The sequence below is a fragment of the Apium graveolens genome, chromosome 6 (assembly GCF_009905375.1).
Source record: "Apium graveolens cultivar Ventura chromosome 6, ASM990537v1, whole genome shotgun sequence".
NCBI classification, from domain to species: Eukaryota; Viridiplantae; Streptophyta; class Magnoliopsida; order Apiales; family Apiaceae; genus Apium; species Apium graveolens.
Window position 1 is genome coordinate 60,258,478 of NC_133652.1, and position 144,179 is coordinate 60,402,656.

Consider the following 144,179-nt stretch of genomic DNA (forward strand, 5'->3'; position numbering starts at 1 on the left):
CCTGCCTCTATCTACAAAAATATGTACAAAACACAACACTCCTCCATCTGCTAAGATCAGAATCCTGGTGGCACATGGCTCAGCTCCTCCTACAAAGCCTCTAACACTGCCTCTATAAGTCTCATCGCCCTGCGGTATGCTCCCTCTGCATTAATGTCCTGCTGCCTCAGATCAGTAAGCTCCTGAGAACCAACTCTGTGAATCTAGCGTAGCCTCTCTCTCAAAATTTGTAATCTGGGTGAAGTGCTCGAACTGGACCATCCGCCTGTGTCTCAAACAACCCAAGGATCTCTCTACACTGATTCTACCATCTAACCCTCTCATCTCTCTCTGTCTGAAAACGCTGATATGTAACTGTATGATGCTCACGAAGATCCGTGCGGGAACCTCGAGAAGGTAATGGCTCATCTACTACTACCTCATCCATGAACTCCGGCTGTGGAAACTGATATACCCCGGGAACAGGGGCATAGATAGCTAGCGGGGCAGGAAACAGAATAGGCTGCTCCATAGGTGCATATACTGGTGGCTCTGCCTCAGGCTCCATCGGTGGAATCTCTAGAATCTCGACTGGTGGCATAGGAATCTGGGGCTCCAAATCCTCCCACTGCGGAATATCAACCATGTCAGGAACATCGAATACCGGGAACTCTAACAGTGGAAAATCAGGTATCTCCGGCTCAAAATATGGAAAATAATCATCAAAATCTGGTACCTCTGGTGGAAGGGGTATCTCTGGTGCTGATCCAATTGGCAATGGTGAAGGTGGTGGCAATGAAGGAAAGATCTGCTCTGAAACTGGAGCCACTACTGGTGCAACCACTGGATCTATCTCGGTCCGCTCCGTAGACGATGATAAAGAAGCCATCCAAAATACATAACAATAATAACACAATAACAATCAAATAACAATCCTAAAACTCATAACTTCTAATCATATAAACAAATAATCCTAACACTCTTACTTCTCTCCTATATGATCTTCCTATCTTATCTTAATCCTAATGTTCTTGTTTTCAAGGGTCAAAACCTAAGCTCTGATGCCAACTATAACACCCTCCAAATCCGGGGTATAGATTTGGGGCATTATTAACATTAACTACACACTAAACCTGCACAAGTGGAATATAAATATGATAATTACCCCGAACTACTGCTACTCAGGATCTTTTAAGGTTAAGAATTGAAAACAAGAACCACACACTAACTTTATTACAAACCCAAATAAAGCAATCTGTCTCATGAACTCTCTTTATTACAAAACTTTATTCTATCTACATTCTCACCACACAACTTTTATTCAAACCACACAAAACTTTTATTCAACCCAATATTACTACTTATCCTGTTACACCTGGTCAGGTAACTCGAAGCTCTCTTCTGGAATAGGGAGGAACACCCATGGTATAAGAGGGTCTCGCTGCTTGACTTGCTTCTTGACTACGCGGGTCCTGATGGGTTTCATTTTCACCTTAATTGTAAAATAACAGGAACAATAATAAAAGGGGATGAGCCAAAATTGCTCAACAAGCCTGCAATAATATATATAGTATAAAGAGAGAAGAATAAATGAACCGATAATCTGGTGGTTTGAACAACCATTTGTTTCTGAGTAGGATAATAAATTGCCATTGCTTGCGAGTGCCAAATGAACAAGACCAGAAACAAGAACTAACTATGCACTATAACCTGCTGATCAGTCAGGATACAGTGCAGATCTATACCCAGCTGCATAGACTCGGCCAACATAAAGAGTACTCAGGCAACCATGGCCTATTAATTAATGGTCTGGGTAAAACCCAGCCCGTATAGTAACCATCCAGTCCAAAGCGTAGCATCCGGAACAATCAGAATGCTTTTAATGTATCCCAACACCAGGATATATCAGAGTATGTGTAACAAGGGTAAAAGTATTGGAATATGAATAGGGATTCAATAAATTGGGAGAAATCAAGAATCGAAATGAAATAGAAACAAGAATCAATAATTGGGTACAGTGTATATGAACAAGAATTATCAAAGTGTAACTGATATGGAAAATGGGGAATAATTCACTATTCTTTAATTTAGAATAGGGGAAAAACTTACCTTGCGCGTACTTAACCTGGTTCAACTCACCGCCTTCGGTCTCTAGCTTGATCGGCCTTGCTGACACTGAACCAATCATAGAAAAATAGCCGTTTAGATAACTTACTACATACGCGTATCTCGAATTGATACTACGCAACCCTATCAATCTACCAATGCGTTTTCACCTGACTCGCATATACACATATATAATTATATAGCACATAAGGTTCACATAACCACGTAAAGCACATAGCACATAAGCACATAATTGATTTTTGGACTTATAAATATTTTTAGAATCGATACTAGACTTATATCTATAATAACTAACCCTATCTGATTTTATTATAATTTTTCGGGATTTATTTGACTCGATTCTATCCCTATTAGGGCATATAAATAATTAACTAACACAAGACCACTCTCTTTTGGAAGAAATTATGACTTACAATTATTTTTATTGGGTTCGTTTTATTTTTCTGAGTCTAGGGGTCTTCGTTTCGCTCAAATCGAACTAACGGTTTAATTATTATGAATTAAACAAGATTTAATTAATTAATAATTAATTATAAATAAATAATTAATTATAATTAATAATCCTTAATTATATTTTTAAATAATTAATTAATAATTATTTTATTTTAAAATATTTAATCCCTAATTATTAGGATTAATTACAATTTATTACAATTATTTACAAATTATTATTACTTACTCGGTTAGATCGATTATTTATAAATAAATAACTGATACAACTAACTGATACGCTATTTATCGAATAAATACTTATTACTCGATTTATAATCTAACTCAACGAGCAACCACGCGTGTAAATACGAGCTACTCGCGATCCTTGCATAATTATCGAACCGTTATTATTATTACTATACATGTACGATTAATTAATCAATTAAATATCTGTATTTTATTATTCGATACGAATAGTTATTACGATATTCTTCGAATAAATTATCGCTCGAATAATAATTATAATTATCGAATCACTACTCGTATAGATATGATGTAATATCTGGGATATATCGTGTAATTATTTTTGCTATTAAATAATTATTATGTGTGTTCAATATCTATTCTGTGAGATAGTTGTTAAGTGTTATCTGTACTTGGATATTCAAAAATAATATTAATTGAGTATTTTAATTTTTATATGTCCAAAATAAAATATAGATAATTGTCATATCTTCCTAATTATTTTGATGTTGATTTATGGATTTATAAGAATCATATGAAATTTCTAAAATATTTTTCCGGGTAATTAAAATCTATTTTATAAAAATGGGAACCAACCGACGTCACCCGTTGTTACGTTTTTGGAACCCGAAACTCTTCCGAGAACTCCTTCCTAACCTAATTGTAATATTTCGAGCATATTCCATATTTTGACTTTTTCGATCCGGCGTACGGTTTGTTCTGCGCGGGTCCCGGCGCAATATTTTCGATACAATATTCGTTTCGGTAAATCAATAAAACCCGTATTTTCGATAAACGGTAGCTTTTTATTAAACTATCCCAATTATCACTTCGTAATACGTGTAACCAGGCGCTGAGACCAAGACCGCAGTACAAATTGTACTGGTTTGGATAATTATCCCGAAAACCGATACCGTTTGGATCAGTTTTTATAAATAAACGTACCGTTTTGATCCAACGGGATACTAATTTTCCATAAATATAAATAGCCTTCTACCGTATTTTATTTCGTATCAAAATCATTTGCAGACAGATAAATATATAATTTTACAGAGAAAAATCATATATTCATAAACTGTTTCAAGAATCAAATCAACTTTTGAAGGTGTTATTGATCTTTGTTTGAAAAGCTCGAGTACTGGATTTGAAGGTCTTGAAAAGCTCTATCAGAATCTGTAATCCATATACCTGCAGAATCAAAGGTTTATTTTCTGGAAATTTATTTATTTTCGAATTTATTTTATTAAAAATATGAATTTTTGTTCGGATGATTGTTTGTATGATTTGATGATTGCATGTTGTAGAGCTTGTTTTCCTGATAATTTTCATATGTCATACGTCTGATTTGGAGTTCAATAATATGCTCAAAAGTGGGTTTAATTTTCGAATTTCAAAATTAGGGTTTATAACCCGTATGAATGTTTTCAATTGAAATTTGGGGGTTTTTGATTCAGGGGTTATTAACTGTTGATTTATAGTGAGTTGTGTTCCTTATGAAATTTGCAATCGATTGATATATAGCTCGTTAACAGAGGATGCTTGAATCGTAGGGAGTTGTGTTTTTAAAATTCCCGATGTTCGCCGGAAACCGGCGATGTTCTTGGCCAATTTCCGGCCAGAACAGGAATGATTAGAATGATTTGTTTGCATGGATATGTTCCTGGTAATCTGTAGTTTAATTCTGGAGGTGATGGTGGTGGGAGGATGCCGGAGGTGAGTTCTCCGGCCACCCCCGACTTTTCCGGCGACTGGAACTGCAAAATTGCAGTTTGGTCCCTGTGCTTTTGAAAACGATGAAGTTTGGCCCCCCAGGTTTCTAGACTTTGCAAAAATTGGATTCATGTTTTAAAAATGTTTAAAAATCATATTTCCTATTTATTTTTATTATAAAAATTCATTTTTAATTTCTGAAAATTCTAAAAATTAGTATTTTAATTCTGAAAATTATTTTTAATTCCAAAATAAATCTAAATTAATTAGTTAATTAATTTCAGTTAATTTCTAATTGTTTAATTGGTCAATTAATTCGAAAATTAATTGATTAATTGATTTAATTAATTATTAATTGATTTTAATTAGTTATTTAATTAGATTTAATTATTTAAAAATGATTTAAAAATTCTGAAAAATAGTTTCGAGCTTTAAAATATTATTCTAAATTATTTCCAAGGCTCGATAATTATTATAAAATTGTTTCGGAGCCAGAACTGGCCAATTGAACACTGTTTATTATTCCGAAATTGATCCAACGACCCGTTTTAATTACAAAAAATATTTTAAAAATCATTTTAAATACCCGAAAGCCTATTTATGACCCGAGACTTCTTCATAAATGACATATCATTGATTACGTGATGTATTATGTGCTATACGTGATTTGTTATTGACTATCGGTCTATATATTCGGTGTTTACTTGATTATTGCATAACTTTCAATCCGTTAATCGGATTTGGGTAAAACGAAGGGTAGATAGAAGGATGTGTTGAATAGAACTCTATGAGTCGATTATTGATAGATGCTTATGATATGTGAGAAGAAGAGGCAAGGCGTAGGAAAGGGAAACAGGTAGTTGAGGAGTAAAACGGTTGTGATTGGAAGCGAGTGCAGTGTAGTAAGCTAATACCAGGCAAGTATTCTGAACTTTCTCGAGATTTTGTAGTACTTGATAGTCTTGTTGATATTGCAAGTGCTTTGAAGCACTGAAACCCAAACTCTGATTCCAGTTATTGTTCTTGAGCCATGAACCTTATTCTTTCTATACCATTGATTGTTGTATACCCAAACACGAACCTCAAATATACAATACTACTCCACAAATACATACACATTAAATATTAAACACGGAACCAGATTGCTTATACCTTCAAACCATTGTATTTTATGCTTTGAAAGCCCAAATCTTTGAAACCCTGAAACGTTGATTCCTTTGTTATCCAATTCTTTCATTACCCAGCATCCAAGCTTTGAAATTATCTTATTGATCCTTACAAGGATTGAAACCCTTTTATTGTTAAACACTTATTGTTGTTAATGATTCTGGTTATTGTTTATTATTGCTTATTCTGTTATTATATTAGAATTGGATTATTTTTATAAATTGTGGACCAGATTCGTGGTCAGACCATATAATGGTCAAGTTAGGCCAATGTGTGCCTTGGATCCAGTAGTTAGAGCAGTGCTGTGTGCTTTGCTCGAGGTTAGTGCGTGACTGATCAGCAGCCTAACCTTGGTTTTTAAAATAAAAGTATAATATCCAATTCTAAATCATAATCCATTGTTCACTTGATATCATAATCATGTTCACCTGATGATCATTATTCTCAGTTTTGTCATTGTGACTTGCTGAGCTAGTTAGCTCATTTGTGCGATGTTATTTATATTCTTTCCAGTTAAAAAGGAACCAGTTGGTAATGAGGATCCCCAGTCCAACGCGAGAGCTAGGGGTTCAGGTTGAGGAAGCTGCGCTAGTAGGCTTCTTTTGGGATAATTTAAGTTTGTAAAAGTTGTAATAAAGTTTAATACTCAGTTTGAGTTTGAATGATTGGGATTTGAACGGTTTGTAATATATTAGTGTGTTTGGCTTGTGCATACTTTAACCTGTTGCGGTCCGTGGTGGTTGGTAAGTAGGGTCACTGCATATATTATTATTATCTTTATTATTGTTATAAGCAGGTTATAAATAAGGTGTGTGTGTGGACCCCAAACTTCTGACCCGGGTTTGGAGGGCGCCACATATGAGTTACTCGTAATATTCAACTAATTATCGAGTTATTAATCATATTATTTAATCATTATTTATTAATTAATTACCTAATTATTAATGAATTATCTAATTATTAATTAATTAGATAACTAATAAATAATTAGATAAATAATTAAATAAGTAATTAATTAATTAAATTCGAATTTCTAAATTAATAAAATAATTTAGAAATTAATAATACTATTTTTCAGAATTTAAAACTAATTTTTATTTACTTTTTAGAATTACTAAAATAATTTTATGATTTTAGAAAAATAAAATAAATAATAAAAATCAGAAACACAAAAACAGAAAGATTTTTCAGGTTTGGGGGATCAAACCTGGGTCGATTTCCGGGTTGGAACCGGGTCGGACCCGGGTCGCGAAGAACACCGCCCTGGCTGCCCAGAATCCGGCGCCGGCGGGGTTTCTCCGACCAAAGTCCGGCGACCCAAATACGCCTCTATCCTTCTCCGTTTTTATCTTTCCTTGGCTGAAAACGATTCAAAACATCTCCAAGAACTCGTTCAACACTCCCGCAACAACAGTCCTTCATCCCTTCGATTTCTCCGGCCACACGAACTCAAAACCCGGCCAACACCGCCGAGTTCCGGCGACGAATCGCACCCCCCATACTTCAACCAAAAGCAACGTTTAATACACGAAAACAAAGCTTAAGTCTCCTACAATTAAATTCCTTTAATCATTCTAACAGCTAATCAACAACAAAAACAGAAAATTAAATCAAAAATCTTAAACACTCAAGAACTCGGTTAATCACTACAGGGGTCATAAAATCGAAATAAAAATACCCAATCACTCCTAAGACTACAACAAAACTAACTGAATCAACCAAACAATCAAACAATTCTTCAAAATCAAAAACCGAAATTCATGCCAAGAACATAAAAATCGATTTTAAGATTAAACGAACCTCAGTTGTTGATATTAGTATCAATAGATTCGTCTCTTCACAAGAATTGTATCGGTTACTCGAGCTTTCTCAGTGGATTAGTAAATCTCCCAAAATCATGGATTGATCTTCTCCCTCTTCCAAGAACACAAAAATCACCAACACTTTCTAATTTCTATTAATCTGATTTTTAATAATTAATTAACTAAAAATTAATAATAATCCAAATATTTATACTCTAGAAATTAATACCCCTAAATAAAATTAAGGGGCTAATTATACTCCTAATAAAAATATTTGGCCCCAATTTTTATAATTTTTGGGTATTAATAATGAATTTTTAAATATTCAATAAATACAAAATAAATGTCAAAAATTCCCAAAAATTATGAATATTACAAAAATGCAAAGAAAAAATGATATATGATAATTTCATGATCATATAAAAATAAAAAAGTGATTTTTGTGGGATTTTTGGTACCCGAAGGTGTCCGAAAAAGTCATTTTTCGCGAAAAAGGTAAATTTGTAAAACGTCTAGGGTTTTAGAATAGCGATATGGTATAAGTTGTTATTGGCAAAATAGGGCCAATGATTTTGTTTGAAATACGGGCTTTTAAAACATGGTTTGAGCTGTACGGGTTTTGATATAAGATATATAACTTACGATAAAACACTCAATAAATATCCAAAACACATTTGGATCAAAACAGACAACACGTAGCACATAGCAGTTATGGTTTAATGACTCAACACATTTAATCACATAATAATACACATAATGATATAATACAAGCATAATTTTTCGGTCGTTACAATATCGGCCGGAACTATCCAAACAATCTCATCTGCCATTAAGATTCCCATCACTCAACTTACTCCCAAGGGATAGAGAATCCTTCAATTCCCTAATCTGAATCTCAGCCACCCCCAGCTTTAGGGGCGAATCCATAAAACTCGAATCTGAATGCTCCCTTAGGGACACAATTCAAGGGTTTCGAGATGTCAACCATAGTACATCACTTGCCTATAAACCCCACCTATGGGATGCCAATATACTATGAGGCCGGATGAAGGATCGCCGCATTAAATAGGTTTATTTCAAAATCTTCAGAAAAGTGTAAGGAATTCTTTGAAGCTATAAAAGGTGCTGGGAAGGACTTTGTGTGGACGTAAGAATGTGTGGAAACGTTCAAGAAAATTAAAGAACACTTAAATTTTCCACCTCTGTTACCAAAATCAATGGATGTAGAAACTTTGATGCTTTACCTGACTATCTCGGAATACTCAATTAGTTATGCTGGTTCGAGAATATGAGGAAACATACTACACCAGCATGAAAAAGTTGGTATATGCCCTTGTACCATCCTTAAGAAAACTTCGGCCATACTTTCATGGTCACAAAGTTGAAGTAAGAATAGCTTACCCAATGCGGCAAGTTATGCACAAACCGGAAGCTTCAGGAAAAATGTTGAAGTGGGCTATCGAGTTAGGACAATTTGATTTGGAGTACAAGCCAAGATCAACCATTAAAGGACATACGTTGGCAGATTTCATATTGAAATTTCCTCCTGAAGATTTTGATGGATATAAGACATTAATCGCAATAGAAGCAAATAATAAATAATGTCCAGACAAGGAAGAGATTCCCGAATCTTGATGGACGTTAGATATTGAAGGAGCTGTTAATAGCGATGGTGTTGGTATTTATAATTTTTAATATTTTAAGAAATCGTTTTGCCCTAGGACAGGAATTTCATTCCTCGTACAATTTAATTTTCGCATAGGGATCCTATTCCGATACTAGTTTGTATCTCTTTTATATATTAAAAGAGTACTAGGGGCATGTTAAAAAATTATAAGAATATTATTCTTACATAATTTTAGTTAAAAATAAGTGCAATTAGTATATACATAATACAATAGTAATTGAACCCCTTACCTCCTACCTATTAATTTTATGTCACTACCATATATGCTACATAATATTTTGAGTTCATTTTAAAATTCTTATTGGATAATCCACATTCTCTCTCTTTAACGAATTCTCTTTTTATAAATTTAATTTTTGAATAAATAAAATATTATCTTATATTAGTTATTGATGTCACTTCATTTTTTTAATTTAGTTATTATAGTTTTATTATAAATTTCAAAAATGCCATCACTTTGTTATTTAAGAAAAAAATACACACACACACACACACTTATATATATATATATATCATTTACATATATGTATATTATTTAAACATAATTCTTTTTAATTTTTATGATTTATATTTTTATAATATTAAAGTTTTCTTTATAATTTATTTAAATCTGTTATCTAAAAATCATAATTCAGTTAATTAAGTTTGACTTAATGAGTTTATCGAGTCAAGAATATTCAATTTAATCTGGGATTACTGAAAATTACTACTCGGATCAAAAAACCAAAAATATCAACAAGTTACTTATAATACTAATTTTTTCGTATAGATATATGTAATATAAAAATTACATGTTACTTTAAAGATAAAATCAACCGGAACAATATATATTACTCTTATTTTTATAATATTGTATACATCCCCTAAATAACAGAAAAATATTTATCATAATTCACTACGAGGTGAAAATTATTAGTTTTGTACGAAATCGGGCATATAGATTACACAGTAACGTGAGTGAGTAAATTCTGTAAGACTATTAAATAATTAAATAATTATATTAGTTCAATATTTTTTTACCGTTTATTCACTTAGTCTTTCTAAAGTTTAATCCGAGTAGGACCGAGTTTAACCCGAGTTAGACTTAAAAGCGAGTTTTATTCGAACAAATGAAAAATCAGTTCGTGAATAAGTTCGAGTATCTGTACTTGGTTGATATCTTCATTAAAAAGTTCGAGTTTTAGAATAATGATTTGGATTAGTCAGGCAGTGATATAGAAAAATAAAATATATTAAAATTTGATCTAATATAAATAATGTATTAAATATAGTGCATTTCGTTATTTGATAACAAATATATTTATAAAACAAGAAAATTATTGCTAAAAGATTTATTATATTAGACAATAATTTACAACTTCATTTTGGCCAATTTAATTTTTATCATGATACTTTTATGAGTATACTTCATTTTTTATTATGTTCTAAGAGATCATGTCATTTTATATTAGTTTTAATATGTCTTACACTCTTATTAATTTATCCACGGTGTGTGTGCATATATAATAAGATTTAAAATATTATCATATTTTTAAAATAATATATAATTTTTTTGATCATTTCTTTTACAATATAATATAATAAATATTTTTAATTTTTAATTTGTCATTTTTTTATATTATAAATTGATTTTAATATGATTTGATATTAAAAATGAGATATTATTAATGTTTTTATAGAATATGAATTAGTAAATTGTTTAAACAAAAAAATTATTAAAAATATAAAATTATTAATTTTAATTATTTCCTGAATCCTCGCAGGAATTTCCGTTCAGACGGGGTCAAAGAGGAAAATAATCTCATTCGGGGGTCGGGTGAGTTCGTGGATCGGGGGCGGGGATAAAACTTCCCGATCCCGAAGTGTCCTGGTGTATATCCCTATAAAGAAACTTCAAATATTTTTATTTTAATAATATAGTTTTGATTTGTTTTAGTAATTAATCTTATATACTTTACAACAAGGGCTAGAGATGAGCTCAGAAAGAAATATCACCTTACCAAATTTTCAAGTAAATTTAGTGGAGTCCTTAAAAGATGAAATAAGCTCTCTTTATTTTTGCAATAATTCATAATGTAATTTATAAACTAGCGTAAAAACTCGTGTTAGTCACGAGCCTATATATATATCGAAATTTATCTCAAGCGAACTTGCATCTATATAGAAATTTTTTTTGAATAGTAAAAATATTTATTTTTATTTTATCTTATATTCGAATAACAATTTTGTAATAATGACGATAAATTTCATAAATTTGATTACATTTCCTAAAATTTAAATAAATGAAAATGAGATGACATAAAGTTAGTTATCAGATTGTCTTACTTCTTTTTTCGTTTCATACATACCGTCAAAGTCAGATTAGGCAATTTAAGTGGTGAGAGCTACTTTCCTTTTGTCATAGAGTTCGATCTCGCTCATCCCGAGAATTTTGAGAGATTTGTGTACCTTTACCCATAAAGATGGTATCAAGAGTGCAATTGACCCTAATTATTACAAAAATCTAATAGAGGTAGTAACCTTGTTAAATGGGACCTTTTGCCGTATGTTAATACTAACAACTACGGGAGTTGCTTTCACAGTTTGTTATGGATATTATCCATGTACGGATGGTATAGTACCTATAGATTTATTTAATCCTATTGTTTCATATGACCCATTCAACAATGTAGAGACCCTAGCACCCAATATCCGTTCTGCTATAATTAGCGTTAAGAATGATAGTTTATCAGCAGAGGCAATTAAAACTGCCTATTATCTACCCCCATTGGATGATGTAAATATCCCACAGGAAATAAGTGGTAATGTGCTACGTAACGTTGCCTGTGTTCACACTCACGCATCATATGCGGGTGTGGTATGCAGCATGGAGGGTACGCCCTGGGGTGAAGTTCTTTGATTATGCTCTACTGGGCGATTACATTGTCATCGCGGATCCAGTAGTCGCGAAGTCATATCTTGAGGTTATAAGTAGCGCCTTTTCCTTTTTGAATAACCCGTTCTCGTTATCTTTCCTAAGTAAAGCAGGCGAACCTATAGGTCCTTAGTAGCGTTGACAAAGAAGAGCAGCCAGTTAAAAGACAGCGAATCTTTGTATTTATATATTTATATTCTATTATTATTATTATATAGGCCAGCTTGACAAGCTACCCTTCCTCTTGATCTGAGGTGCGAAGAGAAAGATCTCTTTTTTATGACTTCCACTTATCGATCCCGGCCCAGAAAAGCGACCGACCAGAGCCCTATTGATGAATGAAAGAAAGGGTTTATGTGCCCTAGCCCTGTAAGCCCACACCTGTGTAGAGTAGATCGTTCAACACCTGCGGCACAAACCCATTTTTGACCTATTGGTCCATTTTCATTCTCAAGATTCAAGGCTATTCCTTTGACGCCGCTGGCAAATTCAACCATTTCACCAGCTTGAATCTCGTTCAATCCATAAACACGTGCAATCCCATCTCCAACTGAGACCACTCGGCCGATCTCATCCACTTGAAAATTCGTGTAAAAGTGGCTAATTCTACTTTCTAATAGAGTCGTTAGTTCCGCAGCTCTTGGAGAGTTTTTTATTTGAAATGTTTTTGTATGTTTCTAGAGTCAAGGGAGAATGCCGTTTTCAAAAGGTATCCCTCTCCCGAAGTTACGGGGTCATTTTGCCGAGTTCCTTCGACATGGTTCTCTCAAGCGCCCTAGTATACTCTACTTGTTCACCTGTGTCGGTTTGGGGTATGGTCAGTTCACCGGGAGGATCGCCCTCCGAAAAATAGTTTCGAGCTTTAAAATATTATTCTAAATTATTTCCAAGGCTCGATAATTATTATAAAATTGTTTCGGAGCCAGAACTGGCCAACCGAACACTATTTATTATTCCGAAATTGATCCAACGACCCGTTTTAATTACGAAAAATGTTTTAAAAATCATTTTTAAATAATTAAATCTAATTAAATAATTAATTAAAATCAATTAATAATTAATTAAATCAATTAATTCGACTCGCTTACCTTTTCCTTTTTTGTAGAGGCCTCGGCGCAGCAATCTACTCCTTCCGTTTACATATGTGATGATGTAATAAGGCTTGCTTGTCGAGCTGATCTCATCCCATCTGCTTCAGGCCTATCTGCATTTGTTGCTTAGTGGCAATCCCCATCTTTTTTTGTAACTGACTTACTTAAATAGTCTTTTTTTGAAACCAGTTCGGTTCTGTTAACTCACTTGTAAGCTGTCTTTCGATCATAAATAGGTTTCACATCTGACATATATGTGTTAAGCATATAATATAGCCTGATCTCTTTTCTTACGCTATTTAAAGTGGCCAGTTGTGGTGCTTAGAATCGATTCTTTCTTCTTCACTCGCTTCTTCTCTTTTATCTATTGAAGACTTCTCGTAGGATATTTCAAGTTAGGGATAGGAATCGGTAGCATGAACAGCTGATTCACCAAGAGATCAAAAAACCTAGTTTTCACCATAAAAATAAAAATGGGCTTTTTCTAAAATCCAATTGGTAAGACTATACTCTCAATCCCAGCTTTCATAAGCTCTCATATAAATATTTGGATTATTATTAATTTTTAGTTAATTAATTATTAAAAATCAGATTAATAGAAATTAGAAAGTGTTGGTGATTTTTGTGTTCTTGGAAGAGGGAGAAGATCAATCCATGATTAATACCCCTAAATAAAATTAAGGGGCTAATTATACTCCTAATAAAAATATTTGGCCCCAATTTTTATAATTTTTGGGTATTAATAATGAATTTTTAAATATTCAATAAATACAAAATAAATGTCAAAAATTCCCAAAAATTATGAATATTACAAAAATGCAAAGAAAAAATGATATATGATAATTTCATGATCATATAAAAATAAAAAAGTGATTTTTGTGGGATTTTTGGTACCCGAAGGTGTCCGAAAAAGTCATTTTTCGCGAAAAAGGTAAATTTGTAAAACGTCTAGGGTTTTAGAATAGCGATATGGTATAAGTTGTTATTGGCAAAATAGGGCCAATGATTTTGTTTGAAATACGGGCTTTTAAAACATGGTTTGAGCTGTACGGGTTTTGATATAAGATATATAACTTACGATAAAACACTCAATAAATATCCAAAACACATTTGGATCAAAACAGACAACACGTAGCACATAGCAGTTATGGTTTAATGACTCAACACATTTAATCACATAATAATACACATAATGATATAATACAAGCATAATTTTTCGGTCGTTACAATATCGGCCGGAACTATCCAAACAATCTCATCTGCCATTAAGATTCCCATCACTCAACTTACTCCCAAGGGATAGAGAATCCTTCAATTCCCTAATCTGAATCTCAGCCACCCCCAGCTTTAGGGGCGAATCCATAAAACTCGAATCTGAATGCTCCCTTAGGGACACAATTCAAGGGTTTCGAGATGTCAACCATAGTACATCACTTGCCTATAAACCCCACCTATGGGATGCCAATATACTATGAGGCCGGATGAAGGATCGCCGCATTAAATAGGTTTATTTCAAAATCTTCAGAAAAGTGTAAGGAATTCTTTGAAGCTATAAAAGGTGCTGGGAAGGACTTTGTGTGGACGTAAGAATGTGTGGAAACGTTCAAGAAAATTAAAGAACACTTAAAATTTTCCACCTCTGTTACCAAAATCAATGGATGTAGAAACTTTGATGCTTTACCTGACTATCTCGGAATACTCAATTAGTTATGCTGGTTCGAGAATATGAGGAAACATACTACACCAGCATGAAAAAGTTGGTATATGCCCTTGTACCATCCTTAAGAAAACTTCGGCCATACTTTCATGCTCACAAAGTTGAAGTAAGAATAGCTTACCCAATGCGGCAAGTTATGCACAAACCGGAAGCTTCAGGAAAAATGTTGAAGTGGGCTATCGAGTTAGGACAATTTGATTTGGAGTACAAGCCAAGATCAACCATTAAAGGACATACGTTGGCAGATTTCATATTGAAATTTCCTCCTGAAGATTTTGATGGATATAAGACATTAATCGCAATAGAAGCAAATAATAAATAATGTCCAGACAAGGAAGAGATTCCTGAATCTTGATGGACGTTAGATATTGAAGGAGCTGTTAATAGCGATGGTGTTGGTATTTATAATTTTTAATATTTTAAGAAATCGTTTTGCCCTAGGACAGGAATTTCATTCCTCGTACAATTTAATTTTCGCATAGGGATCCTATTCCGATACTAGTTTGTATCTCTTTTATATATTAAAAGAGTACTAGGGGCATGTTAAAAAATTATAAGAATATTATTCTTACATAATTTTAGTTAAAAATAAGTGCAATTAGTATATACATAATACAATAGTAATTGAACCCCTTACCTCCTACCTATTAATTTTATGTCACTACCATATATGCTACATAATATTTTGAGTTCATTTTAAAATTCTTATTGGATAATCCACATTCTCTCTCTTTAACGAATTCTCTTTTTATAAATTTAATTTTTGAATAAATAAAATATTATCTTATATTAGTTATTGATGTCACTTCATTTTTTTAATTTAGTTATTATAGTTTTATTATAAATTTCAAAAATGCCATCACTTTGTTATTTAAGAAAAAAATACACACACACACACTTATATATATATATCATTTACATATATGTATATTATTTAAACATAATTCTTTTTAATTTTTATGATTTATATTTTTATAATATTAAAGTTTTCTTTATAATTTATTTAAATCTGTTATCTAAAAATCATAATTCAGTTAATTAAGTTTGACTTAATGAGTTTATCGAGTCAAGAATATTCAATTTAATCTGGGATTACTGAAAATTACTACTCGGATCAAAAAACCAAAAATATCAACAAGTTACTTATAATACTAATTTTTTCGTATAGATATATGTAATATAAAAATTACATGTTACTTTAAAGATAAAATCAACCGGAACAATATATATTACTCTTATTTTTATAATATTGTATACATCCCCTAAATAACAGAAAAATATTTATCATAATTCACTACGAGGTGAAAATTATTAGTTTTGTACGAAATCGGGCATATAGATTACACAGTAACGTGAGTGAGTAAATTCTGTAAGACTATTAAATAATTAAATAATTATATTAGTTCAATATTTTTTTACCGTTTATTCACTTAGTCTTTCTAAAGTTTAATCCGAGTAGGACCGAGTTTAACCCGAGTTAGACTTAAAAGCGAGTTTTATTCGAACAAATGAAAAATCAGTTCGTGAATAAGTTCGAGTATCTGTACTTGGTTGATATCTTCATTAAAAAGTTCGAGTTTTAGAATAATGATTTGGATTAGTCAGGCAGTGATATAGAAAAATAAAATATATTAAAATTTGATCTAATATAAATAATGTATTAAATATAGTGCATTTCGTTATTTGATAACAAATATATTTATAAAACAAGAAAATTATTGCTAAAAGATTTATTATATTAGACAATAATTTACAACTTCATTTTGGCCAATTTAATTTTTATCATGATACTTTTATGAGTATACTTCATTTTTTATTATGTTCTAAGAGATCATGTCATTTTACATTAGTTTTAATATGTCTTACACTCTTATTAATTTATCCACGGTGTGTGTGCATATATAATAAGATTTAAAATATTATCATATTTTTAAAATAATATATAATTTTTTTGATCATTTCTTTTACAATATAATATAATAAATATTTTTAATTTTTAATTTGTCATTTTTTTATATTATAAATTGATTTTAATATGATTTGATATTAAAAATGAGATATTATTAATGTTTTTATAGAATATGAATTAGTAAATTGTTTAAACAAAAAAATTATTAAAAATATAAAATTATTAATTTTAATTATTTCCTGAATCCTCGCAGGAATTTCCGTTCAGACGGGGTCAAAGAGGAAAATAATCTCATTCGGGGTTCGGGTGAGTTCGTGGATCGGGGGCGGGGATAAAACTTCCCGATCCCGAAGTGTCCTGGTGTATATCCCTATAAAGAAACTTCAAATATTTTTATTTTAATAATATAGTTTTGATTTGTTTTAGTAATTAATCTTATATACTTTACAATAAGTATCTAATCTCAAAATTCTCGGGATGAGCGAGATCGAACTCTATGACAAAAGGAAAGTAGCTCTCACCACTTAAATTGCCTAATCTGACTTTGACGGTATGTATGAAACGAAAAAAGAAGTAAGACAATCTGATAACTAACTTTATGTCATCTCATTTTCATTTATTTAAATTTTAGGAAATGTAATCAAATTTATGAAATTTATCGTCATTATTACAAAATTGTTATTCGAATATAAGATAAAATAAAAATAAATATTTTTACTATTCAAAAAAAATTTCTATATAGATGCAAGTTCGCTTGAGATAAATTTCGATATATATATAGGCTCGTGACTAACACGAGTTTTTACGCTAGTTTATAAATTACATTATGAATTATTGCAAAAATAAAGAGAGCTTATTTCATCTTTTAAGGACTCCACTAAATTTACTTGAAAATTTGGTAAGGTGATATTTCTTTCTGAGCTCATCTCTAGCCCTTGTTGTAAAGCTATCATAACTACCTTGTCGTCGAGATTCGGGACCTTCAGGGCCTCTTTGTGAATCGGTTCACGTAGTCTCTAAGGGACTACTTTGCTCCTTGGACTATACCTATGAGAGAAGCCAAACTCTTCTCGTGTACTCCACCATTAATGAACTGCTTGATGAAATCTTGGCTCAAATCTTTGAAAGATCCAATAGTGTTGGGGGTAGACGGTTATACCACCTCTGGGCCATGACAGATAGAGTTTGGGGGAAGGCCCAAAATTTAATAGTGTCGTTCACGAGCTGCAGTAATAGGGCACTGGAGAATGTCCTAACATGGTTTGCAGGGTCACCAGTACCATCATATGCTTTGATAGTGGGTATCTTGAACTTTCTTGAGATGTGGGCATTCATTATCTCATTAGTGAATGGTGGGTTTGGATCATCGGGATTTCCTAGGGGTATCAGATCACTTGGATCAACCCTTGAGGTTGGAGCCCTCCTTCTTGGTGTTGGACCTTCCAGGTCTATGATAGGAAAAAAATCCCTGCTTCAGCTCTTGGTACATCTCCAGATCACACTTCAGCCTTTGGATCTCAGCTTCATGAGCCCTGATTCTCTCTTGTACATATTGGGGAATCGTCCCTTGAGTGCTTCTACATTCTTGATAATCACTAGGCATCGGATCCTTACAAGCACGTCTCCTCCTTGGAGCAAATTCATCATCCGACGAGTCGGAGTCTCTAGCATAATATGGTCCAAAGAACTCCCGATTCTCAGGGATGGAAGCCAAGCCACGGATGTATAAGGGCGTCCATCCTTGTTCTTCACCTCGATTAGAGGGTCCACTTCCACTAATCTTGGGGTATAGAGGTGTTAGTGTTTGTGCCCAAGAGACAACACTATAATGTTTTATTTCAAGACATTTGGATTATTAATATTTATGTTCTATCGAGTACTCTCTTTATAATTTATTATGTCTTAATTTACTGTGATATAAATGTTATATTAATAAATGTCCTGGAAATATGATATGACTTCGATATCTCTAAGTACGTGACTTAGAAATGAGATTATGAGAATAGTATCAAAATTTTTTAAAGGTCCCTAGTCAAGTATAATTATTAAGGAACAATAATAATGTCTTATGATCGGTGTATCTGTTGACTGATGGTCACATATTATTGATCATAGGTATAGTGATACTAAAGAAAAAAACACAGGCAGATGTAAATGTACATGGTACTAGATAGACCAATGCAAGATTCTACACGTCTGTTGTGTCATTAGTAATTTTCACTGTGATAATGATGTAATGGTCCCTGGACTTGAAGTCATTATATATTTATACGGGAATTAATGTACTTTGATTACATTAAAAGTTACCTTTGACCGAGTAATGGTAAGAGTGTATTTTGGGTATATTATGAATCATATGAGAAATATGAATGATCTAGATTAGATTTAACCCTCCTATTTTAGGAGTGATATTATTGCCTTCTTGTGTGAGCTAGACTATGAAATGCATGGCCACGCTCAAATGTTGATTTGATATGATAGTCTACTCACTGATCAAGGAAACTTGGATTAAATTATGATAAGGACGACACATTACATGCCTCTAGTTTAAGAATACATATTTTTACAAAACCCTAGCAATTCAAGGAGATTGAGAAAGAGAGGTAGAGATGGAGTTTTTGGGTGCTAGTACACATCAATTCTTCAAGAAAAGCGTTTGTGTGGATACCGTAGAGCGTAAATCGTGAGAGCGGGATACGTGGTGATTCAACAAGGTTTGGAACTCCATTAATCTTCCATTAATGAACTCTTAAAGCTTCTTTAAGGTAAAGAATCTTACTACAAATTAAATATCTATTTTCGCATGGATACTGCCTAGGGTTTCGATTATATTCTGGTTTTAATTTAATTTTACATCGTTTTCGTTGCGTTATGTGCTTGAAACCCTTCAATGGCATTAGAGCTACTTGCGAAAGTGTTTAATTCATTTATGTGTTTAATCATTTTTGATATACAAGCATGTATGTGATTTTCCATGTTTTGATGTTGATACAATATGTTTATATATATATGTCTTCAATGTGCGATATTCATTTGAGTTGTATAATCATATGATGATTAAATAATCTGTATGTATACTGATATATACATGATTTATGTTCTTATTATGAGAATCGTATTAGATACGGATTCTGAATCAGATGTTGCCGATTCTTTGAAATCTGGGTCTGGTGTCCGATTTTCGTGAACGAATACCCTATTCGATAGGGAATTGAGCGTCTGAAACAACGATTTAATGTTTTCAGAATTTGATTCTGATTTTTCTGATTTTTGCCATATTTTGTTTTTATGATTAAATTATGATGGTTATGAGATGTTAAGATCAGATTATGTATTTTAACATGTTCATAAGTATTAATTGAGCATGTTGGATGGTTATGGATTATGACCTTAAGGTTAATGGTTTTGGTTTTTAAATACGGCTTGAATGTCGTTTGATCTTGTAATTATTAAATCTCGAATGTAACTCGAGTTCTTCTTGTAAGTTAATTAGATTATTTTTTATATTTCACTATTGTAATGTACATGAAGATATGAAGACTTAAAGAGCAAGAAAGGACAACCGCATGGAGGCCATCCAAGGAAGCAATACAAGAAAGAAGGCATGTAATAGTTAGCTTGTATTTATTTTCCACCTTAGATTGACCTAGATCTTTATAATTAGCTTGATGAAAATCACATAGGATGAAGCCATAACCAACCGCGTTTATTTATTGCACTTTACATATATATATATATATATATGCTCATATGATGAATTTATGTGTACAGTAATTTATAAAGATGCATGCTTGATTAGATTAAGGATGTATGTATTAGATACGATACCCATGCCATGCTTGCTAAACAAGATAAAATCTGTAACGACTCAAGATTTTAAATGAATAAACGATTATGAGATTCTCGTGTATATGAAACACGGAATAAAATACTAATCTTCTTTATTTCTGATATGGGGCAATTTTGTCAAAAGCGGGTTCGTTGAACTTGTAAGGTTGTGGGTTTTAAGCGAGACCATTGTTATTCCCTCACTACCTCGAAAGTAAACCATTGACAAATATTGATTTGAAGTATTTTATTCAAGAAAAAATTGGGAATCTCTTTATGATGGGATCATGATCATTTTAAAATTAACAAAACCCTAAAGTTAATATTAAGTTGATCAGATGCCTTCCAATGAGTCCAATACGTTAAACCCTAGATCGATAAGGAGTGGGTTCACCAAAGCAAAGTTCCTATCTATCGTGGGAGATGTGTTCAAGTATATTGATACTTTTTGACTATTGGGTTTGACTTAACTAAGTTACCACAATAGGATTGTGAACTTAGAGGTATAGAGTTTGGCAAGATTTATTAGATAAACATGAATAAATGTTGTTCAACCAAGCTATCCAAGAGTTATATAGTTGATATAATTGAAAAATGTTATCTACCTAAATAATCATGTTTTAGGAAAAAAGCCAAAGCTAACCTAACACATGGTGAAATATGGATCTTGGATCACTAGAAAGGATATAGAAGATATTATTTCCGAATTAAAAGTCAGGGCTATTGATTTGTTAAAAATAATGGGAGATGTATATTATGAATATATATATATATGAATAATCACTTGAACATAATTTAATGATCATCTGTAGACTAATTTATTTTATGCACTTTAATATTGTAGATATCAAATGACAAATAACACAAATTACTTCTCTATGTAATAATCCTTGAGAAGGACAAGCTGACATGAAATAATTTTCTCGACTAACATGGGAACTTGATGATTGTCCTCATGTTCAAGGATGTCACTCAAAACCCTCCCTTATTTCTTCTAGCTGAGAATGAAACATGTACAGAAAAAAATGCGTACCTGAAGCAAATTGCTTCGGCAACTGATGTTTCATGTCTCATGCTTGCAATTATGAGTCTTGAGCTTTAGAAGCAACAAGAGCATATTGATGCTTATGATGTGATTGAGCACCTTCAAAGAATGTTTGAAGGATAGGGTCGTCAAGAAAGAGTTGAAAATAATAAGGCACTATAAATTTGCATAAATGGGAGAATGAGATCCGGTTGGACCAAATATTCTAAAGATGATAGGTATAATGAGTATCTTGATATTTTTGGGTTTCAAGATTCATGTAAAAACTCTGATTGATTTGATCAAGCAATCTTTGTACAACTTCTATTCTCGGTTTGTTATGAACAAAATGAATGAGATAGACAAAACACCTACTGAGTTGTTAAACATGTTTAGAACTGATGAAATTGATATGGTGAAGGTATCAACTACATCCATGTTGATGGTGTATTCATGGAATGTAAATGGAAAGGAAAATGGACAAGCAATACGAAGATTTGATCTTATTTTGTACCAAACCAAAGTCCAATTCCAAAAGGTCTTTTGAAGCCTATCAGTGGTGTTGCTAACAAAGATGATTGTCGCTTCCGTGAAAATAACCAGATGAGTGGAAGTTAAACTATCGAGCTTATTTGAAGTATCTGAAGAAGAAAACCATCACTGGTCAATCTTTATGTATCGGGTTAGAATTGGAGCAAAAGTTGTTGTTCTAGTTGGAGGAACCCGGTACCTAATTTCGCCCATAAAGCGAAGTTGAGAACTTGGTAAGTTGTTATTACGTGCCTTCTTTTAGCGGATACATATATCAACTTCTTGTCAGGACAAGAAAGGTATTTCATTTCAATTAAATAAAAAATAGTTTTTTATTCTATTTCAGTTATAAGACTTGTAATGTTGCATAATTAATTAAAAATTTATATGTTTTAAGATGACTCAAATCAAACATTACCTCTAGCATTGTTGTTTAAGCCATATTAATGAGAAACACATTTCTGAGTTACATACAGATGGATACTTAGATAAGTTTGATTTTGATCATATCAAAAGATGCAAACTTTGTCTTATTGGAAGAATGACCAAAGCTTCTTTTGACTGATCAAGGGAAAGGGCCACCAAAAAATTAGGACTTATACATAATATTGTATGTGGTCGAATGCGTACGATGGCAAGGGGTGGCTTATACTACTTCATAACATTTCACTACAAGAAACAGGTCAAAAGACGTCGATTATAAACCGATGTTAAAAGTTTTTAAAAGTGATGTCTTTGCATGTGTAGAGAAAGATCCAGAGTTTTAGACATCGATTTTAGACCGATGTCTAAAATACCAGTAGACAACAGTTCTAACTTAGAAACTGATGTCTTTTTCTAATATATTACATTTTAACACATGATCACGAGTTCAATAATAATTTATCTTTTAATTTTTATCAGTTTAAGCATGTGACACATAAAGAAAAAAAAAGACAAAGACAACATTTATGAAAATTAGGACGTTGTAAATAAGTACTTTTAACATCGGTTATTTTATGAACTGATGTAAATTATAATATTAGACATCAGTTATGTAAGCTTGTATTTAACATAACTTTTGAACTGTTGTTAAAGATGTAATTTAACATCGATCATCTTAAACTAAACTGATGTTTTATTCATAAGAGACATCAGTTGCTATGTAATAAGGTGATGTCAAACCCCCATAGGACATCGGTTACTTTTTAGGTTTGATTGGTATATGAATCATGTTCTTAAGACCAAACATGCATTCAATTGGCCAATCACATTGTCAAACATTGTCCAATTAACCAGTATACAAAAATCAGTATACCAAAACCAAACACGCATTCAATTGGCCAACTACATTGTCCAATTTATCCAATATCAAAACTAACTAAATATTCCAAATTAACCATCCAATATTGAAACTAATTACATAATTTAACCATTCAATACTGAAACTACAACAATATCAACACAAATCTATTATCCACTAATTCATCCAGTCGTATAAAATATGTCACTGAGCCAACCTACTTCTACCTTTGGTTCTTGTCTAAGGATCATGCCTCTTCTCTCTTCGAACCCTTCCACGAGATGCAACATGAGTACCTGTGGATAGAGCAGCATCACATTGATACACTCTCACAATAATCAGGACAACTACTCACTTTATGCTGCATGCTTTATCCCGCTGTTTAACTTCCATCACCAAGTCACTCTGTTAGACAGTTACTCACTAATTTATCAAGTCATCAATCATTTGTAGTTGGTAAAGTCAGAATAAACACAAAGAAAAAAAAGTCTGGCGGCAACCTTCAAAGCAACGATCAACAAGTCATTTCCTTTTTTTATTAAAATAGCCTAATGTTTACTTGTTCAAAAAAAATTAAGTCGTGCAGTTTACATTTTACAAGAACTAAGATATAATAATAAAAAACTGATACTAAACTTATAGAGCTTTATACTGTTGGATTAAAAACCTCTGCTGTAAGACGCTCTTTTACAACAACCTCTTGGTTCAGTTTTGCTAAAAGAACTTCCCTGTCCGTATTAGCAGTAACTAGTCTCCGGTGCCAGAGACAACACTATGATGTTTTAGTTTAATACATTTGGATTATTAATGTTTATGTTCTATCGATTATTCCCTTTATAATTTATTCTGTCTTAATTTATTCCGATATAAATTTTAGATTAATAAATGTCCTTGGAATATGATATGAATTCTATATCTCTAAATACGTGACTTGGAAATGAGATTATGAGAATAGTATCAATATTCCTAAAGGTCCTTAGTCGAGTATTATTATTAAGGGACAATAATAATGCATTATGACTGGTGTGTTTGTTGACTGATGGTCACATCTCATTGATTATATGTATAGTTATACTAAAGCCAAAAACATAGGCAGATGTAAATGTGCATGGTGTTGGATAGACTCAATGTGAGATTCTACATGTCTGTTGTGTCATAAGTAATTTTCACTGTGATAATGATGTAATGGTCCTTAGACTTGAAATCATTATATTTTTATAAGAGAATTAATGTAATTTGATTACATTAAAAGTTATCTTTGATCGAGTAATGATAAAAGTGTATTTCGGGTATGTGATGAATCGTATGAGAAATATGAATGATCTACATAGGATTTAACCCTCCTATTTTAGGAGTGATATTATTGGCCTCTTGTGTGAGCTAGACTATGAAATGCGTGTCCACGCTCAAATGTTGATTTGATATGATATTCTACTCACTGATCAAAGAAACTTGGATTAAACTATGATGAGGATGACACATTACATGCCCATAGTTTAATCTATAATATTTGGTTAAAGGGATTATATTACATTATACATTATCACGAAAGGGTTAATTGAATCCCCAATTTAATTATTATTACTTGGGTAGCAATGATGTATTACTAGATGTCGCTCATTGTTTATAATTTTAATATGAGATATTAAAATTATTGCCAAAGTAATAATAACCTACAGGGTCACACACAAAGAACACTTGAAGGAGAAATAATTTAAATTATGAATTTAAATTAAATAAGTAATTTATTTTATTTTTTATATTAATTAAGTATGATTTAAATAATTAAATAAATAAAATAGAGAAATTGCTTAAACTAATTCCAAAATAAGTTATTACATAATTAAGTGTGACTTAATTAAATAATAAATTGGGATTTCAGATTAGTATTAATTATAATTAGAAAAACTCATTCTTCTCTCTATATAAACTCTTTGAGGGCCTATTTATATATAAGGATACATGTTTTTATAAAACCCTAGTTGTTCAAGGAGATTGAGGAAGAGAGGTAGAGATGGAGTTTTCGGGTGCTAATACACATCAATCCTTTGAGAAAAGCATTTGGGTGGAAACTGTTGAGCAAGATTGAAGCTGTATGTATCACTCAACAATACTGGTTTGGATAACTCAATATAGAACAAGGACTTTGAAATAATCTATGTTCCACTAGAATCAGTACAGATTGTTTGTTGGGCATATACACAAAAGGTTTTGTTAGCTATAGTGAAGAAGACGTCAAAAGTGATCCGTATGAAGTGCATTATTATGTTCCGGCATCGGAGGAATAAGGTTGGAGTCATTCGAAGCAGTTATCAGAATCAGTGTGAAGACCTAAAGGATTCCTAGTGAAGTTGGTTATATTTGGTAGAAGACTCAACAGTGGTTTGTACGAGTATAATACGAAGGCCTGATAACGGAACTAGTCGTCTGTGAACCAGACCCGTGCACTAGACGTCAGTGATCCGTGAAAAGAAACAGAGTATTATTTTTAGAAATACTGTTAAGTGGTTTTTGTACTCGAGGAGACTGAAATATTTTGAGGTACAAAATCCCGGAAGGCTTGAAGATACAAAGAACTACAGCCCGAGGATTTACAGGATTTATTTTTAATCCATGCCTTATATTTATTAAATGAATAAATGGAAATTAATTCATTTATTTATATAATTTTATATCACAATTGATTTTGAAATAAATAAATTAAAAATTGATTTTTATTAAATGAATAAATGAAACTCTAATCATTTATTCAATTTAATATCAATATTTAACTTTTGGAAAAATAAATTAATATTAGTTTTTTAATCAAATAAATGAATAAAATCAAATTTTATTTATTTATTGTTTTTTAAATATCAAATGCTTAATTAATTTTAATCCTACCAGAGCCTTATTTGCATGCATGGAGTAATTCGGTTCGTTATTAAAAAAAGAGCAAGGAAACACAGGACATCAATTTGTTAACACAGAAATTGGGAGCTTCAATTTTCTGTGTTGTTTGATATAGTCGCGGGACCCGCCTGAGAATCTGTCAAACACAAAACAAGCAATACAATCAGAAAATTGGAAGGTATTTTTGCTGGAGGCCACTCCTTCACGCGTGCGTGGCGCTTCATTCCTTCCCTCCTTGCATTGCAGGTGGCACATGCAATTCATATCAACTTCCCAGCTGTCCTGGACGACTCAGTGTACGACTTCTGTTTGTAAAACAGAAGGAAAAAGAATCCACATGCAATTGATTAAAATCAAGTGAACAGGCTGTAGAAATCAATCAGAAATGGCAGTGTTTTATTTATCAAAAATATGGGTCGCAGGTTGGAAGGTTACTCCAAGTCGCAGCTTACAAATTCAAACAGAAAATTTAGTAAATCCCCCTTGCAAAATCAGGTCGCAGGTTGTTCAAAACTAAGGAAATTGAGGTCACAAGTTGAAGCATTTGTACTTCTATTTTTTCTACATCATAGGTTGGCAAGGTTCGCAGGTTACAATCAAAATCCAAGTCGCAGGTTATGTTATATCCTGGTCGCAGGTTAGAATTTATTCTGGTCGCAAATTACAATTTGTAAGCTATCCATTCAAATTGCTTGGACACAAATCAACCACGTAGTCTCCTTCTCTCTCCAGCCTACAATTCTATATAATCAATAGCAGCAAATCATATCTTATCTCTCCATTTTTACAAAGTGCAAAGCTCTTGCAAAATTATCTCAGCTCACTTTAAAAGCTTGATTTGACAAGGGGAGGTCATGTCCAATTTGTTCCATACCATTTAAAGCCTTACAAACTTGTAACACTCATTATTTAAATCTCTCTTGATTGTAATCAATACCTTTTGATAGGAGCTTTTAATTTTTAGAGTGATAAGAAGAACCCTAGATTTATAGCTTATTGCTTTGGTTCTTTTTATATTTGTTGCTTCAGATTTTTGTATTTGGAGTTTTAAGCAAACCTCCGGGTATTTATACTTTTGAATACAAATAATATTTACCCAGAATCTCTTTGTGTGTTTAATTCGTTTTAATTTTGATTTTCTGCTGCAAATAATTTTAGAAAACAAAGAACATACATTCACCCCCCTTTGTATATACATTTTGGACCTAACAATTGGTATCAGATCTTGTTGATCGATACACAGATCTGATCCGTTAGATTAGCAAGTTTCGTTGTTGATTTTGATTTTACGGAGTCTGGGAGTGCTTCTGGTGTGTAGATCTGATTTTGGATTTGTTGGTTTTGACTTGATGGTTTGGTATTGTTGACTGACTGGGTTATCATATTTTGAGACGGTATATTGCAAATTTTTCTCAGATCTGAAAAGATGAGTTCTTAAAAATTTAGTAGTATCAAGGTTCCTCAGTTTGATAAATCGAGATATAATCTATAGATAAAGAAAATGCTATTATATATCAGGATGTCAAATCCAGAGTATATGAGGGCATTGAGAGAAGGAAGATATGTGCCGATGAAGGATCATCCGGAGTTGCCTAATATGAGAGTGTCATGTCCTGAAGCAGAATGGAGTGCTCGTGACAAAGAATTGATAGCTCTGGATGAAGGCCTGCAGCTTATTTTTGTGGATTTGATGGATGATGATATGAGTCACCAAATTATGGTCTGTGAGAGTGCTAGGCACACGTGGGAGACCATAGAACTGCTTATGGTGGGAACTGAAAATATCAGGCAGTATTGATTGGATATCTTGACTTGACAATATGAGGCATTCAAGTCCTTGCCTAGAAAAAGTATTACTCAGGTCTTTGAAAGACTTAATAAGCTGTTAAATGAATTGAGTATTCATGGAAAGACTTATCCTTAGACAGAAGTCAACAGGAAGTTTATGCTAGTCCTACCTCACCACTTGGAGAATAAGGCGTCATCTGTTCGTGAGCGTGTTGACTTTGAAACCATGACACTTGAGAAGTTGTATGGTAAGATGAAGACTCATAAAATGGAGCAGGAACAAAGGAAGATCATCTATGATGGTGGTACAGTTTATAGCAAGAATGCTGAACTACTCAAGACAACTGCTCCTGTAGTCAGTGGATTCAAAGAGCTTGAAACGCTCTTTGAAGCTGAGATGGATCATGGAAACCTCTCTGGGAATCCAAGTAACTACTACACCACTGAGGAGCTGCAAAGCATGGAAGATCCTACTATGGCCAACTTAGATGGGATGTTCAATAACATCAGGTTTAGAAGGAAGCAAGGCTTTAGGGGTTCTAGAAGCAGCAACCGTGGTCAGAGGTCAAGTTCATCTTCTGGATTAAGTTACAAGACAGGGATGGTAGACAGAAGCAAGTTCAGATGCTATAATTGTGATGAGGTTTGGCACTTCACCACTGAATGTAGGAAATCCCAACAAGCTAGGGATAATGGAAAAACTTATTAGAAGAAGGACTTAGGTACCTCAAGGAAGTATCCAGTGAAATCTTACATAGCTAAGGGGAAGAGCTGGGATGACACTGATGATGAAGAAGAGCAATATGGATATCTAGCATCGATGGCAGAATGTTCTTCTCAGGTAACATTTCCAACTATTCGTGCTTTACCTCCAGATAACTTGTGTGAGAATGAATATTGTGTCGCCTTCAGGAAGACTGTCCTAGTGTATGGAAATGTTGTTTCTCATCACTATCTCAAGGCACGGTGCAATACAAAGTGTTAGATATATTCGAGATGTCATGTCTAATCTGATTTGTGTTTAGTTTTCAGAACTTAACAATAGGACATATCAGGACTTACTGAAATCAGAACTTACTGAAGTCAGAACTTAATATCAGAACTTAAGGCATCAGAAGATATATATCAGGACTTAAGTGCGGGAAGACTTCAGATAAGGAATGCGGCTGATTTACAGGATAATATCTGGACTAAAACAAAAGAAGATATGCATGAAGATTTAGAGAACTAGGCGACTTGTAGAAGATATCTGATTGATATATTTTAGGAGACATAATTATATTCCATATCAATTAGAAGATATCTTGTAATTGTGTACTATATAAACACAGACTTAGGGTTTACACTATATGTGTTATCATCATCGAGAAATATTATTCATTGTAACCTAGCAGCTCTTTGTGATATTGTTCATCACTGAGAGAGAACAAAAGTTCTATTGTAACAAAGTTTATTTGAATATACTTGATCTTTATTACATACTTGTGTTGAAATTGATTTGATTATATAAACACTATCTTCAACCCCCTTCTATAGTGTTGTATGACCTAACAAGTGGTATTAGAGCTTTTCTGTTAACACACATACAGTAAAGATCAAAATAAGAATCATGTCTGAAAAACACAAACCCCAACTAAGCCTACCAAAACTCAAGAAACTCAGAACACTCAAACCCACAGTCGATATGAGACAATTAGGGTTCCCATACTAAGACCATCTGAGTATCCCATATGGAAAGTGAAGATGGCTATGTTTCTGGAAGCTATAGATCCAGAATACCTTGATAGAATTAATGAAGGGCCATATAAGCCTACCAAGCTCTCTGTTGCAGTTGCTGATCAACCAGCAAAGATGATTCCAAAGAAGAAAAGTGAATATACAGCTGAAGACATCTCATCTATTGCTAAGGATACAAGGGTAAGGAATTTGCTGCATTGTGCAATTGATAATGTCATGTCAAACAGGGTAATTGGATGCAAGACTGCAAAGGAGATATAGGATACTTTGGAGACAAGATGCCAGGGAACTGATGCAATCAAAAAGAACATGAGGAATATACTCACTCAAGAGTATGAGCACTTTGACTCAAAAGCTGATGAGTCATTAACTGATTTATATGACAGGTTTGTCAAACTCTTGAATGATCTGTCACTGGTGGACAAGGAATATGATCTTGAAGATTCAAATCTAAAATTCCTTTTAGCTATTCCTGAAAATTGGGATTTGAAGTCTACTACCATAAGAGACAACTATGACCTTACTGAAACTACTCTTGATGAAATTTATGGTATGCTCAAGACTTATGAACTTGGGATGGATCAAAGGAGCAAGAGGCATGGAAGAAAGTCAAGGACAGTTGCTCTTAAAGCTGAGGAGGAATCTTCTAAAGTTGTTGTCTCAAAGAAGGGCAAATGAAAGGCTCTCATCATAAAGTCTGATTCAGAGTCATCATATTTTGATGATGATGAATCAGAAACTGAAAGTTTATCTGAAGTTGATGTTGATTCAGAGATGTTGCAACTGTGTGCTCTTATGGTGAAGGGTATCACAAAGATAGCCTACAAGAAATTCAAAAAGGGCAAGAAGTTTTCTAGGAAAGGTGGAAGTTCTGATAAGAAAGGGTTCAGAAAGTCTGAATGCAAAGGAGGAAAGTCTGATAAAGGAGACAACTCAAATGTCAAATGCTACAATTGTGGTGAAAGACGCCACATATCTCCTGACTGCAAGAAAGGAAAAAGTGATAAAGGCAAGGCACTTGTCACAAAAAAGAAAAGCTGGACAGGCACTTCAGATTCTGAAGATGAGGTGAACTATGCCTTGATGGCAAATACTGATAGCAGCCCTGAAACTGCTGAATTAAAGGTACCTCAAATAACCTTTGCTTTTCATACTGATGATATTACTGAGTTGAGATTATACCTTAAAACCATGTTCATTAGTTTTAGAGATCAGACTTTAACATGTGAAAGATTAACATCTGAAAATCTTGATCTTAAAAACATAAATGACTATTTAGAAAAGGAGTTAGTTTTTCTTCATAAAACTAAGAAAGAAAGAGATGAGGCTTTGTATGTTAGAATGAAGTGCTAAAATTGAATGAATCTCTAAAAACTGATTTAGAATAGGAAAGAGAGATCATCAGAACTTGGACTAACTCTGGCAGAACAACTTAGAATTTACTAAGTAGTGGAAACTGGAAAGAGGGCTTAGGTTATGGAAATGATAAAAGTGAGAAAGGAACTGTGCAAATTGAGCCAATTGTTGTTAAACAGACTGCTAAGCCAAAGGTAAATCCTGTTAAATTTGTAGCAAAAATTGTTATGTCTGATTCTGAAAAGATGAAAGATTCTAAGACAGGAGTAAAAGAAAAGTCAACTTTTGACAAATTAAAACAGGATAAACCAGCTGAAGTAAACATAGGCTTAAAGACGAAGAAGTAGCTTAAGCATAAGCTGAAAGAGATTAGAGATGTGAACAAGGTAAATGAAGCTAGGAAAAATAGGAATGGAAAGGAAGGTGTGAATAAAAGCAATAATTATATGCATGTTCCTAATGCTCCTAGAAAGAAATGTTACAACTGTGTAAACTCTAACCATCTTGCTTCTTTTTGCAAGAAAAATAAAGATATAAATTATTTTCCTCATAAAAACAGGAGTTAAGAGTCAGTCTATTAGGTTTAAACCACAAAATCCTTGTTTTTATTGTGGTAGTTTATGGCATTCCATTTATACTTGTAAGGAATATCATAGATTGTACTATGATTATTATCAAATAAAACCTTCTTTGAAGAAAGTTAGTGTAATTCCTTCTAGTGTAAGTGCTGATGCAAATTCTGATATAAAGTCTGATAAACAGCAAGTTAGCATAAACTCTGAAACTAAATCCGCTGCAAATGCTAACAAACTTAAAAAGGCCAAAGGATCCAAGCAAGTCTGGGTCCTTAAAATTAGCCAATAGTGGTCTTTGTGATTGCAGGGCAATGGGAAAAACATCATAGTTCTTGACAGTGGATGTTCAGGACATATGACTGGAAATTAAGCCCTGCTATCAGACTTTGTGGAGAAAGCTGCCCCAGGAGTTTCTTATGGAGATGGAAACATGGGAAAGACTCTGGGATATGGCAATATCAATCTTGGGAATGTCATCATTGAATCAGTAGCTCTTGTCTCAGGACTTAAACACAATCTGCTAAGTGTGAGTCAAATTTGTGACAGAGGTTATCATGTGGATTTCTTTGAAGAACACTGTGAAGTTGTAAGTAATTCTACAGGCAAAGTGGTTCTGAAAGGTTACAGGCATGGTAACATATATGAAGCCAGACTTTCAACAAATTCTGATGGTTCTGCAATCTGTCTGTTGAGTAGAGCATCAATTGAAGAAAGCTGGAATTGGCACAAAAGACTATCTCATTTAAATTTCAATAACATAAATGAGCTAGTAAAGAAAGATCTTGTGAGAGGACTGCCAAAATCAGTATTTGCTCCTGATGGCCTTTGTGATTCTTGTCAAAAGGCAAAACAAAGAAAATCTTCATTCAAGAGCAAAACTGAACCCTCAATTCTTGAGCCTTATCACCTACTACATGTTGATCTATTTGGCCCAGTCAATGTCATGTCAATTGCAAAGAAGAAATATGCTATGGTTATAGTGGATGAGTTCACAAGATACACTTGGGTGTATTTCTTGCACAAGAAGAATGAAACTGTATCTACTCTAACTGATCATGTTAGACAGCTGGATAAATTGGTCAAAGATTCTGTTAAAATCATAAGAAGTGATAATGGCACAGAGTTCAAGAATTCAATTATGGAAGAGTTCTGCAAAGAGCAAGGAATTAAGCAGGAATTTTCTGCACCTGGAACTCCACAGCAAAATAGAGTTATAGAAAGAAAGTACAGGACTCTCATTAAAGCTGCACGAACTATGCTTGATGAAGCAAAGCTGCCAACCAACTTTTGGGCTGAAGCTGTGCAGACTGCTTGTTTTACACAGAATGCTACACTCATAAACAAGCATGGAAAAATACCATATGAGATGGTGAAGAAAAAGAAGCCTAATCTGAAAAACTTACATGTATTTGGATGTAAGTGTTTTGTTCTTAAGACTCATCCTGAACAGCTGTCAAAATTTGATCTAAAAGCCGATGAAGGAATTTTTGTTGGATATCCATTTTCCACAAAAGCCTTCAGAGTCTACAATTTAAGAACAAGGGTTGTCATGTAATCTATCAATGTATCTTTTGATGATAAGAAGATTACTGGACTGGAAGATTTCAATGATCATGATCAGCTGAGATTTGAAAATGAAGATTTAAATTCTGATTCTGTAAATTCTGATGGCTTAAATCCTGATCCTGTAAGTTCTGACGGGTTAAATTCTGATGTCATTGAAACTGTGGTAACTACTCCAAAAGAAAATGCACCAGTTCAGGGGGAGCAAGCTGAAGATCCTACCACAACTCAAGACTCTCAAGAAGCATCAGAACCTGTCACTGGCTCTTCAAGTTTTGATTCATCAAGTTCTGATGAGCCAAATTCTGATGATTCTGGAAACTCTGATTCTTCAAATCCTGAAGGATGCAACTCAAATTCTAGAGTCTCAGAGAGGATAACTACAGGGGGAGCATCAGAAAATGTTGATGGAGACATCATGGATCATGGGGGAGGATTCAGTTCTAGAGAACAACTTCCGTCTGCAGGGAAGTGGACTAAAGCACATACACCTGACTTAATAATTGGAGATCCTGAAGCAGGTGTCAAAACTAGAACTGCAACATCAAATGAATGTCTCTATCATTCCGTTCTATCTCAGACTGAACCAAAGAAAGTGAAAGAAGCTCTTCAAGATGTTGATTGGGTGCAAGCAATACAGGAAGAGTTAAATGAATTTGAAAGAAATAAAGTCTAGACTCTAGTGCCAAGACCAAAGAACAGATCAATTGTTGGCATAAAACGGGTGTTCAGAAACAAAAATGACAGTGATGGCATAATTACAAGAAATAAGGCAAGGCTGGTTGCTAAAGGCTACTCTCAACAGGAGGGTATTGATTATGATGAACCATTTGCACCAGTCGCTAGATTGGAAGCCATAAGAATCTTTTTGGCTTATGCTGCTCACAAGAAGTTTAAAGTCTTTCAAATGGATGTGTAAAGTGCTTTTCTTAATGGAGAATTGGAAGAAGAGGTATATGTTGAACAACTTCCAGGATTTGTAGATCCAAAATTTCCTAATCATGTCTACAGACTTGATAAAGCACTTTATGGCCTTAAACAAGCTCCAAGAGCATGGTATGAGACCTTAGCTCAATTTCTTCTGGAAAGTGGATTTAACAGAGGCACAATTGATAAAACACTGTTCTACCTCAACTATGGAAAGGACTTACTTTTGGTACAGATATATGTTGATGATATCATATTTGGTTCTACAAATGCCAAACTCTGTGAAAGGTTTGCAAAACTAATGCAGTCAAGATATTAAATGAGTATGATGGGAGAACTTAGTTATTTTCTGGGACTTCAAGTCAAGTAAAATGAAGAAGGTACTTTTATAAATCAATCCAAGTACACCAGAAATTTACTCAAGAAATTTGGAATGCAGGACTGTTCAACTGCATCCACTCCCATGGCTACTGCAAGCAAGTTAGATAAAGATACTGGATCATCAGTAGATTTTACTAACTACAAATGTATGATTGGCTTTTTACTCTATTTAACTGCTAGTAAACCTGATATCATGTATGCTACCTGTCTTTGTGCAAGATTTTAGGCTGATCCAAGAGAACCTCATCTAATAGCCGTGAAAAGAATTTTCAAGTACATCAAGGGTACAGCTGATCTAGGATTGTGGTATCCTAGAGAATCAGATTTTAAGATAATAGGTTACTCAGATGCAGATTTTGCAGGATGCAATATAGACAGGAAAAGCACTAGTGGAAGCTGCCAATTTCTTGGAGGCAGATTGGTTTCTTGGTTTAGCAAGAAACAAAAATCAATTTCCACATCAACTGCAGAAGCAAAATATATTGCTATAGGAACCTGTTATGCACAGATTCTTTGGATGAAGAATCAGTTACTAGACTATGGGTTAGAATTTTCTAAAATACTCATTTACTGTGATAATCAAAGTGCTATTTCTATAACAGGTAATCCAGTTCAACACTCAATGATAAAGCACATCAGCATTAGGTATAATTTATAAGGGAACATGTGATGGAAGGTACAGTGGAATTGCCATTTGTTCCAACAGATCAACAACTAGCAGATATCTTCACAAAACCACTATGTGAAGCTACTTTTACAAGACTGGTAAATGAACTTGGAATGGTTTTAGGTTCTTTCTCAAAATCTGCTTAGTTTTTGTTCTCATGCATCAGACTTTATGATCAGTGTTTACAGATTGTCTTATCTCTATGTAATCTGTGCTTAAACTATAATATATTAAATGCTGATTGTTATCTGATGTGATTCTGTATACTCTGATAGTGTTTTGAGTGTTCTGTGACTATTCAATCCAATGAGGATTATTATGCTAGATGCTGACCTAGTAGCCTTTAACATACTAGAAATCCCATGTTTGAATTAGTTATTTATGTGGAAATTCATTAACACAAGCAAATTCTGATTTTGAGCTTAGTCAAATTTACTTTGTGTATCTTATTACTATGTCACAAACTAGATTTTTGCTTCTTATCTGTCAAATTCTGATGTCAGTAAATCTTAAGGATGAACTACATGCTTGATAAGCCTCACTTATATGAAGAAAAGAAAAGAAATCAAAATCAGGTACTCCTTTGAGATCTAGAGTAAATATGTGAAAGGAAAGACCCAAGTGCATTGCTGGTATTAAGTTATATGCATTAGAAAAGCAAATAAATTTTTCTTGGTGACTTTTCACATTCTCTGATTACCGGAAAAATACTCTGATAATAGCATAAATTCTGATAGCAGTTGTGACTCACTTACACTGGGAAGCCACTATAAAAAAGAATGTCAAAAGATGCATAAAATGAGCACAAACAGTTGAGGTGGACTCTTGCATAAATTTATTCTATAGTAGACTTCAAAATAAAAGACAGATTTTAAGCACTTTTCTCAGTTATGCCTTATTTCTAAGATATACTGAAGTTTATCAGACTTTAATCATTATCTGATCATTTGCAAATGCACACACTCTCACTCCATGTAAATGATGAAAATTACTGTGGTGATTAAGTTGTTTTTGACAAACAGTTTAGTATAATTTGCATAAATTCTGAGGACAAGTTCTGATGAAAGTTCTAATGATTAAACTCTGAAGAACCCAGTCAGTATTTGTATGAAGAATCACAGAAACAGACATTCACTTTTTGAGTACAGAAGCCATATTTAGATGACTGTTAAGTTCTGATAATAGTCAAGTTCTGATGTAAATCATGATGCTTACGTGGCATTATCTAATTACTTGACTTATTTATGGTTTTACTGTAACGGTCATATTTATCAGAAAATAATTAAGTGAGATAAAAAACAGTCATAATCATTTGCTTAGTGGGAAACGTGTTTACCTTGACAACTACATGTGCACAATAATTACTGCTTATTTCTCGTGCCCACTAACTACTGCTTTAACTATTTACTGGCTGACAAGTGTAAAGTGTCTATTTCACTTCCAAAAAGAACTGTTGAGTCAAGAGAGTATTTATATGGGAGTTAAAAGCTTTTACAATCTTTTACCTACTTTCTAATTCTTTTCTTATCTATATTATTCTCTCTCTCTTTCTAATATTCTCTGAAGCTCTATTTTTTACAAGCATTTTATCAAACACTTTGCAAATACACATTTTCTCACTTATTTTACACAGAAATGGCACCAAAGGAAATTATTTTCAATGGAGCCAAGTTTGTTCCCAACAACTACATGGCTATTCTTTCTAAGGATGAAGCTTTCACTTCATCCAAGATTTTCTATCTCGAAGTGAGATTGGGTATGTTTTGACCCAACCAGAAGCAATCTCAGGAACTCAAGTGCTGGAGTTTTGGAGGAGTGGTGTGTATGATGATGGTGGTGCAAATGGGTCCCCAAGTATTATCTTTACAACAGGGGAGGATGAACATGTGGTGACTGTGTCTACAGTTCGCAAAGCTCTACATCTGCCAGAAGATTATATTTTCAATTCAACAGTTGAGGAGCCAGCTCTTCAATAAATGATGGCCAATCTGGGCTATGAAAAGACTTTGGCAAAGCTTGGGCAATTGAAGAGACCCCACATCAGGAGGGAGTGGAGTTTTTTCTTCGACTACATCACCAAGGCCTTTGCCAACAAGTGCTCAAACTTTGATGCAATCCCAATCCTGAGTCAGCAAATCGGGTATGCTCTCATTAATCAAACTTATTTTGATTATGCTAGTGCCGTGCTAGGATTTATTGGGGATAAGATGCAAGAGGACAGAAATACTGTATATTTTGCTAGATTTTGCCAACTTATTTACAGTTTCTGTAGTTCTGATAAGGCCCAACTAGCTAGTGAGTTGATTGAACCTTTTAAACTTGCAAAAATGGCCTTCACTGACTTATTATCTACTGATAATAAGAAGAAAGTACTAAGACCCCTCCAAATTCCTCACTCAGTCAAACAGGTCTTAGTAAACTCTGATCCAAACACCTATGATGCCATATATCCTGATGTACAATCAACCCAACCTCCATCAGCACCTACAACCAATCAACCACCTACCACTTCTCAACCACAACCAACTCAACCTACCATCAGAACATATTTCCAGCCAGCTCAATCATCTCAACCTTAACCATCAGTACCTACCATCAGAACTTCATCCTCCAGGCCTAAAAGAGCAAAATATGTTCCTAAATCTCCACCAAGGAGAAGAAGGATGATTCTTAGGGATGAATCTGATGATGAAGAGGAGCAAGTCCAGGTTCATGCATCGGAACCTGTGACTGTGGAAGCTAAAAAGGCTACTTCTTAGAATGAAACTGAAGCTGAAAATTCTGATATTTTGAAGAGAAAAAGAACTTCAAGTTCTGATGCTCAAGCAACTCCTACACTAGCAAGGAGATCAAAGAAACAGAGAGCAGGAAAGCACTTGGCACAACCTCCATCTGAGGATACTGAAGAAGCCGAGGAAGGGGATCAGGAATCTCTGATCTCAAAGCCAATAGTAATTGAATCTTTACCACCTCCAACTCAGGCTGAAGACACTGCTCAGGATATAGTGATCACACCTCCTGTCTCTCCTATTCATGACAATGTTACAGTTGAAGATTCAGGATTAAGTCCTGAAATTGACCTTCAAAGGCTGATCATTCCAACTGTGTTATATCTGGAAGCTCCAACTGCAGCTCAGCCAACTATTGCTACTTCTCCTATCTTACAGGCTGAGATACCAACAACCCCAATTCTGGAGATAAATTCTGATGATCAGAATTTAGATGAAGTTGTACCAGAATCACCTTCAGTGACACACACTTTAGTACTGTCAGAAGATGATGAGTTTTCTGCAAGTTCTGGTGAGTCTGCTCCAGTTAATACTCCAGCTCCCATTCTTGGAAAGGAGGCACTGATTGAAAAGTTTGTTGAACAAGTTGCTCCTGTTCCTTGGGAAGAAACTCACAGAGGGGTTGAGTGGACCAAGAAGTGGAATGAATCTGATTTCATTCCAAGCTCCAAAGTTCTGACAGAGCACATTGCCAAAGCTGATGAGTTGATGACAAATTCTGATTTCAAGCATCAACTCAAAGTCACTGCTCTAAGTACCAAACATCTTCAAGGTCTGCACTCCTCAACTCATGCCAAGGTTGATAAACTTCTGGAGTCAGCTGAAAATCCAGATATGACTCTCAAGTTAGACAAGTCAAGACTTATCAGACCTATACATGAGAAAGTTGAAGCAATTGAGAAGGTTCAAGAAAAGCAACAGGCCCAAATTACTGAGGTCCTGCAGAATCAAGCCTCTCAACAAGCTCAACTTAATGAAATTCAATCTTCAATAAAACTTCTTCTCTCTCTCCTACTACCAGATGATGCTAAAAAGGGGGAGAAGGTAGTTAAGTCCAATTGCTCACCTACTCAGATACTGAAGAAGAAAGATGATAAAGGTGATGATCATGGAAACCCTAGCAAGGGCAAGGGTCAAGGTCAAGAGGAAAGCAACAAAGTTTCTTCAAGGAAACTAATTTATGATGCTAGAAAATCTTCTACACAGAAGAAGGCAAGTTCTGAAGCTGCTCAAAATCAAAATCTGATAGCAAGTTCTGATACTCAAAATCTGATATCAAGTTCTGATGTTCTGATTCAAGCTGAAAGTCAAGACTCTCAGAAGTTCTTGCAAACTCTGAAGCTAAAGGGAAAGCAGACTACTGTCTACTACAAAGATTCTAAAATTCAGACACCTGATGAGGAGATTGCTAGAAGATTATTTCTCAAATATAATCCTGGAATGGATTTAGAGAAACTCAAGGAGGAGGAAGCTAGATTTGCAGCTAAGAAGACAAATCTAAAGTCTAAAGCTTCTGATGCAAAGAAACCTCCAAGGCCTAAGGAAAAAGGCATTGTGATCAAGAAAAAGTTAAATTCTGAGGCTTCAAAGCCCAAGACAAGATAACAAGTTGAGATTGTTCCCAAAGATAAAGGGAAAGGAAAAATTGATGAACCTACAAAGCCACAGGAGATGAAAATTCCTTAAATCCTGATGAAACCTGTATGCAAACCGGTTCAAGTATTTGATGATGCTACTGCAGTAGATGAGACTGTTCAAACTCTGAAGAGAAGGAAGATAACTAAAGAATCTAAAACAACCTCTAACACAGCTCAAGTTGTTCAGAATGAAGAACAGCAAGCTACAGAAGATACAGCAAATCCTGATCAAGACATCAAGATATCAACCTCTGACAAAGCTCAAGTTGATTTGAGTAAATTGACATTTGCTGATAAGAGAAAACTCCTATGGAAGAATGTTAATCCATCAGATCCTAAGAAAAGCTAGCTGCTATCTGATTTCATGACTGTTAGATTGAAAGCCAGAGAAGCAAGAGACAGAGCTGGATTAGGTTTCGAAGAAGCTAAAATCAAGACAGGAGTTGAAGTACTTACAAGAGATCCATTTCTATTGACTGACAAACCTCTTGAAGAAGTTACACAAAAACACCTTGATAAGGTTATATCTGTTCAAGTGGTACCGGATGCTCATGATAAATATAATGTCAAAGAAAATTTGATTCTATTTCTTGAAGATGGAAGAACATATCAAATGTCAAAATCAGATATGCTGAACAAATCTCTGAAAGAACTTCAATTCTTTCATTATCTTTTAGAGATAAAGTCTGAGATTACCAGGAGATGGTCAAATTTCATAATGAAGACCATAAAAGATAAAGCAAGAATTTCTGGTTCAAGGGTTACAGAATTCATTCCAAACATTGTTGAAGATGATGGAAGTGAAATTCCAATGAAGAAGGATTCTGCTAAACTTGAAGTCATTCTGAAAGAGAAATGTTTGTGCTACAATGAAGATTCTTCTCATCCACGGGTGATCAGACTTGGTGATGGTTTGGAAGGAAACCATATCTCAGTATTAAGGACTGTAATCTACCAGATTGGAAGTCAGGGTGAAGAATTGAAGCAAGTCAAAGCTACAATAGCTCAAGTCCTGAGGAATAAAAAAGAAAAGCTAATATCAAACTTTGTCAAGAATCACTTTGGATTCAGATTGACTCAGTAAGATCGATTAAAGCTACAAGGACTGTAAGTTGTAGTTAGTTGTCTTATTAAACTCTCATTGCATTTGTACTTAAAATGTTTTAGACATCATCAAATCTATTAACTTGTATATTTTTCATAATTTACAAGTTGGGGGAGATTGTTAGATATATTAGAGATGTCATGTCTAATCTGATTTGTGTTTAGTTTTTAGAACTTAACAACAGGACATATCAGGACCTACTGAAATCAGAACTTACTGAAGTCAGAACTTAATATCAGGACTTAAGGTGTCAGAAGATATATATCAGGACTTAAGTGCAGGAAGACTTCAGATAAGGAATGCGGCTGATTTACAGGAGAATATCTGGACTAAAACATAAGAAGATATGCATGAAGAGTTAGAGGACTAGAAACCTTGTAGAAGATATCTGATTGATATATTTTAGGAGACAAAATTATATTCCATATCAATTAGAAGATATCTTGTAACTGTGACTATATAAACACAGACTTAGGGTTTACACTATATGTGTTATCATTATCGAGAAATATTATTCATTGTAACCTAGCAGCTCTTTGTGATATTGTTCATCACTGAGAGAGAACAACAGTTCTATTGTAACAGAGTTTATTTGAATATACTTGATCTTTGTTACATACTTGTGTTGAAATCGATTTGATTATATAAACACTATATTCAACCCCCTTCTATAGTGTTGTGTGACCTAACACAAAGGAATGCATTGAACAACATGATGACGTAAAAGAAGTGTATAGAAATGTTAGTAATACACTAAGATGTACTCTACTTGATGTGGAAGATCTTAAAGTAGAACTAAAGAAAGGTAAAGATGAAAATGATAAGTTAGTTCTAGATAGGGTCAGTGTTGAGAATCTTAAGCAAACTAATAGATATTTAGAGCTTAAGATTACTAAGCACCTTGAGACAGAGGAAGAGCTTAAGAACAAGAATACAGAATTAGAAACTAAATTACATGCTTTTACTGATTCTGCAAATCTTGCTAAGAATCTCATAGTTGATCAAGTAGTAGGTGGAAAGGTTGGGATAGGTCTAGACTACGACTAACTTAGAAAAGCTTCTAAGAAATGAGTAGTTGAAAATTACCCTGTAGAGATTGTTTTTAATCCCCCTGGTACACCTCATGTTCTTAAGGAAGCTAAGAAGCCTCTATTTAAGAAAGCTACTGTTGAGCCCTTTGATGAAAATAATCTTTATATTCATCATCAGATGCTTGTTGAGGTTCTCGAGCTCTCAAGGAGACAAAAGGCAAAAAAACCTATGTCTGTTGCTAGTGACTCTGACTTATCTTTTGCCGGACTAGGTTTTACTTCCAAGAATAATAAGAATAGAAGTAGAAATGGCATGTTAGATATATTTGAGATGTCATGTCTAATATGTTTCATGTTTAGTTTTCAGATCTGAACAAACAGGAAATATCAGTACTTACTGGAATCAGTACTTATTGGAAGTCAGAACTTAAGGATATCAGAACTTAGATTATCAGAAGATAAATATCAGAAGATGGATATCAGAACTTAAGTACGAGAGGACTAACAGTTAAGGAATGAAGCTAATTTACAGGAAAGAATATCAAGACTAATACAGAAGAAGATATGTATGGAAAGAGTTAGAAGATAAGAAGACTTGTATAAGATATCTGATTGATATATTTTAGAAGACATAATTATATTCTATATCAATTAGAAGTTATCTTGTAACTGCGTACTATATAAACACAGACATAGGTTTACACTATATGTGTTATCATTATCGAGAAGATCATACATTGTAACCTAGCAGCTCTCGTGATATTTGTTCATCACTGAGAGAGAACAGTTCTATTGTAACAGAGTTTATTATATCAAAAATATCTGTTTACTGTTACTTGTGTTCGAAATTGATTTGATTGTATTTTACACTATATTCAACCCCCTTCTACAGTGTTGTGTGACCTAACAATTGGTATTAGAGCCTATCTATTAATACACATACAGTAAAGATCCAAACAATCATGTCTGAAGAAGCAGAAAATCCAACCAAGCCCACCAAAACTGAAGAAACTAAAAACACTCAAATCCACAGTCGATATGAGACTATTAGGGTTCCCATACTGAGACCTTCTGAGTATCCCATATGGAAAGTGAAGATGGCTATTTTTCTGGAAGCTACTGATCCAGAATACCTTGACAGAATTAATGAAGGACCGCGTAAGCCAACCAAGCTCTCTGTTGTAGTTGCAGATCAGGCAACAAAGACCATACCAAAGGAGAAAAGTGAGTATAAAGCTGAAGATATCTCATCCATTGCCAAGGATTCAAAGGTAAGGCATTTGCTGCATAGTGTCACTGATAATGTCATGTCAAACAGGGTAATTAATTGCAAGACTGCAAAGGAAATATGGGATGCTTTGGAGACAAGATGCCAGAGAACTGATGCAATCAAGAAGAACAGGAGGACTATACTCACTCAAGAGTATGAGCACTTTGACTCAAAAGCTGATGAGTCATTAACTGACTTATATGATAGGTTTGTCAAACTCTTGAATGATCTGTCACTGGTGGACAAGGAATATGATCTTGAAGATTCAAATCTAAAATTCTTTTTAGCTTTTCCTGAAAGTTGGGATTTGAAGTCTACTACTATAAGAGACAACTATGCTCTTGATGAAACTACTCTTGATGAAATTTATGGTATGCTCAAGACTTATGAACTTGAGATGGATCAAAGAAGCAAGAGATATGGGAGAAAGTCAAGGACAGTTGCTCTTAAGGCTGAAGAGGAATCCCCCAAAGTGGTTGTCTCAAAGAAAGGCAAAGGAAAAGCTCTTATCACAAAGTCTGATTCAGAATCATCAAGTTCTGATGATGATGATTCAGAAACTGAAAGTTTACCTGAAATAGATGCTGATGAAGAGATGATGAAACTGTGTGCTCTTATGATGAAGGGTATCACAAAGATAGCCTACAGGAAATTTAGAAAAGGAAAGAAGTTCTTCAAGAAAGGTGGAAGTACTGATAAGAAAGGGTTCAGAAAGTATGAAGGCAATAGTGCAAAGTCTGACAGAGGAGATAACTCAAATGTCAAATGCTACAATTGTGGTGAAAGAGGCCACATATCTCCTGGATATAAGAAAGGAAAAAGTGACAAAGGCAAGGTACTTGTCATAAAGAAGAAAAGCTGGACAGACACTTCAGATTCTGAAGATGAGGTGAACTATGCTTTGATTGCAAATGCTGATGGCAGCCCTGAAACTGCTGAACATAAGGTACCTCAAACAACTTATGCCTTTCATACTGATGATATTACTGAGTTGAGATTATATCTTAAAACCATGTTTATTAGCTACAGACATCAAACTTTAACATGTGAAAGATTAACTTCTGAAAATCTTGCTTTTAAGAAAAGGAATGATTATTTAGAAAAAAGAGTTAGTTATGTTGCATCAAACTCAGAAAGAAATGATGCTTTTTATGTTAGAGATGAATTGCCCAAATTGAATAAATCTCTAAAAACTGAGTTAGAAAAAGAAAAGGAGATTATCAGGACTTGGACTAACTCTGGCAGAACAACTCAGAATTTATTAAGTAGTGGAAACTGGAAAGAGGGCTTAGGTTATGGAGATGATAAAAGTGAAAAAGGAACTGAACAAATTGAGCCAATTATTGTTAAACAAACTGTTAAGCCAAAGGTAAATCCTGTTAAGTTTGTCGCTAAAACTGTAAAGTCTGATTCTGAAAAGATGAAAGAGTCTGTGACAGAAGTTAAGGAGAAGTTAACTTCTGACAAATTAGAACATGATAAACCAGCTGAAGTCAACACAGGCTTAATGACAAATGAACAGCTTAAGCATAAGCTGAAAGAAATAAGGAATGTCAACAAGTTTAAGACTGGTAGGAAAAATAGGAATGGAAATGAAGGTATGAATAAAAGCAATAATTATATGCCTGTTCCTAATGCTCCTAGAAAGAAATGTTATAACTGTGGAAACTCTAACCATCTTGCTTCTTTTTACAGGAAGAATAAGAATATAAACTCTTTAAACTCTGTTAGGTTTAAGCCACAAAATCCTTGTTTTCATTGTGGAAGTTCATGGCATTCCATTTATACTTGTAAGGAATATCATATTTCATTCTATGATTATTATCAAATAAAACCTTCTTTGAAGAAAGTTGCTTTAATTCTTTCTAGTGTAAAGTCTGATGCAAAGTCTGATATAACTTCTGATAAACAACATGTTTGCATAAACTCTGATATTAAATCCACTGCAGATGCTAACAAACTTAAAAAGGCCAAATGATCCAAGCAAGTTTGGGTCCTTAAAACTAACCATTAGTGGTCTTTGTGATTGCAGGGCAACAGGAAAAACATCCGAGTACTGGATAGTGGATGTTCAAGACATATGACTGGAAATAAAGCCCTGCTCTCAGACTTAGTGGAGAAAGCTGACCCAGGAGTTTCTTATGGAGATGGCAACATGGGAAAAACTCTGGGATATGGCAATATTAATCTTGGGAATGTCATCATTGAAACAATAGCTCTTGTCTCAGGACTTAAACATAATCTGCTGAGTGTGGGTCAAATCTATGACAGAGGTTATCATGTGGATTTCTTTGAAGAACACTGTGAAGTTGTAAGCAATTCTATAGGCAAAGTTGTTCTGAAAGGTTACAGGCATGGTAACATTTATGATGCCAGACTTTCAACAAGTTCTGATGGTTCTGCAATCTGTCTGTTGAGTAGAGCATCAATTGAAGAAAGATGGAATTGGCACAAAAGACTCTCTCATTTAAACTTCAATAACATAAATGAGCTTGTAAAGAAAGATCTTGTGAGAGGATTGCCAAAATCAGTATTTGCTCCTGATGGCCTTTGTGATTCATGTCAAAAGGCAAAACAAAGAAAATCTTCTTTCAAGAGCAAAACCGAGTCATCAATTCTTGAGCCTTATCACCTGCTGCATGTTGATCTATTTGGTCCAGTCAATGTCACGTCTATTGTAAAGAAGAAATATGCTATGGTTATAGTGGATGAGTTCACAAGGTACACTTGGGTGTACTTCTTGCATAATAAGAATGAAACTGCATTTACTCTAACTGATCATGTCAGACAGCTGGATAAGTTGGTCAAAGATTCTGTTAAAATTATAAGAAGTGATAATGGCAATGAGTTCAAGAATTCAATCAAAGAGTTCTGCAAAGAGCATGGAATCAAATAGGAATTTTCTGCACCTGGAACTCCACAGCAAAATAGAGTTGTAGAAAGAAAGAACAGAACTCTCATTGAAGCTGCATGAACTATGCTTGATGAAGCAAAGCTGCCAACCTACTTTTGGGCTGAAGCTGTGCAGACTGCTTTTTTTACACAGAATGCAACACTCATAAACAAGCAAGGAAAAATACCATATGAGATGGTGAAGAAAAAGAAGCCAAATCTGAAATACTTTCATGTATTTGGTTGCAAGTGTTTTGTTCTTAAGACTTATCCCGAGCAGCTGTCAAAATTTGATCTAAAAGCTGATGAAGGAATTTTTGTTGGATATCCACTTTTCACAAAAGCCTTCAGAGTCTACAATTTAAGAACAAGGGTTGTCATGGAATCTATCAATGTATCTTTTGATGAAAAGAAGATTACCAGACTTGAAGATTTCAATGATCACGATCAGCTGAGATTTGAAAATGAAGACTTAAATTCTGATTCTGTAAATTCTGATGACTTAAACTCTGTTCCTGTAAGTACTGATGTCATTGAATCTGTGGTAACAACTCCAAAGGAAAATGCACCTGTCAGGAGGGAGCAAGCTGGAAATCCTACCACATCTCAAGACTCTCAAGAAGCATAGGAACCTGTCACTAGCTCTTGAAGTTCTGATTCATCTACCTCTGATGAGCCAAATTCTGGTAATTCTGGAAGCTCTGATACTTTAAATCCTGAAGGATCCAAGTCAAATTCTGAAGTCTCAGAGAGCATAACTACAGGGGGAGCATCAGAAAATGCTGATGGAGACATCATGGATCATAGGGAGGATCCAGTTCTAGAAGTCAACTTTAATCTGCAAGGAAGTGGACCAAATCACATACACCTGACTTAATTATTGGAGATCCTGAAGCAGGTGTCAGAACTAGAACTGCAACATCAAATGAATGTCTTTATCATTCTTTTCTATCTCAGACTGAACCAATGAAAGTGGAAGAAGCTCTTCAAGATGCTGATTGGGCAAATAATGCAGGAAGAGTTAAATGAATTTGAAAGAAATAAAGTCTGGACCCTAGTGCCAAGACTAAAGAATAGATCAGTTGTTGGCACAAAATGGGTGTTCAGGATCAAAACTCACAGTGATGGCATAATTACAAGGAATAAAGGAAGGCTGGTTGCTAAAGGCTACTCTCAGGAGGAGGGTATTAATTATGATGAAATATTTGCACCAGTTGCTAGATTAGAAGCCATAAGGATCTTTTTAGCTTATGCTGCTCACAAAAAGTTTAAAGTCTTTTAAATGGATGTGAAAAGTGATTTTCTTAATGGAGAATTGGAAAAAGAGGTCTATCTTGAACAACCTCCAGGCTTTGTAGATTCAAAATTTCCAAATTATGTCTACAGGCTTGTCAAAGCACTTTATGGCCTTAAGCAAGCTCTTAGAGCATGGTATGAGACTTTAGCTCAATTCCTTCTGGAAAGTGGATTTCACAGAGGTACAATTGATAAAACACTGTTCTACCTCAACCATGGAGAGGACTTACTTTTGGTACAGATATATGTTGATGATATCATATTTGGTTCTACAAATGCCAAAGTCTTTAAGAGGTTTGCAAATCTAATACAGTCAAGATATCAAATGAGTATGATGGGAGAACTTAGTTATTTTCTGGGCCTTTAAGTCAAGCAAAGTGAAGAAGGTACTTTTATCTGTCAATCCAAGTACACCGGAAATTTACTGAAGAAATTTGGAATGCAAGATTGTTCAACTGCATCCACTCCCATGGCCACTGCAACCAAGTTAGATAAAGATACTGGCTCACCAGTAGATATTACTAACTAAAGAGGTATGATTGGTTCTTTAATCTATTTAACTGCAAGTAGACCTGATATCATGTATGCTACCTATCTTTTTTCAAGATTTCAGGATGATCCAAGAGAACCTCATTTAATAGTTGTGAAGAGAATTTTCAAGTACCTTAAGGGTACAGATAACCTGGGATTGTGGTATCCTAGATAATCAGATTTTAAGCTAATAGGTTACTTAGATGCAGATTTTGCAGGATGCAAAATAGACAGGAAAAGCACTAGTGAAAGCTGTCAATTTCTTGGAGGCAGATTGGTTTCTTAGTTTAGCAAGAAACAGATGTCAATTTCCACATCAACTGTGGAAGCAGAATATATTGCTGCAAGAAGCTGTTGTGTACAGATTCTTTGGATGAAGAATCAGTTACTGAAGTATGGGTTAGAATTTTCGAAGATCCCTATTTAATGTGATAATCAAAGTGCTATTGCCATGACAGGTAATCCAGTTCAACACACTATGACAAAGCACATCAACATTAGGTACCATTTCATAAGGGAACATGTGATGGAAGGTACAGTGGAATTGTATTTTGTTCCAACAGATCAACAACTAGCAGATATCTTCACAAAACCACTACGTGAAGCTACTTTTACAAGATTGGTAAATGAACTTGGAATGGTTTCAGGTTCTTTCTCAAAATCTACTTAGTTTTTGTTCTCATGCATCAGACTTTATGATCAGTGTTTACAGATTGTCTTATCTTCATGAAATCTGTTCTTTAATTGAAATTCATTAAATACTGATTGTTATCTGATGTGGATCTTTAAACTCTGATAGTGTTTTGAATGTTCAATTACTATTCAATCCAATAAGGATAACTGTGCTAGATGCTGACCTAATAGTCTTTAACATACTAGAAATCCCATGTTTGAATTAGTTGTTTATGTGGAAACTCATTAACACAAGCAAATTCTGATTTTGAGCTTAGTCAAGTTTACTTTGTGTATCTTATTACTAAGTCACAAACTAGATTCTTGCTTCTTATCTGTCAGATTCTGATTTCGGTAAATCTTGAGAATGAACTAAATGCTGATAAGCCTCACTTATCAAAAGAAAAGAAAAGAATATACAAGTCAGGTACTCCTTTGAGATCTAGAGTAAATATGTGGAAGGGAAGACCGAAGTGCATTGCTGGTATTAAGTAATATGCATTAGAAAAGCAAATAAATTTTCTTGATGACTTTTCATATTCTCTGATTACTGGAGAAATACTATGACAACAACATAAATTCTGATAAGCAGTCGTGACTCACTTACACTGAGAAGCCACTGTAAAAAGGAATTTCAAAAGATGCATAAAATGAGCACAAACAGTTGAGGTGGACTCTTGCATAAATTTGTTCTATAGTAGACTTCATGATTGATGACATATTTTAAGCACTTTTCTTATTATGCCTTATTTCTAAGATGTACTAAAGTTTATCAGACTTTAATCTTTATCTGATATTCTGCTGAATCCACACACTTTCACTCCATATGAATGATGAAAATTACTGTGGTGATTAAGTTGTTTTTGACAAACAGTTAAGTGTCATTTGCATAAATTCTGAGGACAAGTTCTGATGGAAGTTCTGATGATTATACTCTGAAGAAAACAAGTCAGTATTTGTATGAAGAATCACAGAAAAAGATATTCACTTTTTGAGTACAGAAGCCATATTCTAATGACTGTTAAAATCTGATATAAGTTTAAGTTCTGATATTAAATCCTGATGGAATCCTTGATGCTTACGAGGCATTATTCTTTACTTGACTTATTTGTGGTAAAAACTGAAACAGTCATATTTAAATCAGAATATATTTGGGTAAGATAAAAATTTCATAATCATTATGGGTTAGTGGGAAACGTGTTTGTCTTGAAAAACTGCATGTGTATAGTAATTATTGTTTATTTCTCGTGCTCATTAACTCATGCTTTAACTTTTTACTGACTGTTATTATTACACATCGGTCTAGGGAGACGAGGTATCATTAATTTTTACTCTTAATCGTTAAACAGTCCTCGCATCCATTGGTATTCTATTGGTTATTTAAATGACTGATCATCCTTCAGTAAAATCACATCTTTTCATTTCTTTTAAACAATGGCACATTTTAGTTGGTTTTACTGCTATAACACAGACACTGTGACCTAACAATTGATATCAGACTTTATATTCTATCAACAACATTAGAAAATGCATATCCTATCAACAACATTCCTTTCGACATCTGGATTCAACTTCCAGACAACATTCAAAATGATTTGTTATCTTTCCAAAGAGACGTTCATCTCCGTATTCTTAAACAGCAGGAGAAAATCATTCATCTTGTTGTTCTCTTTGTTGAAAGTAGGAAGAAGAATTAAATGTCATCCATCCGTATCTCTTCACCATCAGCTTTGTCAGACTTCTTAGGACTAAGGCTGTTGATATTAAGATTCTTAGATTAGGACTATCTTGTAATTTTTACATGTAATCTATAAATTTCATGAACTGTACTCGTTTGATATATTAATGGAATTTCCCTTAATTGCAAGATTTAGTCTCTGTTTCTCTCATATTATGTGACTGTGCATGTTCTAATTGTAATTTGTTAATCTTTACTTCATCTATTTGAACTTTATCCTTTGATGAATGTTTTGATTACAATTATGGTCAATAATAAATTGTGATGATTTGAGGAAACAGTTGAAGCACGGGTTCCTGCATCAGAACTTGTGATAGTTGGAGCTGAGAATGTTACTTCCTAGAAAGAAACTGCAGCTCAAAGTTCTGATACTTTGAAGAGGAAATCTGTAAGTTCTGAAGCTGCTAAAGCAACTCCTTCACTGGCAAGGAGACTAAAGAAAATGAGGGCAAAAAGGTACAAGGCCAAGCCTATATCTGAGGATTCAACTGAAGCCGAGAAAGGGGATCAGAAATCTCTGATCTCATCAGAACCTATGGTAATTGAAGCTCTGCCATTCCCTGCTCAAGCTCATGATACTGTGTCAACACCTACTGTCTCTCCTATTAAAGCTACAGATGATACTGAAGAATAAACTACAACTTCTGAAATAGATATTCATAATTTGCATATACCACATGTTCTTTATCTGGAAGCTCCATCTACAGAAGCTCAACAATCTCCAACTCATTTTCCAATTTTAAATGCTGATATACCATCTACATCAACCACACCATCTCTAGAGATAAATTCTGATGTTCAGAATTTAAATGAAGCTGTTCTTGAATCTCCAGTTGCTTCACACACTGTTGTGCTGTCAGAACATAATGAGTCTTCCTCAAGTTCTGAAGACAATGTTTCTGTTGAGACTCCAGTTCCCATTCTGGGAAAGGAAGAATTGGTGAAGAAATTTGTTGAACATGAAGCAACTATTCCTTGGGAGGATACTCACAGAGGTGTGGAGTGGACCAAGAAGTGGAATGACAGTGATTTCATTCCAAGTTCTAACATTTTGACAGAGCATATTGCTAAAGCTGATGAGTTGCTCACAAATGCTGATTTAAAGACACAACTCAAGATCACTGCTCTATCTACCAAACATCTTCAATGTCTATATTCTTCTACTCATGAAAAGGTTGATACACTAAAGGAACATGCTGATAAGCTAGATCTGCAGATCAAGCTTGACAAGAACAGATATATCAGACTTACTCTTGAGAAATAGAAGCCATTGAGAAGATTCAAGAGAAACAACATGCCCAAATTGATGAGGTCCTGGCTAACCAAGTTTCTCAGAAAGCTCAATTGGAAGAAATCCAATCTTCAGTTGAACTTCTTCTTTCTCTCTTACTTCCTGATGATGCCAAAAAGGGGGAGAAGGTAGTTAAGTGCGAATGCTCACCTACTGAAATACTGAAGAAAAAGGATGATAAAGGTGATGACCAGGGAAACTCTGATAAGAGTAGAGGTCAAGGAAAAGTTCAAGGAAAATCTTCTACACAGAACAAGTCAAGTTCTGATGCTATGAATGCTAAAAGTCTGAAGTCAAGTTCTGATAAGCAAAGTCTGATGTCAAGTTCTGATATTCTGATTCAGTCATGATCTAAAGACTCTTAGAAGTTTTTACAAACTCTGAAGCTAAAAGGGAAGCAAACTACTATTTATTACAAAAATCCTAAATTCCAGACACTTGATGAGGAGATAGCTAGAAGATTATTTTTGAAACAAAATCCAGGAATGGATTTGGAAACTCTCAAGGAGGAAGAAGCTAGATTTGCAGCTGAGAAGACAAATCTTAAGTCTAAAGCTTCTGATACAAAGAAACCTCCAAGGCCTAAGGAAAAAGGCATTGTGATCAGGGAAAAGTCAAATTCTGAGACTTCAAAGTCCAAGACTAGATCACAAACTGAGATTGATCCTAAGTCAAAAGGAAAAGAAAAGGTTAGTGAACCTTTAAAGATTGAGAAAAAGATAAGTTCTTCCATTCCAGTCTATCAAACTACAATGCATGATGATGATTTGATAGAAGATGAAACTGTTTAAATTCTGAAGAGAAGAAAGAAAATTGAAGAATCTAAAATAACCTCTGACAATGCTCAAGTTGTTCAGAATGAAGAACAGCAAGCTACAGAAGAAACAACAAATTCTGATCAAGTTAATTTTGAAAAGATGACAATTGCTGATAAAAAGAAGCTGTAATGGAAGAAAGCTACTTCAGTTGTACCAAAATCCAATCTTATGATGAATCAACTTGCAACATTTGGATTGAGATCCAAGCAACCTAGAGATAAAGCTAGATTAGGTTCTGATGAAGAGAAGATAAAAACAGGAGTAAAAGTTACTCTAAGAGATCCTTTCATGTTGACAGACAAATAATATGAACAAATCAAACAAAAGCACCTTGACAAAGTGTTGTCTGCTCAAATTGTGATAGATGCTCATGATAAGGATAATCTAAAGGAGAAATTGATTTTATTTCTCTATGATGGATTAACTTACAGACTAGCTGATACTGATGTGCTAAAGAAGTCTGTCAGAGAACTTCAATATATTCACTATCTTCTGGAAGTAAAATCTGATGTTACGAGAAGATGGTCAGAATATATTTTTAAGGCTATAAGAGATCTATTTAGAATCTCTGGTACAAAGACTTCTCAGTATATACCAATGATTACTGAAAGTGATGGAAGAGAAATTCCTATGCTGAAGAATTCTGCTAAGGTGGAAGTTATTCTGAAAGGAAAATGCTTATGTTATAATGAAAACTCTTCACATCCTAGAGTTATAAGACTTGGTGATTGATAGGGAATAAATAAATCCGGATTACATAGTTAATAATGTATTAAATACACATGTTTGGGCTGCAAGGCCCAATAAGAAGATGTATGATATTAAGACCAAAAAGGTTAACACATTGATCAGGCCTGATGGACCAGATCAGGCCTGATGGAACAAAGAAGGCCCAAAACCCTGAATATTAATTAATTTCATAATTAATTAATAAGGGAGAAAAACAGCTATTAAGATGAGTCCTAGTGGGAATATAAATCCTTGTAGATTGGCCTCCAAGGAACCTCATGGGATAAGGAATCACCTTCCTACTTCCTAGGACCCCAAAGTCCATTCTAAATTTAGAGACTTGATTACCAAGTCTCCTATTCTAAGTCCAATTCAAGGACTCCCAACATCTATATAAGGGGCCTCACCCCACAAATCCTACATTTTTTGACTTGATCCTTGGTAATCAGCAAGTTACATAGGCATCTTGTTAAGGCCGATCGAGTTACGAAACACAATAGCAGTCAAATCGAGCCTCGAAGCTCACGTTCCTTAGTAATAAATACAGCAATCATATACCTAGTTTTTAATCCATAACATTTGGCGCCGTCTGTGGGAAAACACAACAACAACTATGGCGAGAACGCGGAGAACAATTAGAGCTCTTGAGGAAGGAACACCACCGGGACAACCCAAGTGATTTCGTCAACCATGGAGGTACCTCCTCATTCAACTTATGCAGTCACCCAAGGAGAAGCCCAGATAGGGGTAACCGAACCTCAGTCACAAGGGACGATTCCCTCGGCTATCTAAGGTTCGAATCCCCAAGTTCAACAACTACATGCACTTGTGAATTCTCGACCCCTTGGGTATGAGTATTCAACTGTTGTGACTACTAACCCCCCTTATGGGATGCCCCTTTACCCCGAGGTTGGAGGAAGTGGACATGCTGGATAGAGTGAAGCACGAGGATGATCGCCCCCTACATACGAGGTTTGGCTCCTATCCCTGAGGATCAGGAATTTTTTGGTCTTTACACTGAGAGAGACTCTGAATCTTCGGATGATAAAGTAGCCCCAAGAAGGAGACGTGCTGAAAAATAGCTGATGACTGATGGTAGCCAACGTCCTAAAAGCACCCAAGGGACGAATCCCCAAGAAGTGCAGAAAAGGATCAGGGCTCACGAGGTAGAGATTCAAAGGCTGAGGCGCGACTTGGAGGCGCACCAGACCACCAGACCCCAACTACCTCCTAGGGGGAGAAATCCTCCTCCTATCATAGACCTGGATGGTCCAATACAGAGAAGGGTTGTTGTCCCAAGGGCTGATCCAAGCAATCTTCTTCCCCTTGGAGATCTTGATGATCCTACTCCGCCCTTCACTGAAGAAATAATGAATGCCCATATCTCAAGGAAGTTCAAGATGCCAACTATCAAAGCTTATGATGGCACGGGAGATCCCGCTAATCATGTTAGGACATTCTCTAATGCACTGCTGTTGCAGCCCGTGAATGATGCTATTAAGTGTCGGGCCTTTCCTCAAACCCTGTCTAGTATGGCTCAAAGATGGTATAGTCGTTTGCCCCCAAACTCTATTGGGTCGTTCAGAGAATTAAGTCAGGCTTTTATTAAACATTTCATCAGCGGGAGAGTGCATGAGAAAAGTTCAGCATCCCTCATGAGCATTGTACAGGGAACAAAGGAGTCCTTGAGAGACTACCTGAATTGTTTCACAAAGGATGCTTTAAAAGCCCCGGGCCTTGATGACAAGGTAGCCATGATAGCACTACAATAAGGAACTAGGGATGAGTTCTTCAAGATGTCCCTGGCCAAGCGCCCCCCTGAAAGCATGTTGCAGCTCCAAGATAGGGCCAGGAAGTACATCAAGGTGGAAAAGAGCATGAGGAAGACCGTAGTGAGTAATGATCCCACTAGAGGCAAGAAGCGGAAAACTGACCTGGAATATATCGCTAAGGAAAAGTATCCTAGAACCGAGTAAAACCCTGATTCAATCCCCAAGAAGGGAGGACCTGGGCAAAAGTTCACTGAATACGCTAAGCTGAATGCTCCTAGAAGCCAGATCTTGATGGAAATCGAGAAAGATCGAGATATTCGTTGGCCTAAACCCTTGAAGGCTGATCCTACCAAGCAAGATAAGAGTAAGTATTGCATATTTCACAAAGATGTTGGTCATGACATCGATGAATGTAGACAACTGAAAGTTGAAATTGAGTTCCTCATTCGAAAAGGAAGATTGAAAAAATACACTGGAGAAGGAGGGGATAGGAATAACAATGGAAGGAAGAACTTTGAAGATCGTAGGAGGGACCAAGATGATCAGGGGCGAAATCCCCAGCCCAGAGGACCGATTATAAATACAATTTTTGGAGGGCCGCGACCTCGAGGGCCTGTGATAAACACAATATTTGGAGGACCAACTACTGCTGGATTATCCAGGAACTCTAGGAAAGCATATACTAGAGAGGTTATGCATATTGTTGGAGAAGCCCCGAAGAGGGCCAGGATAGAAGTAACATTGGCTTTTGATGATTCTGACCTAGAGGGTGTGAAATTTCCTCATGACGACCCGCTGGTCATAACACCGATAATAGGCAATAGCCCGGTCAAGAGAGTCCTAGTGGATAATGGTGCTTCGGTGGATATCTTGCTCCATGACACTTTTTTAAGGATGGGTTATAATGATTCTCAACTAACCCCGACCAATATGCCGATATATGGATTTACGGGAGTAGAGTGCCCCGTTGAAGGGATAATCAAGTTGCCAACCACCATAGGTCAGGACCAAGGCAAGCAACACAGATGTTGGACTTTGTGGTGGTAAAGGCTAGTTCAACTTATAATTCTATCATGGGGAGAACAGGGATACATGCCTTCAAGGCAGTCCCTTCTTCCTACCATTCAGTTATGAAGTTTCCCACCCGAAATGAGATTGGAGAAGAGAGAGGAGATCAAAAAATGGCTAGAAGTTGTTATGTAGCCTCTTTGAGGGCATATGGAGTTGGGGGGCAAGTTCTTCCTATTGAAGATCTGGATATTCGAGAGAATGATGAGAAAAGAGGGAAGCCAGTTGAAGACTTGGTTTCGATTCCTTTAGCTCCTGAGGATCTTGAGAAAGTTACTTTTGTAGGAGCCATACTAGAGGAGCCCCTTAAAGGGAAGTTAGTGAAATTTTTGCAAGAAAATAGTGATGCGTTTGCATGGTCGGCAGCTGATATGCCAGGCATAGACCCAGAACTAATTACTCATAAGCTGAATATGAATCCGAGTCGGAAGACGGTGAAGCAAAAGAAAAGAAGTTTTGCCCCAGAGAGGCAAGAAGCTATAAAATAGGAAGTAGAGAAGCTCTTAGAGGCTGGATTCATTGAGGAGATATAATTTCCAGAATGGTTAACAAACCCTGTAATGGTGAAGAAGGCCAATGGAAAATGGAGGATGTGTGTAGACTTTACTGATCTGAATGACGCATGCCCTAAGGACTGTTTCCCGTTGCCAAGGATAGATACTTTGATAGATGCCACTGCTGGGCATGAGATGATGAGCTTCATGGATGGATTTAGTGGATACAATCAGATCAAGATGCATAAGGGCGATATTCCAAAGGCACGTTTGGCTCTTGAAGAAGTACATGAAGGTATTTGTGAGAAACACTTGGGGGGCAGGGCCTTAGCTCATAAGATAACCCGTTTAGGCTTCTATTGGCCAGAAATGATGGCTGATGCCAAAGAATATATGAAAAAGTGTGACCGCTGTCAGAAGCATGCACCTGTCGTTAGATAGCCCCCCGAGATGCTGACCTCCATCAACTCACCCATCCCGTTTGCTATGTGGGGAATGGATATACTTGGGCCTTTCCCCATGGCCACGTTACAAAGGAAGTTCCTGATTGTAGCCATTGATTATTTTACTAAGTGGATTGAAGCCAAGCCTTTGGCCAAAATCACAACTAAGCAGGTTGCACAATTCCTGTGGGAAAATATTATGTGCCGGTGTGGAATTTCTCGAATCCTGGTCACTGACAATGGAACACAGTTCAATAATGAGGAATTCAAGAAGTATTGTGAGGAGAATGAAATTGAATTACGATTCACCTCTGTGGCTCACCCGCAAGCCAATGGGAAAGCAGAAGTGGCGAATCAAATAATCCTGGATGGACTAAAGAAGAGGATCGAGAAGTCGAGGAATAACTGGGTGGATGAAATACTCCCAATACTATGGGCCTATAGGACTACCTGTAGAGTCACGACTGGAGCAACTCCCTTCATGTTAGCATATGGGGCAGAAGCTGTTGTTCCTGTGGAGATATCACATTCCTCTCCCAGGATTCAAGCTTTCAATGCTGAGGAGAATGAGGAAGGGCAAAGGTTAGCCCTGGATCTGATTTGATGAAGTACGAGATGAGGCACATGCGAAGATAGTGGAGTATTAGAAAAAGGCTTTGTTCTACTACAACCTAAGGGTTAAAGAAAGGTTCTTCAAACAAGGTGACTTAGTCTTAAGGAAGGTGGAAGCTTCTGGTGTAGGACAGAAAGGGAAGCTTGCCCCAAATTGGGAAGGGCCATATAAGGTCAACAGTGCTCAAGGTAGAGGAACCTACAAGCTGGAGACTATGGATGGTTTTGAAGTCCCGAGAACTTGGCATGCACAAAACCTGAAGGTTTACTATATGTGAAGCAATTGAACATGATTCTCACTTGTCAAGGTGACAAGTAGGTTGAAAAGCACCTTGAAGCTTTGCTTGCTTAGGATTTGCACGTTTTAGCTTTATTTTGAGGTTTATTAAGACTTGTGTAAGGGATGAATCCCAATAATTTATGAAGTTCAGAAAGTTTTCGAAATATGTTTAAATCTCTATGGCAAGATAAGTAAACTAATTGAATGCATAAAATCAGATAAATAGAAATGGATCAAGTAAATATTACAAAGTTTCATAAATAAAGTCTCGAAAATAAGATAAAATAAGCCACGCAGGGCTGGAAAAGCTCTAAGGAGCTGAGGTGCCATCGGCATCCATATCGTCATCCCCTCCGCTCTCGCTAGAAGTCTCTATCATCTCGGAGGAGGAGGAGGAGGAGGAAGTGCTATCATCCGCAACAGGCATGGAAGAAGACTCGGGAGGAGGAAGAAGCGGATCCTGAGGTATATGATCCGAGACAACTATTCGGGTACGAAACCTCTGCAGCAAAGTCTCGTCATCAGGACAGACATAGTCTGCCGGGTTAATATCAGGGCAGGCTTCATTCACGGTCCCAAGGGTCGTGTCCCAGCCAGTCCTAAAAAACCCAGGGAAGACTGAGTCGTCCCTCACTCTCATGGACTGAGTAAACTCATCTGAGTCCAGATAGTTATCAATCGCTTTATCTTTCTCAGCCCGCAGCACCACCAGCTCAGCGTTGGACTCCCAGAGCTCTTCCTCCTTACGCTTGAACTTCTTCTCTAGAGCAGCATACTTCTTCTGCTGCCTCCTGAGGGCATTGTCTGCATTGTCAGAAGCCCTCTTCCGTGATTCGGCTTGCCTCACAGCGCCTTGAAAATAGGTGTTAGACTGAAATGAAACAATAGACAAATGTGTAAGGCAAGTAAATGGTACAAATAAGAAAGATAAATTCCAAGAAATAGTCATACCGAGGCTAAGGACTGGGCTCCCATGAGCTTGATCTTCTCCAAGTCAGGAGTAGCCACCACATCCGTGATGTCTTTGGGAGTTACACCATGGTAAGACCAATCCCAGGAGTGTTTCATGGATCCAACCACGGTATCCCCTCGGTGGAATTCCCAGAGAGGCTGAAAGGCGCCCGTGGCAGCAGGGACAGGAGCAGCAGTAGTGATAGGGGCACTATGGCCCTCAACTCCCTCAGTTGGAACCTCCACCATAGGTTCCTTGTGCTTTCATAGGAAGCTAGGCTCCGCAGCCTTTCCTCTAGTATCTAGGCCCGCAAGACGAGCCTTCTTCATTCTAGCAGTTTCCTCAACGAGGGGCACGTTATCCTCGTTGATCTCCTTGGCATCTGCAAGAAAAGATAAAAAACAAAATAAGTGGTGTCAATAATGCATGAAATGAAATAAAATTGAGAAGGAATGAAAAGGGAACCTAAGCCCAGCATCGAGGGCATCTGTGTAGATAAAAAGAGTGTCGGGTTTCCAGTGGCAAGTACGGTCGCCACCAGAAACTGGAACTAATCTAAGGGGAGGAAGAACATTATAACGTGCATTTAATTTATTGTAATCAATGTTGTGCCAAGTGTTACAATTATTAAAAGAGTTGAGATGTTCAATGGAGGGATACTCGTCCCCCCTAGTGTTAATCATATCAATCAAAGACATGTAGGAAGAGCGGATCTCGATATCCTTACCTCGTTTTGAAGCCGAGGCTATCTTGGCCGCTCTCTCGGAATTCTTATCAGCCATTAATGAAGCATGGAAAAACCTTGAAACCTTGGAAGGGACTTGGCCGGAAATTTTCTAAAAATGAGGAAGGAGGGAGAAAAGGAGAGTGTTTGAGAGTTTGAGGATTGAAATGAGAAGTGTGAAGAAACACACTCCCCCCTCAACTCTTATATAGGCACCTGAAAGCCAAATTGGGCCTCAGAAAGCCCATTTCAGCCCAAAAAATAGAGAATTCTGCAAAGTTTCAGAAGACTTTGGAAGAATTCTAGAAAAAAGTAAATCTTTTGAAAATTCTGGAAGAATCCAGAAAAACCTTATAGAAAAACCTAGAATTTGGGCTCAGGGATAAGGCCCAATTCTAGAAAAATCTAGAAAACCCAAGAGGTTTAGGGCTCAAAAGGTTTATAGGGCTCAAGAGGCCCAGTGTCAAGGCCCAAATATAAAAAGCCTAGGAATTGGGCCCCAAATACTTTAAAGGAAAATCCAGTCAAAAAAGGGGATGACCCAAGATAAAGGCCCAGTTCAGAAAAAGGCCCAGGGTCAGTACTAAGCACCCATAAAAGAATCCAGTCCTAAAATTTAGGCCAAAATTTGAGTTGGAAGAAATCCAGCCCAGATTTAAGGGCCCAAATCAAATATGTGGAGTTAGAAAAATATATATATATGCCAAATTCCTGACCCAATTCGATCAGGACTTACATTATGTTGCTAGTCGAATGAGTTGAGGTCGAAATGGCTGCGACCAGGGCTGAATAAAAGGCTTATTTCGACCAAAATTTAAACCTATTCGACCAGAAACTGTACAGAAATCCTGGTCGAAACTCTTGAGGTCGATATAGCTTCGATCAAGGCAGGCAAGGAAAGTTAATTCGGTCAAAACTAGGAATTCTGACCAAAAATCCTGACCGAAAAGGAAATTTCCTGCTCGAAAATAAAATAAAATATATATATATATATATATGAAAATCCTGGCCGAAATTCAACCAGGATTCCTGCTCGAAAGGATCCTCCTCGAAATGCTGTCGACCAAGGCACAATGAAGGATAATTCGACCAGGATCCTGGTCGAACAGGATTCCTGGTCGAACCAGGTGAAAAAAAAAGAAGAAGAAAAAAGAGGGAGAAAAAATGTTTTCTGAAAAAGAATTATATTCTGAATATTTTCAAAAAAAAGGGAAACACCTTAAAATATTTTCTAAAAATATTAATATTTTCCAGAAAATTAAGGAAAAATCCCAGAATTAAGGGAAAAATCCAGAAAATTAAGGAAAAATCCCAGAATTAAGGGAAAAATTCCTGAAAATTAAGGAAAAATCCCAGAATTAAGGGAAAAATTCCTGAAAATTAAGGAAAATCCCAGAATTAAGGGAAAAATTCCTGGAAATTAAGTTAATTCCTAAATAAAAGGGATTAAATTTAATTGTTGTAAATGTGTAGGTCGCTCCATACTTTACGCAAAATGATACCCTGCAAGGGAACGAATGAACTTAACTTCTGCGAAACCTAGTCACTGTTTCCCAGAAGTTGGGGGGAAAATGATAGGGAATAAATAAATCCTGATTACATAGTTAATAATGTATTAAATACACAAAATTTGGGCTGCAAGGCCCAATAAGAAGATGTATGATATTCAGACCAAAAAGGTTAACACATTGATCAGGCCTGATGGACCAGATCAGGCCTGATGGAACAAAGAAGGCCCAAAACCCTGAATATTAATTAATTTCGTAATTAATTAATAAGGGAGAAAGACACTTATTAAGATGAGTCCTGGTGGGAATATAAATCGTTGTAGATTGGCCTCCAAGGAACCTCATGGGATAAGGAATCAGCTTCCTATTTCCTAGGACCCCAAAGTCCATTCTAAATTTAGAGACTTGATTACCAAGTCTCCTATACCAAGTTCAATTTAAGGACTCCCAACATCTATATAAGGGGCCTCACCCCACAAATCAGAACTACATTTTTTGACTTGATCATTGGCAATCAGCAAGGTACGTAGGCATCTTGTTAAGGCTGATCGAGTCACGAAACACAAGAGCAGTCAAATCGAGCTTCGAAGCTCACGTTCCTTAGTAATAAATACAGCAATCATATACCTAGTTTTTAATCCATAACAGTGATGGACTTGAAAGAACATCAATTCAAGCTCTCAGAACAGCCATTTATCAAATTGGTGATAGTAAAGATGAAGAACTGATGCAGGTCAAAGCACAGTTAGTTGAAGTTCTGAGGAAAGCTGAAGACACGCTGGTAAGAGATTTTGTTAAGAATCATTATGGATTCAGATTAATCCAGTGAAGTTGGTAAAGCTATAAGGACAGTAAGTTATAGTTAATAGTCTTATTAAACTCTCATTGCATTTGAACTTAAATGTTTTTGACATCATCAAATCTATTAACTTGTATATTTTTGCACAATTTACAAGTTGGGGGAGATTGTTAGATATATTTGAGATGTCATGTCTAATATGTTTTATGTTTAGTTTTCAGATCTTAATAAACATGAAATATCAGTACTTACTGGAAGTTAGAACTTAAGGATATCAGAACTTAGATTATCAGAAGATAAATATCAGAAGATGGATATCAGAACTTAAGTACGAGAGGACTAACAGTTAATGAAGGAAACTGATTTATAGGAAAGAAGATCAAGACTAATACAAAAGAAGATATGCATGGAAAGAGTTAGAAGATAAGAAGACTTATATAATATATCTGATTGATATATTTTAGGAGACGGAATTATATTCCATATCAATTAAAAGTTTTCTTGTAACTGTGTACTATATAAACACAGACATAACTTTACACTATATGTGTTATCATTATCGAGAAGATCATACATTGTAACCTAGCAGCTCTCGTGATATTTCTTCATCACTGAGAGAGAACAGTTCCATTGTAACAGAGTTTATTATATCAAATATATTTGCTTACTGGTTACTTGTGTTTGAAATCGATTTGATTGTATTCTACACTGTATTCAACCCCCTTCTACAGTATTGTGTGACCTAACATGGTAGGATAGGAACTAATGGCCCTAGGAAGTTATGTAATAATTGTGGTTCTGCTGATCACCTTACTCATGCTTATAGAAAGGTTAAAGTAGATAATGTTAAGTGTGATAATGTTAATGTAGGAAGTTTATGTGCATAACATGCCTAACATGCCTAAAGTTTCTAATTGTGATAAATCTGTTTGCATGCCATGTGTAGTATCTTTCATGCACACTTATCTTGATTCCACACACTCGCATAATATATCTCATGATCATGATAAGCATGTTAGTAAGTACACTGGTAGATGAAAGACTGTAAGCCCTCCTAAAGCTAGGAAAGTGGCACCTATCACTAAGACCAAGAGCAAGTCTGTTGGTGCTTTTGAAAATGACAAGGAAACAATCAATGATAAAGCAAAAAACTGTTAAGCCTGTCATTTCTGTTAAGAGAAATGTTATATATTTAAATGCTTCTAAGTCTTCTGGACCCAACTTAGTTTGGGTACCAAAGAAAATTTAATCATCTTTGTTTTCAGAGCATTAAGAAGAAGAAGGTCATATATATTATGGACAGTGGATGTTCAAGGCATATGACTGGAGATAGAGCCCTGCAATCAAAGGTGGTTGAGAAAGCTGGCTCAGCAGTTACTTTTGGAGATGACAGTAAAGGTTATACTACGGGATATGGATGTTTGGAAATTGGCAATGTCATCATTAAAGAATCTCTTTGGTTGAAGGTCTTATGCATAATCTCCTCAGTATCAATCAATTCTGTGACAAAGGATGCGAAGTTTTGTTCAAGAAGGAGAAGTGTTTGGTCTCTAATCAGAAGAATGAGAAGCTAACTCTCAATGGAGTTAGAAAGGGTGATTTGTTCGTAGCTGACTGGAATTCTGCAGATGGTCAAGTAATGTGCTTCTACAGTAAAGCTTCTCCAGATGAAAGTTGGTTATGGCATAAGAAGCTCTCTCACTTGAACTTCAAGACCATAAATTCTTTGGTTAAGAGGGAATTGGTGAGAGGATTTCCCGAGATGGAATTCAGTCCTGATGGACTTTGTGAAGCATGTGAGAAGGAAAAGTCAAAGAGGGCATCACACAAGAAGAAGACAATGACTGACATCACTAAACCAATACAACTCCTTCACATGGATTTGTTTGGCCCTGTAAACGTCATGTCTATGTCAAGAAAAAAATATGGCTTAGTGATTGTTGATGACTATTCCAGATACACGTGGGTGTTATTCTTACATTTAAAAGATGAAACACCTGATATGATTATTGATCACATCAACAAGATTGAGTTAGAAGCTAGAGTGCCTGTGTGAACAATCAGATCAGATAATGGAACATAATTCAGAAATGCAATGTTATGACCGACATTTTATGTAATATTATCTGTGGATTTTGTGTGATATTAAAGCCGTAAGTGAATATACTTAATGGTTGTACCTTGTGTGAATGAAAAATTTCTACATTTTAAATTTGCTTTATGTAGTATATGATTTTTCAAAGCGAGAGTTTATTTATTTCCCTTATTTTTAATTTATAAGGAATATTATAAACCTTGGAGAAATTTTCTTTTAAAAGTTATTTTATTCACAAATTTCAAAAGTGATTTTATAAAATTTCTAAAATCCAAGTTATTTTATGGTATAAATTTTATAATTTTTGAACTTGTATTTTATTTTATAAAAATAAATCTTTACAAATTTTATTGGTTATAATTATCAAATTACATAAGAGACCTTGCATGCAAATCACCCTTCTATTCTCTCAAAGGGCAAATAAGACTTTTCCAACCCCACTAACTCATTTGATTATTACCAAATTACTACATTAGCCTTGCATGCAAAATGGCCTAACTTTAGCTAAAGGACATTTTTGTAAGTTCTCACTTCCACTCATTATTTGTCAACCAAAAAGAATAAAACAAAAGTTTAAGTGGGAGAAGTCATTCCACTCATTCCACACTCCAACACCCCACAAATTTTTCTCCTCCCCCCTCCCACCATTGCTCTCAGCCGAAGGCCTATTTCCCCACCCCCTTCCATTTTTTAATTCATTCTTTATCTTTCCAAGTGTAAATCTTCTACCTACATTCATCTTATATACTTTCCAAGTGTTTTGTGACTTGGAAGTTAAAGTTCCATGGATGCATGTGTAGTTCTTATGTGATCGCCACAGAGAAACTCTTGATTCTTATGAATTCAAGAGCTCTCTATGAGATATATTATGTATATGTGCTAACTAAGTGTTTTATGGAGATATCATGCTTTAAAATCCTTTGCATGCTACTAAAATTTCATTATATATTTATGTTTAGCCATGCATGCTAGTTTTAAGACACTAAAATGATGATCAACCATGTTTTGCATGCTACTCTTTTCAAAATCATGTTGTTATATTTAAAAATCTATAAATTCGAAATATGTGTGCTTAAAATAGATTGTTTTCATGATAAATTTCTTATTAATAGTTAAAAGAAGTTATATTTCATGATTATTAAGGATGAGTAATAGGTGCAAGTCGATTTTGCAAGCATTTAAAACTTTATGCCTAGCCGAAATCTTGTTATGTGTTTTCCATGAGTTGCATGTCATATTTTTTAGTTGCATGTTGTTAATTTTTGGGCATGGATGATCTCCCCTTCTGTTGAGACACTATTTTAGGACATTAAGACACTAGGTTTGCTTTGGAAAGAGTTGGGTGCTTGGTTTTTAAGTGGGAGTTGAGGTGGAAAGGGATTAGTTGGTGTTTTTATTTTTCCAAATTTGATGCACTAGTTTATGGGGAAGTTTTGAATAAGCATTTATTGTGCACTTTGAGGCCCAAGCCACCAGAAGTTAGTATTGGGAGTATATAAAAGGTTTTAGGAGTTGGTTGGAGGTTTGCATGTCATTTGGTTAGGTGCACAAGTAGAATCACAAAATCTGTCCAGCAGGAGACAGTTTTGTTGCAACTTAGAAATAGGGAGATTTGACCATGTCATGGGTAGACCCTCATTAGGCCCTCACTACTAGAAATAGTAGATACGACATCGGTGTTTAGACATCGGCACGTAATGTACCCGATGTTAAAAAAAAATTTAACATCGGTTTTTAATTAAGCGATGTTGAATAAGAATGTTGACATCGGTTTCTTATACTAGCCGTTGTCTATGTTTGAAAATAAAAACTGCCAAATATACATTTTTAACTTTGACATCGGTCATTTTTACAAACCGTTGTCCATGACCAATTTTAAAAAAATTAAATTATCTTGTGATTTTCCCCCGTTTCAGTGCCAAAATTTCCCCCCTTTTTTACAGAAAAAATTATTTCCCCCTTTACACATATTATTTCCCTCTGTCCGAAACTATATCCCCTCTTTGCTCACACCCCTGATTCTTTCTCTCTCTCAAGACGGCAACTCTCTCTCCCTCTCTGTCAAACCTCAACTTCATCTCAAACCCTCCAACTCTCTCCTTCATCTATATGATCTTTCTCTCCTTTCTCGCCATTCCTTTTTATAAACCCTAATTTAGAATTAGTACAAAAACCCTCCTCTCTCATTGTTCTCTCCTTTCTCACCACTCCCTCTTACAAACCCTAATTTAAAACTACAAAAAAGACACTAAAAATTGACCTATTTAAGCATCAAATCCAGCTTCAAATTGGTAAGCTTAGTCCTTGATAGCAGCTTTAGAGCTTGAAAGGAGCCCTGGGTTTCGTCCGATTAAGTTCCAATTTTAAAATTGTTTTAGTAAATTTTAATTTTATAGATGTCTATATATATATATTTATTATATAGTTGGTTAATTTATATGTTTACCCCCTCTCTTACCTTCTTTCTCCCTCGTTCTTTTTTTTTATGTTTTACTTTATCTCTCGATTGTTGTAGGGAACTCTCTTCCATATGGTTTCGAGAAGCTGTCATATGGCTCTGACAAGTTAGAAAGAATAAGTCTATGCGGGCCAGGTGTTTTAACTTTTTATGTGTAAATCTGAAAATTTTGTATGTTTATTAGAGATATTGATGCATGATTTATTCACTTGATATTCATAGTGTTGCTGATAAGAGGAAAGAGGCGGCCGAAAGTACTCTTAATGTTTACAAGGCTGCTTAGTAAATATGTTTTATGTTGTGTAATTGACTTTTTATGTATATGTTTAAATCATTAGTCTTTGGGCAAAAGGCAAGAATCAAAGGGGAACAATCAGGCAAGCCAAGGGCAAGTTGGAGAAAACAGGTTCTAGAGACCGGAATGCAAGCACTGTGGAAGAAGGCACCCCGGAGTGTGTAATAAGTTGAGCATGACATGTTATAGGTGCAATCAGAAGGGACATTTGGCAAATGAGTGCAAGATACCGAACCAGGAGTTACATGTTACAAGTGTGGGAAAACTGGACACATAGCTAGGGAGTGCAAGGCAACCGGACCAGTCAAAGCTCTGATGAACGTGGCAAGTACCAGTGCAAGCGTGCCAGCTGAGGTATTGGCATTACCTCCACCACCTACACCAACCCCGCAAGCAACAGCAAGGACATTTGATCTGAAGATGAAGGATGCTGTGTTGGGAACCACGGACTTAGGGTGTTACTACGTTTTACGATAAAGATTACGAAAAGAGGATTACCTTGTTAATGGTTGATTCCACGCTCTTCTATTGTATTCCCAAATTCCCTTGAGCGAAGTGTGGCCTCCGTCTTCTCAAGTTATCCTCTCTTCTTGCTCCTTGGTGGCTACAATATGTTTTCACACAATCCCAAACAAGAAGAGAATAAGAATATATATAGGCTACAATAGGGACCATGGATAATTAGGCTGGGCCTTCTAATTACATCTTGAGCCTAGCCCAATGTAATTAAATATTAATTCAATCCACTAAAGAATTAATATTTGCACTACCTTTCCTAATACCGTAATTTAATTAATTCGGTTCCAATATTATTTGCTTATTAAATTCCCCATATTTAAAATATCATATGTCCATTAATTAAATAAATTACTGATAATTTATTTAATTAATATCTTTTATCCTTGATCATCCACTCAACCTTTATTTAATTATGCCAGAATAAATTCCACCTGCAGGGTTTCACATAATTAAATCTTTTTGAGCTTTCAAGGGGACATCATTAACCCGAATATTATCAGGACATGGATTCCTTCAATAAATAATATCCACCATGTATATAATTCCATCACCCAAAATATAATGATATAATTCAAAAGAATTATTTCATATATAAATCAAAGCATGTAAATAATATACACGTGTCAATTACTATTTCCGGATTAAGAACCTAAGCATTAATAATAACATAGAATTTTAGTTCTCCTTCTTAATCAGTATTAAGGGAACAATTCTAAATTTGATCCTATTCAATATACACAAAGTATACTAGTATTATTTATTAGTCAATATAAACTAATCTAAATAATACTACAGCCATACCAGTGGATTATCCAACACCACCTGTGCTGTGAACCTTATTATATTATATAACCGTATTTAACAATCTAATATACTGTATCCCATTTGATACTAGATTGTTGACAATATATAATATTAGACAACATATAAACATTCAAATGATTCTCAAATAAACTGGCCAGAAATAAATGTACATACTTCAAATAAATATTTTCAGTATACACTAACAATCTCCCACTTATACTCAAAATATTCTATGTGTACATCAGTGTTTATTTAATCCACTATTACATAAAAATCTATGTGTCCATCCATCTGACTCCTATCGCTTCCACATGCTTGTCAAAAACCTTGGTTGGCAAGCTCTTTGTGAAAGGATCTGCTCGGTTGTCTTCTGATGATATGTGAGCCACAACTATATCCCCTCGCTTTACGATTCGTCGTATGAGATGATACTTACATTCAATATGTTTAGCTGCTTTGTGGTCTCGCGGTTCCTTTGAATTTGCCACAGCACCAGTGTTATCACAATACACCGTCAAGCTCCTAGGCAAATTAGGTACCACATCTAAGTCCAAAAGGAAGTTCCTGAACCATACAGCCTCCTTGGCAGCCTTAGAGGCCGCCACGTACTCGACCTCCATGGTGGAGTCTGCAATGCATTTCTGCTTTACACTCTTCCATATAACGGCTCCACCTCCCAAAGTAAAAACATATCCCGAGGTTGATTTCCTCTTATCCCTATCTGATTGGAAATCTGAATCAGTATATCCCAAAAGAAATAGATCTGAGGCCTTGTAAATTAACATATACTCCTTAGTCCTTCTCAGGTACTTGAGTATAGTTTTTACTGCACTCCAATGTTCCTGACCTGGGTTCGACTGATATCTACTAACCATGCCTACAGCAAAGCAGATGTCAGGCCTCGTGCATAACATAGCATACATTAAGCTTCCACATGCTGAAGCATAAGGAACTGCTTTCATGCTCTCTATATCCTTAGGTGTCGAAGGACACTGCTTCTTAGATAGAGCAACTCCATGCTTAAAAGGTAAAAAACCTTTCTTGGAGTTCTGCATGTTAAAACGAGCTAATACTTCATCAATGTAGGGCTCCTGAGATAAAGCCAACATCCTTTTCTTGCGATCCCTTATAACTTTGATCCCAAGGATGTATGCCGCTTCACCTAAGTCCTTCATGTCAAATTGTTTGAACAACCATGCCTTTACTGATGACAACATCTCAACATTGTTTCCAATGAGTAAAATATCATCTACATATAGTACTAGAAAAACCACTGCATTACCTTCACTTCTCTTATACACGCATGATTCGCTTGGACTTTGATCAAATCCATATGACTGGACTGCCTGATCAAAACAAATATTCCAGTCTCTAGAAGCTTGTTTAAGTCCATAAATAGACCTCTTAAGCTTACATACCAGATGCTCTTGGCCTTCCTTAATGAATCCTTTTGGTTGTTGCATATAGATGGTTTCTTCAAGACTTCTATTAAGAAAAGCTGTCTTGACATCCATTTTCCAAATCTCATAATCGAGATGAACTGCTATAGATAAAAGAATACGGATTGACTTAAGCATGACTACCGGTGAAAAGGTTTCCTCATAATCGATACCTTCTTTCTGAGTATACCCTTTCGCAACAAGTCTTGCTTTCCAGGCTTTCACCTTTTTATCTAATCCCCTCTTTTTCTTGTAGATCCACTTACATCCAATAGGTTTTATACCTTTGGGTGGTTCCACGAGCTCCCAGACCTGATTAGAATACATTGATTCTATCTCAGATTCCATCGCCTTTTGCCAAAGATCTGCATCTTTGTCTTGTGCTGCCTCTTCGTATGTATGGAGATCATCATCATGTTCACCAGAGACCAAGTCTGAAGACTCTCCCAAAAATATGAATCTATCAGGCTGTTGAACAACCCTCCCACTACGACGAGGCACTGGTGCGGTATTAGTGACAAGTTGTACATTATGTTGTGGTTGTTCTACTTGTACTACAGCTTCATGGGTATTATTTGTCCCTCCCACTAGTTCCTCTAAAACGACACTACTCATGGGTTTGTGATTCATTATATATTTCTCCTCTAAGAATCTTGCATTGGTGCTAACAATGACATCCCGATTCTTCGGACTATAAAATAAATATCCTTTCGTTCCCATGGGGTAGCCTACAAACAACCTTACTTCTGTACGAGATTCTAACTTAGTCGCGTTCTTGTTCAGCACATGTGCTGGACAACCCCATATTCGAATATGTCTTAGACTCGGTTTATCCCCGGTCCACAATTCTAAGGGGGTTTTAGGAACCGACTTAGAAGGTACTAAGTTCAGAAGATAAGCTGCTGTCTCTAAGGCATGTCCCCAAAATGACTTGGGTAAATCCGAATAACTCATCATCGATCTAACACTCTCTAAAAGAGTCCGGTTCCTTCTCTCTGCTACACCGTTCTGCTGGGGTGTGCCTGGTACAGTTAACTGGGATTCTATCCCATTTTCTGATAAATATTCCCTAAATTCTCCAAGCAAGTATTCGCCACCACGATCTGATCGTAGTGACTTGATACTTTTATTAAGTCGCTTCTCCGTTTTAGCTTTGTACTCTTTGAACTTATCAAAGCACTCAGACTTACGGCGCAACAAATAAACGTACCCATATCTAGAATAATCATCAATGAAAGTGACGAAATATTCATAACCACCTCTTGCTTGGATATTCATGGGTCCACATAAATCAGAGTGAACCAATTCTAATACTTGTTTGGCTCTATTCCCCTTTGCCTTGAAAGGCCTATTAGTCATTTTACCTTCCAAGCAGGATTCACAAACTGGAAATGGCTCCACTGCCAATGAGCTTAAAGGCCCGTCTACTACCAGTCTTTGAATCCTCCTCAAGTTAATATGACCTAATATCAAGTGCCAAAGATATATTTGGTTCAAACTAGAAGGTTCCTTTCTTTTAGTAGAGTTAGAAGATGTGTTGTTCAATTCCCTAAATTACAGTTGTAGTGCAGGTTGACTAGGATTAATTATATACAAATTGTCTTGCAATGTACCAGAACATATAATTCGTTTATTCATCATAATAGAAATATTACGATCCAAACAAACATTATAACCATCCAAAGCAAGTTTAGAAACCAAAATTAAATTCCTTCTAAAAGAAGGTACATAAAGACAATTGTTCAAAACCAAAATCCTATCAGAACCAAAAGATAAATGAATAACTCCTACTGCAACTACTGCTACTTTCGTAGCATCTCCCATGAACACATATATCTCACCATCTCTAAGCATTCTGGATAGTTGGAACCCCTGCATAGAATTACAAACATGATCAGTGGCTCCTGTATCTACACACCAAGTGCTCATAGATATAGCCGCTATAAATGTTTCTATAACTAGAGAAAGAGACATACCAGTATTGTTTGTCTTCTTAGGAAGAGGACAATCCTGTTTCCAGTGACCTGACTGTTTGCATCTGAAGCACTTTCCCTTAGGCTTTTTCACACCACCCTGAACTCCCACTGCCTTCACAGCATTCTGTGTCTGAGCCTTTTTCTTCTTCTTAATACCTTTCGGCTTAGAGGAAGAACCTTTCTCAGCCACATTCACTTGAACACTCTGCCGAAATAATCGTTCAGCTGCCTGAAGTTCTGTCAGCAGTTCCGCGAGACTATACTGCCTCTTGTTCATGTTGTAATTCAAGCGGAACTGCTCAAAACTCTTGGACAAGCTCATAAGGATAATGTCAATCTGGGTTTCCCCGTCAAGTTCAGCACCAAGGATCTCTATCTCATTCAGATGCGACATCATCTTGAGAACATGATCCCTTACAGGTGTGCCTTCAGCCATCCGAGTGTTCATTAAAGCCTTCATGGCTACTTGCCTAGAAGCCCTATTCTGATCTCCAAAAAGTTCCTTGAGATTAAAGAGCATATCCGAAGCAGTGGCCATAGACTGATGCTGATGCTGCAAAACACCCGACATTACTGCCAGGATGTAACATCACGACATCTCATCAGCCTTAATCCACCATTTATAATACTCTTTCTCATCTTCAGGAGCATCAGCAGCAGGCTGTTCAGGCTTGGGTTCATAAGTGCAAAACTTGTACTCCTCAGCAGTCAACACAATGTCCAAATTTCGTTTCCATTCAATATAGTTAGGTCTGGTAAGTTTGTTATCCTTAAGTATGGTGAATAGTGGATTAAAGCCCATTTTATCCTGAGAATCATGCATAAAAACATCACATAAATAAGGGTGCATTAATTATTAAGATCTAAATATTAAAATTTAATGCACTAACATCTAAACACCATAAGCTTTTGGTACGCCACGATGTGCGACATGTATACCACCTAATTTTGTTTAAATGCTACTTCGGTCCTATTACTAAACAATATGCCACGTTGGGGTGGACTATATTATTTTTCATAGCTAAGTGTATACCATCATCAAATCTTAAATTATTCAAAATCTATGGAACTTGGTACGCCACGATGGGTGGCGTGTATACCTTCCAATATTTGTAATTTTACCTTGAATAGAATACTTCAATTCAATATTCATCAATGGTTTGATTTCCAGGTAGTGGAGGAGTCACATCGGTCTCGCTTAAAACCCACTGCCTTACAAGTTCGATGAACCCGTTTTTGACAAAATCGCCCCAAATCAGAAATAAAGAAAATCCGTATTTATTCCTTTCAAAATTTATTAATTTAAGAAGTTTGTTCTAGTAATTTCTATAACATTCTAGACACCATAAATTATATGCCACGATGGGTGACGTATATATAATTTATATTCGTCTTTATGTTAAATTACCTACAACCAATAATGGAGACCATGGGATTTAATTTCATATTAATAATTTTTTTTTATTAAAATTGAGGAATTTTAAAATTAAATGGGGCCCTATGTTGTTATAATTATGTCTAATCATGCATTCAAAATACACACGTAATTTTAGCAACATATAACATTTAATTAAAGCAATAAATAAATTTTATGTCCATGTCGTCCTAATTAAGTTAAACATGCAATTTTAAAAGAATTACACACATAATTAAAGACACACATAATCAATAAATTAAAGCAATAATTAAAATTTAATGGAAAAAATTAAAATAAATTTTCCACTATTATGGCCCTTGAAAAAAAATCCAGCTCTCAAAAAAAATCTGCCCCAAGCGCGTCCCGACGCCCCCAGCAGCCCCAGCAGCCCCAGCAGTCCTAGCTGCCGCGGCGGCCCCAGCAGCCCCAGCTGCCGCAGCGGCCGCAGCGCGCGCCTGTTGCTTTTCTGTGAGTTTTGTTTTGATTTTGTTCGATCCAAACATCAATAGCAGCCCCTTGTAATCGCACAGCGGAACAAAAAACTACCGGAATTGATTTCCGATCGCACATAACTATTACAAAATACCCGGAACAATTACAAAAAAATAGATCTAATACAAAACTAATTTTGTAAAATCTATTCTAACACGATCAACCCTCGTGTAAATTACAACCACGATTAAACCACGTGAAAACCAAAACAAAAATTAACCACGATTAAACCACGTGGGATCCAAACACATAATTAAAATATACATGGCCATAATAGTGGATTAACAACCTGCATCAAAACCAATATAAGCAAAATACTATATACACGCATATATAATTACGACATGGACATTATATCATAAAAGGTAGAACCCATTACCAGGCTCTTGATACCAATTGTTGGGAACCACGGACTTAGGGTGTTACTACGTTTTACGATAAAGATTACGAAAAGAGGATTACCTTGTTAATGGTTGATTCCACTCTCTTCTATTGTATTCCCAAATTCCCTTGAGCGAAGTGTGGCCTCCGTCTTCTCAAGTTATCCTCTCTTCTTGCTCCTTGGTGGCTACAATATGTTTTCACACAATCCCAAGCAAGAAGAGAATAAGAATATATATAGGCTACAATAGGGACCATGGATAATTAGGTTGGGCCTTCTAATTACATCTTAAGCCTAGCCCAATGTAATTAAATATTAATTCAATCCACTAAAGAATTAATATTTGCACTACCTTTCCTAATACCGTAATTTAATTAATTCGGTTCCAATATTATTTGCTTATTAAATTCCCCATGTTTAAAATATCATATGTCCATTAATTAAATAAATTACTGATAATTTATTTAATTAATATCTTTTATCCTTGATCATCCACTCAACCTTTATTTAATTATGCCAGAATAAATTCCACCTGCAGGGTTTCACATAATTAAATCTTTTTGCGCTATCAAGGGGACATCATTAACCCAAATATTATCAGGACATGGATTCCTTCAATAAATAATATCCACCATGTATATAATTCCATCACTCAAAATATAATGATATAATTTAAAAGAATTATTTCATATATAAATCAAAGCATGTAAATAATATACACGTGTCAATTACTATTTCCGGATTAAGAACCTAAGCATTAATAATAACATAGAATTTTAGTTCTCCTTCTTAATCAGTATTAAGGGAACAATTCTAAATTTGATCCTGTTCAATATACACAAAGTATACTAGTATTATTTATTAGTCAATATAAACTAATCTAAATAATACTACAGCCATACCAGTGGATTGTCCAACACCACATGTGTTGTAAACCTTATTATATTATATAACCGTATTTAACAATCTAATATTATGTATCCTATTTGATACTGGATTGTTCACAATATATAATATTAGACAACATGTAAACATTCAAATGATTCTCAAATAAACTGGCCAGAAATAAATGTACATACTTCAAATAAATATTTTCAGTATACACTAACATGTTGTTCAGAATTCTGAGGTGATAGCAGGTACACTTTTACTCAATAATGTCAAAGCTAAAGTATTGATTGATTCGGGAGCAACAAGATCTTTCATATCAGAAAATTTTGTTGATAAGCTTCAATGTGATAAAATGATTATGAGTGAGGTAGTAAATGTGGTAATTGCGAACCAAGAGAAGATTCCTGTGAATCAATTCTGTCCGAAGTGTGAGATTGATATTTCGGGGTATAAGTTTTCAGCCGACTTGATACTCTTCAAGTTGGGAGAGTTTGATATAATTTTAGGTATGGATTGGTTAGGTGAGAATAACGCCCAGATTAATTGTAAGACCAAGAAAGTGTTTTTAAAGGCGAAGAGTGGAGAGAAGGTAGTATTTAAGGGGCAGAGGCAAGAGCAACTATTTCTTACAATCGTTCAGGCTAAGAAGCTACTTAGAAAAGGTTGTGAGTCGTTCCTAGCGTATGTAGTGGATTCAGAAAAGGGCAACCCCAACATAGAAGATATCCCTGTAGTTAACGAGTTTCCCGATGTGTTTCCAGACGAACTACCAGGCTTACCACCAGATCGACAAATCGAGTTCGAGATCAACCTTACTCCAGGCACAGAACCAGTTTCAAAGGCCCCATATAGAATGGTACCAGCAGAAATGAAAGAGTTGGTGAGCCAGCTACAAGAATTGTTGGATAAAGGAGTGATACGGCCAAGTACGTCGCCATGGGGAGCACCTGTTCTATTTGTAAAGAAGAAATATGGGAGTATGCGGCTATGTATAGATTATCGGGAGTTGAATAAGGTAACGATCAAGAACCGCTAGCCGCTACCAAGAATAGATGACCTTTTTGACCAGTTGAAGGGAGCAAAATGCTTTTCAAAGATTGACTTGAGATTGGGATACCATCAATTAAAGATCAAAGAAGAAGATATTCCCAAGACAGCATTTAGGACCAGATATGGGCATTATGAATTCCTAGTAATGCCGTTTGGATTGACCAACGCCCCGGCCGCATTTATGGATTTGATGAATCGAGTATTTAAGAAGTATTTGGACAAGTTTGTCATGGTATTCATTGATGACATCCTTATTTATTCTAAGTCGGAAGAAGAACATAATCAACACCTCTGGATAGTATTGGAGATACTTCGTCAAGACAAGTTGTATGCCAAGTTTACCAAATGTGAGTTTTGGTTAAATGAAGTTCAATTTTTGGGGCATGTCATTGGAAATGAAGGAGTTAAAGTGGATCCGGCAAAGATTGAGGCAGTTATGAGTTGGGAGAGGCCAAAGACTCCTACGGAAGTGCGAAGTTTTCTAGGATTGGCAGGATACTACAGAAGGTTTGTCAAGGATTTTTCGAAAATCGCCACGCCATTGACCAAGTTAACCAGAAAGAATCAAAAGTTTGAATGGAGTGCAGAATGTGAGGATAGCTTTCAAGAGTTGAAGCAGAGATTGGTAACAGCTCCGGTGTTAGTGCTTCCAGATGACCAAGGAAACTTTGTGATATTCAGCGACGCTTCACATAAGGGATTGGGCTGTGTGTTAATGCAACACAGTAAGGTGATCGCGTATGCGTCAAGACAGTTGAAACCGCATGAGTTGAAGTACCCGACGCATGACTTGGAACTAGCTGCCATAGTATTCGCACTTAAGATTTGGAGACATTATCTCTACGGAGAGAAGTGTGAAATCTACACTGATCACAAGAGTTTAAACTACATTTTCACTCAGAAGGAGCTCAATATGAGGCAAAGGAGATGGTTGGAATTGATCAAGGACTACGATTGCTCGATAAATTACCATCCTGGAAAGGCGAATGTTGTGGCCGATTCACTAAGCAGAAGAGAGAGATTGAATATGATGGCAACACTAAAGGAATTGTGTGAAGAGATTAAGAAATTCGGATTAGAACTTTATAATTATGGAATGGTTGAAGAAGTTTGTCGTGCAATGACTTTTCAGCCGACACTAGTGGAAAAGATAAAGAAATATCAAGAAGAAGTAATGGAGAAAGAGAAGAATCAGTTAACTGGAGAGGAGATTAATACTCAAAGGGATGAGCAAGGGATACTAAGGTTTTCCTCAAGAATTTGGATTCCTCATGTACCTGAATTGAAGAATGAGATCCTACAAGAAGCCCATAATTCAAGATTTTCAATCCACCCAGGAAGCACCAAGATGTATCGGGACTTAAAGCAGAACTTTTGGTGGCCAAATATGAAGCGAGACGTGGCAGAATGGGTTGCGAAGTATTATACTTGTCAAAAGGTGAAGGCAGAACATCAACGACCAAGCGGATTAATTCAGCCCCTAAAGATTCCAGAATGGAAATGGGAAAATATTGCTATGGATTTTATAGTGGGACTACCACGAACGAAATTCGGTCATAACGCTATATGGGTTATAGTTGATCATCTTACGAAGTCGGCGCATTTCCTTCCAATTAACGAGAAGTCGTCATTGGACAAATTGGTTCATCTGTATGTGCGCGAAATCGTACTAAGGCATGGAGTACCCGTATCAATAGTTTCAGACAGAGATCCCCGATTTAACTCGAGATTCTGGAAGCAATTTCAGGAATGTCTTGGCATAAAGTTGAATATGAGCACGACATACCACCCGTAGACTGATGGTTAGAGTGAAAGGACAATTCAAACAATCGAAGACATGTTGCGCAGTTGTGCAATCGATTTTGCAGGAAGTTGGGACGACCACTTGTCGTTGATTGAATTCTCTTACAACAATAGCTATCATTCCAGTATCGGCATGCCACCATACGAAGCTTTGTACGGGCGAAAATGTAGATCACCAACAAGTTGGGATGAAGTAGGAGAAGGAAGAATTCTCGGCTCGAAATTGGTACAACAGTTGCATGACACAGTCAAGTTAATTCAGAAAAGGTTACTTGCTGCTCAAGATAGACAGAGGAAGTATGCGGATCCAGCACGTAAGGATGTTCGATACCAAGTTGGTGAAGCTGTTTTGCTGAAGGTGTCACCAAGAAAAGGGTTGTCTAGATTTGGCAAGAAAGGAAAGTTAGCACCTAGATATATAGGTCCTTTTGAAATTTTGAGTCAAGTGGGAAAGGTGGCCTACGAGTTGGCCTTACCACCTCAGTATCAGCATGTGCATAATGTATTCCATGTGTTGTTGCTTAAGAAGTACAATCCTGACACTAGCCATGTGATAGAATATGAACCTGTAGAAATTCAGGCAGACCTGTCGTTTGTGGAGCAACCTGTCAAATTACTCGACTGGCAAGTAAAGAGTCTTAGGAATAAGTCGGTAAAGTTAGTGAAAGTACTTTGGAGGAACCCCAAGGTCGAAGAATCAACTTGGGAGTTAGAGTCTGAACGCGTTCCCGGTATCCTCATCTATTCTCTTAGATTCTGGGGACAGAATCCCTTAAGGGGGAGAGGATGTTACGACCGGCATTTTATGTAATATTATCTGTGGATTTTATGTGATATTAAAGCCGTAAGTGAATATACTTAATGGTTGTACCTTGTGTGAATGAAAAATTTCTGCATTTTAAATTTACTTTATGTAATATATGATTTTTCAAAGCGAGAGTTTATTTATTTCCCTTATTTTTAATTTATAAGGAATATTCTAAACCTTGGAGAAATTTTCTTTTAAAAGTTATTTTATTCACAAATTTCAAAAGTGATTTTATAAAATTTCTAAAAATCCAAGTTATTTTATGGTATAAATTTTATAATTTTTGACCTTGTATTTTATTTTATAAAAATAAATATTTACAAATTTTATTGGTTATAATTATCAAATTACATAAGAGACCTTGCATGCAAATCACCCTTCTATTCTCTCAAAGGGCAAATAAGACTTTTCCAACCCCACTAACTCATTTGATTATTATCAAATTACTACATTAGCCTTGCATGCAAAATGGCCTAACTTTAGCTAAAGGACATTTTTGTAAGTTCTCACTTCCACTCATTATTTGTCAACCAAAAAGTATAAAATAAAAGTTTAAGTGGGATAAGTCATTCCACTCATTCCACACTCCAACACCCCACAAATTTTTCTCCTCCCCCTTCCACCATTGCTCTCGGCCGAAGGCCTATTTCCCCACCCCCCCTTCCATTTTTCAATTCATTCTTCATTTTCCCCAGTGTAAATCTTCTACCTACATTCATCTTATATACTTTCCAAGTATTTTGTGACTTGGAAGTTGAAGTTTCATGGATGCATGTGTAGTTCTTATATGATCTCCAAAGAGAAACTCTTGATTCTTATGAATTCAAGAGCTCTCTATGAGATATATTATGTATATGTGCTAACTAAGTGTTTTATGGAGATATCATGCTTTAAAATCCTTTGCATGCTACTGAAATTTCATTATATATTTATGTTTAGCCATGCATGCTAGTTTTAAGATATTAAAATGATGATCAACCATGTTTTGCATGCTACTCTTTTCGAAATCATGTTGTTATGTTTAAAAATCTATAAATTCGAAATATGTGTGCTTAAAATAGATTGTTTCCATGATAAATTTCTTATTAATAGTTAAAAGAAGTTATATTTCATGATTATTAAGGATGAGTAATAGGTGCAAATCGATTTTGCAAGCATTTAAAACTTTATGCCTAGCCGAAATCTTGTTATGTGTTTTCCATGAGTTGCATGTCATATTTTTTAGTTGCATGTTGTTAATTTTTGGGCATGGATGATCTCCCCTTCTGTTGAGAAACTATTTTAGGACATTAAGACACTAGGTTTGCTTTGGAAAGAGTTGGGTGCTTGGTTTTTAAGTGGGAGTTAAGGTGGAAAGGGATTAGTTGGTGTTTTTATTTTTCCAGATTTGATGCACTAGTTTATGGGGAAGTTTTGAATAAGCATTTGTTGTGCACTTTGAGGCCAAGCCACCAGAAGTTAGTATTGAGAGTATATAAAAGGTTTTAGGACTTGGTTGGAGGTTTGCATGTCGTTTGGTTAGGTGCACAAGTAGAATCACAAAATGTGTCCAGCAGGAGACAGTTTTGTTGCAACTTAGATATAGGGAGATTTGACCATGTCATGGGTAGACCCTCATTAGGCCCTTTTGGGCCTTAGTTAGAGGGAGTGTCAGAGGAGTTTTTCCAGCCATAATTCATAGGATATAAGTTAGAACCATGTGTCATAATTTAATTCAAGTCAGGGCGTTTTCTGCCCAGGAAAACAGGGGAACCTTGGACTTTAAGCTTAGGCCCAAGAAGGCCCAAGCTAGGCCCTTGAGCCACATCAAGTTTGGGAGATGCCCTAAGGTCAGGAGAGTCTTGTGTAAGAGTTTTGAAGGAAAATTTGTAGTTTAAGAGTGTCTAATGCACTCAAGAAACCATAGTTGTCATTCTGAAATTTACACCAGTGAGCACTTTCACTTAATACATAGTTTTAGAACACTTAGGAGTGAGATCTAGGTTGACCACCATAGTTGTAAGATAGTATAAGGTCAGTAGAGGAAAAGGCCCAAGTGAGGGTCAATAGGTCTTGGATAGTTTAGTAAAGGCACCTCGAGTTAGGAAGCCAAAACTAGAAGACTTTGTCTAGTTTAGCGACCAAGTGACTTAAGTTGGGGGATCGAGATCATCCAAGCCTAGTGTTGCATTATGTTGTATATGGTGTTATTTGGTATTAATATATGATATGTGAGTATATGTGGCTATGTGTGTGCAATTATATTTATAAGGTGAATATAAATTAAGTGCATATAGGCCTAAGTGCCATCCGTGTTTAATTTTGGGTTGTAAATAGGTTAAGTTGGTGAGAATATATTATAATGAGGATTATTATTATTTATGTAGGATCTCGAGACGAGATAATGAGGATTATTATTATTTATGTAGGATCTCGAGACGAGGGTAAACTTGCCATAAAGGTCGAGTGAAGCTTCCAGTTGCTCCTACCAGTCAGACCAGACCAGCCTTTCTCAAGGCAAGTGATTCAACCTATCTTCGTATTCACTGCAATTGTGTAACAAATAGTTCATATATATTGACGCAACTATCCTGAGTCATTTTGATATATTTAAATCAACATATCTTATGTTTATCTTTGAATCATATAGAAATGCCATGAACCCTCGAGTATGTATTGCAAAGTAGTCTTATCATGATAGTATATTAAAGTAAGATGAATGCCATAATAAAATAAAGGGTTGTTATAATACTTGATTGATCCTCTTGATTAACATGCTAATGATCCCTAAAGTGCTGATATCTCACCCTGATGCTTGAACCCCTATAGAAACTTCACCTTGATACCTAAAAGCCAGATATTTATCAAAGTTGTTCCTCATTGATTGATACCCCTCTTTCTTATCCTAAAGCTTAACAATTCTGATATATCCTGAGTTAAAGATCACTCTTCATACCTTAACACCCTTAGTATTCATGAAGCTTATCTTCTTGATGATCTAGCATTTGCACCTTGACGAGAAACCATTGCTTTAAGCCCAGTTTGGCACTACCCCTCCATAATATCCAATAGCCTCACTAAATTTCCTTGTCCAAGTTATATATATGAAATCCTTTTAGTTACCCTAATAAAGTAAAGTTTAGTGGATCATGGCCTTGAGATTTAGTACTATACTTCCCGTGTTTCGAGTTGATCTATAATCCCTTGATGAAAATGTTTACTGTTAAAAGAGATTTTGGTCATAAATCGGCATCAGTTTTTGAAATAAATAAAATGTGGATTTTCAGTCCCAAAGGGGGATAAATGTTTTCTTTGAATAGTGGATCTGGACTGAGACGCGAGTCCTTTTCACGCTTATATTAGGCTTAAAAGTTGCCTAGGGATCCCATTAATGTTTTAGAACCCAGCGAGGTTCGAGATTACTTCGCGGCTGATCACCGGCTGTAATCCGTAGCGTCATAAAATGACTTTGATTAAGATATGATTTTGAAATTGTTTTGATACAAGCAAAATGATGCCATCACCCATAGTTTTACCTCTCGTTATCATTGGTTATGTCTCCCCATTGTCATTCTTTAATGTATATCTCGATTTGTGTTTCGTATCGTACTGTTTAGTACTTGTTGAGCATTTGGCTCACTCCTTGCTTTACCCTGATATTATAGCTAGCAGCTATGGTTAGATTCAAGCAGACTGCCCGTAAGACCTGTGATGCTGATGCTTATGTTCGAGCTCAGGTAGAATAAGAGATAGTAGTTTTGTGTGATGACTCGCTGTTCCAAACCCTAAACTGTAAGATCTTGGAGTTGGTTATGTTTACTTCTTTTTAAAATGTTGTAATAGTTATATTTAATTTGCTGTTTAAGTTGGGGGCGTGACATGCAAAGCTGAATGATTTCTGTGTTGAGAAGGGCATCTCAAGACAGTTTTCAACACCAAGGACACCACAACAAAATGGAGTGGTTGAGAGGAAGAATCGAACATTGGTTGAAGCTGCAAGGACTATGCTTAATGAAGTCAATCTTCCTACCTACTTTTGGGCTGAAGCAGTTAACACTGCATGCTATACTCAAAACAGAACCCTGATCAACAAGGTATAGGAGAAGACCCCTTATGAGTTAATGGCCAACAAGAAACCAACAGTGAAATACTTTCACGTGTTTGGAGGGAAGTGCTTTGTGCTTAAGGATGATGAGCATCTTGGAAAATTTGATGTTAAAGCTGAAGAAGGTATCTTTCTGGGCTATTTTCTAGAGTCAAAGTCTTACAGGGTGTATGTGATTAGTGATCAAAAGGTTGTGTAAAGCCTTAATGTAATATCCGGGATATCGCGTGTAATTATTTTATCAATAAATGATTATTATATAATTTTTATGTGATTTTTAGTGAATTATCAATTAATTGATATTGATAAATGGATGTATATATGTGATTAAATGGGAGTATATTAATTTTATTATGTCCACAATAAAATATAAATAATTATGATATTTTTCTGGTAATTTTTGGATCATTATATGATTTTATATAGATTTATGAATTTATTAATTATTTTCTGCATAATTACAAAACTATCTTATAAAACCGGAAATCGTCCAAATTCAACTGTTTTTATGTTTTTACAACCCGAAACTCTTGGAAAAACTCCTTCCTAACCTAATCAGGATATTATGAACATTTTCCGTGTTTTAACTTTTTCAATCCGGATTACAGTTTGACCCATACGCATCCCGACGTACAATTTTAGATTTGATAATCATTTTAATATATCAACAAGACCTGTATTCCCAAAAGATGGGGTATAATTACAAAATTTTCTTATACATTATTTTATAAGAAGTCCGGTTTGGATAATTATCCAATACGGGTATCAAAACGGATCCTTTTTGCAGTTACTTAGCGGCTAAGCAACTAATTTAACGATCCAATATGATCCAACACGATCCAATATTCCATAAATATATATGGCCTTTTTATTATTTCATTTTAGTCGTATAATCACAATCATTCAGTTAAAACTATTAATTTACAAAGAAAAATCATAAAAACGTTACGTTCTTGAAAATCAAACGCACGAACGAAGGCATTATCGAACTCCGATACAACTATTTTGGTGCATAAATTAAGGTATTTTTCTTATTTAGTTGTTTTATATCAAATTAATTATAGATTAAATTAGGAATTTTTGTTCTTGATATTGTTGATATAATTTGATGCTGAAATCATGTAGATCTTTTCTTTCTGGTCAATTTGGTATATTATATGTCAAAAATAGAGTTCGATAACATATAGAAAGTTGAGTTTGCTTTTCGAATTTCAGAAATTAGGGTTTATATGTTTAAATGTTCTTAATCAATTTTGGGTATTTTTAAACCGTTGATTCTGGATTGAAATTGAGGATACCATTGTGTAGATTGTCTCAAGACGATTCGATCCATATAATTAGTTATGGGGATGGACTGCAGAATCGAGCTCGCCAGAACGAAGCTCATTGGAAACGAAGAAGTTCCAGCCGGTTTTCCGGGTGACTGGAATAGTCTTTACGAAATTGGAGGCCACGACAAGGTACATGGTGTCGAGTACTGTTGATCCGTAGTTTCTGGTGGGTTTCTAGACGGAATCGGCCGGCCGACGATGTCGCCGTCAGTGACTCACAGGAGAAGACGGAAAATTACAGTTTAGCCTCCTTTGTTTTCTTAACCTTGCAATTATATTTTAAACTTTACAATCCTTACAGTTTTAACCCTACGACTAAAAGTTTTGAAAACTTACACTTTACACCCTGAAAAATATTTTATTTTTATTTATTTAATTTCAAAAATCATTTTTATAATCCCAAAAGTTTATTTTAAAAATAAATCTGAATTATTTAGTTCATTAATTTTAGTTAATAATTAATTATTTAATTAATTTAAATATTAATTGATTAATTAATTTAATTAGTTATTAATTAATTTTAATTGATTATTTCATTAGATTCAATTATTTATTTGGATTTGAAAATCTTGAAAAATAGTTTCGAGTTTAAAAATATTATTTAAAATTATTTTCAAGGCTCAGTAATTATTATAAAATTATTTTAAAGTCAGATTCGGGTGTTCGAACCCTATTATTTAATTATAAAATGATTCGGAGACCCGTTTTAATTTCAAAAAATGTTCAAAAAATCGTATTAAATATTGGGAAAATCATTTCTTACTCCGAATCTTCTTTGAATAACTATTTTAATTGAATATCTTGCGTGCTATGTGTATATATTAACTTCTTGAGATATAATATGACTGTATGTGCATTGTTTGATGGTTTTATTCATAATTTTCAATCCGTACGTCGGATTTGGGTGAAACGAAGGGTAGTTGGAAGCTTGTAACGAATAGAACGAAATGAGAAGTAGTATTGATAAATACATGTGACGTTTAACAGAGGAAGCGAGACGTAGAAAAGGAAAGCAACTGATTGGCGAGTGAGAACTAATTGCAAGTGTTAGTAAAGTAAAAGCGGATTGATAAGGCAAGTGTTCCTATTCTTCTTGATTATATTGCAAGTATTGTGAACTTTGTTCATTATGTTGCAATTATTCCAAATAGTTCTTATTCCATATTGCAAGTACTTTGAAGTACTTAACCCTAAACCCTGATTCTTATTGATCTTGAGCCATAAGTCTTATTCTTCGTAAACCATTGATTGTTGAATTCTCAGATACGAACCATACATATATGATACTACTCCACAAATACATATACACCACATACTGATTCTTAGTACTAAATTGCTCGATATACCAACCCTTTTGCTTTGTTTAACAGAAGACCAATCCTTGTAACCCTTGAACCCTTGGTCTTCTACTTTCTGATTCTTTATTTGATTGAAAGCCAATCTTTATGATTCCATTGTTATACCTTCGTGAATTATGAATCACCCTACGCTTCGAGATAAATGTTGTTTATGATTCAGCTTATTGATTTACATTGCTTATCATATTATTATTCTGGAATTGGATTATTTTTAAATATGGACCAGATTCATGGTCGGACCAGATTCGTGGTCATAATAGGCCAGTATATGCCTTGGATCCAGTATATAGAGCAAAGCTGGGAGCCTTGCTCGGGGTTAGTGCGTGACTGATCAGTAGCCTAACCTTGGTTTTTAAAATAAAAATGAATATCCAATTCTAATCATTGCTTATCAGTAAACTTGATTCTTTATATCATTTCAGTTGATCATTGTTAATCTCAGTAACTGTCATTGTGACTTGCTGAGCTAGTTAGCTCACTCTTGCAAATCTGTTTATATTCTTTTCTAGTGAAAAATGAAATTGGTAGTTGCGAGGATCCCCAGACAAGTGTGCGAGCTAGATATCCATGTTAAGATGGGATAAGCTAGCAAATGATGTTTAGTTTAGTTTGTGTTGATAGTTGGTAATAAAGTTCAAACTTCAATTGTAAGATAAATAAACTGGGATTTGGTACGTTTGTAATATAAATAAGGTTGTGGCTTGTGGGCATACTTTAAACTGCGTCGATCAGTGGATTTGGTATGTTTATAATATAAATAAGGTTTGGAGGGTGTCACAGGTTTGACATCAGAGCTACAGTTTAAAGTCACTGCCACAAGTTTAGATTGTCGGGAATGGGTAGAGGGTTAAGATTAGATTTAAAAAATAAAGAAATAGAACGTCAAGAGGTTGAGTGCGACTAAATAGTAGGTTTTAGTATGATTTGTGACAAGATTAGAGATTCTCATCCAACAACGTGATTTTTAGATAGCGGCGATAATGGATTCCTTTATCTCGATATCATCTGATCATTCAGAGCCTTCAATCGGAAGACCGTCATCAGAGCTGCGTCTTGCTCTTCCACCAGTGTCAGCTATAATACCAGTTGCGACGGTTGCACCACTGTAAACTATTCCACTTCCTGGAGTGAGACCACCTATTCGAGGAGTCCCCCACCCGCTGATTCTGACTCCACTGAACATTCAGTTGCGGGTGCATCTTTTCATTTTACTTTATACTCTGTTCCATACTATAGTTATAAGGCTCTTTTTTGGAACGAGAAGCCCTGTTGGCACAGATCTAGGAGCTACAACACATTATATGGACTATAAATATTGACAGAAATGTGAGGAAGCTTCGGAATAAGATTCAGGTGACACGAAGAGTACTTGAGGCCAGACTTCATGGAGCTACTTGTGGGTATGCAGCCCCAGATGCTTTTATGAGGTGGACCATATAGGTATTGGAGGATTTGGAGAGGCTTGGTGGGCTAGATTTTCCCTGAAGCTAGATGACAGAGATGATGTGATGGCTGATATATGTATAATAGTGTGTAATGCGTATTATCAGACTTTTGGTGGGTATATAAATAAATAAGACTTGCTGCATAATGGATAATCCTGTTGTACCTTTGCCTTTAATAAAACATTTTGCGCTTGTACTACCAAAATTTGACATATATATCGGTACCTTTCCTTTTCCAGCATTATCATTTACTTTACCATACCTGTTTTATAAACTCATATGATAACATGCACCTTTCTCCCCTAACTTTTTACATTCTGTAAAGAAGCATGCAATTTACTTAGTTCAATTATTAAAAATGTTTTCAAAAAGAGATATTCTTTTCTGCAAGAAATTTTTTTATAAAAAGGATTTGATTTAAAGGCTAAATAAATTGTTTGACTCTTTACTAGAAAATGCCTTCCAGAAGAAACAACCATTCTACCAACCAAAATGAAGAAACCAACAACAATAACAGCAACACCCAAGATAGTAATAACCAGAATGTTAATCCAGGTCCCATAGACCCAACTATAGCCCAGATTCTTCAGATCATGGCCCATCAAATAGTCCACCTGACTTAACAACAGCAGAGGCAGAATAATCCTCAGGTAACCTTTAAGACCTTTCAGGTGGTGAATCCCACAGAGTTTAAGGGTTCTGTAGATCCTATTGAGGCAAGAGTCTGGTTGAAGGAAATTGAGAAGGCATTTGCCTTAGTCAAGGTGAGAGAGGAACAGAAGACTGAGTTTGTGAGTTTTTATCTAAAGAATGAAGCCACCTACTGGTGGGAAACTTTAAAGACATTGGAAGGTACATATGAGGTTATGTGGGATAGATTCAAGGAATTGTTTTTGGAGAAGTATTTCCCTCAGTTTGTTCAGGATCAAATGGAATTGAAATTTCTGGAGCTCAAGCAGGGGAATATATCAGTGGTAGATTATGAAAGTAAGTTTGAGGAGTTGTCCAGGTTTGTACCATCATATGTGGACACTGATAGGAAGAAAGCTAAGAGGTTTCAGCAAGGAATCAAGCCATGGATTCGTGCGAAGGTAGCCATATTTCAATTGGATACGTATGCAGGAGTTGTGCAGAAGGATATGATTGCGGAAACAAAGAGTGAAATGTCTCGGAAGGAGAACGAAGGTAAGAAAAGGAAGTTCGAGGGAAATGAAGGACAACCCCAAGCAGGAAATTTTCCAAATTTCAATCAGAGGAAAGGCAAGTTCCAGCCTGGAAAGAATTTTAACAGACAGAATACAGGAAATGGAGGACAAGGTAACCGTCCAACCGCTGGGAACCAGCCAACCCATCAGAGGCCAGTTTTACCTGATTGTCAAGTCTGTGGAAAGAAGCATGGAGGAGTTTATAACAAGTTGAATATGGTCTGCTACAGATGCAACCAGAGGGGGCACTACTCAAGGGAGTGCCATAACCAGCCAGCCAAAAAGCCAGCTAATAAGGATCAGCCTACCAGGAATCAGGAAGGCAAAGTTCTAGAAATTGGGTATACCTGTTTCAAGTGCGGAAAGCCAGGACACATAGCAAGGGATTGTAAGACACCAGTTCCAGTCAACAATACACTGAGAATCATGGGAGCTACTCCAACTGTGAATGAACCTCCCAGAGCTAGATTTTATGACATGTCTGTGAAAGATGCTATCATGGACACTGATGTTGTGGTAGGTACGCTTACTGTCAATTCTTTATGTGCTAAAGTGCTAGTAGATTCGGGAGTAACTCGATCATTTATTTCTCAAGATCTTGTTAATAAGATGAATTGTCCAATTGAATTGTTAAGTGAAATTATGACGGTAGAATTAGCAAATCAGGAACATGTATCTGTGAACCAAGTATGTAAGAATTGTAAGATTGAGATTTATGGCAATAAGTTTGATGCTGACTTGATACCATTTAAGTTAGGAGAGTTCGACGTTATTTTAGGAATGGAATGGCTATCTAAGCATGAATCTCAGATAGACTATCGTAACAAGAAGATAATTTTGAAGACATCAGACGAGAAAGTGGTAACGTTTAAAGGTCAAAAGCAAGCAAAGAAGTTCTTGACGATGATTCAAGATAAGAAACTATTACGACAAGGATGCGAGCATTTCATTGCCTATGTGATAGACAGAAGTCAGGAGCCAGCAAAACTGGAAGATATTCTTGTGGTAAATGAATTTCCAAACGTGTTTCCAGATGAATTACCAGGACTTCCTCCAGATAAAGAAATTGAGTTTGCAATCGACTTAACACCTGGAACGGAACCAGTATCTAAAGCCCCGTACAGAATGACGCCAGTTGAAATAAAGGAATTGGCAAAGCATTTGCAAGAATTATTGGAAAAAGGAGTGATTCGACCCAATGTATCCCCATAGATTGTACCGATACTCTTTGTTAAGAAGAAAGACGGAAGCATGAGGTTATGCATCGACTATCGAGAACTCAATAAGCTTACAATTAAGAACAAGTATTTGTTACCTCGAATCGATGATTTATTTGATCAGCTGACAGGAGCTAAGTATTTCTCTAAGATTGATTTGAGATCCGGATATCACCAATTGAAGATTAAACCTGAAGATATATTAAAGACAGCTTTCAGAACAAGGTACGGTCATTATGAATTCTTAGTAATGTTTTTTGGATTAACCAATGCCCCAACAACATTTATGGACTTGATGAACAGAATTTTTAAGGAATATTTGGACAAGTTTGTAATTGTGTTTATCGATGATATTTTGATCTACTCAAAGTCAACGGAAGATCATGCGGAGCATCTATGAATATCTTTGGAAATTTTAAGAAAGAAGAAGTTGTATGCAAATTTTTCAAAGTGTGAGTTTTGGTTACAAGAAGTCAATTCTTAGGACATGTGGTAAGTCATGAAGTAATCAAAGTGGACCCAGCAAAGATTGAAGCTATTATGAATTGGGAAAAGCCAAGAACACCAACAGAAGTAGGAAATTTCTTGGGATTAGCGGGATATTATCAAAGATTTGTTCAAGATTTCTCAAAGATTGCGACACCTTTGACGAAGCTTACTAGGAAAAGTGAGAAGTTTTTGTGGAACGAGAAGTGTAAAGAAAGTTTCCAGGAATTGAAAAAGAGATTAATCACGGCACCTATTTTGTCACTTCCAGATGACCAAGGAAATTTCGTAATCTATAAAGATGATTCTCATAAAGGATTAGGCTGTGTTTTGATGCAGCATGATAAAGTTATTGCATATGCATATCGACAACTGAAACCTCATGAGCAGAAGTATCCTACTCATGACTTGGAACTAGCAGCAATAGTATTTTCTTTGAAGATTTGGAGACATTATATATATGGAGAAAAATGTGAGATCTATACGGATCATAAAAGTTTGAAGTACATATTCACGCAAAAGGAACTTAACATGAGACAGAGAAGATGGTTGGAGTTGATCAAGGACTATGATTGTAAAATTAACTATCATCCAGGAAAAATGAATGTAGTGGCAGATGCATTAAGCAGAATGGAAAGACTGAACATGTTAACAGTACCAGAAGAATTATACAAGGAATTTCAAAAGTTGGAATTGGAAGTCAGGATTTGTAAGCCTAATGAAACAAAGATGTATAGTATAGCGTTTCAGTCAGATGTGATAGAGAAGATAAAGAAATATCAAGAGAAAATAATGGATCAGGATATCAATCGTTTGGTTGGAGAAGAATTATGCACTCAGAAAGATGATCAGGGTATTCTCAAGTTTTCCTCCAGAATTTGGATTCCACCAGTGACAGAATTGAAAAATGAAATTCTACAAGAAACTCACAACTCAAGGTATTCAATCCATCCCAGAAGTACCAAGATGTATAGAGATTTGAAAGAGAATTATTGATGGCCAGACATGAAAAGAGAAATTGCGGAATGGGTTAGTAAATGTTACACGTGCCAAAGAGTTAAAGCAGAGCACCAAAGACCAAGTGGACTATTGCAACCATTAGAGATTCTAGAGTGGAAATGGGAACATATTGATATGGACTTCATAGTTGGCTTACCAAGGACGAAAGCGAACCACGACGCTATTTGGGTTATAATAGACAGACTAACCAAATCAGCTCATTTCTTGCCTATTAATGAAAGATTCTCAATGGACAAATTGGTTCACATATATTTGAAGAAAATAGTAGTCTGTCATGGAGTGCCTGTGTCTATTGTATCCGATCGAGATCCATGATTCAATTCAAGATTCTGGAGAAGTTTTCAAGAATGTTTGGGAACTGAGTTAAACATGAGGACGGGTTATCATCCGCAAATGGACGGCCAGAGCGAGAGAACAATCCAGACTATTGAAGATATGTTACGTGTTTGTGCCATTAATTTTAAAGGAAATTGGGAAGAGCATTTGCCCCTAGTGGAGTTTGCTTATAATAACAGTTATCATGCCAGTATTGGAATGCCTCCTTATGAAGTTCTACGCAAATGTCGATCACCAGTGTATTGGGAAGAAGTTGAAGAACGTAAGATACTTGGACCCGAGTTAGTGCAACAAACAAAAGAAGTTATGGAAGTAATCCAGAAAAGGCTAATTGCAGCACAAGATTGTCAAAGAAAGTACGCAGATCAATCCAGAAAGTATACGGAATTTGAAGACGGAGATCTAGTGTTACTAAAGTGTCACCGTGGAAAAGATTGACTAGATTTGGAAAGAAAGGGAAGCCGAGTCCTAGATACATTGGACCTTTTGAAATTCTGAAACGTGTCGGCAAGGTAGCTTATGAATTGGTGTTACCCCCACACATGAAGGATATTCATAATGTCTTTCACGTATCGATGCTTAAGAAGTATAATCCAGATTTTAGGCATGTAATCAAATATGAGCTGATAAAACTTCAGGCAGATTTATCATATGTAGAGAATCCGATAGAGATTCTAGAAAAGAGAGAAAAGATATTGAGGAATAAAGTTGTAAAATTAGTAAGAGTGTTGTGGAGAAACCCAAAGGTTGAATAGTCAACCTGGGAATTAGAAAGTGATATGCGAGAAAAGTACCCTCATCTGTTTACATAGGAGATTCTGAGGACATAATCATTTTAAGGGGGGGAAGGATGTAATATCCGCGATATCACGTGTAATTATTTTATCAATAAATGATTATTATATGATTATTATGTAATTTTTGGTGAATTATCTGTTAATTGATATTGATAAATAGATGTATATATGTGATTAAATGTGAGTATGTTAATTTTATTATGTCCAGAATAAAATATAGATAATTTTGATATTTTTCTGGTAATTTTTAGATCATTATATGATTTTATATTGATTTATGTATATATCAATTATTTTTTGTATAATTACAAAACTATCTTATAAAACCGGGAATCGCCCAACTTCAACCATTTTTACGTTTTTACAACCCGAAACTCTTCGAAAAACTCCTTCCTAACCTAATCTGGATATTCTGAATATTTTCCGTGTTTTAACTTTTTCAATCCGGATTACGGTTTGATCCGTACGCGTCCCGGCATATAATTTTCGATACGATAATCATTTTGATATATCAACAAGACCCGTATTCTCAAAAGACGGGATATTATTACATTATTTTCCTATAAAGTGTTTTATAAGAAGTCCGATTTGGATAATTATCCAATACGGGTATCAAAATGGATCATTTTTGCAGGAACTTAGCGGCTAAGCAACTAATTTAACGATCCAATACGATCCAACACGATCCAATATTTCATAAATATATATAGCCCTTTTATTATTTCATTTTAGTCATATAATCACAATCAGTCAGTTAAAACTATTAATTTACAGAGAAAAACCCTAAAAACGTCACGTTCTTGAAAATCAAACGCACAAACGAAGGCGTTATCGAACTCCGATTCAAGCGTGCAATATATCAAATCAAAGCTCTCGAAAAATTCTTTCTGAATCAATCAACTATTTTGGTGCAGAAATCAAGGTACTTTTCTTATTTAATTGTTTTATTTCAAATTAATCATAAATTAAATTAGGAATTTTTGTTCTTGATGTTGTTGATATGATTTGATGCTAAAATCATGTAGATCTTTTATTCCTGGTCAATTTGGTATATTATATGTCAAAACTAGAGTTCAATAACATATAAAAATTTGAGTTTGATTTTCGAATTTCAGAAATTAGGGTTTATATATTTGAATGTTCTTAATCAATGGGTATTTTTAAACTGTTAATTCTGGATTGAAATTGAGGATACCATTGTGTAGATTGTCTCAAAACGATTCGATCCATGTAATTAGTTGTGAGGATGGACTGCCGAATCGAGCTCGCCGGAACGGCGAAGCTCACCGGAAACGAAGAAGTTTCAGTCGGTTTTATGGCCGACTGGAACAGTCTTTGCGAAATTGGAGGCCACGATAAGGTACCTAGTCTCGAGTACTGTTGATCTGCAGTTTCTGGTGGGTTTCTGGACGGAACCAGCCGGCCGGCGATGTCGCCGCCGGTGACTCACCGGAGAAGACGGAAAATTATAGTTTAGCCTCCTTTATTTTCTGAACCTTGCAATTATCTTTTAAACTTTACAATCCTTACAGTTTTAACCCTACGACTAAATTTTTTGAAAACTTACACATTACACCCTGAAAATAATTTTATTTTTACTTATTTAATTTCAAAAATCATTTTTGTAATCCCAAAAAATTATTTTAAAAATAAAAATGAATTGTTTAGTTAATTAATTTTAGTTAATAATTAATTATTTAATTAGTTAATTAATTTAAATATTAATTGATTAATAAATTTAATTAGTTATTAATTAATTTTAATTGATTATTTCATTAGATTCAATTATTTATTTGGATTTAAAAATTCTGAAAAATAGTTTCGCGCTTTAAAATATTATTTAAAATTATTTTCAAGGCTCGATAATTATTATAAAATTATTTTAAAGTCAGATTCGGGTGTTCGAACCCTGTTATTTAATTATAAAATGATTGGGAGACCCGTTTTAATTTCGAAAAATATTCAAAAATTCGTATTAAGTACTTGGAAAATCATTTCTTACCCCGAATCTTGTTTGAATAACTATTTTAATTGAATATCTTGCGTGCTATGTGTTATACGTGAATTGCTTGAGATATAATATGACTTTGACGGTTTTATTCATAACTTTCAATCCGTACGTCGGATTTGGGTGAAACGAAGGTTAGTTGGAAGCTTGTAACGAATAGAACGAAATGAGAAGTAGATAAATACATGTGATGTTTAATAGAGGAAGTGAGACTTAGAAAAGGAAAGCAAGTGATTGGCGAGTGAGAACCAATTGCAACTGTTAGTAAAGTAAAAGAGGATTGATAAGGCAAGTGTTCCTATTCTTCTTGTTTATATTGCAAGTATTTTGAACTCTCTACATTATGTTGCAATTATTCCAAACAATTCTTATTCCATATAGCAAGTACTTTGAAGTACTTAACCCTAAACCCTAATTCTTATTGATCTTGAGCCATAAGCCTTATTCTTCGTAAACCAGTGATTGTTGTATTCTCAGATACGAACCATACATATACGATACTACTCCACAAATACATATACACCACATACTGATTCTTGATACTGAATTGCTTGATAAACCAACCCTTTTGCTTTATTTAACAGAAGACCAATCCTTGTAACCCTTGAACCCTTGGTCTTCTACTTTCTGATTCTTTCTTTGATTGAAAGCCAACCTTTATAATTCTATTGTTATACCTTCTTGGAATTATGAATCACCCTACGCTTCGAGATAAATGTTGTTTATGATTCAGCTTATTTATTTACATTGCTTATCATATTGTTATTCTGGAACTAGATTGTCTTTAAATATGGACTAGATTCATGGTCGAACTAGATTCGTGGTCATAATATGACAATATATGCCTTGGATCAAGTATATAGAGCAACGCTGGGAGCCTTGCTCGGGGTTAGTGCGTGACTGATCAACAGCCTAACCTTGGTTTTTAAAATAAAACTGAATATCCAATTCTAATCATTTCTTATCAATAAACTTGATTCCTTATATCATTTCAATTGATCATTGTTAATCTCAGTAACTGTCATTCTGACTTGCTGAGCTAGTTAGCTCACTCTTGTAAATCTGTTTATATTATTTTCAAGTGAAAAAGGAAACTGGTGGTAGCGAGGATCCCCAGACAATTGTGTGAGCTAGGTATCTAGGTTAAGATGGGATAAGCTAGCAGATGATGTTTGGTTTAGTTTGTGTTGATAGTTGGTAATAAAGTTCAAACTTCAGTTGTAAGATAAAAAAACTGGGATTTGGTACGTTTGTAAAATAAATAAGGTTGTGGCTTGTAGGCATACTTTAAACTGCGTCGATCCGTGGATTTTGGTAAGTAGGGTCATTTCATATATATTATATTTCTAAACAGGTTTGAATATGGTGCGTGTGTGTTGTGGACCCCAAACTTCTGACCCGGGTTTGGAGGGCGTCACAGGTTTGACATCAGAGCTATAGTTTAAAATCACTGCCACAAGCTTAGATTGTTGGGAATGGGTAGAGGGTTAAGATTAGATTTAATAAATAAAGAAATAGAACGTCGATAGGTTGAGTGCGACTAAATAGGAGGTTTTAGTATGATTCGTGACGAGATTAGAGATTCTCATCGAGCCACTTGATTTTCAGATAGCGGCGATGGAGGATTCCTTTATCTCGATATCATCTGATCATTTGGAGCCTCCAGTCGGATGACCGTCATCTGATCCGTGTCCTAAAGATAAATCAGTGATTGGCACAAAATGGGTTTTCAAAAACAAGCTTGATGAAGATGGAATTATAACAAGGAACAAGGCGAGACTGGTTGCTAAGGTATATTCTCAAGAAGAAGGGATTGACTACGATGAAACCTTTGCACCAGTTGCTAGACTTGAAGCCATCAGGATGTTTTTAGCATTTGCAACATACTCAAATTTCAAGATATATCAGATGGATGTGAAAAGTGCTTCATAGATCCTGAGTTTGAAGATTTTTCTATTTTTTCTTCAAAGCTCTTTAATGTCTAAAGCAAGCACCAAGAACATGGTATGACACTCTCTCTGAATTTCTTCTTAAAAATAGTTTCACTAGATGTGTCATAGATAAGACTTTGTTTCATAAAAATAATAAAGATGATACCATACTTGTGCAAGTCTATGTTGACGACATTATATTTGGGTCTATCAATGATGCACTTTGTGCAAGGCTTGCTAAGCTTATGCAGAGTAGGTACGAGATGAGTATGATGGGTGAGTTGAACTTCTTTCTTGGACTTCAAGTGAGTCAGAAGCCAGATGGTATCTTCATTTGTCAAAAGAAGTACATCAGAGATCTCCTGAAGAAATATCAGTTGGAATATTCAAAACCTGCTAAAATTCCGATGGCAATTGCCACAAATCTTGATCAAGACAAGTCTGGTAAGAAGGTGGATATCACTTATTATCGAGGCATGATTGGATTATTACTCTACCTGACTGCAAGTCGTCCAAATATTATGTTTGCTACATGCTTGTGTGCACGGTTCCAAGTTGATCCGAAGGAATCTCATATGATAGCCGTCAAAAGAATTTTCAGATATCTGAAGGGTACACCTAATCTAGGTATCTGGTATCCTAAAGATGCAGGTTTTGATCTCATTGGCTATACAGATTCTGTTTATGCTGGTTGTAAGATTGATCGAAAGAGTACTTCAGGAAGCTGTCAGTTTCTTGGGAGAAGATTGGTTTCTTGGTTTAGTAAGAAGCAGCATTCAGTTTCTACTTCTACTGCTGAAGTTGAATACATTGTTGTTGGAAGCTGTTGTTCTCAAATTCTTTAGATGAGAAACCAACTCCAAGACTATGAACTTGATTTGAAGAATATTCCTATCTACTATGACAACACAAGTGCCACATAAATCTCAAACAATCATGTTCAGCATTCAAGGACCAAATATATTGAAATAAGGTATCATTTCATTCGAGAGCATATAACGAATGGTATTGTGGAACTTCAATATGTTCCCATAAAGGACCAAATTGCATACATTTTCACGAAGCCACTTGATGAAGTTACCTTTAATAAGTTGGTTAGTGAACTTGGCATGTTGAATTTTTCCAATTAATTGGCAATCAACAGATGTAATTTGGTGTGAGTAAACTTTACTACCCCAATGATGATGCTTTGAGGGGAAAGTAAGTTTACATATCTATTTCATTATATATATATATATATATCCATGTTTGTAAACTTGTTTTGAAGCTAACTGATTACCATGATTTACATGTTATATGCTAGTGGTAAGTAAGTTAGAATTTTTGATGCAATATATGAGTTTTTTGAATGTTTACATGCTATATGTTTACTCTGATGCAAACACTCATGATATTGATATTTATTTTAGTACACACATACATCTCAATATTGTTTGCACTCTAATCTAAGACCCTGTAATCTCATTTATGATCTTATCATAATTCTAATTTATAGGTTTAGATCATGCGTAAGATTTTGTGCAACTAGATTGAATACTCTGTGTATATTTGTGTGATTGTATCATGTTTCTGAGTAATTCTACAAGATTTTTGAGCTTCAGACCATAGGTAACTCTAACAACAGACTCCTTGGCCACTCTGATTCTCTATTTATGCTAGAATAACTTTGTTTATCTTGTGCTAGAATAAATATGCAGCATAACTAGTGAGAGTTGTGATATGATTATGTTAGGAGTATGTAAGAACCCAAATATTTGACATCGGTAACAGACCTTTATGGATAGTAATATAATAACTTGAATTTTTAAAACCTTGTAAAACGCTAAATGAATAGTAACCCTGACATACGGGAAAAAACTTTTAAGCCCATACTATGTTGTGCATGAGAAAATGAGATTCGAAGTTGATATTATGATTATACGTACCAAATGAGTGTATGTAAATGCTATTAGTTTTCGAAGAAAACGAACTTTGAAAAATGACCATATTTACGACTCATCGAGGATTACGGGAATCAAAATATAATTACAAGATTAAAATCCTATGGATTTATATCCAAGTATGATAATTTAAAACATAAGGAATACATACGAAAGGAATTACATCGCGAACCATTTACGAGGAAGTATTACGAAAACGTTTAAGCGACCGCGCGAACGCGCAAACGATTAAATAAACGTAACGCACTAACTAACCATGGTAAGAAAATAACCATGGTTACTTTATCAAATAGTGAGCTAGATATAGGATGATCAACCAAGGGTAATCAAATAGTGTGCTAAGGAAGCTAAAACAAGTAGCTTAGCTTGTAAACTAGGAAGCTACTTAGATTTGTCCATGGATTTGGCAACAAGAATAAACCTAGGATCCAAAACTAGAGAATATCAAATAAATATAAGATATCACCAACATTATTTCCTAGAAGCAACCAATGAGCAAGCATAAAAACTCTCTCCTCCTTCTTCATCAAGCTTCATTCGGCCCTTCATCTTCAAGCCAAGAAATCAAATTCAAAACCTCAAGTTCTAGCCATGGTTAAATCCTCCCATTAATTCTCAAGATTCCTAACAACCAAAATAAGGTAATATAATTCTTTGATCTCTTTTTATCAAGGTTTGATGAGTGAAATAAAATCAAGAAAGTTGAGAATGAATAGTATGAATAGTAACTCTTCTTTGATTTCTTGATTTTAATGGTGGTTTTAGGTTCCAAAAACCATACCAAGCACTCCCAAGACTCCACCATCCTCAAGAACACATCTCAAGCTTTCAAGAAAGATAAAAATATTTGACCCAACTTTATTTAAGATTTAAGTTCAAGATCATTTTAGTATGTACTTATAAACATAGTTTTGGTGGGAGTAATGTTGTAACCTTGATGTTTAGCTAAGTAGATTTAAGGTTCATTGTTGTTGCCTCAAGAACATGATGTTCTTGAGAGGAGTTAGTATGTTGATGATGATATGTTGATTGTTGGTGGTATTATAATGATTTAAGGCATAAACGAAACTCCAATCATAACCGTAATCTCGTTAAAAAGAACAAAACGTAACTTTAAGTTTCTACAGAAAGTACCGAAGATGTAAACTATAGTTTCTTGGAAAACTAACCCTTGATTATGATAGACAATATTATAAGGATCGTTTATGCTCTTCAATCGCTTGATTCCGATTTACGGATCAAAAGTTATGGCCATTTTACTAAAAGTGAATTACGCGACAAAAACTGCTACAAATTACGAACATTGAAAATATAAAGGATCGACTTAAAAATGTTCATAAATCATGAAAATTTTACAGAGAGTAGTAAATTAAGTTTCCTAAATTCCATAAATATTTCAAGTGAAAATAATGATTTTTCAATTTTAAAAAAATATCGGAGCCGAGACTGCGCGATTAGAAACCGTAGAATCCATAAGCGGAGCTGACAACGAAAATGAAAATGGACTTAAGATAATTTGAAAAAGGAAATGACCATAATGTAAATAAGGAATTAAAGAAAATAATAAGGGTAATATAAGTTGAGAGGGTGCATAAAGATTAGCGCATGAGTGCCGGTAGCCGTAAATTAGAATGGGACCTAACAAAACGACTTGTGATTATGATTATAGATTTCCGAGCGGAACCTAGAGCATCCTCCAACTCAAGATACCCAGGCAAGTTTTCAAACCATACCTTTTAAGAACTGTTGTGTTGTGAATAATTTACAAAACTGTGATATATGCATGAGATTGCTTTAAATTGTTTTACGAAGTTTGAGATGTATTACATTACTCAATTGTTGATAATTTCTAGTATATGTTCATACCGAGTTCGAAATGTTATATTTAGCTCGAGTGTCGGTCGGTGTAAGCTTATAAAAACCCGGAGGTATCCCGTAGATTTTATAATTGAGAACGTTAACGCTAGCAAGTAGCGTGACGTGTATATATTTTAGATCGAGGATCGGTCAGTAAAAATTTATAAAAACTCGAAAGTATTCCGGAGGTGATTATTTAAGAATATTAGCACTATAGTAGAGCGTGAGGTATAAGTTGTAAGACCGAGAGTCGGTCATTTTTGTTTTAATAAATAAAAACCTAGGAATCATTCCGATGATATTTATAGGACGATTAAAGTCCATAGTAGTTACGTTTCAAGGGACTCAACGTCCATTTACGAAATACTGAACACCTCGAACTTTTATTAAAACGATTTCCAAAGATCACATTCCCTCAACTATAATTTATCATTCGAATAATAAATATCTATTTACTATTCATTTATTATGGGAGAAGTATTCTCCAGTGAATATTTATTTCAGACTCGATTAAATATTAAAGATTATTATATTACTTAAATATAAATTAGTTGAGGAATATTATTTCAAATATTCTTTTCAAGTAAACTCATTCGAGGTTTAATTCTTTATCGATTATCATTTAATTATTTACTATTTATTAAGGGGTTTATTTAGGATTTAAAAATCATAGAATCGGATTTAAATTACTTTCTGATTTTCGAAAGTCATTCGAATAATTTCAGATCGTCGGAGAATATTATCCCGACTTATTTAATATTTTGAATATAGTTTCAAGGAGAAACTTTTCCCCCTTATTTAATTATCTGTTGACAACGGTCAACTCACATCCTTAGTACTTCCTCCGAAAATTTCGGAAGTACATATATATATATATATTTAAATCCTAGTAAGATAAGCTGTTTCTGTCAACGAGAAAAACACTTGGGGAACTTCGATGTGGTTCGAGTTCTCGAGATATGATAGAATTCTTTTAAAAGGACAAGGGAGGGGTAGACTCGGGTACTATGTGTGCTAGATGGACTACCAAAGGTACCACAGGAGAAGGTACTCTGTGTACTCAGGAACTTGTGAAGTATGTGCATACCCAAAAATGGGACACGTAGCCCGAATACGGCAAGGGTGATAACCGGGATACGAAGGTGTCGTCCTTCTACTAGTAGAAATGGTTACTATTATCGTATTATGACTGATCATCGTATGCGGTGGCTCCAACGAGTGTCCTATTCTTCCAATTGGAATTTTGATGCAATACCGTAACCCAAGCCTAGGTGCTGGGTTTACTATTAAGGTATTCGCAAGTTAATAAAATTCACTAAAGGATTATTTTCAGAAGAAGGCGTGTATCACCAAGGAGAACTATTTTTGAAGAAAACGTATTTATCATATATGACGTTTTACTTGAGTTTATCATACAGTCATTTCATACTGTACATTATTATATACTGGGCATTATGAAAGAGATATGTCCTAAGTCCAATCATGTATGGGGATTTAGGAATAACTTTTATGTAATCTGTTTTGATTTCATTGATATTAATAAAAGACTTGTTTTGTTTTTATTGCGGGCTCTATCTATTTAAATGTTTAAATAAGATATACCACAGTTTAGAGTAAAGCTTTTTATGGATTGTGATGAGATCATAATAATGAGACCTAAAAGATGATAACTCTAAACTTAAATAGTTCCTGGTCGTAGGATTACTAACTGGTACTTAATAATCCGCAAAGATTGGTACATACTATGCTTGCTTTATTATGAAGGATGTATGTTCTCATAGACATTTGTGTGGTGACACTATAGCTAGTATGTAGGTGCTTATTATAGAATAAGTTCACTGAACATGACTCACGCAGCTGAACAACTGATGGAGTTCACTCACGTGTCAGCAGTTGTTCACATAGTGATAGTTGTACAAGTATCCTTAGATTTGAGGTCATCATAGTCATCTTGTGTACACTGAACTATGCTTTGGTTTAGTTCTTAGTCTCAAGGGACAATTATAAGGGCTCTACTGGGTATAGGAATTTGTACACGAAGATAGTGTATGATCAATAAAGGATCTACCCCTTCCAATGTAGGAAGAGAATGTTCAATGCTAATCCACTTATGTTAGTTCAGGAATCTCTGGCCAGAGTGAACGAAATTAGAAAGGAGTTTCAAATTTACATTAAATAGAACTAAGCATAGTGAATGGGAAAGCAAGTGATTAAATAAGATAGGCTTGACACAAGTTCCATGCCTTGTATTTAATCGTGGCATTGCAGGGTAGAAGGAATTAATTGTACGGTAACTACTCACTGAATAGGTTCTTGGTATTCTAAGCAGTGAATTCGTATTATCTGGATAGTCGCGATATGCTGAGAAGTATCCCTCACGATGTAGAATAAATATGATTAATTAATTAATCATATTTAATGAATTAGAAAATTTATATAAATAATGATAAAATAGTTTTATTATTATTTATTTCTACTGCCGGCTTAATATTGAACTTACAGGGTCACACCATAAAATAGAATGATTTAATGGTGGAGGAATTAATTAATAATGGCTGATAATTATTTATTTATGAAATAAATAATTAATTGGCAAATGTAATAATTGATTAAATGAGATTTAATTGATTATAAATTAATTAAGAAAAGGTTCTTAATATTATTAATTAAAAATTTAATTTTTGGAAATTAAATCAAGAGAGAGAATTATTTCTAAAGTGTTTAGAAAAAGGATTAATAATTAAAAGGTGTTTTAATTATTAATGAGAATAATAAAGGGTTAATAATAATAATATTTTATGAGAAAATTTTCAGCTGAAATTTTTTGCCTATAAATATACTATTATAGACCCTATTTTTGCCTCAACCTAAAATTTTTACAAAACCCTAATTCTCTCCACCTCCTCCTTCTACATTACATCGTTTTCTTGGTGGATACCGGTGGAGTGCTTCACACTTGAGGAGCAGCTGCTAGGGATCTCCGTTCATCATTTTTGGATCGCCATTAAAGAGCTCCATCTTTCCATTAACGTAAAGCTTCTTAAGGTAAACATACTGAACTACGAATTAAATATTATTTTTCGCATGGATCCTGCGGAGGGTTTCATTTTTTTAAGATTTAAATTTACATTTTCATTGCGTTTATGTGCTAAAAACCCTTCACATTATAGCTCACTCTTGCTTTCTTTTAAATGACACAACATAACAGATAACCAGTATGCCGGTGTGGGACTTAGTCATTTGTAGTCATGGGGAGAATCCCTGGCAGTTTTGTCTCATGTGGGCCAGAGTATCAGATAGGTATAAGATATCAGTCGTAATTATTGCAACTTCATGTAGAGATTATGAATAATTATTTGAGATCCTGTAAAGTACATTGAGTGTAATAAAAGAAGATTACATTTTGTACATCATTTCTAAGGCTATATCTTGTGTGTGTGTGCATGAGATTGGGGTCTGTTGGATTATTGAATCAATATAGGTTACACATGAGTGAAAGATGGCGTGACGACCCAGATTCCTGACCCCTGATTTGGGGGCATTACAGAAATGGTATCAGAGCCTTAAGTTATAGTACTTAGAGACGAGAGTGTTAGGATTTTGTCTAGATGTGAGATTTCGTAAGAGCTCATATAAAGTTCATCATTGGACTACCGGATATAGCCTCAATGTGTAGGTTAGATTAAATGTATATTTGAGGTATTAAAGTGTGACTAATAAAACCATTAGAGATTATCATAATGATGAGATGAAAAATTATAATCATATATGATTTGGCAAGGATGTTGATGTAGAACTCGGAGCTGAGTCTCCGGGGCATTTGGGGTAAAGGCGATATTACCAACACCATATGTAAATTTTGATAACACGAGCCTTGTTACTCGTAGTTCTTTATAGGTTGCCCATGAAAGGGCATCATATGTGAGAACTATAAAGTCTAATTATTAATATACGGTTGAGGTTATTGACCCAAACTAGTTGAAGGTGTCGTTTTACCGATGAGGATGTGAATGTCGTATTAATCACGAATTCACCAGAGATAGTGTCCAATATACCCTTAAGGATTTTAATTCTATTAAGGAATATTTGAATGTAATATAAGAATGTTATCGTAAGACAAGTACACTACGTGATATTATTAATGTGCTTAATTTGTAAGGTTATGATGGTTTAGCTCAGAGATCGAGAGCATCGAAAATTGATGGCATGTGTACAATTAAATGGCGTAAGATTACAATGAGCGATGGCTCGATCTTAGAACCTTTAAAAAAAAGATAGACCAGTGAGTCTAGACTGGAATTCTTCGGTAGAAATGATGTCAGATACTACGTAGACCTCTAATATATTCGGTAATGTATGTTCACTTACACACACATGCCACCAAACTTATGGACTGTATTGAGATCCCTAAGAGATCTCTTTGATCTGTTCCCAGGGGGAACTGGCCACTTGTAATTAGTAACGAATGCGTGTAGCAGGCCTTATCGGCCCCTACAGATGCTTTTGGAATATTTCTGAGTAAGGTCTTCGAGGTAAAACACCTGAATGACAGATATACGTGTGAAAGTCAAGTTAGTAAGCGATTTTAAAATGATGTTAAAAAAGTAACTATTTGAAACATGGAATTACGAAGAAGAAGGGGTGGGATCATCCTCAGATGGATAATGACGAGAGTTAGGATAATTAGTGAAATATTTTGGCACCTACTAACTGTCACGTTATTCCCTCCAAATTGTCGATCATTCATATTGCCTTGATAAGTTATATCAGGAAATCATTTTCGTTCCCTACTTTGAACTTCTGATGTGACCCTCTTAAATAGTCTTTCTCCGCATCAGGACTTGTTCAATTCTTTTAGTTAATCCATGAACTTTCATTCATAGATTATGATCTTCTTGTTCAACTTAGAGATATTTGTACTTTATTTCAATTATCCAAGAGATTTTTTATATATATAAATTTTCCCTCAATTCATCGATGAATATTCATAATGAGTATCTTCATTTGATTCTTCTTTCATACTTACTCTTCTCAGTCGATATTGTAAATATCTAACAATTTGTTAAAAACATGGATGATCTAATATCCATATATTCCTCGGGAATCCTTTTCCTCTAATCGGGATGAAATTATATATTGAACTTTGAAATCATAGTAAGTGTATCAATTTGATATTGGTATTCTGATTCAATTCTATTTAAAGATCTGATAAAGTATGTGAACTAGGGCACCTATGAGTGTACCCTTTATTTGGAAAGAAATATTTGATAAGAGGCTATCGATTGTTCCGATGCCAAGACCACTCGACTCAGAGTTATAATTGTCTTTCTCGACCCAAATTTAAAAACTCTTTATTTCAAAATCGTCATCCAGGTAGCCACAATATCTTCAGTGGTTACGATGTTGAGATTTTTTACAAACAAACTGAAATATGCCTAGTTGCATATGTTCTCATGAATGACTAGTTAATTGTCCTAACTAGTCAAAATTTTAATTAATACAACGAAAGCCTAGATAATCGTCCTAGCTAGTTGTTATGGGCCAAACCAATTGTGCTGGCCATTTTCTTAGCCGGTTGATAATATTGCTTGATATGGACTAGTTATTATTTTGCTAGTTCCACTTCCAATAAAATTTTGATTATTCCATAGTGCATTATATATGCCAGATTTAATTGTTGATGAAATTTTCAAAGAGTGATTTAATTGAGACCTAACTAGGTCGCCCACTCAAACGAGAATTCATATTCAGTTTTATGAAATAATTTGTTCATGAAATATTTTATTTTTTCGTTTGTATAACGAATGTCCAATTAAAATTACAAAGTGATTGAAGAACAATATACTTCCTTATTTATTAATCATTGGATAAAATTCCTTCTTTCAAAATAGCACCTCTTTGAGACCTCAATGGTTAACCTTTGGTTGAGGATGTTATTCGACATTTCTTTCATTATTCGAGAATAAAAGTATTCTTTCAATGGGAAAATCTTACAAGAATCATTCGTATGATGTTATTATTCAGCAATCATTGCTTTCAATGGATATTCTCCATAATATCACAATATAAAATTTTAAGGATATGGAAGGATAATCCTTGTTATATTCTTCCTTCCAAGTTATAAATCTTTTGAGTGTTGTGACTCTTTTATTCAGAGCTCGTTATTTGTTCAGATGTTAGATTTTGAAATCTTGTTAAGATTGTCTGAATTTCATCGATATCGCGAAAATCATTTTTCCAAGGCTAATTGCCTTCCCAACAAAGAGAGGTATAGTTGAGAACCGATTGTTGTAATATGAGACTGAAAGCTCAGTGCTATGATGGTGCAATCGGAGCATCGTGATGAGTAAGTTGTTTTAAAAAGGGAATACCATGTTTAGCTATTATTATAAGTATCTTTAATATGGTTATAGAAGAATGAAAATAGGGATATAACGTGATTAGTGAGGTACACTTCTATGAAACATTATCGGGATATGTGCTAATAAATTCGGGAAAGACCAAGCATGTATGAATTTGAAAAATAAGATTCTCAAAAGGTGAAGGTAAGGTTAGTAGCAATCCCGTGCTAGAAATACTCGACGATAAAAATAGGATGTTACGTGAAGTCTAATGATATGTCTGCGCAGCTTAAGGACCGTGACATAAGGCGTCCTAATAATGATCTAGAATAATTGCGATAAGGTTTGCACGGAAAGGGACAAGGAGTTTACTTATGAGAAAATTTTGGATTTTTTTTTCTTACACTAAACACGAGATATATGCTATAGTCAAATTGATCAAAGGCTATGATTGAGAAATCTATTATCATCAAGGGAAGGCCAATGTGGTGGCTGACATTTTAAGTAGGAAAAGATATATTGAGGATGACAAATCTCAAAATAACTAATGAGGAGGATCACACGAATGAATTTGAAGTAAGGCAATGTGAAGAGAACCTTAATAAAGTGACGGGAAGGATTAAATACAACTAGAAACTTAAGAGGATACTAGTCATGACCGGATATGAAAAGGGATGTCATTGAGTAGGTAAGTGAGTAGTCGACATGGTTGAAAATGAAAACAGAAAGGCGAAGATTAAAATTTTGGCGATTGCGACTTGTAAATGACCCATATGGGAGTAAGAGTTTATTATAATAAATTCTGGAGGAGGATTATCAAGAACCAAGTAAGCCGTTGTGCTATTTTAGGATTTTGAGTAATAGGTTCAATAAGAGCGCTTATTTTATTATGCAAATGATAGATTTACGCTCTATAAAATTTTTATGAACATGGAAGAGATAATTGGTGATAGAGAGACCCCGTGATATTACGCCACGCAAGGACCCACGAATTAATTTTACAACTGGATTATTTCCCAAGATATTTTGCAAAAAAAAAAGACGAACAGAGGCATGACTTAGAGTTCTCAAATCGATAAGTAGAATGAGAGGACTATCCGAGCCATTGAAGATACGTCTAGAGGCTTACCTTTTAATTGGAACGGTTAGGGGAATCACCTGTCATTGATAGAAAATTCGTGTAGATATACTTACCACGCGAACATACGAAAAATAGTTGTCGATATCCCTTACGAAGGACAACGTGAAAGAATGAAGGATGTCATTATCAGAGCTGATAGAAGGCAAAGAAGATTGTACACGCTCTATAAAGGCCACTGGTAGCAGGTACCAATAAACATGAATACGTCTAAGGCACTAGCGAGAATAACAAGTACGACCCAGAAGGTATCGTAGTACTATAGATATTATACGGGGAATGATTAAAGAAGTCCGACCGATGACGGAAGTTGAACGTTCCACGATCCTAAAATGTTTCAATCAATGGCATATGAAATGGTGCTTCCTTCAAGATGGCAACCGGACGACGACGTGCCTTACGTTACTACAGGAAGAAATGTTAAATCTGACGCTAAGCATGTAACATGAGACGAGTGTGTAGAAATGTGACAAGAATTTCTTATATGAATTAATCGACAGAGATGATGCACCAAAATGAGAAAACTTTAAGGAATGAAACTTTAGCACTAGTAGGAACGATGTAAGGGGAGAAAGGAATAAGTTGAAGGATGATTCCAAATACTAGAAGATGCGCTAATCGTCCATGTTATCAATTTTTAAGGGAGATGAAGTGACCAGTTGACGTTAATCGAATTACCGATAATAACGAGTTATCATGCGAGCATTGGAATGGCTACAAAGCTTTGTATAGAAGAAATAATCATTCTCTCTTAGGTTGGGAAGAAATTGGTAAGCGGAGGATACTGGACCATAATTGAGTCAACAGACCAAAGGAATTCCTAGAACTTATCAAGACCCGGCTAGTGGCATCCCAGAATGAATAATAGAGATACGCGGACCAGAACTATGAAGACAGAAAGTATGAAGTAACTGACGAGGTATTGTTGAGAGTACCTCCCGAGGAGGGAGTGATGAGATTCGAAAGGGAAAGAAATTTTGAACCCAAGATTTATTGGACCAGTTGGAGAATTAAAGGACCAAGAAAGTTGACTTATAAAGTAGCACCATCGTCAAAAGGTCGCCAAGTTATAACGACTACCACGAATCAAGGTTAGGAAATTTAACCGTCAAAGCCAGACATATGATTGAAAATGAGCTAATAAACTCGTAGCCAGACTTAGCGTATGTCGAGTAACGTGTAAAAGTCATAAGACTACAAGGACGAGTACCCGAAAATATATTGGATGGATGAGTGGAAATTTTATGAAGAGATCAAATACTACTAGGTCAACGTGAGAACTCGAGGTTGTCATGCAAGAAGCATATCCCTACCTATTTCTGAACTGATTCCTGGACGGAATCCTTTTAAGGGGGAAAACTGTAAGAACCCAAATTTTTGACATCGGGAACAGACCTTTATGGATAGTAATATAATAACTTGAATTTTTGAAACCTTGTAAAACGCTAAATAAATAGTAACCCTGACAGAAGGGAAAAAACTTTTTAGCCCACACTATGATGTGCATGAGAAAATGAGATTCGAAGTTGATATTATGATTATATGTACCAAATGAGTGTATGTAAACGCTATTAGTTTTCGAAGAAAACGAACTTTGAAAAATAACAATATTTACGACTCATCGAGGATTACGGGAATCACAATATAATTACAAGATTAAAATCCTACAGATTTGTATCCAAGTATGATATTTCAAAACATAAGGAATAAATACGAAAGGAATTACATCGCGAACCATTTACGAGGAAGTATTACGAAAACGTTTAAGCGACTGAGCGAACACGCAAACGATTAAATAAACGTAACACACTAACTAACCATGGTAAGAAAGTAACCATGGTTACTTTATCAAATAGTGATCTAGATATAGGATGATCAACCAAGGGTAATCAAATAGTGTGCTAAGGAAGCTAAAACAAGTAGCATAACTTGTAAACTAGGAAGCTACTTAGATTTGTCCATGGATTTGGAAACAAGAATAAACCTAGGATCCTAAACTAGAGAATATCAAATCAATATAAGATATCACCAACATCATTTCCTAGAAGCAACCAAGGAGCAAGCATAAAAACTCTCTCCCCCTTCTTCATCAAGCTCTATTCGGCCCTTCATCTTCAAGCCAAGAAATCAAATTCAAAACCTCAAGTTCTAGCCATGGTTAAATCCTCCCATTAATTCTCAAGCTTCCTAAAAACCAAACTAAGGTAAGATAATTCTTTGATCTCTTTTTATCAAGGTTTGATGGGTGAAATAAAATCAAGAAAGTTGAGAATGAATAGTATGAATAGTAACTCTTCCTTGGTATCTTGATTTCAATGGTGGTTTTAGGTTCCAAAAACCATACCAAGCACTCCCAAGACTCTACCATCCTCAAGAACACATCTCATGATTTAAATAAAGGTAAAAATATTTGACCCAACTTTATTTAAGATTTAAGTTCAAGATCCTTTTAGTATGTACTTATTAACATAGTTTTGGTGTGAGTATTGTTGTAACCTTGATGTTTAGCTAAGTAGATTTAAGGTTCATTGTTGTTGCCTCAAGAACATGATATTCTTGAGAGGAGTTAGTGTGTTGATGATGATATGTTGATTGTTGCTGGTAGTATAATGATTTAAGGCATAAACGAAACTCCGATCATAACCGTAATCTTGTTAAAACGAACAAAATATAACTTTAAGTTTCTGCAGAAAGTCACGAAGATGTAAATATAGTTTCTTGAAAATTAACCCTTTATTATGATATAAAATGTTATAAGGATCGTTTAGGCGCTTGAATCGCTTGATTCCGATTTACGGATCAAAAGTTATGGTTGTTTTACTAAAAGTGAATTACGCGACAAAAACTGCTACAAATTACGAACTTTGAAAATATAAAGGATCAACTTAAAAATGTTTATAAATCATGAAAATTTTACAGAGAGAATTAAATTGAGTTTCCTAACTTCCATAAATATTTCAAGTGAAAATAATGATTTTTCAATTTTAAAAAAAATCGGAGCCGAGACTGCGCGATTAGAAACCGTAGAATCCATAAGCGGAGCCGACGACGAAAATGAAAATGGACTTAAGATAATTTGAAAAAGGAAGCGACCATAATGTAAATAAGGACTTAAATAAATAATAAGGGTAATATAAGTTGAGAGGGTGCATAAAGATTAGCGCATGAGTGCGGGTACCCGTAAATTAGAACGGGACCTAACAAAATGACTTGTGATTATGATTATAGATTTTCGAGCGGAACCTAGAGCATCCTCCACCTCAAGATACCCATGCAAGTTTTCAAACCATAACTTTTAAGAACTGTTGTGTTGTGAATATTTTACAAAACTGTGATATATGCATGAGATTGCTTTAAACTATTTTACGAAGTTTGAGATGTATTACATTACTCAATTGTTGATAATTTCTAGTATATGTTCATATCGAGTTCGAAATGTTATATTTAGATCGAGAGTCAGTTGGTGTAATCTTATAAAAACCCGGAGGTATCCTGGAGGAGTTTATAATTGAGAACGTTAACGCTAGAGAGTAGCGTGGCGTGTATATAAGTTGTAAGACCGAGAGTCGGTCAGTTTTGTTTTTATAAAATAAAAACCTGGGAATCATTCCGGTGATATTTATAGGATGATTAAAGTCCATAGTAGTTACGTTTCAAGGGACTCAGCGTCCATTTACGAAATACTAAATACCTCAAACTTTTAATAAAACGATTTCCAAAGATCGCACTCCCTCAACTATACTTTATCATTCGAATAATAAATATCTATTTACTATTCATTTATTATGGGAGAAGTATTCTCCAGTGAATATTTATTTCAGACTCGATTACATATTAAAGATTATTATATTACTTAAATATAAATTAGTTGAGGAATATTATTTCAAATATTCTTTTCAAGTAAACTCATTCGAGATTTAATTATTTATCGATTATCATTTAATTATTTACTATTTATTAAGGGGTTTATTTAGGATTTAAAAATCATAGAACCGGATTTAAATTACTTTCTGATTTTTGAAAGTTATTCGAATAATTTTAGATCGTTAGAGAATATTATCCCGACTTATTTAATATTTTGAATATAGTTTCAAGGAGAAACTTTTCCCCCTTATTTAATTATCTGTTGACAACGGTCAACTCACATCCTTAGTACTTCCTCCGAAAATTTCGGAAGTACGTATATATATATATATATATATATTTATTTATATCCTAGTAAGATAAGTTGTTTCTATCAAGAAGCAAAATGCTTGGGGAACTTCGATGTGGTTCGAGTTCTCGAGATATGATAGAATTCTTTTAAAAGGACAAGGGAGGGTAGACTCTGGTACTATGTATGCTAGATGGACTACCAAAGGTACCACAGGCGAAGGTACTCTGTGTACTCAGAAACATGTGAAGTATGTACCCAAAAATGGGACACGTAGCCCGAATGCGGCAAGGGTGATAACCGGGATACGAAGGTGTCGTCCTTCTACTAGTAGAAACGGTTACTAATATCGTATTACGACTGATCATCGTATGCGGTGGCTCCAATGAGTGTCCTATTCTTCCAATTGGAATTGTGATGCAATACCGTAACCCAAGCCTAGGTGCTGGGTTTACTATAAAGGTATTCGCAGGTTAATAAAATCCACTAAAGGATTGTTTTCAGAAGAAGGCGTGTATCACCAAGGAAAACTATTTTTGAAGAAAATGTATTTATCATATATGACGTTTTACTTGAGTTTATCCTATAGTCATTTCATACTGTACATTATTATGTTGGGCATTATAGCTCACTCTTGCTTTCTTTTAAATGAAACTACACAACAGATAACTAGTATGCCGGTGTGGGACTTAGTCGTTTGAAGTCATGAGGAGAATCCCTGGCAGCTTTGTCTCATGTGGGCTAGAGTATTAGATAGGTATAAGATATCAGTTGTAATTATTGTAACTTCATGTAGAGGTTATGAATAATTGTTTGAGATCCTGTAAAGTACATTGAGTGTAATAAAAGAAGATTACATTTTGTACATCATTTCTAAGGCTATAACATGTGTGTGTGTGTGTGCATGAGATTGGGGTCTGTTGGATTATTGAATCAATACAGGTTACACATGAGTGAAGGATGGCGTGATGACCCAGATTCCTGACCCCTGATTTTGGGGACGTTACAGAGTAGTTGTAATTGGTTGAGTCTTATATTGACTAATCAATTGGTGCATACTTGTTGGATATACTCTTGGCATAATTAATTCATTTTATGACTTATGTATTGATCCTGTGTGTAACTCTTATGATCTTGCTATGCTTATACTCTGTTCTGAATATTAAATCTTGATATATTTCTTATACTCTGATTACATTATGCAAGTCTTATAAGTTTGGAACAATGTTCACTTATTTTCCTCTACAATGTTTATCTGTATTGGACTAACTTGAATTGTTTTGAGCTAATGAGATTTGATTGAGTAGCATTGTCAAACGAATCAGAAAGCATGATCATCTAAGACATCCTTCATGAATCCATATTGTGGTAAGTAAAGGTAAAAGATCTCTGATTCTAAAATCACTATATTCTTGATCACTAAATTCTCTGATATTGTACTTCGGATGCTTGTGATCCTTAACACCCTCAGTGGTTTTAAGAACTGACTAAGAGTCTATCAAACCTCATAGGTTCTAACCCAAGTCATTAGAACCAAACACTTCTCAAACAGTATTCCATTACCTTACTCTGATATATTCCCCATATTTTGCTCTGATTCACTTAATTTTCTTGAGATATCAACTAAGTGATTAGACAAAATTACCATTTGATATTGGAGTTGTGTTGAGAATGAGGGAGATAGTGCTAAGAAGCACCACATAAGGAAGGAAAGGTCAACCCTATAGCTCTGTCTCTCACACAGAAGTGGAGTATTTATAACCTGAGACATTTGTAAGCCCATCTGTGTTCTCTCAAAAGAATATAGAGCTGAAAAAGGCATATAAACAGTTACTAGGTGCATTCTCCCAACATAATGTTATCTATTGAAAATTCTCCTGTCAGCCAGGGCATCTGTATAAGAGCCACTAACCCTTGATTAAAATGTTTCCAATGCATATGTGAGATTCACACACAAGGAAGGTATTGATGCAGCAATCATTGTCAAACCATATCAAGGTTAATGGAAATGGTTGAATTCCTGGACCATGTTCGCTTTTTATCTCTGATCTTGAATGAGAACATGTGATCCTGGAAGTTGCTCGATCTTAATTCTCAGATCCTAGTCTATGATATGTGAAATGAACTTGGACTCTGATCTTTTGAGTTAAGATCTTGGAGACTCTGATAAGTCCTCACAGACTTTAGAAGAAATCTCTGATCCCTAATGGCATATCATTGATCATTGGTTATCTTCCCATAATTCAAATCTGGAAATGATTTTGACTTTGTCAATATTGTAGCTCGTAAATACGGGCTCAGATATTATCTGACGACTTTATGAGGTATACTTCTTCATGAAAGTTGAGGGATATCAGGAATTCTGCCACTTAAAAGAATCCTAATTTCCCCTCTCAGAAGGAACATTTCTAAATTTCTTGACTGAAAGTTTCCATCCTTGAAGGTGGAAGGCAACTTTTCTATGAAAAGGATTTTCTCGCAGGTACACTTGGATGTTTGGAGCTTTGAGTGAGTGACAAACTGTGAGACTGAGTGATAAACACTTGAGTGTAGAGTGGAGTGAAACACAATGCGAGATCACAAAAAATAGAAATCATACACTTGCACTGTGAGAATTGGTTACCAAATAATTTCTTCACTTGGTTGGTTGATTCTAAGGTTCTACTCCGAATACATTTTGAAGGACTACTCAACTAAGGGGGGACATTATAAAGAGATTATGAACTGATAGTCGTTCTGTAACTAAGAAGAGGATTTTTCAACTTTATTGTACTAAGGAGGGATTCTTCATCTTAGGGGGAGAGATTATTGGGTTTTCGTTTCTGGATTCCAAAATATTTTCTATGTGCTTTATGGGAAGATCTGAAGATTGTTGAAGACAGCATTTGGAAGATGTATCTATCTGCAACTTTACATAAGGGAGAGAAGAATTTGTTCTCTGCTGAAGTTGAATGTGTATAGAAGATGCAGTATATTAGATATATTTGTGATGTCATGTCTAATAATGATTTGTGTTTGGTTTTCAGATCTTGACTAATAGGACAAATCAGGACTTAACTGGAAATCAGTACTTATACTGAAGTCAGAACTTATGATATCAGAACTTAAGTTATCAGAACTTAATATATCAGAAGATATTTATCAGGAGATAATATCAGGACTTAAGAAGACTTTCAGATAAGGAAGGCGGCTGATTGGAAGGAAAGAAGATCAACACTAAAACAAGAAGAGATATGCATGGAGAAGAATTCTATGAAGAATAGAAGACTTGGAGGAAAAGATAACTAATTGATATATTTTAGGATGCAGACTTATATTCGATATCAATTAGAAGATTATCTTGTAACTGTGTGTCTATATAAACACAGCATAGGGTTTACACTATATGTGTTATCTTAATCGAGAATATTATTCATTGTAACCCTGACAGCTCTCGTGATATTTGTTCATCACTGAGAGAGAACGGTTTCATTGTAATACTGTTATTCTGTGTTTCATACTTGTGTTCTTAATTCGATTTGATTGTAGTATACACTATATTCAACCCCCTTCTACAGTGTGTGTGACCTAACAAGTGGTATCAGAGCCTATATGTTAACACATATACAGTAAAGATCCAAAACATTCATGTCTGAAGAAGAAAAAACTCCAACCAAGCCCACCAAAACTGAAGAAACTCCAAAGACTCAAATCCATAATCAATATGAGACTATTAGGGTTCCCATACTGAAACCTTCTGAGTATCCCATATGGAAAGTGAGGATGACTATGTTTTTGGAAGCTACAGATCCAGAATACCTTGACATAATTAATGAAGGACCACATAAGCCAACCAAGCTCTCTGTTGTAGTTGCAGACCTGCAAGCAATGACGGTACCAAAGGAGAAAAATGAATATACAGCTGAAGATATCTCATTTATTTCCAAGGATGCAAAGGTAAGACATTTGCTGCATAGTGCCATTAATAATGTCATGTCAAACATGGTAATTAACTTCAAGACTGCAAAGGAGATATGGGATGCCTTGGAGATAAGATGCCAGGGAACTGATGCAATTAAGAAGAACAGAAGGACAATACTCACTCAAGAGTATGAGCACTTTGACTCAAAACCTGATGATTCATTAACTGGTTTATATGACAGATTTGTCAAACTCTTTAATGATCTGTCACTGGTTGATAAGGAATATGATCTTGAAGATACTAATCTTAAATTCCTTTTAGCTCTTCCTGAAAGTTGGGATTTGAAGGCAACTACTATAAGAGACAACTATGTTCTTGATGAAACTACTCTTGATGAAATTTATGGTATGCTCAAAACTCATGAACTTGAGATGGATCAAAGAAGCAAGAGACATGGGAGAAAGTCAAGAACAGTTGCTCTTAAGGCTGAGGAGGAATCCCCCAAAGTGGTTGTCTCAAAGAAAGGCAAAGGAAAGGCTCTCATCACAAAGTCTGATACTGAGTCATCAAGTTTTGATAGTGATGAGGACTCAGAAACTGAAAGCCTATCTGAGATGGATGTTGATGAAGAGATGATGAAATTGTGTGCTCTTATGGTGAAGGTTATCACAAAGATAGCCTATAGGAAATTCAGAAGGGGAAAGAAATTTTCCAAGAAAAGTGAAAGTTCTGATAAGAAGGGATTCATAAAATCTAAAGGCAAAGCATGAAAGTCTAACAGAAGAGATTACTCAAATGTTAAATGCTACAATTGTGGTGAGAAAGGCCACATATCTCCTGATTGTAAAAAAGGAAAAGGTGACAAAAGCAAGGCACTTGTCACAAAGAAGAAAAGCTGGACAGACACTTCAGATTCTGAAAATGAGGTAAATTATGCCTTGATGGCAAATGCTGATAACAGTTCTGAAGCTGCTGAGTTAAAGGTACCTCAAACAACTTATGCTTTTCATACTGATGATATTACCGAGTTGAGATCTTATCTTAAAACCATATTCATTAGCTATAGAGATCAGACTTTAACATGTGATAGGTTAACTTCTGAAAATCTGGCTTTTAAGAAAAGGAATGACTATTTAGAAAAAGAGTTAGTTATGTCCATCAAACTCAGAAAGAAAGAGATGATGCCTTTTATGTTAGAGATGAAGTGTTAAAATTGAATCAATCTCTAAAAACTAAGTTAGAAAAGGAAAGAGAGATTATCAGGACTTGGACTAACTCTGGCAGAACAACTCATAATTTACTAAGTAGTGGAAACTGGAAAGAGGGCTTAGGTTATGGAGATGATAAAAGTGAAACAAGAACTAAACAAATTAAGCCAATTATTAAACAGCCTATAAGCCAAAGGTAAATCCTGTTAAGTTTGTAGCTAAAACTGTAAAGTCTGATTCTGAAAAGATGAAAGATAATGATACAGAAGGTTAGGCAGAGTCAACTTCTGATAAGCTAAAACAGGATAAACCAGCTGAAGCTAACATAGGCTTAATGACAAAGAAGCAGCTTAAGTATAAGCTGAAAGAGATTAAGAATGTAAACAAGGTAAAGCCACCTAGGAAAAATAGGAATGGAAAGGAAGGTGTGAACAAAAGCAATAATTATAAGTCTGTTCCTAATGCTCCTAGAAAGAAATGCAATAATTGTGGAAACACTAACCATCTTGCTTCTTTTTGCAGGAAGAATAAGGATATAAATTCTTTACCTCCTAAATCAGGAGTTAAGAGTCAGTCTGTTAGGTTTAAACCACAAAATCCTTGTTTTCATTGTGGTAGTTTATGGCATTCCATTTATACTTGTAAGGAATATCATAGTTTGTACTATGATTATTATCAAATAAAACCTTCTTTGAAGAAAGTTAGTATTATCATAGTTTCTCTTTTTGTAAGTTCTGATGCAAAGTCTCATACTATAAATTCTGATAAGAAAAATACTAACATAAACTCTGATGCTAAATCCGCTGTAAATTTTAACAAACTGAATAAGGCCAAAGGATCCAAGCACGTCTGGGTCCTTAAAACAAATCATTAGTGGTCTTTGTGATTGCAGGGCAACAGTAAAAACATTCTAGTTCTGGACAGTGGATGTTCAGGACATATGACTGGAAATAAAGCCCTGCTATCAGACTTTATAGAGAAAGCTAGCCCAGGAGTTTCTTATGGAGATGGAAACATGGGAAAAACTCTGGGATATGGCAATGTCAATCTTCGGAATGTCATCATTGAAAAAGTAGCTCTAGTCTCAGGACTTAATCACAATCTGCTGAGTGTTAGTCAAATCTGTGATAGAGGTTATCATGTGGATTTCTTTGAAGAACAGTGTGAAGTTGTAAGCAAATCTACAGGAAAAGTTATTCTAAAGGGATACAAGCATGGTAATATTTATGAATCCAAGCTTTTAACAAGTTCTGATGGTTCTGCAATCTGTCTGTTAAGTAGAGCATCAATTGAAGAAAGCTGGGATTGGCAAAAGAAACTCTCTCATTTAAATTTCAACAATATAAATGAACTAGTCAAGAAAGATCTTGTGAGAGGACTGCCAAAATCAGTATTTGCTCCTGATGGCCTTTGTGATTCATGTCAAAAGTAAAAACAAAGAAAATCTTCATTCAAGAGCAAGACTGAATCTTCAATTCTTGAGCCTTATCACCTACTAAATGTTAATATATTTGGTCCAGTGAATGTCATGTCTATTGCAAAGAAAAAATATGCTATGGTCATAGTAGATGAGTTTACTAGATACACATGGTTGTATTTCTTGCACACAAAAAGAAGAACTACATCTATCTTGATTGATCATGTCAAACAACTGGATAAGTTGGTCAAAGACTCTGTGAAAATCATAAGAAGTGATAATGGCACCGAGTTCAAGAATTTGATTATGGAAGAGTTCTGCAAAGACCATGGAATAAAGCAGGAATTTTCTGCTCCTGGAACTCCACAGCAAAATGGAGTTGTTGAAAGAAAGAATAGAACTCTTATTGAAGCTGCACGAACTATGCTTGATGAAGCAAAGTTACCAACCTACTTTTGGGCTGAAGCTGTGCAGACTGCTTATTTTACTCAGAATGCAACACTTATCAACAAGCATGGAAAGACACCATATGAGATGGTGAGGAAAAAGAAGCCAAATCTGAAGTACTTTCATGTTTTTGGATGCAAGTGTTTTATTCTGAAGACTCATCCTGAACAGCTATCCAAATTTGATCTAAAAGCTGATGAAGGAATTTTTATTGGATATCCACTTTCCACAAAAGCCTTCAGAGTCTACAATTTAAGAACAAGGGTTGTCATGGAATCTATCAATGTCTCGTTTGATGATAAGAAGATTACTGGACTTGAATATTTCAATGATCATGATCAGCTGAGATTTGAGAATGAAGCTTTAAATTCTGATTCTGTAAATTCTGATAGTCTAAATCCTGATACTGCAAACTCTGATGGGTTAAACTCTGATATTATTGAAACTGTGGTGACTACGCCAAAGGAAAATGCACCTGTGCAGGGGGAGCATATTGAAGATCCAACCACATCTCAAGAAGCATCAGAACCTAGAACAGGTTCTTCAAGTTCTGATTCATCAAGTTCTGATGGGCCAAGTTCTGATAATTCTGGAAACTCATATTCTGAAGGATCCTACTCAGAGAGCATAATTTCAGGGGGAGCATCAGAAAATGTTGATGGAGACAGCATGGATCATGGGGGAGCATCCAGTTCTAGAGATAACCTTCCATCTGCAAGGAAGTGGACTAAAGCACATACACTTGACTTGATTATTGGAGATTCTGAAGCAGGTATTAGAACTAGAACAGCAACATTAAATGAATGTCTCTATCAATCTTTTCTTTCTCAGGCTGAACCAAATAAAGTGGAAGAAGTTCTTCAAGATGCTGATTGGGTGCAAGCAATGCAGGAAGAGTTAATGAATTTGAAAGAAATAAAGTTTGGACCCTAATGCCAAGACCAAAGAACAGATCTGTTGTTGGTACAAAGTGGGTGTTCAGAAACAAAACTGATAGTGATGGCATAATTATAAGAAATAAAGCTAGGATGGTTGCAAAAGGATATTCTCAACAGGAGGGAATTGATTATGATGAAACATTTGCACCGTTGCTAGATTGGAAGCCATAAGGATATTTTGGCTTATGCTGCTCACAAAAAGTTTACAGTCTTTCAAATGGATGTAAAAAGTGCTTTTCTTAATGGAGAATTGGAAGAAGAATTATATGTTGAACAACCTCCACGTTTTGTCGATTTAAAATTTCCTAATCATGTCTACAGACTTGATAAAACACTTTATGGCCTTAAGCAAGCTCCAAGAGCATGGTATGAGACATTAGCTCAGTTTCTTCTGGAAAGTGGATTTAACAGAGGGACAATTGACAAAACTTTATTCTATCTCAACCATGGAAAGGACTTACTTTTGGTGCAGATATATGTTGATGATATCATTTTTGGTTCTACAAATGACAGACTTTGTAAAAGGTTTGCCAAGTTAATGCAGTCAAGATATCAAATGAGTATGATGGGAGAACTTAGCTATTTTCTAGGCCTTCAAGTCAGGCAGAATGAAGAAGGAACTTTTATTTGTCAATCTAAGTATACCAGAAATTTGTTGAAGAAATTTGGAATGCAAGACTGTTCAAGTGCATCCACTCCTATGGCCACTGCAACAAAATTGGATAAGGATACTGGTACATCAGTAGATATAACTGATTATAGAGGTTTGATTGGCTCATTACTCTATCTAACTGCAAGTAGACCTGATATCATGTATGCTACCTATCTTTGTGCAAGATTTCAAGCAGATCCAAGAGAACCTCACTTAACAGTTGTAAAAAGAATTTTCAAGTACCTTAAGGGTACAACTGATCTAGGATTGTGGTATCCTAGGAAATTAGACTTTAAGCTAATAGGTTACTTAGATGCAGATTTTGCAGGGTGCAAAATTGACAGGAAAAGCACAAGTGGAAGCTGCCAATTTCTTGGAGGCAGATTAGTTTCTTGGTTTAGCAAGAAACTAAGTCAATTTCCACATCAACTGCAGAGGCAGAGTACATTGCTACAGGAAGCTGTTGTGCACAGATTCCTTGGATGAAGAATCAGTTACTGGATTATGGGTTAGAATTTTCTAAAATTCCTATTTACCGTGATAATCAAAGTGTTATTGCTATGACACGTAATCCAGTTCAACACTCAATAAAAAAGCACATCAGCATTAGGTACCACTTCATAAGGGAACATGTGATGGAAGGTACAGTGGATGTGGCACCCTCCAAACCCGGGTCCACACACACACCTTATTTATAACCTGCTTATAACAATAATAAAGATAATAATAATATGCAGTGACCCTACTTACCAACTACCACGGATCGCAACAGGTTAAAGTATGTACACAAGCCAAACACACACCTATATTACAAACCGTTCAAATCCCAACTATTCAAACTCAGAACTGAGTATTAAACATTATTACAAACTTTTTCAAACTTAAATTATCTCAAAAACTGCCTGCTAGCTTAACTCGATCAACCTGGACCCCTAGCTCTCGCACTGGATTGGGGATCCTCGCTACTAACTGGTTCTTTTTTAACTGGATAAGAACATAAACAATACCGCACAAATGAGCTAACAAGGTCAGCAAGTCTCAATGACAAGACTGAGAATAATGATCATCAAATAAAAAGGGTTATGATGTCAAGTGAACAATGAATTATGATTTAGAATTAGATATTATATTTTCATTTTTAAAAAAAACCAAGGTTAGGCTGTTGATCAGTCACGCACTAACCCCGAGCAAAGCATACAACATTGCTCTAACTACTGGATCCAAGGCACACATTGGCCTAACTTGACCATTAATATGGTCTGACCACGAATCTGGTCCATAATTTTTATAAAAAAATCCAATTCTAACATAATAACAAAATAAACAATGTAAAGCATTAAACAGAATCATAAATAACATGGGTTGTTCGATAATGAAATGGTTTCAATCTTCACAAGGATCAATATGGAAATTTCAAAGCTTGGTTGTTAGGTAATGAAAGAATTGGGTAATAAAGGAATCGATGTTTCAAGGTTACAAGGATTTGGTCTTTCAAAGCATAAGGTACAATGGTTTGAATATGTAAGTAATTCGGTTCAGTGTTTGGCATTTAGTTTGTATGTATTTGTGGAGTAGTATCGTATATTTATGGTTCATATTTGGGTATACAACAATCAATAGTTTAGAAAGAATAAGGTTTACGGCTCAAGATCAATAAATGGAATTAGGGTTTAGGGTTCAGTGCTTCAAAGCACTTGCAATATAAAACAGGACTATCAATCAACTACAATATATCTCGAGAAAGCTCAGAACACTTGCCTGGTACTAGCTTGTTATACTGTACTAACTCCCAATCACAACCATCTTACTCCTTGACTATATGTTTCCTTCTTCTACGCCTTGCCTCCTCTGCTCACATATCATAAGCATCTATCAATATTCAACTCATAAGATTCTATTCGGTATACACTTCTATCTACCCTTCGTCTTACCCAAATCCGATTAACGGATTGAAAGTTATGCAATAAACAAGTAAACACCGAACACATAGATCGACAGTCAAACAACAAGTCACATATAGCACATAACACGTCAAATAATCAATGACATATCATTTATAAAGGGGTCTCGGGTCATAAACAGGCTTTTGGGTATTTAAAATGATTTTTAAAACATCTTTTGGAATTAAAACGGGTCGTTGGATAAATTTTAAAGCAACAAACAGGGTTCGGTTGGCCGAATCTGGCTTCAAAACAATTTTATAATAATTATCGAGCCTTGAAAACAATTTAAAATAATATTTTAAAGCTCGAAACTATTTTTCGGAATTTTTAAATCATTTTTAAATAATTAAATCTAATTAAATAATTAATTAAAATCAATTAATAATTAATTTAATCAATTAATCAATTAATTTTCGAATTAATTGACCAATTAATCAATTAATTATCAACTAAAATTAATTAACTAATTAATTTAGATTTATTTTTAAATTAAAAATAATTTTTGGAATTAAAGTAATGATTTTTGGAATTTTCAGAAATTAAAAACAGATTTTTATAATTAAAATAAATAGAAAATATGATTTTTTAAACATTTTTAAAACAGGAATCCTATTTCTGCAACTTTCCAGAAATTTCAGGGACTAAACTGTATCGTCCCCAAAAGTTTAGGTACCAAACTGCAAATTTTACAGGGCTCGCCGGAAAACGATCGGGGTTCTCCGGAGATGGCGTTCCCGGAATCGTCTTACCTTCAGGAGCTCCAGATATCATCTACAATTCATGAGAAACACATCCCAATAATCATTTCGTCCTAATAACCCCAGACCTGGCCGGAAAATGGCCAAGAACTTCACCGGTTTTCGGTGACCCGACGAAAACTTCGAAACACAACTCCCTTCGATTCACGAATCCTCTGTTAACGAGCTATATACCAATCGATTGCAAATTTCATAAGGAACACAACCCACTATAATACAACAACTAATAACCCCTAGATCAAAAAGCTCTAAATTTCAATTAAGAACATTCATACGGGTTATAAACCCTAATTTCAAAATTCGATAATCAAGCTCAATTTTGAACATGTTATTGAACTCCAAATCAGTCATATAATATATCAAAATCATTAGGAAAACAAGCTCTACAACATGCAATCATCAAATCATTCAAACAATCATTCGAACAAAAATTCATATTTTTAATCAAAATAATTCGAAAATAAATAAATTTACTAGAAAATACACCTTTGATTCTGCAGGTGTATGGATCACAGATTCTGATAGTACTCTTCAAGACCTTTGATTTGGTTACTCGAGCGTTGAAAACAAAGATCACTAACACCTTCGAATTGTTGTTTGATGCTCAGAAAGGTTTATGAATATAAGTATTTTCTCTGGAAAATTATATAATTATTGTCTGCAAATGATTTTTAATACGGAATAAAATACGGTAAAGGTTATTTATAATTACGGAAAATTAGTATCCCGTTGGATCATTCCGGATATAAAATGATACATTTATTTATAAAAACTGATCCAAACGGTACCGGTTTTCGGGATAATTATCCAAACCAGTACAATTTGTACTGCGGTCTTGGTCTCAGCGCCTGGTTACACGTATTACGAGGTGATAATTGTAATAATTTAATAAAAAGATCTCGTTTATCGAAAATACGAGTTTTATTGATTTACCGAAACGAATAATGTATCGAAAATGTTGCGCCGGGACCCGCACAAGACAAACCGTACGCCGGATCGAAAAAGTCGAAACATGGAAAATACTCGGAATATTACAATTGGGTTAGGAAGGAGTTTTCGGAAAAGTTTCGGGTTATAAAAACGTAAAAATGGATGACGTCGGTTGGTTCCCGATTATATAAAATAGTTTTTAAATACTCAGAAAAAAATGTTATAAAATCCATATATTTCCTATAAAATCATAAATCAACATAAAAATAAATAGAAAGATATGACAATTATCTATATTTTATTTTGGACATATAAAAATTAAAATACTCAATTAATATTATTTTTAAACATCCAAACACATATAACACTTACCAGATTATTCAGAGAATAGATACTGAACATTCATAATAATTACTTATCGGCAAAATAATTACACGGTATATCCCAGATATTATAGTGGAATTGCATTTTTTCCAACAGATCAACAACTAGCAGATATCTTCACAAAACCACTATGTGAAGCTACATTTACAAGATTGGTAAATGTACTTGGAATGGTTTCAGGTTCTTTCCATAAACCTGCTTAGTTTATGTTCTGATACGTCAGACTTTATGATCAGTATTTACAGATATTACTATCTTTATGTAATCTGTGCTTAAATTGAAATTTACTAAGTGTTGATTGTTGTCTGATGTGAATTTCTAAACTCTGATAGTGATATGAATGTTTCTGTGACTATTCAATCCAATGAGGATACCTGTGCTAGATGCTAACCTAGTAGTCTTTAATATACTAAAGATCCCATGTTTGAAGTAATCATTTATGTGGAAATCTTTTAACACAAGCAAATTCTGATATTGAGCTTGGTTAGGTTTACTTTGTGTATCTTATTACTAAGTCAAAAACTAGAATGGTGCTTCTTATCTGTTAAGTTCTGATGTTTGTAAATCTGATAGATGTACTAAGTGCTGATAAGCCTCACTTATCAAAAGAAAAAATAAATAAAAGAAATAAATATCATGTACTCCTTTGAGATCTAGAGAAAAATGTATGTGGAAGGGAAGACCCAAGTGCATTGCTGGTATTAAGTAATATGCATTAGAAAAGCAAATAAAATTTTCTTGGTGACTTTTCACATTCTCTGATTACTGGAGAAATACTGTGATAATAACATAAATTCTGATAAGCAGTCGTGACTCACTTACACTGAGAAGCCAATGTAAAAAGGAATTTCAAAAGATGCACAAAATGAGCACAAAATAGTTGAGGTGGATTCATGCATGACCTCATTCTAAAGTAGACTTCAGACTAATGACAGCTTTTAAGCAAAGTTCTTAGTTATGCCTTATTTCTAAGATCAACTGAAGTGAATTAGACTTTACTCTTTGTCTGATATTTAGCTTAAAGCACACAATTACACTCCATATGAATGATGAAAATTACTGTGGTGATCAATATTGTTTTAGATGAACAGTTTAAGTGTCAGTTGCATAAATTCTGAGGACAAGTTCTGATGATTAAATTCTGTTGAAACCATATCAGTATCTGTGTGAAGAATTACAGAAATAAACATTCACTTTTTGAGTAAAGAAGCCATATTCTGATGACTTTTTAAAAATCAAGTTCTGATGCTGACATGGCAGTATTTATTTACTTGATTTATTTTTGGTCAATACTTCAACGGTTATATTTTATCAAAATATTGGTTTATGTGAGATAAAGACAGTAATAATTATTTGTTTAGTGGGAACATTTTTTTTTTAAAACTGCACGTACGTAGTAATCATTACTCATTTCTCGTGCCCATTAACTTTGGTCTTAACTACTGCATGCCTGACAGGTGTAACGTCTGTTCCACTTCTTAATAACTGTTGTCACATGGGGTGTCTAAGTAAAAGAGATAAAATATTTTCAAATCTTTTATTTACATTTCTATTCTATTTACTCTCTTTTTTTTTCTTATTCTCTCATATTTTCTGACGGTTTACTATATAGACATTTTATCAAACATTTTTCAGGCATTCTAACTTCTCACCTATTTTCAATGGCACCCAAGGATATAATCTTTAATGGAGCAAAGTTCGTCCCCAACAACTATGCTGCCATTCTCACTAAGAGTGAAGCTCTTTTGGAACTTTATTTTATTCAGGATTTCTTATCTCATAGTGAAATTAGGTTCACATTGACACATCCATCCAATATATCTGGAACTCAAGTTCTGACATTCTGGCGTACTAGACATTATGATGATGGTGGTAAGCATGGGACTCCAAGCATCGTATTTACAGCAAATATGGTTGAGTATGTTGTTACTCCGGGAGCAGTTCGAAAAGCTCTACACCTACCTGAATCCTGTTAATTCAGTTCTGCTGTGGAGGAGCCCTTGCTACAGCAAATGATGGCTAATCTTGGATATGAAAAGAGTTTGGCTAAGATGGGTCAACTCAAACGCCCATATATTCGAAGGGAATGGAGCTTCTTCCTCGATTGCATCACGCAGACGTTTTCTAACAAATGCTCAAATTTTGATGACATTCCCATTCTGACATAACAAATTGGGTATGCACTCCTAAACCAGTCTCATTTTGATTATGCAAAGACTGTGTTATATTTTATAGGAGATAGAATGAAATAGGACAGGAATGTAGTTTACTTTACTAGGTTCTGTCAGTTAATTTACAATTACTGTACATCAGATGAACCACAACTAGCAAGTGAAATCATAGAGCCTTTTAGGTTAGCAAAAAGGGGTTTTACTGATCTTTTATCTACTGACAACAAGAAGGAAGTTTTGAGACCCCTTAGTATTCCTTTATCAGTAAAGCAAGCTCTGTTAAATGCTGATTATGCAACCTATTCATTACTATATCCTGATATCCAACCCACCAATACACAACAGCCAGCAGAACCAACCACCACCCAAACACAGCAACCACATACATCAGCACATGCCAATCAACCATCAGCACCTAAAGTTCAGCCTTCTTCTTCTAGAGCAAAGAGGACTAAGATAGTACCTCAGTCACAGCAGAAAAAAAGGAGGATGATTCTGAGAGACGAATCAGAAGATGAGGCACAGGTTCAACCATCAAAACCTATTGTTAAAGCAGCTGAGGAAGTGTCTTCTCAAAAAACAAAGGAAACTAGGAGTTCTAGGCCCCTCAAAAGGCTTAGAAAGATACATTTTGATGATAAAGTTCCCACAGCCTCTCCACCCTTGAAGAGATGGAAGAAACAAAGAGCTAACAGGGACATAGCTGAGTCAGATTCAGAGGATGTGGAAGCAGCAGCTAAGGAAGGGGATCAGGAATCTCTGATCCCAAAGGAGCCAATTGTGATTGAATCCCTTCCATCTACACAACCAGAATTTGCTGAAGTCACTGAATCTACACCTCCACAATCTCCTATTCAAGAGCTAGAGACTGTTACATCACCAATGATTACACCTCCTATGTCTCCTATCATTAAAAAAGTACATGCTGAAGAACCAGGTACAAGTGCTGAAATAGATATTAATAACTTGGTTGTGCCTGAGGTTCTGTACTTAGAAGCTCCAACCATTCTTCAACATACTCCACCAACAACACCAATTTTAGATGATAATTTCAATGCAGATATTCCAACAATACCTCTTCTGAATCTAGATGATGAAGATCAGATATTAGGTGAGCATCAGAATTTGGATGTTGATAAGAACTTAGAAGATGATTTTGAAACCTCTATAGCCTCACACACTATCATTTTATCAGAGGAAGCTAATTCTGCAGACTCTGTAAGTTCTGATGCTGCAAATGCTGGAAATACTGGTGAAGCTGCTACAAATCTTTATGCTGATGCAGCTGGTCCTTCAGAACATACACCTCAACAAGTTCTAGGCAAAGCTGATCTAATCAAGAACTTTGTTAGAGAGGATGCACCAGTACCTTGGAGTGAAACTCCAAGAGGAAAAGAATGGATCAAGGAGTGGAACAAATTTAATTTTGTTCCTACTGCAAATATTCTTGCTGAGCACCTGGCTAAAGCTGATGAGATGCTGGTGAATGATGACTTCAAAGCACAGCTCAGAGTTACTGCATTGAGTATCAGGAACCTTCAAGGTCAACACTCAATAACTCAAGCTAAGGTGAAAAAGATTCAAGAAATACTGATTCAGCAAGACATGAACTTTAAACTGGATAAGAACAGATTTTTCAAGCCTTCCTTTAGCAGAGTTGAGGTTATTGAGAAAGCTCGGATTGATGAAGTACTAAAGAATCAAGCTTCTCAACAAGTTCAACTAAATGAAATTCAATCTTCAGTGGAATTACTTCTCTTTCTCCTATTACCTGTTGATGCCAAAAAGGGGGAGAAAGTGATTAAGTCCAAATGCTCTACTGATTTAGCACTGAAGAAAAAGGATGAAGGAAATTATGACCAGGGAAACTCTGAAAAGGGTAGAGGTCATGGTCAAGGAAAAGGCTCTTCATCTAGGAAAGCAGGAACTTCTACACAGAGATAAAGCTCTGATGCTGATAAAAGACTAAGTTCTGATAAGCAAGTTCTGACTAAGCCTGATGTTCTAATGCAGGGTGAAAGTCAAGAATCACAGAAATTTATGCAGACACTGAAGCCTAAGGGGAAGGAAACAACAGTCTACTATCAAGACCCCAAGTTACAGAAGGTGGATGAAGAAATTTCAAAAAGACTAATTCTCAAAGACAATCCAGGAATGGACTTTGAAAGTCTGAAGGAAGAAGAAGCCAGACTTAAAGCAGAAAATGTCAAATCAAAGTCTAAAGCTTCTATTACTGCAAAGAAACCTCCAAAGCCCAAGGGCATTGTGATTAAAGAGAAGCAAACTCTGAGGCAACCAAAATTGAATCCAAAGCCAAATCACAAGTAGAGGTAGATCCAAGGTTCAAGGGCAAAGCTAAAGTTGATGAACCTGCAAAGATATATATGCCAATCATGGATCTGGAAGCAAAATCTGATGAAAATACTAGTCTGATTTTGAAGAAGAAGAATATTCAAACAACCTCTGACAGAGCTCATGTTGTTCAAGATCAGTACTTTGTAAATTCTGATATTACAATAAAGCAAGCAACCTCTGACAGAGCTCAAGTTGTCTTGACATCAGAAGAAAAGGAAACCTCTGACATTGCTCATGTTAATCCTTCAAAAATTCTACTACCTGGGTTTAATAAAGCTCAACAGTCTACTCAACCATTGAAGACTACATCAAGTGGTTTTGATGCAAGAGTTATTCGAGGAAAGGAAGCTAGAGATAAATCAGGATTGGGTAGTTCTAAAGAAAAGAGAGTAAATAATACTACCTCTGATCCAACCTCTTTGAGTGAACCAGGAGTGGGAACAACTCCTGATTGAATCAACTAGAGTCTGTACAAATGGTCTACCACTCTGTGCTAAAAGAAGATATCATGTTATATTTCATGACAGATGGGAGGGTATTCCATATAAGAAAGGATGCTATTCGTTTGAAATACTTTGAAGAATTGCAACATGTGTTATTTCTACTTCAAGTGAAGAACAGATCAATAGATGGTGCTGCCAGATACATAAGGTCTAATATTGAAAGACAGAAGAAATTATACTCTGTAAAGTCTGACAGGCCATATTATCCTAAGTACAGAACTCACAATGGTGATATAGTTGAGATGAAGCCTAATACCGCCAAAATCACTACATTTCTTGGTATTAAGGGTCTTGAATTCAATCTAGAGTCTGATAAAGCCTATGTCATCAGACTGGATTAGGAAATAAGGAAAGCAAAGATTAATGATCTCAGGGCTGCTATCTTTCAGACAGGTGAAGATACAGTTGAACTTAAAGATGCAAAAAGGTGGATGCAGAATGAACTTGGATATGTTGAGAGGAGTTTGTTAAAGAACTATCTCAGAACAACTCCTGACATTAGAGAGATCACACACTGAAGCCAAGTCAAGAACTACAGCTGATAAATTTTGAAGTATATAAAAGCTAAAGCTGATATCAGACTTTAAGGATGATAAAAGCTACAAGGACTGTGAGTTGTAGTTATCTAGTCAAATTCTTATATGCATTTGTACTTAATGTTTTTGACATCATCAAATATCTATTGAACTTGTATATTATGCTAATTTACAAGTTGGGGGAGATTGTTAGATATATTTGTGATGTCTTGTCTAATAATGATTTGTGTTTAGTTTTCAGATCTTGACTAACAGGACAAATCAGGACTTAACTGGAAATCAGTACTTATACTGAAGTCGGAACTTAAGATATCAGAACTTAAGTTATCAGAACTTAATATATTAGAAGATATTTATCAGGAGATAATATCAGGACTTAAGAAGACTTTCAGATAAGGAAGGCGGCTGATTGAAAGGAAAGAAGATCAAGACTAAAATAAGAAGAGATATGCATGGAGAAGAATTCTATGAAGAATAGAAGACTTGGAGGAAAAGATAACTAATTGATATATTTTAGGATGCAGACTTATATTCGATATCAATTAGAAGATTATCTTGTAACTGTGTGTCTATATAAACACAGTATAGGGTTTATACTATATGTGTTATCTTAATCGATAATATTATTCATTATAACCCTAGCAGCTCTCGTGATATTTGTTCATCACTGAGAGAGAACGGTTTCATTGTAATACTGTTATTCTGTGTTTCATACTTGTGTTCTTAATTCGATTTGATTGTAGTATACACTGTATTCAACCCCCTTCTACAGTGTGTGTGACCTAACACAGTAGATATAAGATAGCATTATTTCCAAGTCCAGGATTGAAAGTTGAAAGCCGATTGAAGATTATTGGTTAAGGTTAGTTGAGTTATCCTCCAAACTGTTACTTCTCCATTATTATTTGACCGTCAGGTGTAACAGTCAAATAGGGGGGATTGTTGAGCAAGATTGAAGCTGTATGTATAACTCAACAATACTGGTTTGGATAATTCAACATAGAACAAGGACTTTGAAATAATCTATATTCCACTAGAATCAGTACAGATTATTTATTGGGCATATACATAAAAGATTTTGTTAGCTGCAGTGAAGAAGATGTCAACAGTGATCCATATGAAGTTCACTAATATGTTCAGACATCAGAGGAATAAGGTTGGATTCATTCGAAGCAGTTATCAGAATCAGTGTGAAGACCTCAAGGATTTCTAGTGAAGTTGGTTATATTTGGTAGAAGACTTAACAGTAGTTTGTACGGGTATAATACGAAGGCCTGAGAGCGGAACTAGTCGTCTGTGAACCAGACCCGTGCACTAGACGTCAGTGATCCGTGCAAATCAATGGAGTATTATTTTTAGAAATTCTGTTAAGTGGTTTTTGTACTCGAGGAGACTAGAAATATTTTGAGGTACAAAATCCCGGAGATTAGAAGGCTTTAAGATACAAAGGACTACAGCCCGAGGATTTACATGATTTATTTTTAATCAATGTCTGATTTTTTATTAAATGAATAAATGGAAATTAATTAATTTATTTATTTAATTATATATCACAATTGATTTTAAATTAAATAAATTAAAAATTGACTTTTATTAAATGAATAAATAAAACTCAAATCATTTATTTATTTAATTTAGTTTCAATATTTAGTTTTTGGAAAAATAAATTAATATTTGATTTTTAATCAAATAAATTAATAAAATCAACTTTTATTTATTTATTGATTTTTAAATATCAAATGCTTAATTACTTTTAATCCTACCATAGCCTTATTTCATGCATGGAGTAATTTGGTTCGTTATTAAACAAAAGAGAAGGAAACACAGGACTTCAATTTGTTTACACAGAAATTGGAAGCTTCGATTTTCTGTGTTGTTTGATATAGTCGCGGGACCCGCCTGAGAATCTGTCAAACATAAAACAAGCAATACAATCAGAAAATTGGAAGGTAATTTTGCTGGAGGCCTCTCCTTCACGCGCGCGTAGCGCCTCATTCCTTCCCTCCTTACGTTGCATGTGGCGCGTGCAATTCACATCAAGTTCCCAGCTATCCTCGACGACTCAGTGTACGGCTTCTATTTGTAAAACAGAAGGAAAAAGAATCCACATGCAATTGACTAAAATCAAGTGAACATGCTATACAAATCAATCAGAAATGGCAGTGTTTTATTAATAAAAAATATGGGTCGCAAGTTTAAAGGTTACTCCATGTCGCAGCTTACAAATTCTAACAGAAAATTAAGTAAATTCCCCCTTGCAAAATCAGGTCGCAGGTTGTTCAAAACTAAGGAAATTGAGGTTGCAAGTTGAATCATTTGTACTTCTATTTTTTCTGAGTCACAGGTTGGCAAGGGTCGCGGGTTACAATCAAAATCTAAGTCGCAGGTTATGTTATATCCTGGTTGCAGGTAAGAATTTATTCTGGTCGCAAGTTACAATTTGTAAGCTGTCAATTCAAATTGCTTGGACACAAATCAGCCACGTAGTCTCCTTTTCTCTCCATCCTACAATTCTATATAATCAACAGCAGCAAATCAGATTTATCTCCATTTTTACAAAGTGCGAAGCTCTTGCAAAATTATCTCAGCTCACTTTGAAAGCTTAATTTGACAAGGGAAGGTCATGTGCAATTTGTTCCACACCATTTAAAGCCTTACAAACTTGTAACACTCATTATTAAAAGCTCTCTTGATTGTAATCAATACCTTTTGATAGGAGTTTTTAATTTTTAGAATGATAAGAAGAACCCTAGATTTATAACTTATTGCTTTGGTTCTTTTTATATTTGTTGCTTCAGATCTTTGTATTTGGAGTTGTAAGCAAATCTACGGGTATTTATACTTTTGAATAAAAAGAATATTTACCCAGAATCTCTTTATGTGTTTAATTCATTTTAATTTTGATATTCCGCTGCAATTAATTTTAGAAAATGAAGAACATACATTCACCCCCTATGTATGTACCTTTTGGACCTAATAGAAACCGTAGAGCGTAGATCGCGAGATCAGAATACGTGGTGATTCAACAAGGTCTGGAACTCCATTAATCTTCCATTAATGAACTCTTTAAACTTCTTTAAGGTAAATTTTTTTACTACAAATTAAATATATATTTTCGCATAGATCCTGCATACAATTTCGATTTTATTCTGATTTTAATTCAAATTTACATCATTTTCGTTGCGTTTATGTGCTCGAAACCTTTGAAGAGGTATCCTGTAAGGTTGGTTGGTGGTCCCTAGGGTCACAATCATTGAGTACTCATACCCAACGGACTGAGGGTTTATCGTTTCCTGTATTTGCTGAAATTGGGGATTCGTCCCTTGAGGAGCTAGGGGATACGTCTCTGGGGGTAGAACTTGGAACTAGGGATTCGTGCCTTGAGGTTGAGCCTCAGATGTCCCTGTAGGAGTTCCTCCTTGGGTGGAGGCATATGTTGAGTGCGGGGGTATGTTAGGTCACACACACTGTAGAAGGGGGTTGAATACAGTGTATACTACAATCAAATCGAATATAAGAACTCAAGTAACAAAACACAGATTTTATTTAACACAATAAACTCTGTTACAAAGAAATATTCTCTCTCAGTGATGAAAAAATTATCACGAGAGCTGCTAGGGTTACAATGAATAATTAACTCGATTAAGATAACACATATAGTGTAAACCCTATGTCTGTATTTATATACTACACAGTTACAAGATAATCTTCTAATTGATATTGAATATAATTCTGCTTCCTAATATATATTAATCAGTTATATTTTCTTCCAAGTATTCTATTCCTTATAGAATTCTTCTCCATGCATATCTCTTCTTATGTTTGTCTTGATCTTCTTTTCCTTTCAATCAGCCGTCTTCCTTATCTGAAAGCCTCATTAAGTCCTGATATTATCTCCTGATAAATATCTCCTGATAACTTAAGTTCTGATAACTTAAGTTCTGATATCTTAAGTCCTGACTTCTGTATAAGTACTGATTTCCAGTTAAGTACTGATTTGTCCTGTTAAGTAAGATCTGAAAACTAAAAACAAATCATATTAGACATGACATCACAAATATATCTAACAATCTCCCCCAACTTGTAAATTAGCATAATATACAAGTTTAACAGATATTTGATGATGTCAAAAACATTAAGTACAAATGCGTGAGAATTTGACTAGATAACTACAACTTACCGTCCTTGTAGCTTTACCATCCTTAAAATATGATATCAGCTTCAGTCTGAATACACTTTAGAATTTAAGCAGTTGTAGATCTTTGACTTGGCTTCAATTTCTGATCTCTTTGATATTAGGAGTTGTTCTGAGATAGTTCTTCAACAGACATCTCTCAGCATATTCAAGTTCATTGACCATCCTCCTTTTGGCATTCTTCAGTTCAACTGTATCTTCACCAGTTTGAAAGATAGCAGCCCTGAGATCATTTATTTTAGCTTTCCTTATATCCTGATCTAGTTTGATGATATAGGCTTTATCAGACTCTAGATTGAATTCAAGTCCCTTAATACCAGAAAATGTAGTGATGATTTTAGCAGTATTAGGCTTCATTTCAACAATTTCTCCACTGTGAGATCTGTACTTAGGACAGTATGGGCTCTCAGACTTTACAGAGTAAAGCTTCTTCTATCTTTGAATATTTGATTTTAAACACCCTGCAGCACCATCTGTTGATCTGTTTTTCACTTGAAGCAAAAATAGAACATGTTCCAGTTCTTCAAAATACTTCAATGAAATTGCATTCTCCCTGATCTGGAATACCCTCCCATCTGTCATAAAGTATAACATGATATCTTCTTTCAAAACAGAGTGGTAAACCATTTGTACAGATTCAAGCTGATTCAATCTCTCAGGAGTTGCTCCTACACCTGGTTCACTTAAGGAAGTTGGATCATTGGTAGTATTGTGTACTCACTTCTCTTTAGAACTACCCAATCCTGATTTGTCTCTTGCTTCCTTTCTTGTAACAACTCTTACTTCAAAACCACTTGATGTAGTCTTCAAAGGTTGAGTCTGTTGAGCTTTTGTGAATCCTGGTAGTAGAATCTTTTGTTGGGAACCACGGACTTAGGGTGTTACTACGTTTTACGATAAAGATTACGAAAAGAGGATTATCTTGTTAATGGTTGATTCCACGCTCTTCTATTGTATTCCCAAATTCCCTTGAGCGAAGTGTGGCCTCCGTCTTCTCAAGTTATCCTCTCTTCTTGCTCCTTGGTGGCTACAATATGTTTTCACACCATCCCAAGCAAGAAGAGAATAAGAATATATATAGGCTACAACAGGGACCATGGATAATTAGGTTGGGCCTTCTAATTACATCTTGGGCCTAGCCCAATGTAATTAAATATTAATTTAATCCACTAAAAAATTAATATTTGCACTACCTTTCCTAATACCGTAATTTAATTAATTCGGTTCCAATATTATTTGCTTATTAAATTCCCCATGTTTAAAATATCATATGGCCATTAATTAAATAAATTACTGATAATTTATTTAATTAATATCTTTTATCCTTGATCATCCACTCAACCTTTATTTAATTATGCCAGAATAAATTCCACCTGCAGGGTTTCACATAATTAAATCTTTTTGAGCTTTCAAGGGGACATCATTAACCCGAATATTATCAGGACATGGATTCCTTCAATAAATAATATCCACCATGTATATAATTCCATCACCCAAAATATAATGATATAATTCAAAAGAATTATTTCATATATAAATCAAAGCATGTAAATAACATACACGTGTCAATTACTATTTCCGGATTAAGAACCTAAGCATTAATAATAACATAGAATCTTAGTTCTCCTTCTTAATCAGTATTAAGGGAACAATTCTAAATTTGATCCTGTTCAATATACACAAAGTATACTAGTATTATTTATTAGTCAATATAAACTAATCTAAATAATACTACAGCCATACCAGTGGATTTTCCAACACCACCTGTGCTGTGAACCTTATTATATTATATAACCGTATTTAACAATCTAATATTCTGTATCCCATTTGATACTAGATTGTTCACAATATATAATATTAGACAACATGTAAACATTCAAATGATTCTCAAATAAACTGGCCAGAAATAAATGTACATACTTCAAATAAATATTTTCAGTATACACTAACAATCTCCCACTTATACTCAAAATATTCTCTGTGTACATCAGTGTTTATTTAATCCACTATTACATAAATATCTATGTGTCCATCGATCTGACTCCTATCGCTTCCACATGCTTGTCAAAAACCTTGGTTGGCAAGCTCTTTGTGAAAGGATCTGCTCGGTTGTCTTCTGATGATATGTGAGCCACAACTATATCCCCTCGCTTTACGATTCCTCGTATGAGATGATACTTACGTTCAATATGTTTAGCTGCTTTGTGGTCTCGCGGTTCCTTTGAATTTGCCACAGCACTAGTGTTATCATAATACGCCGTCAAGCTCCTAGGCAAATTAGGTACCACATCTAAGTCCAAAAGGAAGTTCCTGAACCATACAGCCTCCTTGGTAGCCTCAGAGGCCGCCACGTACTCGGCCTCCATGGTGGAGTCTGCAATGCATTTCTGCTTTACACTCCTCCATATAACGGCTCCACCTCCCAAAGTAAAAACATATCCCGAGGTTGATTTCCTCTTATCCCTATCTGATTGGAAATCTGAATCAGTATATCCCAAAGGAAATAGATCTGAGGCCTTGTAAATTAACATATACTCCTTAGTCCTTCTCAGGTACTTGAGTATAGTTTTTACTGCACTCCAATGTTCCTGACCCGGGTTCGACTGATATCTACTAACCATGCCTACAGCAAAGCAGATGTCAGGCCTCGTACATAACATAGCATACATTAAGCTTCCACATGCTGAAGCATAAGGAACTGCTTTCATACTCTCTATATCCTTAGGTGTCGAAGGACACTGCTTCTTAGATAGAGCAACTCCATGCTTAAAAGGTAAAAAACCTTTCTTGGAGTTCTGCATGTTAAAATGAGCTAATACTTCATCAATGTAGGGCTCTTGAGATAAAGCCAACATTATTTTCTTGCAATCCCTTATAACTTTGATCCCAAGGATGTATGCCGCTTCACCTAAGTCCTTCATGTCAAATTGTTTGAACAACCATGCCTTTACAGATGACAACATCTCAATATTGTTTCCAATGAGTAAAATATCATCTACATATAGTACTAGAAAAACCACTACATTACCTTCACTTCTCTTATACACACACGATTCGCTGGGAGTTTGATCAAATCCATATAACTGGACTGCCTGATCAAAACGAATATTCCAGTCTCTAGAAGCTTGTTTAAGTCCATAAATAGACCTCTTAAGCTTACATAACAGATGCTCTTGGCCTTCCTTAATGAATCCTTTTGGTTGCTGCATATAGATGGTTTCTTCAAGACTTTCATTAAGAAAAGCTGTCTTGACATCCATTTGCCAAATCTCATAATCGAGATGAGCTGCTATAGATAAAGAATACGGATTGACTTAAGCATGACTACCGGTGAAAAGGTTTCCTCGTAATCGATACCTTCTTTCTGAGTATACCCTTTCGCAACAAGTCTTGCTTTCCAGGCTTTCACCTTTTTATCTAATCCCCTCTTTTTCTTGTAGATCCACTTACATCCAATAGGTTTTATACCTTTGGGTGGTTCCACGAGCTCCCAGACCTGATTAGAATACATTGATTCTATCTCAGATTCCATCGCCTTTTGCCAAAGATCTGCATCTTTGTCTTGTATTGCCTCTTCGTATGTACGGGGATCATCATCATGTTTACCAGGGACCAAGTCTGAAGACTCTCCCAAAAACATGAATCTATCAGGCTGTTGAACAACCCTCCCACTACGACGAGGCACTGGTGCGGTATTAGTGACAGGTTGTACATTATGTTGTGGTTGTTCTACTTATACTACAGCTTCATGGGTATTATTTGTCCCTCCCACTAGTTCCTCTAAAACGACACTACTCATGGGTTTGTGATTCATTATATAGTCCTCCTCCAAGAATCTTGCATTGGTGCTAACAATGACATCCCGATTCTTCGGACTATAAAATAAATATCCTTTCATTCCCATGGGGTAGCCTACAAACAACCTTACTTCTGTACGAGATTCTAACTTAGTCGCGTTCTTGTTCAGCACATGTGCTGGACAACCCCATATTCGAATATGTCTTAGACTCGGTTTATCCCCGGTCCACAATTCTAAGGGGGTTTTAGGAACCGACTTAGAAGGTACTAAGTTCAGAAGATAAGCTGCTGTCTCTAAAGCATGTCCCCAAAACGACTTGGGTAAATCCGAATAACTCATCATCGATCTAACACTCTCTAAAAGAGTCTGGTTCCTTCTCTCTGCTACACCGTTCTGCTGGGGTGTGCCTGGTGCAGTTAACTGGGATTTTATCCCATTTTCTGATAAATATTCCCTAAATTCTCCAAGCAAGTATTCGCCACCACGATCTGATCGTAGTGACTCGATACTTTTATTAAGTCGCTTCTCCGTTTTAGCTTTGTACTCTTTGAACTTATCAAAGCACTCAGACTTACGGTGCAACAAATAAACGTACCCATATCTAGAATAATCATCAATGAAAGTGACGAATTATTGATAACCACCTCTTGCTTGGATATTCATGGGTCCACATAAATCAGAGTGAACCAATTCTAACAGTTGTTTGGCTCTATTCCCTTTTGCCTTGAAAGGCCTATTAGTCATTTTACCTTCCAAGCAGGATTCACAAACTGGAAATGGCTCCACTGCCAATGAGCTTAAAGGCCCGTCTACTACCTGTCTTTGAATCCTCCTCAAGTTAATATGACCTAATCTCAAGTGCCAAAGATATGTTTGGTTCAAACTAGAAGGTTCCTTTCTTTTAGTAGAGTTAGAAGATGTGTTGTTCAATTCCCTAAATTGTAGTTGCAGTGCAGGTTGACTAGGATTAATTATATACAAATTGTCTTGCAATATACCGGAACATATAATTCGTTTATTCATCATAATAGAAACATTACGATCCAAACAAACATTATAACCATCCAAAACAAGTTTAGAAACCGAAATTAAATTCCTTCTAAAAGAAGGTACATAAAGACAATTGTTCAAAACCAAAATCCTATCAGAACCAAAAGATAAATGAATAACTCCTACTGCAACTACTGCTACTTTCGTAGCATCTCCCATGAACACATATATCTCACCATTTCTAAGCATTCTGGATAGTTGGAACCCCTGTATAGAATTACAAACATGATCAGTGGCTCCTGTATCTACATACCAAGTGCTCGTAGATATAGCCGCTATAAATGTTTCTGTAACTAGAGAAAGAGACATACCAGTATTGTTTGTCTTCTTAGGAAGAGGACAATCCTGTTTCCAGTGACCTGACTGTTTGCATCTGAAGCACTTTCCCTTAGGCTTTTTCACACCACCCTGAACTCCCACTGCCTTCACAGCTTTCTGTGTCTGAGCCTTTTTCTTCTTCTTAATACCTTTCGGCTTAGAGGAAGAACCTTTCTCAGCCACATTCACTTGAACACTCTGCCGAAATAATCCTTCAGCTGCCTGAAGTTCTGTCAGCAGTTCCGCGAGACTATACTGCCTCTTGTTCATGTTGTAATTCAAGCGGAACTGCTCAAAACTCTTGGACAAGCTCATAAGGATAATGTCAATCTGGGTTTCCCCGTCAAGTTCAGCACCAAGGATCTTTATCTCATTCAGATGCGACATCATCTTGAGAACATGATCCCTTACAGGTATGCCTTCAGCCATCTGAGTGTTCATTAAAGCCTTCATGGCTACTTGCCTAGCAGCCCTATTCTGATCTCCAAAAAGTTCCTTGAGATTAAAGAGCATATCCGAAGCAGTGGCCATAGACTGATGCTGATGCTGTAAAACACCCGACATTGCTGCCAGAATGTAACATCGCGACATCTCATCAGCCTTAATCCACCGTTTATAATACTCTTTCTCATCTTCAGGAGCATCAGCAGCAGGCTGTTCAGGCTTGGGTTCATAAGTGCAAAACTTATACTCCTCAGCAGTCAACACAATGTCCAAATTTCGTTTCCATTCAATATAGTTAGGTCCGGTAAGTTTGTTATCCTTAAGTATGGTGAATAGTGGAGAGAATCATGCATAAAAACATCACATAAATAAGGGTGCATTAATTATTAAGATCTATTGATTCCTCTAACAATTATTAAATTTTAATGCACTAACATCTAAACACCATAAGCTTCTGGTACGCCACGATGTGTGACATGTATACTACCTAATTTTGTTTAAACGTTACTTCGGTCCTATTACTAAACAATATGCCACGTTGGGGTGGACTATATTATTTTTCATAGCTAAGTGTATACCATCATCAAATCTTAAATTATTTGAAATCTATGGAACTTGGTACGCCATGATGGGTGGCGTGTATACCTTCCAATATTCGTAATTTTGCCTTGAATAGAATAATTCAATTCAATATTCATCAATGGTTTGATTTCCAGGTAGTGGAGGAGTCACATCGGTCTCGCTTAAAACCCACAGCCTTACAAGTTCGATGAACCCGTTTTTGACAAAATCGCCCCAAATCAGAAATAAAGAAAATCCGTATTTATTCCTTTCAAAATTTATTAATTTAAGAAGTTTGTTCTAGTAATTTCTATAACATTCTAGACACCATAAATTACATGCCACGATGGGTGACGAATATATAATTTATATTCGTCTTTATGTTAAATTACCTACAACCAATAATGGAGACCATGGGATTTAATTTCATATTAATTCCCTCTCCCACTTAAAATTTATTTTTTTAAAATTGAGGAATTTTAAAATTAAATGGGGCCCTATGATGTTATAATTATGTCTAATCATGCATTTAAAATACACACATAATTTTAGCAACATATAACATTTAATTAAAGTAATAAATAAAATTTATGTCCATGTCGTCCTAATTAAGTTAAACATGCAATTTTAAAAGAATTATACACATAATTAACGACACACATAATCAATAAATTAAAGCAATAATTAAAATTTAATGGAAAAAATTAAAATAAATTTTCTACTATTATGGCCCTTGAAAAAAAATCCAGCTCTCAAAAAAAATCTGCCCCAAGCGCGCCCCGACGCCCCCAGCAGCCCCAGCGGCCGCAGCGCGCGCGCCTGTTGCTTTTCTGTGCGTTTTGTTTTGATTTTGTTCGATCCAAACATCAACAGCAGCCCCTTGTAATCGCACAACGGAACAAAAAACTACCGGAATTGATTTCCGATCGCACATAACTATTACAAAATACCCGAAACAATTACAAAAAAAATAGATCTAATACAAAGCTAATTTTGTAAAATCTATTCTAACACGATCAACCCTCGTGTAAATTACAACCATGATTAAACCACGTGGAAACCAAAACAAAAATTAACCACGATTAAACCACGTGGGATCCAAACACATAATTAAAATATACATGGCCATAATAGTGGATTAACAACCTGCATCAAAACCAATACAAGCAAAACACTATATACACGCATATATAATTACGACATGGACATTATATCATAAAACGTAGAACCCATTACCAGGCTCTTGATACCAATTGTTGGGAACCACGGACTTAGGGTGTTACTACGTTTTACGATAAAGATTATGAAAAGAGGATTACCTTGTTAATGGTTGATTCCACGCTCTTCTATTGTATTCCCAAATTCCCTTGAGCGAAGTGTGGCCTCCGTCTTCTCAAGTTATCCTCTCTTCTTGCTCCTTGGTGGCTACAATATGTTTTCACACCATCCCAAGCAAGAAGAGAATAAGAATATATATAGGCTACAACAGGGACCATGGATAATTAGGTTGGGCCTTCTAATTACATCTTGAGCCTAGCCCAATGTAATTAAATATTAATTCAATCCACTAAAGAATTAATATTTGCACTACCTTTCCTAATACCGTAATTTAATCAATTCGGTTCCAATATTATTTGCTTATTAAATTCCCCATGTTTAAAATATCATATGTCCATTAATTAAATAAATTACTGATAATTTATTTAATTAATATCTTTTATCCTTGATCATCCACTCAACCTTTATTTAATTATGCCAGAATAAATTCCACCTGCAGGGTTTCACATAATTAAATCTTTTTGACCTTTCAAGGGGACATCATTAACCTGAATATTATCAGGACATGGATTCCTTCAATAAATAATATCCACCATGTATATAATTCCATCACCCAAAATATAATGATATAATTCAAAAGAATTATTTCATATATAAATCAAAGCATGTAAATAATATACACGTGTCAATTACTATTTCCGGATTAAGAACCTAAGCATTAATAATAACATAGAATCTTAGTTCTCCTTCTTAATCAGTATTAAGGGAACAATTTTAAATTTGATCCTATTCAATATACACAAAGTATACTAGTATTATTTATTAGTTAATATAAACTAATCTAAATAATACTACAGCCATACCAGTGGATTGTCCAACACCACATGTGCTGTGAACCTTATTATATTATATAACCGTATTTAACAATCTAATATTTTGTATCCCATTTGATACTAGATTGTTCACAATATATAATATTAGACAACATGTAAACATTCAAACGATTCTCAAATAAACTGGCCAGAAATAAATGTACATACTTTAAATAAATATTTTCAGTATACACTAACATCTTTGAAGGTTTAACATGAGCAATGTCAGAGGTTTCCTTTTCCTTATCTTCTGATATCAAGCCAACTTGAGCTATGTCAGAGGTTGCTTGCTTCACTGTCATATCAGAACTTACTACATCTTGACTCTGAACAACTTGAGCCATGTCAGAGGTTGGTTGAGAAATCTTCTTTTTCATCAGAGTAAGACTAACATCTTTATCATATATTTCTTCATCCATGACTGGCACATATACCTTTACAGGTTCATCAATTTTTTCTTTGCCCTTGGATCTTGGATCTACCTCCACTTGTGATTTGGCTTTGGTTGCCTCAAAATTTGTCCTTTCCTTAATCACAATACCCTTAGGTTTTGGAAGTTTCTTTTCAACAACAGAAGCTTTAGACTTGGAGTTGATAATTTCTGTTTTAAGTCTAGCTTCTTCTTCCTTTAGACTTTCAAAGTCCATTCCTGGATTTTCTTTGAGAAATAATCTCCTTGAAATTTCTTCATCAAGCTCCAGATGTCCAGTAGAACTTATCCTTTTACCAGTATCAGAACTAATTCTTCTCCCAGCATCAGAACTTGTTCTTTGTTTAGAAATTTCAGTTGTCCTTGATGAAGAACCTTTACCTTGACCATGACCTCTACCCATTCCAGAGTTTCCCTGGTCATCATTTCCATCATCCTTACCCTACAGTGATTGAGTAGATTTGTATTTGGACTTAATTACTTTCTCCCACTTTTTGGCATCAGCAGGTAAAAGAAGAGAGACAAGCAATTCCACTGAGGATTGGATCTCATTGAGTTGAGTTTGCTGAGAAGCTTGATTCTTTAGAATTTCGGAAATTTGATCTTGTTGCTTCTCCTGAGTCTTTTCAATATACCCAATTCGATCAAAGGCTGGCTTAAAAAATCTGTTCTTTTCCAATTTTATATTCATATCTTGTTGGATCAGAGATTCTTGAATTTTATTCACCTTGTCATGAGTTATTGAGTGTTGACCTTGAAGGTGCCTAGTACTCATTGCAGTAACTCTCAGTTGTGCCTTGAAATCATCATTTATCAGCATTTCATCAGCTTTGGCAAGGTGCTCAGCAAGAATTTTTTCAGTAGGAACAAAACTAACTGTGTTCCATTCCTTCGTCCACTCCTTTCCTCTAGGAGTTTCACTCCAAGGTACTAGTGCATCCTCTTTAACAAACTTCTTGATCAAATCAGCTTTGTTAACTGTTTGTTGAGGTGCATGTCCTGAAAGACCAGCTGCATCAGCATCTAGATTAGTAGCAGCTTCACCAGTAGATTCAGCATTATTAGCATCAGAACTTACAAAGCCTGCGGTATCAGCATCCTCTGATAAAAGAACAGTATGTGAGGCTATTGAGGCTTCATCATCTTCCTCTAAATTCTGATTTGCAACTAAGTTTTGATCAACATCCAAATGTTGATGCCCACCTAAAATCTGATTCCATATTCAGAATTGGTGTTATTGGAATATCTTCATTGAAATCAGCATCTAGAATTGGTATTGTTGGCGGAGTGAGTTGAGTTGGTGGAGCTTCCAAGTACAGAACCTCAGGCACAATCAAGTTATGAATATCAATTTCAGCACTTGTACCTGGGTCTTCAACATGTACTGAATTAATGATAGGAGACACGGGAGGTGTAGACACTTTCTCTGGAATATCCTCTTGCTCTTGAATAGAAGACTTTTGAGCTTGAGTAAAGTCTGATTTAGCTATGGGAAGTAATTCAATGACTATAGGTTCTGTTGGGATCAGAGATTCCTGACCCCCTTCCTTAGCTGCTTCTTCCAGAACTTCTTCAGAGTGAGATGATTTAATTACAGCCCTCCTGGATCTTTGCTTTTTAAGTCTCTTTGCAGAATTAGAGACTTTGGGAGCTTCATCATCAGAATTTAGCTTTCTAAGCCTTTTTAGGGGCCTAGAACTCCCAGTTTCAGTATATTTCTGAGAAGAGATCTTCTCAGCTTCTACAACAACAGGTTTTGATATGGGAACATGTTCCTCATTATCTGACTCATCTCTCAGAACTATTCTCCTTCTCTTCTGCTGAGACTGAGGTACTATCTTAGTCCTCTTGGGTTTGGAAGATGAAGGCTTCACTGGATGTGCTGAAGGTTGAGGTTGAGATGACTGTGTTGGTTGAAATATGTCCTGATGGAGGGTTAAGTTGGTTGAAGTTGAGAAGTTTGAGGTTGGTGAGAGATGGTTTGTTCTGATGGCTGTTGTGTTGGCTGTGATGTGTTGGTGGGTTGAACATCAGGGTAAACAGATGTGTATGTTTGTGGATCAGCATTTACCAAGATTTGTTTTACTGAATGAGGAATTTGTAAGGGTCTCTGCACTTGTTTCTTAATGTCAGCATTTAATAAATCATTAAAAGCCCTTTTTGCAAGCTTAAAGGGTGGAATTAAATCACTAGTAGGTTGGGGTTCATCAGCACAACAGAAAGTAATATAAGC